The sequence below is a fragment of the Oncorhynchus clarkii genome, chromosome 9 (genome assembly GCF_045791955.1).
Source record: "Oncorhynchus clarkii lewisi isolate Uvic-CL-2024 chromosome 9, UVic_Ocla_1.0, whole genome shotgun sequence".
Taxonomy (NCBI): domain Eukaryota; kingdom Metazoa; phylum Chordata; class Actinopteri; order Salmoniformes; family Salmonidae; genus Oncorhynchus; species Oncorhynchus clarkii.
Window position 1 is genome coordinate 24,680,867 of NC_092155.1, and position 144,179 is coordinate 24,825,045.

The 144,179-nt window shown below is 42.7% G+C and overlaps 4 protein-coding genes and 1 pseudogene across 4 annotated transcripts in view; 3 read left to right on the forward strand and 2 right to left on the reverse strand.

Moving 5' to 3' along the window:
• Positions 1-10,897: 10,897 nt before the first annotated feature.
• On the reverse strand, positions 10,898-45,465 carry LOC139416106 (ATP-dependent RNA helicase DHX15-like). The gene is made up of 14 exons (XM_071164398.1): positions 45,243-45,465; positions 42,777-43,080; positions 41,834-42,027; positions 41,378-41,537; positions 39,120-39,338; positions 30,184-30,351; positions 22,949-23,035; positions 22,322-22,471; positions 21,558-21,666; positions 17,994-18,185; positions 16,235-16,357; positions 15,168-15,358; positions 12,404-12,573; positions 10,898-11,966 (listed from the first exon to the last, which is right to left on the reverse strand). The coding sequence occupies exons 1-14, from the start codon at positions 45,248-45,250 to the stop codon at positions 11,849-11,851; spliced, it is 2,193 nt and encodes a 730-aa protein (XP_071020499.1). The 5' UTR covers positions 45,251-45,465; the 3' UTR covers positions 10,898-11,848.
• A 16,915-nt stretch (positions 45,466-62,380) lies between these two features.
• LOC139416107 (coiled-coil domain-containing protein 149-like) lies at positions 62,381-87,365 on the reverse strand. Its single transcript, XM_071164399.1, has 12 exons — positions 87,215-87,365; positions 76,768-76,929; positions 76,510-76,548; positions 72,965-73,072; positions 72,746-72,862; positions 72,362-72,534; positions 71,909-71,981; positions 71,574-71,658; positions 70,444-70,588; positions 70,095-70,171; positions 65,166-65,279; positions 62,381-63,834 (listed from the first exon to the last, which is right to left on the reverse strand). The coding sequence occupies exons 1-12, from the start codon at positions 87,263-87,265 to the stop codon at positions 63,287-63,289; spliced, it is 1,692 nt and encodes a 563-aa protein (XP_071020500.1). The 5' UTR covers positions 87,266-87,365; the 3' UTR covers positions 62,381-63,286.
• A 5,250-nt stretch (positions 87,366-92,615) lies between these two features.
• Positions 92,616-96,422, forward strand: LOC139417513 (zinc finger protein 135-like; annotated as a pseudogene).
• A 3,955-nt stretch (positions 96,423-100,377) lies between these two features.
• Positions 100,378-115,022, forward strand: LOC139416108 (zinc finger protein 883-like). Its single transcript, XM_071164400.1, has 2 exons — positions 100,378-100,902; positions 113,887-115,022. Exons 1-2 carry the CDS (start codon positions 100,605-100,607, stop codon positions 114,858-114,860), a joined length of 1,272 nt encoding a protein of 423 aa, XP_071020501.1. The 5' UTR covers positions 100,378-100,604; the 3' UTR covers positions 114,861-115,022.
• Positions 115,023-128,913: 13,891 nt separating this feature from the next.
• The window catches only part of LOC139417514 (zinc finger protein 271-like), a 26,959-nt gene continuing 11,693 nt past the window's right edge, over positions 128,914-144,179 (forward strand). Inside the window, exons 1-2 of the mRNA XM_071166777.1 lie at positions 128,914-129,481; positions 141,273-142,127. Coding sequence (XP_071022878.1) covers positions 129,166-129,481; positions 141,273-142,127 — 1,171 coding nt within the window. The 5' untranslated portion in view covers positions 128,914-129,165. The remainder of the gene's footprint in view (positions 129,482-141,272; positions 142,128-144,179) is intronic.

A 144,179-nucleotide genomic window follows, 5' to 3' on the forward strand; every position in this document is an offset into this window, starting at 1 on the left:
AGAACTGCAACGCTGCTGGGTTTTTCCCACGCTCAACGGTTTCCTGTGTGTATCAAGATTGGTCCGCAAAGGACATCCAGCCAACTTGACACAACTGTGGGAAGCGTTGGAGTCTACATGGGCCAGCATCCCTATGGAACAATTTCAACACCTTGTAGAGGCCATACCCAGACAAATTGAGGCTGTTCTGAGGGCAAAAGAGGTAGGGGGCAGGGGTGCAACTAAATATGAGGAAGGTGTTCTTAAGCAAGCAGCCCATGTATTAAAAAACCATTGGAAGATTTTGGTTTTTGGACAATACACAAGACAACTTAGTATTTCACAGACATGGATCCACTAAACTGGACATGACAATGGCTGGGACTTAATACCCAACCTTCAACATAAAGTAAAAAGATGAAAAAAGTCTAGACAAAAACACCAACTCAGACATACATTTCAATAAACATTTATGGGGTGTGCATTTCAATATTAGAAAGGTGTTCCTAATGTTTTGTATACTCAGTATAATTATTCAGACAAATTAACTTAGTGTATTACATTTAGTCAAAATCTATTTGTTCCCATATTCCAAGCTAGCAATTACTACCTCAAGCTTGTGACTACAAACTTGTTGGATGCATTTGCAGTTTGCTTTGGTTGTTTCGGTTTGTTGTACACAATAGAAATGAATAGTAAATCATGTATGGTGTCATTTTTGGAGTCACTTTTATTTGAAATAAGAATAGAATGTCTCTAAACATGTCTACATAAATTAAGGTAATTCATGAATGAATCGTGAATAATGATGAGTGAGAGTTGCTCAGCACAACACAACCAAAACAAACTGCAAATGCATCCAACAAGTTTGTTGAGTCACAAGCATGATGTAGTCATCGCGTGCTAGGAATGTGGGACCAAACACTAAACCTTTGACTAAATGTAATACACTAAGTGAATTTGTCCAAATACTTAAGACACCTTCAAATGGGGGGACTAGATACATAAAGTGCTTTAATATCTAAACGGTAAGAGATTTTGATTTATTTTTTTAAATTCAGCAATCAACACAAAATACCCCATAATTAATTGGAGTCCACCTATGGTAAATTCAATTGATTGGACATGATTTGGGAAGACACACACCTGCCTATATACAGTTGAAGTCGGAAGTTTATATACGCTTAGGTTGGAGTAATTAAAACTTGTTTTTCAACCACTCGGCAAATTTCTTGTTAACAAACTATAGTTTTGGCAAGTCGGTTAGGACATCTACTTTGTGCATGACACAAGTAATTTTTCCAACAATTGTTTACAGACAGATTATTTCACTGTATCATAATTCCAGTGGGTCAAAAGTTTACATACACTAAGTTGACTGTGCCTTTAAACAGCTTGGGAAATTGCTGTAGGAGGGACTGGTGCACTTCACAAAATAGATGGCATCATGAGGCAGGAAAATGATGTGGATATATTGAAGCAACATCTCAAGACATCAGTCAGGAAGTTAAAGCTTGGTCGCAAATGGGTCTTCCAAATGGACAATGACCCCAAGCATACTTCCAAAATTGTGGCAAAATGGCTTAAGGACAACAAAGTCAAGGTATTGGAGTGGCCATCACAAAGCCCTGACCTCAATCCTATAGAAAATGTGTGGGCAGAACTGAAAAGGTGTGTGTGAGCAAGGAGGCCTACAAACCTGACTCAGTTACACCAGCTCTGTCAGGAGGAATGGGCCAAAATTCACCCAACTTATTGTGGGAAGCTTGTGGAAGGCTACCCAAAACGCTTGAGCCAAGTTAAACAATTTAAAGGCAACGCTACCAAATACTAATTGAGTGTATGTCAACTTCTGACCCACTGGGAATGTAACGAAAGAAATCAAATCTGAAATAAATGCTTCTCTACTATTACTCTGACATTTCACATTCTTAAAATAAAGTGGTGATCCTAACTGACCTAAGATGGGGCATTTTTTTACAATGATTAAATGTCAGGAATTGTGAAAAACTGAGTTTAAATGTATTTGACTAAGGTGTATGTAAACTTCCGACTTCAACTGTAAGGTCAGTTGACACTGCATGTCAGAGCAAAAACCAAGCCATGAGGTCTAAGGAATGCTCCTTAGAGCTACGAGACAGGATTGTGTCGAGGCACAAAAAAGGGTACCAAAACATTTCTGCAGCTTTGAAGATTCCCAAGAACACAGTAGCCTCCATCATTCTTAAATGGAAGAAGTTTGGAACCACCAAGACTCTTCCTAGAGCTGGCCGCCCGACCGAATTGGGGGAGAAGGGCCTCTGACAGAACTCCAGAGTTCCTCTGTGGAGATGGGAGAAACTTCCAGAAGGACAACCATCTCTGCAGCACTACACCAATCAGGCCTTTATGGTAGAGTGGCCAGAGGGAAGCCACTCCTCAGTAAGACGCACGTGACAGCCCCCTTGGAGTTTGCCAAAAGGCACCTAAAGACTCTCAAACGATGAGAAACAAGATTCCCTGGTCTGATGAAACCAAGATTGAACTCTTTGGCCTGAATGCCAAGCATCGCATCTGGAGGAAACCTGGCACCATCCTTACGGTGAAGCATGGTGGTGACAGCATCATGCTGTGGGGATGTTTTTCAGCAGCAGGGACTGGGAGACTAGTCAGCATCGAAGGAAAGATTAACAGAAAGTACAGAGAGATGCTTGATGAAAACCTGCTCCAGAGCGCTCAGGGCCTCATACTGGGGCAAATAATCAGCTTCCAGCAGGACAACAACCCTAAGCACACAGCCAAGACAATGCAGGACTGGCTTTGGGACAAGTCTCTGAATGTCCTTAAGTGAGCCAGCCAGAGCCCGGACTTGAACCCGATCTAACATCTCTGAAGAGACCTGAAAATGGCTGTGCAGCGACGCTCCCCATCCAACCTGATACAGCTTGAGAGCTCCCCATCCAACCTGATACAGAAGAATGGGAGAAACTCCCCATATACGAGGCAGCAGGGTAGCCTAGTGGTTAGAGTGTTGGACTAGTAACCAGAAGGTTGCAAGTTCAAACCCCCGAGCTGACAAGGTACAAATCTGTCGTTCTGCCCCTGAACAGGCAGTTAACCCCTAAGCCGTCATTGAAAATAAGAATTTGTTCTTAACTGACTTGCCTAGTTAAATAAAGGTTTTTAAAAAAAGAAAATACAGGTGTGCCAAGAAGACTCAAGACTATCAAAGTACTGAGTAAAGTGTCTGAATACTTATGTAAATGTAACTATTCCCTTATTTTGAATTTGCAAAAAAACAGTCTTTGCTTTGTCATTATGGGGTATTGTATATAGATTGAAGGCGGGGGTGACATTCTGTACTATCGCCTAATATAAAACCTTTGATCTCAAATCCAAAATGCTGGAGTAGAGCTAAATGTATAGTTTTAGCTTCACTGTCCAATTAAATAGGTAGGGGAGTGTACATATTTCTCAACCCCAAAAAATATATAAATATATTTTTTCCCCAGACACCTGGACCCATTCAAAACCTCACAACCCAACAGTAGAGAATCACGGGATTAAAGGATACCAAACGTTGCTCATCAAACAAGGCTGATTCTCTTGCCTGTATTCTCGACTCACTTCAACTAGATCCACCAACAGAGCTTGTTTGGAGGGCTGTCTTTCGCCTGTTTATCATGACTTGTTGCTGAGGACCACAAAGCAGCCGGAGCCTTTCATTCTCTCCCTGTATCTCTCTTTGCTCTCCTCCTCGTTTGATTTGACGTGTGTTTGTCACGCATCAGCTGTGACCTTTTTGAATTTTGGTTGAGTGGCTCAATGTTGTGCATTTTCATTCACACACAACTTGTCATACACTTCACTGGCTAGAGTAATGTAAAAATGAAATGGACACTGATGGTATTAACATGGAAGGAGAAACTGTGTTCACTGTAAAAGGCTTTTCATACAGCAATCAGATTTCAGCATGGTCACTTGGTTTGGAGGAAGATAAGAAAAACACATGTTTAATGTGTCACAGTTAATGTGGCCAATAGGGAATTCATGTATCATGCAAATTGCACATCAAAATGCATACTGTAATTGTATTTAATTTGTCAATTAAATATGATCAAATTGTCTTAATTGGGATTTACCACCAAGGATCATTAGTGTCATGTTTCCACTATAATTTCTCCTACACATTCCTCTTATATTTCCCTGGACTAGTGATTGCAAATGACCTTTCCTATTAAGGTCATTAGTTAGAATTCCCAAGTGTGGTACTGCCTTATAGAATGACTGTAAATAGCCTAAACCTAGTTTCTATGGGTAGAAAAAAATAGGTTAACCAATTAAGTAGTAAGAGTAAGGAGGCCTAGATGAAAGTATAGAGAGTGGGGGGTGGGGGGGGTGACGCACGCTATAGGAACACTGGGGGGATGCGTGGTTTGTGCTTTATCTCTGTCATAATCTACCATAATCTGTCCTCTACTGTATATTAATTTAAAGATTGCAGAGCACCATGCATTTACACAGCAGAGGGGAGCTGCACAGCGAGAGAAATCACAATAGTCTGAGCAAGCTCTTTAAAAACAAATGTATTACGGCACACGCTACCCTTCAGGGTCCATTGCAATGTACTGAATCTTTGCTTTCTGTGATCTCCCTTTCTTATTACGTCTAATTCTAGGGGCATATTTGTTTTTCAGAGAAATCGCATTGACAGGTAGTAATAATCCACTGTGACAATCATGTGTGCCATTTCAAATACTGGTATATTTTAATAATTTCCATATTTTTTTTCATAAGGGGACCACACCAGTGAACTGGTTAGGTGATATGTCAGGATATCTATCTACTGAGCTTGAGGAAATAGATGAAGTCACAAATGATGCAAATATTGTTTTTCATTTCCTGCCAGCATGTTTCTGCATAGATCCCTCTAGTTGGGGGGCGAGATTAATTTCCAATTGGCAGCTCAATTTTAAACATGCAGACTACCACCCACCTCCCCCTATATAGCCAATCTATCAAGCCTAACCCGGTGGTTCATGCATATATACCATATCACATAAAGGGCTGGCAAGCGACTGTCAGAGATGGCATGATTGAATTGTTCCGTTGCACTGTCACCAGAGAGGCTATTACTTCAAATTAGCATACAAATTCAAACCAGGACAGATGGATTTGTCACATTCCAGTCGCCATCTTCCTGTGAGATTGGCTGCTCTTGTGCTGCGTGATGGAGATAAGACACCTGTCTGGGCTCGTATTGGGAGGAAAGTCTGGTGCAGGATGGTAGGGGGCTAGATGGGTTAGATGGTGGAAAGGGTTTGTGAAACGCTGATGTGTCTTGCAATAACCCCCTCCCAAACTGATGAGGCCTCCATCCATCGCCCCATGGGTGGTCCAGAGATGCAGTCGTTCTCATACAAAGTGGTGATTTGTGTGCCGGTTGGCTAGCCATTTCCTCGTCCTTTTGTCTCAGAATTTGTGGTTTTGGTAAGTTATGTTCGCAGACCACTGTTGAATGGTCCCTTGTGTTGTCCTCTGTCACATTCAAAGGGGGGGGGGGGCACATCAGCGAAGGCTGAGAATGACCATGTCAGCAGGTGAGGGTTGGGTGAACAGTGATGATCTGAGGTTACTCTGGTTCAGGCAATCTCCTTCCTCGACATAATAATGTATCCATGGCCTTTTATCACCCAGGACTAAAGGTTCCTCTAAAATAGAATGCATTTGCTGAAATTATACAACTCCTTTATACTGAAGCATGAGATTACTAAACTTCAATCATGACTGCTTAGGCATAAAATAATGGCTTTTAAAAATGGGGAAATATCAGCTAGTATGTGGACGGTCCATGTTGTAAACTATTTAAGTACAATTAAGACACATTTCACCATGCCACTGAAATGAACTGTACTACACACCATTGTCTTCCGACAGATGGAGACACTAACGCAGCAAACGTTGTCAGTGCAGACGGCCGTCGTAATTCCAAAGGATATATGGTGGATGGGTCTAAAGGACATTTTGTTAAATATACAGTGCCTTGCGAAAGTATTCGGCCCCCTTGAACTTTGCGACCTTTTGCCACATTTCAGGCTTCAAACATAAAGATATAAAACTGTATTTTTTTGTGAAGAATCAACAACAAGTGGGACACAATCATGAAGTGGAACGACATTTATTGGATATTTCAAACTTTTTTAACAAATCAAAAACTGAAAAATTGGGCGTGCAAAATTATTCAGCCCCTTTACTTTCAGTGCAGCAAACTCTCTCCAGAAGTTCAGTGAGGATCCAATGTTGACCTAAATGACTAATGATGATAAATACAATCCACCTGTGTGTAATCAAGTCTCCGTATAAATGCACCTGCACTGTGATAGTCTCAGAGGTCCGTCAAAAGCGCAGAGAGCATCATGAAGAACAAGGAACACACCAGGCAGGTCCGAGATACTGTTGTGAAGAAGTTTAAAGCCGGATTTGGATACAAAAATATTTCCCAAGCTTTAAACATCCCAAGGAGCACTGTGCAAGCGATAATATTGAAATGGAAGGAGTATCAGACCACTGCAAATCTACCAAGACCTGGCCGTCCCTCTAAACTTTCAGCTCATACAAGGAGAAGACTGATGAAGGAGAATACAAGGAGAAGACTCTGGATGAACTGCAGAGATCTACAGCTGAGGTGGGAGACTCTGTCCATAGGACAACAATCAGTCGTATATTGCACAAATCTGGCCTTTATGGAAAAGTGGCAAGAAGAAAGCCATTTCTTAAAGATATCCATAAAAAGTGTCGTTTAAAGTTTGCCACAAGCCACCTGGGAGACACACCAAACATGTGGAAGAAGGTGCTCTGGTCAGATGAAACCAAAAATGAACTTTTTGGCAACAATGCAAAACGTTATGTTTGGCGTAAAAGCAACACAGCTGAACACACCATCCCCACTGTCAAACATGGTGGTGGCAGCATCATGGTTTGGGCCTGCTTTTCTTCAGCAGGGACAGGGAAGATGGTTAAAATTGATGGGAAGATGGATGGAGCCAAATACAGGACCATTCTGGAAGAAAACCTGATGGAGTCTGCAAAAGACCTGAGACTGGGACGGAGATTTGTCTTCCAACAAGACAATGATCCAAAACATAAAGCAAAATCTACAATGGAATGGTTCAAAAATAAACATATCCAGGTGTTAGAATGGCCAAGTCAAAGTCCAGACCTGAATCCAATCGAGAATCTGTGGAAAGAACTGAAAACTGCTGTTCACAAATGCTCTCCATCCAACCTCACTGAGCTCGAGCTGTTTTGCAAGGAGGAATGGGGAAAAATTTCAGTCTCTCGATGTGCAAAACTGATAGAGACATACCCCAAGCGACTTACAGCTGTAATTGCAGCAAAAGGTGGCGCTACAAAGTATTAACTTAAGGGGGCTGAATAATTTTGCACGCCCAATTTTTCAGTTTTTGATTTGTTAAAAAAAGTTTGAAATATCCAATAAATGTCGTTCCACTTCATGATTGTGTCCCACTTGTTGTTGATTCTTCACAAAAAAATACAGTTTTATATCTTTATGTTTGAAGCCTGAAATGTGGCAAAAGGTCGCAAAGTTCAAGGGGGCCGAATACTTTCGCAAGGCACTGTATGTTAGGCTTTCACTGTGTGTCATTAGCCACTCACTATTAACATATAACCAAAAAAAAAAAAGGAGTGATTTTTCTTTTGTAATTATGTATGACAGAATGGGTGGATTGGAAATATTGAGCACGACAATATCCCAATCAGCTCAAACCTATGGGTTTTCCGTTGGCTTCAGTTAGGGGTGCTAATCTCCCTGGCACCATCTCGTGGTTACATTCATGTTCCTGTGCAAAAAGGAGTCGATTTAAAAACTTGGGCTGAAAAACTTGCCTCCCAACAGTCTGGAAATATAAAATAAACATACTAATCTCCTGACTTTGCATACTGCACAAACCATAGCCTTAATACTCCCTCAGTAGTATAGGGTGCCACATTCCCCTCCTCTCTCTCCTCTCGCTACTAAAGACCGCTCTGAAAACACTTAAACTTCCCCTCCCCACTTGGCTGACTTGCCTTTGAAACTTCAATCAGGGGGCAAATGCTAAGTTAAGGGTCGCTTTTGAAGTTCGTCTTCCTCAGTCGTGTCTCTTAGCATAAGACTCAACACTTCTCAGGCACACGGGTGAGATATATTACGCCATAGGTGGAGAAAAAAATTATTTGGTCCTCATGTAAGACTAATGGATCATCACGGAGCTAAAAACAAAAAAGACCCCTTGGGTGCCGTGGCAAACTGCGCTCTCGCCCACGTAGTCAGCTGCAGAAACATGAACCGTGCTGCTGCAAATGCTTCAGTTTTTGCCCAGCAACACGGGGGTAGCCATTTTTAAAAGAAATGGACATAAAGTACCTGCAATGGCAGAGGTGTCCCAGACACAGGCTGCCATTCAGGTGAGATGAACTGGACCCTTCATAGCCTTACTGAGAATATACAATGAGGTAGAGAAAGAGGGGGAAAAAGAGAAATGTCACAACAGGGAAAAACCAACAGAATTCACCCGCAACGGTCAGAGTGCATAAAGCACCATATATTAGGGAATAAGCACTACATCTCAAAGAACTGCATCCACAGCCATTGACATTTTTCTTAAGGCATGATCTACCATAGAGGGACTAAAACGCCAGAGTTCATATAACTGTCAGGAGGCTTTAACTCTGAATAATATAGAGATTTTATGGAAGTTGCAGAGGCTCAGAGCCAGCTGAAGCTGCCTTGGACACATACTGCGAAACCCCCTCAACCCAAAGCAGCCACGAGGGAGCCTTGAGGGGTGGAAGGACCCAAGATGCTCCACCAGTTGGGCTAGTCTTCTTTGGGACCTGGGCTGACCTGAGCCTGGGGAACAGCCCTGTCTTCAAGGCTCTCATCTCTAAGGAGTCCTGCGTCCAATTTCCTGTGGCTTCACGCACCGCCTCACACAGCGATGATGTGTTTCATTTGGGCTGCTGACCCATCGGATGACAGGGGAGCTCTCTAAGAAACTTCTCCAGGGCTCAAACTTTCTTGGCTAGAGAAGCAAATAAATATTAAATTCCTTTGTTCAAAGTTTGATAAGAACTAGCTGTCCAATCCCAATGACAAATTAGGAAGTGGACTGAAGAACGTTTAGAATGTTATTGGGTCCTGTTTAAAATTATTATGCAGCCTCATCAGTGGCTTGACAAAAGCTTGAGCAATTTTATGCAACTATAGTCCCTACCACTCCAACAGATGCAGGCAAAGAGATTGCCACATCTTTTTAACCCTCAAACGTTTGTAATTAACTCATCTATGATTACTTTGACTAAAAGTGATATCTGGAATTTTCCTGAAATGTGCAGACTTCAAGTTATTGGCTGATATACACTGAACAAAAATGTTTAAAAAACGCAACATGTAAAGCATTGGTCCCATGTTTGATGAGCTGAACTAAAAGATTCCAGAAATGTTCCATATGCACAAAGCTTATTTCTCTCAAATTTCTGTGCACAAATTTGTTTACATCCCTGTTAGTGAGCATTTCTCCTTTGCCAAGATAATCCATCCACCTGACAGGTGTAGCATATAATAAAAGGCCATTCTAAAATATGCAGTTTTGTCAAATCCCACAGACATCTCAAGTTGAGGGAGCGCGCAATTGGCATGCTGACTGCAGGAATGTCCACCAGAGCTGTTGCCAGAGAATTGAAGGTTCATTTCATTACCATAAGCCACCTCAAACGTAGTTTTAGAGAATTTAACAGTACGTCCAACCGGCCTCACAACCGCAGACCACATGTATGGTGTCGTGTGGGCGAGTGGTTTCCATTCAGCCACGAGCATTAGTGAGGTTGTGCACTGATGTTGGGCAAATAGGCCTGGCTCGCAGTCTGCGTTCCAATTTATCCCAAAGGAGTTTGATGGGGTTGAGGTCAGGGCTCTGTGCAGGCGAATGAAGGCCTTCCCCAAACTGTTGCCACAAATTTGGAATAACAGAATCGTCTAGAATGTCATTGTATGCTGTAGCATTAAGATTTCCCAATCTGCCAAACTCAGATTTGTCCGTTGGACTGCCATAAGGTTGAAGCATGATTCATCATCCCAGAGAACGCTATTCCAGAGTCCAATGGCGGCGAGCTTTACGCCACTCCAGCCGCGCTTGGCATTGCGCATGGTGATCTTAGGCTTGTGTGCAGAAACCCCATGAAGCTCCCGACGAACAGTTCTTATGCTGACGCTGCTTCCAGAGGCCGTTTGGAACCTGGTAGTGAGTGTTGCAACCGAGGACAGATTATTTTTATGCCCTACATGCTTCATCACTCAGCAGTCCCATTCTGTGAGCTTGTGTAGCCTACCACTTCGTGGCTGAGCCGTTGTTGCTCCTAGTAGTTTCCACTTCACAATAACAGCACTTGCAGTTGACCGGAGCAGCTTTAGCATGGCAGAAAATGTGACAAACTGACTTGTTGGAAAGGTGGCATCCTACGACGGTGCCATGTAGAAAGTCACTGAGCTCTTCAGTAAGGCCATTCTACTGCCAATGTTTTTCTCTGGAGATTGTATAGCTAGCTGTATGATCAATTTAATAGACCTGTCAGCTATGGGCGTGGCTGAAATAACCAAATCCACTCATTTGAAGGTATGTTCACATACACTATATATACAAAAGTATCTGTGACCAACAGATGCATATCTGTATTCCCAGTCATGTGAAATCCATAGATTAGGACCTAATTTATTTATTTAAATTGACTGCTTTCCTTATATGAACTCTTTGAAATTGTTGCATATTGCATTTATATTTTTGTTCAGTATGCAGAGTACATATCTATATGCACAAAAAATAACTAATTGACTTCCAAGGCCAAGCTTGAAAAGCCAAAAAAAATGCCAAGACCTTCATTACAAATTATTACAGTTTATTCATGTTATTTAAAATGGATGACCAGGTGATTTCCCAGTCTGCACACCACTATAATCTCACATTTGTTCACACAAGGGGATCTCCCCTGTGTCCATTAACATACATTAAAGGCCCTATGCATCTGTTTTTATATCAATATCAAACCTTTCTTGTTAAATAAGTACCTTACTGTGATAGTTTTCAATTAAAATGGTCAAAAAGAAAGCAATTTCTCAAGCAAGAACTTAGCTTGGACTGTCTGGAAGTGGTCTGAGTGGTGAGGGGAAAACGGAAAACTAGCTGTTATTGACAGAGGTTTGGAACTCTTTCTTATTGGTCTATCAACTAATTTACAAAAGTCCATCCCATCAAAACAGGCTGAAATGTCAGGCTCTTTTCAAACAGCTCTTACACTAAAAGGGCATTATCATTTTCACAGTATTATTCCAACCTCAAAAACAATATATGAAACACAAGACAATCACATTTCAACCTATTGAGCCCCTCCCCTTAACATAACACCAAAGTCTGGTAGCTATACAAGCAAGACGGTGGGTGCTAAACCGTCCACGCTGGTATTTTCCTTAAATTTAAGTCAAAGTTGGTTCAATGAATTAGCATGGAATGTCTCTACCTAAGTACATTTCAGTAAGAGTTCACACTTTCTAAAAAGGAATGTCAACATCTACATAAATGGTCATGCTTTACCATGGTCAATGGCAGTAACTGTGTTGACCGCTAACTCCTACCCGGATCGGCCGCAGTGCCAACCACCTGTTAATCACAAATGACTACAGGTGGTCAAAATAAGGAAGACCCAAACAAAAAGTATGAAAATAATACATTATGAACCAATGAGAAGAAAAGGCTTTTGAAGAAAATGAAGAGTGCTCAGATAAAGAGTTCAGATTCCCTTAGTGCTGGTGGTATTGTTGTCATACACACTTGTGTTAGTACTGAGAGTATTCTTTGGTTGAGAGTTTAGCTATGATGCGCTCCAACTGTCTCTTGGCTTCACAGTTGGGGAAGTTTCCCATCTCATAGTACTGCGGGGCGATTTTCACCAGCCTGGGAAAGGACACAAATAAACAGTCATGAAATGTGTCTGTGAGTGAGTGAGTGAGTAAGTGAGTGAGTGAGTGAGTGAGTGAGTGAGTGAGTAGGTGAGTGAGAGAGAGAGAGAGAGAGAGAGAGAGAGAGAGAGAGAGAGAGAGAGATTGGTGCAGACATGTAAACCTACAACGCGCACAGTCCCACAAACACATAAGGAGCAGGCTGACTGCTTTTTTTACACACGCAACTCACATTCTCACCAGTCTAGAAGGAAACATGAACACTAGAAGCTGTAGTCTCGCTCTCTGGAATATGGATCTAGGAGCAGGCGAGTTTGACTGCAGGCAAGCACATTCACAGACGCCTAGAAGAATCTAGGAGAGGACCGACTATAGTCAGGAGCACACGCACTAGACAAGATGGACCTGGGGCTAGGCAGGCAGTGAGCTTACCACTCTGGTTTGATGTCGGTGCAGGTGCGGATGTAGTTTTTGGTGGTCAGCACAAACTCATTGTACATCACCCACTCCGGCTTGTGGTCCAGCACAGTGGAGGGGTGCAGCTGGACCACCTGGTTGTCCTTCACAGTCAGGTAGTGGCCTGTACGCTCCAAATGGGCTACCTGTCAATCACATACAGAGACAGTAGGCTAGATAGTAGCTGCACTGGGCACTTGTTCACACAAGACTAACTACATTTCAAGAGGTCTTCCATTGACATTTATTAACAAAATATCACTAATGCATACAGTATCAACTAATTTAAAGTCCATACACGAGGGATATGCATCTTTCTCTTTCAAGACGATTCGATGTGTATCTAGATACATGGGCTCCGATACGATACAGAAACAATACGTTTTAGTTTGAAATTATTTGGCGCGTTTCGGTTTGATTAGAGGAATGAATCGATGCGGTTCGGTGGGATACGGTTCGATGCTCTAACATCTGTTGCATAAACACATCCATTTTCCATTCAAATCTGCTGAGCTGACTTGTGTGTCTAAATTATGTACAATATATGTCTATGGTGTATGTAGTCACCTGAGCCACTGTCAGATTGGGGGGCAATGTATGATTTTCTCTTTTGATCTGAATTAAACATGTTCTAGCTAGTAATGTATCAAATAATTAGCTATGGCAATGAATAAATAGCACAACTTTGGATTTCACCCCGTCTCAAAACGAATGGTTTTGGTCGTTATGTAATTATCAACTTGACCCTGTATATCTAAAACTGACCATATACACAGATTATTTAAAGCAAAACAACCAAAACTATTGCTGATGGGGAACCTGAACAATCGTTAAAAAAAATCCAATATAAGCCCCGATCAGCAGGTATAGGCTATAGCCAGATGAAAGTTGTCTCCGGTAGCTTACTTTTATTCCGGTAAAACACATTTTTCAACTGCACAATAACCTATCAAATTACATTGGTTTTCACTCAACTAATAAAGCCTAATATTGTGCAAGCCAGTTTACAAGCATTTGAATGCTGAAGGTGCCGCGCAAATGTGTAAGATCAGGAATAGTCCGCCTACATCTTGTTGGTCTGCGCACGAAGCAGCCTGGGGTGTTTCAGCATGAAAAATGACTTGTAGATCAATGACGTTCAACACAGTTACATGCTTAGTTTGACACTGAAGAAGAGGACGTATCAGTTGTCACAAAAGAGTAGGTATTTTCAGAAGGTAGAAAAAAGTAATATGAGCAAAACGTTTTAGTGAACCGGCGATTCATAACGTTTGAATCTATTTTCTGACCGATGCATGCAACATTTGGATTGGTTTGAGGTCCCACAGACCGATGCACTCAAATCTTAAACATTTGAACCAGGGACCAATGCATATCAAACGTTACATTCCTACCATACACGCACAGAAACACAGTATCAAAGGTTTACTGATCAGGCACTCGTGTTTTTTTTTAAATCCTGAGGCGATTTAACATAGTTTTTTTTACCATCTATAATCCCTGCAGCCGAATCAGCCTATTCAGGTATGAACTAGACTGACCCCTTGGAATGTAGTGTACATCTTAAAGTACAATGAGCACAATCAATTACACAGAAAAGGGAAGAAGAGGCAGCTCTGGGCTTAGGCGTTTTAACTTCAGCATAATTTGGTTTCCGTTCGGGGTACTTCAATATGCAGACGATGGCTGCTGTGATTAACGAGGCCAATCAATCAGTCTCAATAAAGACCTCTCCAAACAAAGATGTGCGCTCAAACGCCTCTGAACTGCAATATGAGCTACAAATGTGTCTTTGCGATAAAAGGTTAATGTTGACAAATATTGTTATATTAACGGCGTAATTCAACTTGTCAGGTCCCTTGTTTTCAGGTTCCCCCAGAAATGGACTTTCAACAAAATGTCATTTATTTTCCCTTAGCAGGCAGCAAATTGCCTTGAATTCTTATTATGTGTTTAACTGGTAGTGCCTGTGTGCGCACACTTAGGGGAGGCGATCCATTACAATAAGCATCTTGACGTGTTGTGTTTTAAGCAACAGTGTAAACACCTGTTAACTAAACAGACATGGTGAGTATCGAGAAAACACCACCAAGGTGAAGCACAAAAGCAGCGCTGCATCTTACTTCAATCTTAAAGGGGCAATCTGCAGTTGCTACAAAGAATTTAACTTTTGTCTCGTGAGTTTAGTTCAACTGTCGTACCCCATCAGAACCCAAAATATACGCTTGTTTTATGCCAATGTTTGTTAAAGTAAATGTAAAACTATAGCCTCAAAACATGGTTAAAACTATCATTTTTAGATCAGTCCTTGCATCCATAGCTCTGTGTATGAATTTGAGAGCGGTTACATTTCTCCAGCCCCATCTCTCAGCTTTTTACTGAAACAGAGGCGTGGAGTACGCTTTGTTATTGTTTCAACTGTTGATTGCTACTTTAAGGGATGGCATTAGTTTGACAAGCTAACAAGCTTATATTGAAGACGGGTTATCTAACCATAAGTCAGTGGTACAGTGCTATTTTCCAATTTCAAAACATTGACTAGGGTTAACTAACTAACCCACATACTCTACTCTGGCCTGTGACATTTTTGGAACATGTACAAGGGACTAGCCAACTACCCAAAGGTCAAAGCCAAGTGCTGTGTTGTTGGGGGACAATATGGCGCCATAGAGCATGACAACACATTCTGAGACAGACCCTCTGGGTCCTTCCTTTCTCTGTTTGGCCAGTGAGCACTGACCTGCATGAAGAATCCTGTGACCAGCGCTCTGCGAATGTTGATGTAGTAGTCTCTGCTGGTGAACTCTGTGCTGCGGCGGGGCAGGCTGAAGCGGTCCATGATCCGGGACAGCTGCTGGCGCACGTTGTCAGCCGACATCAGCGACCTGTAGTTCACAAAGTTGTCGTAGCACCACTGTGTCGACTCATGGTCTGTGAGAGGTGAGATATAGATTTACAGTGCTTTCAGAAAGTATTCACACCCCTTAAATTTTTCCATATTTTGTTGTGTTAAAGCCCGAATTTTAAACTAAAGTAAAACTACAAAACATTTGACAAAGAAATTAACTTTTTGTCCTGAATACAAAGCGTTATGATTGGGGCATATCCAACACAACACATGAGTAGCACTTCATATTTTCAAGCATGGTGAAGGCTGCATTATGTTATGGGTATGCTTGTCATCTGAAAGGACTAGGGAGTTTATGATAAAAATAAATGGAATAGAGCTAAGCAGAGGCAAAATTCTACAGGAAAACCTGTTTCAGTCTGCTTTCCAACAGACATTGAGAGACAAATCCACCTTTTAGCAGGACAATACCTTAGCACACAAGGCCAAATATACACGGGACCTACTTACCAAGACAACATTTAATGTTCCTAGTTACAGTTTTGACTTAAAATTGTCTTGACAATCTCTGGCAAGCAATGATTACCTACCAACTTGGCAAGAGCTTGAATATTTTTTTTAAGAATAATGTGCAAATGTTGTACAATCCAGGTGTGCAAAGCTCTTAAGACTTACCCAGAAAGAGTCACAGCTGTAATTGCTGCCAAATGTGATTCTAACATGTTCAGACTCAGGGGGTTGAATACTTATGGAATCAAGATAGTGTTTTATCTTTCACAAATGTTTTACAAAAGTTTGAATTTTTCTTCCACTTTGACATTGCAGAGTATTTTGTGTAGATCGTTGATAAAAAGGCACTGTATGTTAGGTGACATTAAGGTTGACTTACCGGACACAGATTAAGCCTAGTCCTGAATTCTAATAAAGCATGCTCAATGGACATTCTGTGGGACACGTACTCTGTTTGAAGGCGTGGTAGACATTGAGGAGGGTCAGGTGGTCTCCGTCAATGTGGGCGAAACGCATCTTGGACTCGTCGGCCGCCTTCCTAGCCTCCGTGGGTCGTACGAAGCACTGTGGGACTAAACAAGGTTGGTATGGGCCCCAACACAGCCGCCCATAGGGATGAGTTAAGCAATTCCCACAGAGAAGAACAAGGCCTCGGGTCAGAGAGGCCAGAGAGAGCACTTCACGGGGCACAGAGCATTGCCACAGGTGCGTGTCGGAAGAAGGGGGTGAAGGGGGCTGGGAGAAGGCAAAGGAGGGTTGGCTTTCTCCTGCTTTGCGCAGGATTGAGGTTAGATGTTTTACGAGCTGCATACTGTAAGACCTAACCTCAGCCAGGGTATGAGACGGGCATAGAAAGGGGCTCCAACCCCCAAAACATTATCTTTACTCAAACTGTTTGGCTAAAGGGCATTTATGAGGCTAGCCTGCATCTGACTCATAAGCTCTTTAAGCGGTGGTGCAGAGGGACACCAAAGAAAGTGTCCTCTTAACCACTCAATCTTTGCCTGAGCACTTTAGAGGGAAACCCATGGTCTTGCATCCACGCGGAAAAGCCCTTGTACATCAAAAGGCTGCATCAAACACCTCCCGCCTTCCCAAAACTTGTTGTGAGCAGCCTAACGTTAAAACATGCTCCATCGTGGGCTTAACGGGTGAAAGCTGAGTGTTTATCGATTCGAACCCCTACACTTGGTTGCCTGGGCGATGCGAGGCCTAGTATCCACTGCTGACTCGGTAATGAACTCAGCAGAAAACCGGGTTCCTTGACACACCAGTTATAGATGTGCAGCCTGTCCAAACAGCTAGTTAAATTCCCTTTCCCTCTGTTCAAAAGCATCGGATTCATCTCAATGAGCAGCACTCTGCTTTGGCAAGCCTAAAGTGCAATTACTGCCGCAGCACATTGGTGCTGCTCAGACTATAAACTCATTAATTTACTGTAGACACGCATTTTTCCTGCCTGACAAATATTAACTGACTGACACCACCAACTCCTTCTGCTCTACTCTTTCTTCCTCACTGTGTTCAATGGGGTCGTGTGCAAAGTTAAGGCCCATTAGAGATTAAATTTGCTATCAGCCGCAAGTCAAATCACATTCATCAACATCGTTATTGAAATTCACAGTTGCAGAGATGGAGTTCAGATTAAACCCCCTATACACAGCTCTTTTTAGAACTCCATCAGTACTAGAGTGATGTCATTGCTACAATGACAGAGAGGCATGGTTTTATGTTCTTTCCCGGACAAATATGTTTTTCTAACGAACCAGGTGTGAAATGCTTGGACCAGCTCTAGACACCAAACAAACAAATCTAATGTCAACAACTGCATATCAAAGGCTAGATAGAGTAGGGTCTTCATGTTGTGTCTGCAGACACAATCACATAAAAGTCTTGAGTTTCAGGAGAAGTTCATGACTTTTTTATTTTACTTAACTAGGCAAGTTCATGACTTTAAACATATCATCTAATTATCTCCAAAACCTGTCTGGTGAAATAGGCTAAACAAGAAAGGGGTCAAGGGTGAAGGGATCATCGTCTGGACAACTAAAAAAAAAAAAATTGCAGATGCAGGGCACTGAATCCATATTTTGTGGAGGATGAAGGGCAAATTTGTCAAGAACATACAACTTTCACAGGAAAATTAGTGTGCACAATAATGACGGTGGCTTGTGATGGGCATACCACACTTTTCTCCCTGAGTATTACCTGACAGCATGGCTGTGATGGACAGGATCTCATTGGAGCAGTTGAACTCGCAGGAGGCAATCACCATCTTGGCTAGCTGCGGGTCTAGGGGGAACTCGGCCATCATGGAGCCTAGCTCTGTCAAGTCGCCGTCATCGTTGAGCGCCGCCACGTAGTTGAGCAGCTCCAGGGCCCGCATCAGGGTTTCCGGTGCTAGAGGGAGACGAGGGTAAGAAAATATTTGTACTATTGTCAACCGCTGCCATCTTGGACCAGGTCTTTTCACACAAAAATTTGATTTTATATCAAATGAGAGTAACCTGGATAAATAAGGTTTAAATAAAGAAAGGTTTAAATAAGAAATTGAAGAGAAGCACAGGAAGCGCAAGGGATGGCATAGGAGGAAAGTGAAAAAAATAAACCGCCGAGGAAGATGGAAAGAACACAAGGGGAGATTAAAACAAGCACCTCTATATGTGATGGCCGGTTACCCCGAACGGAAACTTTAATGGTGGAGGGGAGACTCATTTTTCATCTTCAGCTCCGCTGATTCAAAACAACTCTAATGCAATTACAGGGGAACCCTTCACTTAATGCATCAAAACAGGGCTCCCACGTTTGGTTAAAAGATTTTCCCCAAGATGCAATTATTGACCTTCGGCTCGGGAAAACTGAAGCCTAATGACCAGTTGCATGTCAACTGAAAATTAGCTTCGGCTTCAGCTGAGGGCCATGTTGTTCATTTTAATTTATCTCAAATAAGGAATCAAAAAAAGCCTTTTTCAAAATACAAGCAGGTATTTTCTTATGACGAACAAATCGATTCAGGGCATCAAACCTACTTTTGTTATAGAAAAGTGAGATCTAGCCACATTACTTTATCAATGGCTTGTGGCAGACGCACTCCTTTTGGAGGAAAATCTGATTTTGCAGTATCTGTAACATGATGCACAAGTGTGGAAATGCAATCTATACATGATGCACCTCATCAGAAATAAACTATTGACCACCTCAATACATGAGAATCCAATATATTAACCAAGGGCCAAATCAATTGGACTAAAGGCTAAAAGGTACATTAAACTCACATTGGCTTTGAAATGTACTACTCTGCAAATGTCAAGAGGCAAATGAATCCCACCTAAGGCTGGTCCTTCCTGTAAATCGCTACTGATTTCTCTGGGACTTTATGTGATTTGGTGAGCCGCTTCACGCCACTGCCACTGTGCTTATTGAGCGTGGAGCGAGGCAGGTTGACAGAGAAATAGACTGGCCGCTCGTGTGCTCCCTGGTTACAGGGTGGAAACCAAGGTTCTCCATTAAGATTCAGGCCTAACTCAAATGGCACACAAACTAAAAGCCAATGGCCAATGGCTTCCATGCCTGGGTTAACCTTAAAATATATGGACCTCTCCAATCCTTGCTCACTCCAAGGTGTCACCCTGCCTGCACCTTTTCATTGCATACAGCCACAGAAGAGAGCAGCAGCTCAATGACAGTGTCCCCACTTGCCTTAATGACAGCAGCACAAACCCAAGTCGTGATTAAATCCTTTTAATGTGCCCAAATTGATGATAAATTAAAACAAATGGCTGATGGGACTCATCCCCCCACCATTATAGCAGCAGAGGTTTTCAATCGTCTCAAGGAAGCATTCCATCTCTCAAGCCCTTTGAGGAGCTGACATTTTATTCATTGGGTTGTCTGGCCTCATCAGTCAGATGACGGTGTGTGGACAATCCAAATGGCTACAGGCTAAGGCAGGGGTTCCCAAACCTTTTTTGGTCCGCAACCCCATTTGTGATCCCATTTTTTTTGCAGCCCAATATTTACTTTTTTAATTGGGGCTATGCCAGTCTATTACAAATTGGGACTAGCGCTCTGGCCTAGCGTTTAGAGCGTTGGGCCAGTATTTCAGAGTTTCTCTCACGACCCCATTTTTCAAAATCAGGCGACGCCTAGTTTGGGAAATGCTGGGCTAAGGAGCAAAACATGTTCTAATCATGCTCCTCTACCTGGAGACCCACATCCATTGCTCTCTTTAACCAGTTCCAGAGATCCACTTGGCTGAACCCAAAACTCTGGCATAGCCATCCTGGGAGTGGTTCTTCTGCACCGCATGTCAAATTGACCTGTGCGCCGGCAAGATACAAAGACTTTTCTTGGAGGAGAAGCTTTGAAGTACGTTGGAGCGAGGGCACAGCATACTCCGGCTATTCATCTTTCTAGTCCAATCAGCTTGTGTTCCCGGGGCGCTAAGCAGCTAGTTAGACGGACCCAGTGCCTCCACTGACAGCGTGTAGAACTTCCAGGGACAGCCTTTTTTTCTAAGTGGATGAATAAGGTAATCATTCCTTCCCCTCATTCCCAGTTAGACTAAATGGACAAGGCTTGAGTGGACCAGGCGGGGGGCTAACCCTTAAGTGCTAGGAGACGTATAGTTGTGGGAGAGAACTGAAGGGGGTGGGTGGCGGAGGTTGGGGGAATAGGTCAGTCACGTTTCACTGGCGGAATATAAAGAGAAGGCAATAGCCAAGGTGATACCGGGGCTATTGATGTAACCAATTTCATTCTCAAAATGGTGTTTGGCGCCGTGGATGGGGAGAGATGGGTTTAATCTCGGAGGTGAGATGAAAACTGTATTAAGGTGGTGGGGGGGTCTGGGGTTGAGGCTATGGACAGAGAGTCCGGGGGGGGGGGGGGAGCAGTTCTCCTTGGGGAGAGTAAGAACATAAGAACACACGCATGGTGTGTTGGCTCCGGAGCTGCTGGGAAGAGAAGTGACATTGGGACGAGACAAGGCACCTCTTGTGCGTTTTGGCCAGGCTCCAGCCCAGTGCAGATGAACAGGGAGAATAGGGGGTGCCTGGAGAAGCGACAGCCCAAACACACATCGACTGACCAGCCAAACTACTCCTCCCTAGTCACTACACCATGTCCACCCACAGCGGATAGGAACAGACTTGTTTTGACAGTGCAGTTTAACTACCTATTCCGGCAAAGGAGCAAAGAACCACAAGGTCCAATGTGGTCATTATGCTCAACTTCCAAGACAGAACAATTATTTTAGACTCTACAAACACTACACATTTTCTCTTTTTCATTTTTCTAAGCTCATAGCTGACCCAGATTGGGTGTCATACATCAAACATTTTCAGTTCAACAAAAATGTTTTTGTGGACCTGAGATGTACCCGTCCATGTCTATTCATTAGCCCTTAACAGATGATTCTGTGATTGAAATGAGACATAAATTCACCATGGTGTTATCTATCAAAACCCAAACTTTACAACTTGAGGCCCTATTCAATCAATCTCCTTAACTGGGTTTCCAGGATAAGTCAAGAACATTAATCTCTTTTAAGTAAAAAAAAAAAGTCATGTTTGGCTATGTGATTTACACTGTGAAACAAAGAAAAACTCGGCAGCATATACAATCACACTGTGTACACACGCTGTGCAGAAAGAAATGAATTTAGCCTTGACTGAGATTGACTGAATAGGTCCCCTAGTAACACAAAAACAAGATATTAACACAACAAAAAGTTCTATCCCTTTTGTCAAAATGCAATAAAAGAGTTATTACCTGGTGGGTCCATGAAGTCGAAATGGACCAAGTCGTCGATACCTAGCTTCTTGAGCTGCAGCACGACCGAACCCAGGTTGGACCTCAAAATCTCTGGATACGTGTTGTCCTGTGACAGAAGAAAGGGAAACCGGAGGAGACGGTTTCAAATCAAAACAAATTAGTAAGGGTGCTGATTATCTCGTTACACGCACTCGTACGTCAAAGTGAACAGAAAATAGAAGTCTAGGGCCGCTTGAAGGGCTATTTAACTTGTTTTAAAATGCCCTCTGCCAGTCGGTGTGACGTGAAAGAATTACCCTGTTAAAGTGGAGGACTGGGTCTTTTACGTGTTCATTTGTCACGGGGGGGGGGGGGGGATCCGTGTCACTGGCGCAGGTTATTAAAAAGGGCTGTGGGTGATTGGTGGGGAATCCAGCTGTCAGAGTGAAAAGGGCTGAATAAGGAATAGGAGACTTGTGTTCTAAGTGGAAATACTGGATAGCTGGGAAATGGAGATGTTTATTTTCAGTGTACAGGTATAATTAAGCCTCATATGCCTTTTCTCTGTATAGTCTAGAGGTACAAGTGCACTGCACTTATAAGAATCACGGATACAAGTAAGCAATGAACGACGATGCTCTGTACACTCTCTGGAAATAATGTAAGATGTAGATATCTCGACCTGGGGACATTAGCATTCCTAAGCAGCTTCAAATAATCAAATTGGTTATAGACAATTCATCTGGGACTAATATAATTCTTATAGCAGTACCACTACTAACCTGCATCTCGGTCTTGTAGGCCTTCTCTGTGTAGAGGCGGAAGCACTTCCCTGGGCGTGTCCTCCCGGCGCGCCCCGCCCTCTGCTGGGCCGAGGCTTTGCTGATGGCCGTCACCAGGAGGGACTCCACTCTGATACGAGGGTTATACACCTGGAAGGAACAGCAAGGGGGACAGGTGAGGTATTGAGAGGATTCAAATCACTCTTTTCACAAACACAGGTACACAATAATTTACAAAAGGGATGAGGCATAGGGGGCATCATGGTTGAGAAATAGACCAGCATTTATATGCAGGTTACAGGGGGAAATTGAGTTTCACACATACACAAGAGACACTAACACACATATTCCCAAATCACATACACACATAAGCACAAACACACATGCACACACACAATCCAACCGGGAAAATATATCATCTCTGATTGAGCCACGTGTATGACTTGGCTCTGGGCTAGAGAAATGTCAGAGGAATAAATAACAGGCTTTTCCATCTCTGCTGCTGTCAGGTGCAGCGCTGCTCTGTTTATCTGGGGATTTTCAGGCAACAGAGGCAGATGATCGGAGAAGATTAGGCTAAGGAGGGGTGGATGGGGGTGACGCAGGGGAGGAAGGACAGCGGCAAACCTTTTGCTTGGCAAATCCGGGATCAATTACAAACACCACACCGTCAATGGTCAGGGATGTCTCAGCGATGTTTGTCGAAACCACGACCTGCGGAAATTAGTACAGCTGGGTTTAGAGTCAGTCGTTAGGGAGGAGTTGTGGGAAAGGGAGAGTAACATGGGTCGAGGCCCTGTAATGGAATGGCACCATTCAATCACTCACTCACTCATTCCGGTATTTGGTCATTTGATAGGTTAATAATTCAGTCATTCACATATTCATGAATTCTCAATTTTGACACAGAGTCTAGTCATAAGCTGTTGAATATGTGAGGGAAATGATTAGGTCATAGGTCAAAACTTACTGCCATTGGGGGAGGTCAAAATATCTTAGTATGAGAGCGAGACAGAGCAAATGTTTTAATAAAGGGAAAAATGACCAATAGTTAATTTGTGGCCCCATACAAATCCCCCTTTAGTGGAGACACTGCTCAAAACTCAAGTCACTACACTTCTACAGCGAGCACGCATCAACATCTGAATGAATTAAGTTCTGCAGACACTTCCATGGCCCATCGCAGACACACTGTCTAATAGGACCCAACAGGGGAGTACTGCAACAGTTGTTGCAATCAAGTCGAATGAGGCGTCTGCAAACTGCAGCGGGCTGCCTCGCCGCTGAGTGTCCCTTCCACATGTATTACCACTGCTCTTTTTGGAGGGGGTGCCGCTGTCAGCTCGCAGCACGCTACCAGTCTCCACGAGATGTCATCTTCTCTCTTACAAAAAGCCCCTCCCACAGGTCTTCAAAATTACAACAAATAATTGATGTAATAGTTCCTTTTCCAGCGGGTGGCCTGCATTTAAAATGCAGTTCTTTCAGAATCACTGTGTACGTTGACGTTCATCCTCCGAGATTATAGTCTGACAAGACTGGAGGAATTTGTTTTAGATTAAAATGAAAGTTGCGGTGAAAAAATGAAAGGAAATCAAATTCTGACTTGCTTTCTGAGTAATGGAGCCTGTCGCCTTCAACAAACAAAGCAACACGCGGATGTTTCATGCGCCCCAAGGTGCAGGCGTCATGTGGCAGCAAGAGAGCGCCCACCAAATTAAAATCACTCACTCCGGCAATCAGAGATGTGCTCAAAACCCACCTCGAAATAGAAGCGAAGTTGCATTAAAATTAATAAGCTTGGAGGATTGCGGCAATTATGTTTAGAGTCACAAAAAATGAGTCACGGCAAAATGAGGCTCTAAACTAGAGCAGGTGATGAGAACAGAGATTTGTTTTCAACTGCTTCAAAGCCAAGGAGGGGGTTTTCTTTTCCTATGATTCCCCATTTCCAAGTAAAATGTTAGAAATATTACAGCTAGGTTTCTTTAGGAGAAATTCCTCCGAGGTAACACATAGTAATACTTAGAAGAAGCAGAGGGGAGACGAGGAGGAAAAAAAGCCCACTCCTCAGCTGTCAGAAGGGTGCGTCGGTTGATCAAAGCATCAGGGCCCGGCTGCAACATTTATTTTCCCTAAAATGTAATAGGGTGCAGACAAATACTGAGTAAGGGAGGGGAGAGAAGGAAGAGAAATAACAAATGAAAAGCCGTTTGGGTTGCGGTATCAACGCAAACGGGGAAGCTGCTGTGGAGTTGCACGTTTCCCAGTCCCAGATCTTTTTCTATTACAATTATCCCCTATAGCAAGGCTGTCTATGAGCAATGACAGCTGAATCGGAGCACCGAAATCAAATGAGTCACATCACCCTATGGGTCTCTCTCTGTCGGCGTTTACACAAACAGGAGAGGAGGGGAGGAAGGCAGATCTGCAGCTGCTCTCACGCGAGCCTTGACCGCCGCTGGGGGGGTGTTCCCGTTATGTAACGATAGAGCCTGATTGGCCCCAGAACCCTTCAAACTATGTTGTGCACCATGGCACTGGAGACTGGAGTCAGACAGGCAGAAACCTGCTGTACTGGGAACTTCCACTCCCACTCCAATGTCTCAGCATAATGTAGGGGGGGTGGTAATAAAATTGCTTCATTGCATATTCTGTGCACTGCCACTTCTTTCATATAGAAAAGTAACACCAGTTCAACTACAAGCACAGGAAAGATGCTAATAATGAAAGTTGCCCATTTACATTAAATCTCCAAAAGCACTGAACAGACACTTCCTTACAACGAATGACAGGCGTGAGAAACATTCTCCCAAGGAAAAAGACAGCATCACTTTCCTCTAACAAATCTGCCAATCATGTACTTAATTTGTTAGTGTACATGTGGCTTGTATATGAATGCATTTCGTTAATGCTTTCACATCTCTTGATCAAACATTTGCCAGTACAAAAATACTTCTGTGAGTTATCATCCATCGATATGGGTCCAAAACAGATTCTGAGCACTTGCCGCCCATCCTGCGTAGCTCCGTTTCGTTTGGCTGTCTAAAGCTGTGAGCCTTAAAGGCTTTTCAAAATCCTACCTTTTAAGGCGAGGATTTCTCTCCAGCCAGAGAATGCCTGACTGTTTAGTTATTAATGTCTTGGACATTTTTTGGGGGCCCAGCCCTTGGCCTTGTGTAATTCTGCCGTTAGAAGTAGAAGCATTCTGCTTTCTATTCATGCTGAGGAGAGAGGCAGCAGCCAAAGACGACCCATTTTAAACCTGTCAGAAGGCAGCCTGGCCAAGCCAACGGTCACTTCGATTAGTTTACACCTCCCCCTCGGGAGGGATGTACATCTTGATCGGATTGAACACTAGAGGTGCATTGCAAGAATCAACGGTGGCAGGTATCACTTCACAATACGTCTGAGGGGATCTCTTTGAACTAAGAGGAATCAACCACCTTTTGAAACAAAATGACATGCTGACAACTAGAGCAAAGCTGTAATTAAACCAAAGCCAATTGCTTGGCAAAGAGTTCAAGACATTAAGAACACCTAGCCACATTCAGTGACCCGTAGGTGTGGAGAAATTGCGTCTTCTTTGAGTCAATGACCCAGCTGATAAGCAATCTTGAACAAAGTTGGCTAGCCTAGCATGGACCGGCAGGTTGGGCCATCATCTCTGGAAAACAACAATGTCGGCCAACATTTCCCCAAAAGGAACGGGTGGCAAGGAGCACTTCGTGTCCTGTTCAAAGGGAGCTGTGAAAGGTTCAATGGGATGACTCCCTCCCACCAGTTTAGGCCAATGACCTGTACGTCAGGGAAGAGTAAGTCAGTGCTTTAGCAGCTGCCACAGTAGCTAGCCTGTCTCCTCACATTTCATAACCATATAGGAGGGCCTCTCATTGACTGCATTGATTCAGAATGCGTCTGGAGGCTGGGGCCTGTTACACAGAGAAGCACAGTGCGGCTCCTTCCTGTCTGTCTGTCAGCTGTATTGAGCGTTCCAGACTTTTCATCAGTAATATCATTAGAGCATCATCTCTGCGCATTATTTCTGGGTTATTAACCTGCAGGGGGTGAGCACTGTGGCTAACAGGGGCCATCTTTCACTCCAACCCTCTGGGAGGAACCGCCTGTTGAAAAATAAAACCTTCCCTTGATTGGTAAAAATGGAGGGCGCCTCGAACAATTTGGGCCCTGCCACATCAGTGACTTACTGGAATTGATCCCAGCGGGCGTGCGTCGCTGACTATTGAAGGGATATCCACACACGTGAGGATGATAGAAAACAAACCTAACGCTAAACAAGAGCCCATTTGTCAAAAGCGCATAATGATGATACTTTGAAAGGGAGAGGGGGGATTAAAGTCTTTGCTAGTAATCACAGTGAATTGAAGCTCCAACACTAAATCATTAAAATGTTCTAAAATGGGAGATCAGTGGCTTTTCTGGGGAGACATGACGGGCAAGCAAGTTATGTTAATGGAGGGAGTGCTTAATGCAGCCATTAGCATGCGGGACAGCAGAGGCCGGGAGCCTTAATTCTTTCATTGCCTCTCCTTGGACTTGCTTGGGTGACATCTCACCTCAGCTAAGGCTCAGCCACTGACGGCGTCAGACTGACAACAGAAGGCCAAACTCACTCTGTGCATGCTTTTGTCCATTCAAGACAAATGCCATTGGCCGCCACTGCTACATTCAAGACCCTTGACCAATTAAGCTTAGTGAGAGACCAGAATTGATGATATTCATCAACTTGGACATTGAGTGAAAGCAAGTCATATGGTGTTCAATGATCATTGCGACCTACACGGTCATTCTAGCCTCACTCTCCCCTTTTGCAATGTAAGTTCAGACATCGACAACAGCTCACCTCCATGTGACAGTCCCTTCAGGCCAGGAATGGGGGACAACATGAAGAAAAAACTACCTGAAAGGTAGCACGCTGTTGAGACGGTCTGTAAACACCAGGGAGGAGTCTGGCACTGCTGAGAGTGCATATTGGGAAGAGGTTCTTTGTTCAAAGAATTGTTGAATGCAAATTTACAGCCACTTACCAATTCTCCCAACCATCCAAAACACCCCGTCCCAATCTACTAAGATGTGGAGGTGGCGTCTCTTGGGACCAGGCATCCAAACCACTCCCTGTGCTGCCTGTGTCCTTCTTTCATGTCAACATCCCTTTGAACAGCGCAAGCAAACACAGGGATGATGTTTGAACTTTGGAAAGATCCCAGGCCCTAGCTTAGGCCAAACTGTTGAGCCTCCTTTACACAAAACACACACACGTGGAGGAGAGAGATAAAATAATGTCACACCGGGAGGGTGAGCGAGGAAGGCCGGAGCAAGCATTTCATCCGACTCGTCTTCAACAGCAGGAAAAGAGGGGCCTGTCAAAATGCTGTGGGTCAAACCGCAGCGGTAGAAAGGAACGTGATGACAGCAGCCTTCCTAGACTTGCCTTCGGAAAGTACTCAGACCCCTCAACCTTTTTCACATTTTGTTACGTTACAGCCTTATTCTAAAACTGATTAAATATATGTTTTTCCCCCTCAGAAATCTACACACACCACCCCATAACGACAAAGTGAAAACAGGTTTTTAGAAATGTTTGCAAATGTATTAAAAACAAAACACAAAAATACCTTATTTACATAAGTATTCAGACCCTTTGCTTTGAGACTCGAAATTGAGCTCAGGTGCTTCCTGTTTCCATTGATCATCCTTGTGATATTTTTATAACTTGGAGACAACCTGTGGTAAATTCAATTGATTGGACATGACTTGGAAAGGCACACCTGTCTATATAAGGTCCCACAGTTGACTGTGCATTTCAGAGCAAAAACCAAGCCATGAGGTTGAAGGAATTGTTCGAAGAGCTCCGAGACAGGATTGTGTCGAGGCACAGATCTGAGGAAGGCTACCAAAAAATGTCTGTAGCATTGAAGGTCCCCAAGAACACAGTGGGTTCCATCATTCTTAAATGGAAGAAGTTTGGAACCACCAAGACACTTCCTAGAGCTTGCCGCACGGCCAAACCGAGCAATCGGGAGAGAAGGGCCTTGGTCAGGAAAGTGAACCCAAGAGTCACTCTGACAGAGCTATCGAGTTCCTCTGTGGAGATGGGAGAACCTTCCAGAAGAACAACCATCTCTGCAGCACTCCACCAATCAGGCCTTTAAGGTAGAATGGCGAGATGGAAGCCACTCCTCAGTAAAAGGCACATGACAGCCTACTAAAGACCCTCAAACGATGAGAAACAAGTTTCTCTGGTCTGATGAAACCAAGATTGAACTCTTTGGCCTGAATGCCAAGCCTCACGTCTTGAGGAAACCTGGCACCATACCTACAGTGAAGCATGGTGCTGTGGGGATGTTTTTCAGTGGCAGGGACCGGGAGACTAGTCAGGATTGAGGGAAAGATGAACGTAGCAAAGAACAGAGAGATCCTTGATGAAAACCTGCTCCAGAGCGCTCAGGACCTCAGACTGGGGCCAAGGTTCAACAGAACAATGACCATAAGCACACAGCCAAGAAAACGAAGGAGTGGCTTTAGGACAAGTCTCTGAATGTCCTTGCGTGGTCCAGGCAGAGCCCGGACTTGAACCCGATCGAACATCTCTGGAGAAACCTGAAAATAGCCGTGCAGCAATGCTCCCCATCCAATCTGACAGAGCTTGAGAGGATTTGCAGAGAGGAATGGGAGAAACTCCCCAAATACAGGTTGGATGAAGGGTCCCTTGGTTAAATGGTCATACCCAAGAAGACTCCAGGCTATAATCGCTGCCAAAGGTGCTTCAACAAAGTGCTGAGTAAAGGGTCTGAATACTAATGCAAATGTGATATCAGTTTTTTATTTTTAATACATTTGCAAAATAAATATGGGGTATTGTGTGTAGATTGATGAGAGGAGAAAAAAAACAATTAAACCAATTTTAGAACAAGGCTTTAATGTAACAAAATGTGGAAAAAGTCAAGGGGTCTGAATACTTTCCAAATGCACTGTATATATAAAAATGATCAGGCGGTGACTTCATTATTCCAAATAAGTCATCAATAATCTTTCGGGGCTCCAATGACAGCCAAATCAGCCTCAATTGGGTAGGCAGCACACAATGAGTCATTCATCAAATCCCAGTCAGATGTTGGGGCAAATGTTCGCAAATTACTGGCGGTGTGACAGGGTTTTGATATTCCATCAGATTCCTTGCCAACAGCGTGGCCGTCCAGGTGGTTCCACTGCTGTGATTATAGTGCGCTCGTTTGAACACCGAGCCATAAACAAAACGCTGGACAGGTTTGCGGCCCGTATTAATAATGGAACATGAAGTCGAAGGGCCGTACATTGCTCTGTGGGACCAGTTCAGGACAAGGGAACAAGAAGAGGGGAATGTTCACACATTCTTTTGTAGATGAGCAAAGTTCCGGTAATGCATGCAGCCTTTCCCTGGCACTGAGAAGACCAGATGATTGTGGCCTCTGTTCTCTGAGAGAGAGGCTGTGCAAAACCAATAGAGGAGTGCAAGAGATTAAAAGACTGTGGCTTCAGTGCTTTCCTCAGGCATGGAGGGAGTGAGTAATACCCCAGTTATATTTTAGAGCAGGGAATCATATGCTGACAAAAGCAGCATATGTTGTGTGAGTCAGTCCTGCACCAAAGCTGAAGCGGGAAAACAGTTTTTCTAACCCCCCCTCCCACTCCTCCCTCTCCATATCCACCCACCTACTTCCCCGTCTCTCTGCCACTCTCCATTTATCGCTTCCTTTAGCCCTCTCACTTTCTCCCACTTTCACTCCCTCCCTCTCTGGAAGGGAGATATTGAGTTGCTGGGATGCCCTGTGCTGCTGAGGAGTGAATCGAGTGGGGTTTACCTTCCTCCCGATGGCTCCGTTGGGCTTGCGGGGTGGTGGCGGCTCAAAGATCCTTTGCTGCTGCTGGGGCGGCAGCGTCGAGTACAACGGGATGATTTTGATGTCCCCCGCGTCGTGTCCCAGGTCGTCGATGTCCCTCTTGATGCGCTTGCAGGCCTCGTCGATTTCCTGAAAGATGAAGCGGAAAAAGTAAAAATGGGCAGGCAGGTGAAGGGTGGCTGACGAGGAGCAAGCATTTGGGCACACAGTAACCTGGGGCTTGGTTTGAATAGCACCTTGAGAGACAATGGGGAGAGAAAGGTCTGAAGAGGAGAGGAGGGGTTAGAAGGAGAACATTTGTTCTGCCCATCTCTCCATCTGACTGAGGAAATTAAACCTGGACTGCCGCGTGCTTGGTTGAGCTCCCCATGGCTGTGTTGTCAAATGCCGCAATCAGGAGAACACAGACACACACGGTTCATTATTCCATACCGCAATATTGTAGGAGAAATGTGAAATGAGAATGCTGCACTGATGCATAACCAGCGGCAAATCATGGCAGATCAGTTTAGTGGAGCTGAACATTATAGAGCCAGTGGGCTCCCAGACAGAGAAACTTAACAACCAGGGGAATAAGAAAACATGACAGACGACAAAAGGCTATGACTCCGACTGAACTAGGCAGCCTGAATATAATAAACCAACATGGTATGGACTGCCATAATGTGACGTTAGCAAATGCAACATATCAAATCGGTAAACGGCCCATGAATAATTAAGACTATTACTTTGCAATCGACCATGCCCACGAGAACCCTAAGTGACAAGCTTATATACAGCCTACATAATACTATATAGCCTGATAGGTGTCTATGATTCCTGGAATATCTACACTTAAACACCACACTTGTTTTTTCCCCCCATCTCCAGACATTGGACAATGTTAGCTATGAAAAGACCAGAAAACGTACTGAAGCGATAGCCACTGCATTTTCATGTTCATACTTAAAGGAAAGGTTGCACCAGATATATATATATACAGTGGGGCAAAAAAGTATTTAGTCAGCCACGAATTGTGCAAGTTCTCCTACTTAAAAAGATGAGAGGCCTGTAATTTTCATCATAGGTACACTTCAACTATGACAGACAAAATGAGAGAGAAAAAATCCAGATAATCACATTGTAGGATTTTTAATGAATTTATTTGCAAATTATGGTGGAAAATAAGTACAGTGCCTTGCGAAATTTTTCGGCCCCCTTGAACTTTGCGACCTTTTGCCACATTTCAGGCTTCAAACATAAAGATATAAAACTGTATTTTTTTGTGAAGAATCAACAACAAGTGGGACACAATCATAAAGTGGAACGACATTTATTGGATATTTCAAACTTTTTTAACAAATCAAAAACTGAAAAATTGGGCGTGCAAAATTATTCAGCCCCCTTAAGTTAATACTTTGTAGCGCCACCTTTTGCTGCGATTACAGCTGTAAGTCGCTTGGGGTATGTCTCTATCAGTTTTGCACATCGAGAGACTGACATTTTTTCGCATTCCTCCTTGCAAAAGGGGCTCGAGCTCAGTGAGGTTGGATGGAGAGCATTTGTGAACAGCAGTTTTCAGTTCTTTCCACAGATTCTCGATTGGATTCAGGTCTGGACTTTGACTTGGCCATTCTAACACCTGGATATGTTTATTTTTGAACCATTCCATTGTAGATTTTGCTTTATGTTTTGGATCATTGTCTTGTTGGAAGAACAAATCTCTGTCCCAGTCTCAGGTCTTTTGCAGACTCCATCAGGTTTTCTTCCAGAATGGTCCTGTATTTGGCTCCATCCATCTTCCCATCAATTTTAACCATCTTCCCTGTCCCTGCTGAAGAAAAGCAGGCCCAAACCATGATGCTGCCACCACCATGTTTGACAGTGGGGATGGTGTGTTCAGCTGTGTTGCTTTTACGCCAAACATAACGTTTTGCATTGTTGCCAAAAAGTTCAATTTTGGTTTCATCTGACCAGAGCACCTTCTTCCACATGTTTGGTGTGTCTCCCAGGTGGCTTGTGGCAAACTTTAAACAACACTTTTTATGGATATCTTTAAGAAATGGCTTTCTTCTTGCCACTCTTCCATAAAGGCCAGATTTGTGCAATATACGACTGATTGTTGTCCTATGGACAGAGTCTCCCACCTCAGCTGTAGATCTCTGCAGTTCATCCAGAGTGATCATGGGCCTCTTGGCTGCATCTCTGATCAGTCTTCTCCTTGTATGAGCTGAAAGTTTAGAGGGACGGCAAGGTCTTGGTTGATTTGCAGTGGTCTGATACTCCTTCCATTTCAATATTATCGCTTGCACAGTGCTCCTTGGTATGTTTAAAGCTTGGGAAATCTTTTTGTATCCAAATCCGGCTTTAAACTTCTTCACAACAGTATCTCGGACCTGCCTGGTGTGTTCCTTGTTCTTCATGATGCTCTCTGCGCTTTTAACGGACCTCTGAGACTATCACAGTGCAGGTGCATTTATACGGAGACTTGATTACACACAGGTGGATTGTATTTATCCTCATTAGTCATTTAGGTCAACATTGGATCATTCAGATATCCTCATTGAACTTCTGGAGAGAGTTTGCTGCACTGAAAGTAAAGGGGCTGAATAATTTTGCACGCCCAATTTTTCAGTTTTTGATTTGTTTTTCTGCAAAGGGACCAGGACGACTGATCCGTGTAAAGGAAAGAATGAATGGGGCCATGTATCGTGAGATTTTGAGTGAAAACCTCCTTCCATCAGCAAGGGCATTGAAGATGAAACGTGGCTGGGTCTTTCAGCATGACAATGATCCCAAACACACCGCCCGGGCAACGAAGGAGTGGCTTCGTAAGAAGCACTTCAAGGTCCTGGAGTGGCCTAGCCAGTCTCCAGATCTCAACCCCATAGAAAATCGTTGGAGGGAGTTGAAAGTCCGTGTTGCCCAGCAACAGCCCCAAAACATCACTGCTCTAGAGATCTGCATGGAGGAATGGGCCAAAATACCAGCAACAGTGTGTGAAAACCTTGTGAAGACTTACAGAAAACGTTTGACCTCCGTCATTCCAACAAAGGGTATATAACAAAGTACTGAGATAAACTTTTGTTATTGACCAAATACTTATTTTCCACCATAATTTGCAAATAAATTCATTAAAAATCCTACAATGTGATTTTCTGAATTTTTTTCCCTCATTTTGCCTGTCATAGTTGAAGTGTACCTATGATGAAAATTACAGGCCTCTCATCTTTTTAAGTGAGAGAACTTGCACAATTGGTGGCTGACTAAATACTTTTTTTGCCCCACTGTATATATATTCCATATATATATATATTCCACAAATCTAACAACAGCTAAACAGCCTTCATGCAAAAGTTTACAAAATAATGAATACACTTCTATTTTCGCAATTTGAATTAAATGCATTAAAACCTCATACCAACAACACATTGCGGCTTTGACGTCAAGAGAGGAACAGCCTGCTGGTGGCTTCAGCGATAGAGGCGAATCGGGGAAAGTAGGTACTAAAGTGCCCAAAGAGTTTTGTCATGTTATGTTGCTAGTAGATTATTTAAAAAACAAACTAACTATTTTGTGCACTTCACAAAATAGATGGCATCATGAGGCAGGAAATTATGTGGATATATTGAAGCAACATCATCAACATCAGTCAGGAAGTTAAAGCTTGGTCGCAAATGGGTCTTCCAAATGGACAATGACCCCAAGCATACTTCCAAAGTTGTGGCAAAATGGCGTAAGGACAACAAAGTCAAGGTATTGGAGTGGCCACCACAAAGCCCTGACCTCATTCCTATAGAACATTTGTGGGCAGAACTGAAAAGGTGTGTGCGAGCAAGGAGGCCTACAAACCTGACTCCGTTACACCAGTTCTGTCAGGAGGAATGGGCCCAAATTCACCCAACTTATTGTGGGAATCTTGTGGAAGGCTACCCAAAACATTTGACCCAAGTTAAACAATTTAAAGGCAATGCTACCAAATACTAATTGAGTCTATGTAAACTTCTGACCCACTGGGAATGTGATGAAAGTAATAAAAGCTTAAATAAATCCGTCTCTCTACTATTATTCTGACATTTCACTTTCTTAAAATAAAGTGGTGATCCTAACTGACCTAAGACAGGGAATTTTTACTAGGATTAAATGTCAGGAATTGTGAAACACTGAGTTAGAATGTATTTGGCTATGGTGTATGTAAACTTCTGACTTCAACTGTAACTTGCAGGATATCATGGTGGCTGATGTTTGTGTTAGCCATTACACCTGGATTTACTGTTACTACTGCTAGTAACGTTAGTACTCAGGTTAGCATGTGGCTAGCTATAGCTACCATCACCCAACAACAGTTTGGTTATAGATGTTCAATGTCTATGATGGTAAAGGTTCATTTTGACTTTGTGTAAGAGTACAATAAATGCTGATGTGTTGAACTGCTAATACAGTGCATTCGTAAAGTATTCAGACACCTTGACCTATTCTACATTTTGTTAAGTTACAGCCTTATTCTAAAATGGAATGAATTGTTTTCCCCCCTTATCAAATCTACACACAATACCCCATAATGACAAAGCAGCAAAAATCTGGTAAAATTGCACATTTACATAGGTATTCAGACCCTTTACTCAGTACTTTGTTGAAGCACCTTTGGCAGCGATTACAGCCTTGAGTCTTCTTGGCACACCTGTATTAGGGGAGTTTCTCCCATTCTTCTCTCCAGATTCTCTCAAGCTCTGTCAGGTTGGATGGGGAGCTTCACTTGCAAAGCTATTTTTAGGTCTCTCTAAAGATGTTTGATCGGGTTCAAGTCCAGGCTCTGGCTGGGCCCCTCAAGGACATTGAGACTTGTCCCAAAGCCACTGCTTTGTTGTCTTGGCTGTGTGCTTAGGGTTGTTGTCCTGTTGGAAGGTGAACCTTGGCCCCAGTCTGAGGTCCTGAGCGATCTGGAGCAGGTTTTCATCAAGGATCTCTCTGTACTTTGCTCCGTTCACCTTTCCCTCATTCCTGATTAGTCTCCCAGTCCCTGCAGCTGAAAAACATCCCCCACAGCATGGTGCTGCCACCACCATGCTTCACCGTAGGGACGGTGACAGGTTTCCTCCAGACGTGACGCTTGGCATTCAGGCCAAAGACTAGAGAATCTGGTTTCTCATGGTCTGAGAGTCTGCCTTTTAGCTGCCTTTTGGCAAACTCCAAGTGGGCTGTCATGTGCCTTTTACTGAGGAGTGGCTTCCATCTGGCCACTCTACAATAAAGGCCTGATTGGTGGAGTGTTTCAAAGATGGTTGTCCTTCTGGAAGGTTCTCCACAGAAACTCTGTCAGAGTGATCATTGGGTTCCTAGTCACCTCCCTGACCAAGGCCCTTCTCCCCCGATTGCCCAGTTTAGTGGTTCCAAAGAGTCTTGGTGGTTCCAAACTTCTTCCATTTAAGAATGATGGAGGCCACTGTGTTCATGGGGACCTTCAATGCTGAAAAAAATAATAATTGGTAGCCTTCCCCAGATCTGGGCCTCGACACAATCCTGTCTCGGAGCTCTACGGACAATTCCTTCAACCTCATGGTTTGGTTTTTGCTCTGACATGCACAGTCAACTGTGGGACCTTTTATAGACAGGTATGTGCCTTTCCAAATCATGTCCAATCAATTGAATTTACCACAGGTGGACTCCAAGTTGTAGAAACATCTCAAGAATCATCAATGGAAACTAAATGCACCGGAGCTCAATTTTGAAACATTTCTAAAAACCTGTTTCTAAAAACCTGTTTTTGCTTTGTCAGCATGGGGTGTGCAGATTGATGAGGATAATGTTTTACTTAATTCATTTTAGAACACGGCTGTAACGCAACAAAATGTGGAAAAAGTGAAGGGATCTGAATACTTCGATGTTTCAAAGCTGTTAGTGGGAAGGTAATAGGGCTGTAAAAGGGGCAATGCTAAAAGCCTGTGTGCTGTAAAAGTGATTAAAAAAAACATTTTTATCTGATATAGAATAAAGAAATCACAGGATATGGTCAGATGATAAGTTGGCTTTATTCAGAGTGCCAAAATTTTTTTTTTCAAAAACAATGACGACTATGATGTGGGTCTTTACCGTCTTATGTGGACAGTGGCTTCACTCCTGTTGTGTGTTCTCCTCTTGACATCACTTTTCCGAAACGCTTAAAATTGATATGTCGTATTGGGACTTTTAGTTGGAAGGATGAAGCCAATCAGAATGTTTAAAAGAGACCTAATTCTGCAATCTTCCTTTTAAACAAGAACACCAACATGTAAACGGTCACAGCCTGTGCTGTTGCTCCACCTTCAGGCCCTAGGGAACTGTGCAGCTCCTTCTATAGTTTGTTTCGGGGTCACGTGACAATTAGCACTTACAGATTCAAATAAATGTTTTATTGGAGTGCGAAGGAGACGGGGTCTGGGGCAGGAAGGGGTATAGGGGCTTGATGTATTCTGAAATTATGGGAACCATATTTGATAGTCATACCAAAGCCACAATGTGACACTGACTGCAACCTAGAAATACCCAGTAGAACAGATGCTCTCCTTTAACCTGGAGCGTTTACTCTTTACGTGGCATTTACTTTACTCAGGGTAAGAACTGGCAAGGCTTTGCCCCGATTGAGTAAAACACAAAAACATAGGGAGCCTCAGCTAGGATCTCTCTGTGTGTTTGTGGACTTTGTTTGCAGACAGTAATGCATTCCTAGCCCAATTTTTCCCTGCTGTGTTCACTCACTACACAAGTCAAATCCATCCCACCGATGGCCATGTAATCAACACGTTGACAAGTTAGAGTGGAAAAGAGTAATGAATAGATTGGTAAAATTAGCCTGGGTATTAATAGACCATCAACCCTCTGGATGCAGCAGCTGTCATGAAAAGTGGACGCCGTTGCCAAGGCGCCGGGATTGAGCTGGTGTGCCAGTGCCCGAAGAGAAATGGAGCGCGTGCACAGCGGGGCGGCCAGCCAACTGTGAGAACCTGCACACCAGCCGGCCCACGCGACCCCAGGAGCGATGCGGTGAAGCACCAGGCACCTAACCAGACTCAATTAGGCACTCGCCTCGGTCCACTTAATTAGCAGAGGCCCGGGCGAATCTTTACGTTTTGAAGTGAACCGCTGAGGGGGCAGCTTAAATGGTGGGACTTATCAGGGCGAGGCAGCTGTGATAAGTTTTGCCTCTCTTTTTTGGGGAGTTTGAGTTTGTCTGTTTTTTAATGGTTCGCGGCAGGGACAAACTCCCCCAAATACTTGGGAGGGAAAGGAACCCGCCCCCTTCGCTTTTCATTTGTCATAAATGAAAACAGCTTTACCTCAAAGACAGAACTACGTTGCAGATCTGCGTACCCGATCATTAGTCAACATCAAAGTTGCGGGATGACGAGAGGTTGAGATGCGCTCCGGGGAGGCACTATTTTAACGCCCATCTCCTCCAGAGCTACCTCACATCGACTTCTTTAACCCAATTAGGAAAGTGTTAATGAACTCACCATGGGAGTGCTCGCTGACTGCACTGCTTGCTTTGCCTCGGCAGCTTGACACCCTGACGCGTTCAGCGTTATTGAGCTAGGGGAGGTGGCAATGGGGGTGGATACTCAGCAAGAGACGTATCAATGTTTAACGCATTTCCCGCAAATATTCTCTTCTCCTCTGCACATTCAACGAGGGGAGGCCAACGCTGTTCCCTGGCTGTCTGAGTGGCTGGAACACCACTAATCTAATCTACCAGCCCCTTGAAGGATACCACTTCAAATACAATGCTCCTCTGTGACGCCATATTATCTGACTGGGTGAGCCCTCGGCAGATATGATTTATTTTTTAAAGATGGCTACGCTGGATGATGACGTGGCGCTAACGTAAGGGAATCCATACATTCAAAATGAGAATCTCCAGGCACATTAACATTCACGCTCGGTCACGAAGGATACTTTGAGATTTATCTAGCCTACTTCCCCAGAGTCAGATGAACTTGTGCATACCATTTCTATTTCTCTGCATGCAGTTTGAAGGAAGTTGCTAAGTAGCGTTAGCGCAATTTCTAACTAACTGTTCCCATAGACTTCCAGTCATTGTGCTATTGCTAGTTAGCCTTGGCTCGCAAAACTACCTCTAACGTCGTTTAAACTGGACACAGAGACATCTTTTTTCATTTAACTAGGCAAGTCAGTTTAGAACAAATTATTATTTACAATGAGTGCCTTTCCCCCGGCCAAACCCGGACGACGCTGGGCCAATTGGGCGCCTCCCTATGGGACTCCCAATCACGGCCGGATATGATTCACCCTGGATTCGAACCAGGGACTGTAGTGACGCCTCTTGCACGGAGATGCAATGCCTTTGACCGCTGCACCACTTGGGAGCCCAGACATACAATTGGTATCCACAAGTTAATCTGACTCTGAGGAAGTAGATAAAGGGTTTCCTTGCCAAAATGTCCAAGTATCCCTTTAAACTCAGTCTAGGGTTGCAATCATACAAACCTCACTTAATTAGTTCCCATGTCACAACCATAAGCTACACGAACTGTTACATTACGTAGGGAGAGAATGGTGAGAATAATAGTGTGGCACTGCTGAGCCCTGAGACAGGCTGCCTCTCCCACTCGTGAACTGGGAGGCAGACAGATGTTTCTGGGGGAAGGCAGGCAGGCGTGCACCCGCCCAGCTGTGACCAAATTCATCATTATGGGCATAAACCTCGCCCTCCATTACACATTAGTATACAACATTTTTAGGAGTGAAATTTCAAGGATTCATGGGGCAGGCAAAATCTGGGACATTGTCTTTTTTTCCCTCTTACCAGGGTAATGTTCCAAACAGGAAAGGCCACATGCATTCAATACCTCTCTTGATCTAAGCATTGATCATCTCAGTTGTGCGCATGCGAAAAGCTGGAATGGTGGCAGAAAAGGACCTACCTCTTGTCCAGTGAGGAAGAGCAGACAGTCGCCCTCCTCCTCTTCACACATGTGGATCTGGATAACGGTGCGGATGGCTGCCTCCAGGTAGTCCCTCTCAGGTTCCGGCGTGTAGAAGATCTCTACCGGGTGCGTGCGTCCAGGGATGGTCAGCAGCGGACAGCTGTCAAAGTACACCTGGAACTTGCCGGCATCCAGCGTGGCGCTCATGACGATGACCTGATGAGACAAAGGACAGGGTGTTGAGAGGTGGAATGGGAAGAGAAAATGGCTGCCGATGGGGTTATATGATGCTATAGGATTTCGTTGCCCCTAGACACTGATCAGAGTTCTAGATTATAGTTTGGCCTAATGGTTCAGATTCTGATTAGTGTTATCTTAGATCAGTGTCTAAGGGCAACCCGAAACAGCAGCTTTTAGCAGGAGCAATACTGTGAAGAGAGGAGCTTACATATAACCAGGGGACAGCGGCGATAGTATAGCGTAGGTAGATAAAGGTTAAGGTAGGAGTATTTAGAAGTTGACGAATGGTAGGGTCTGGTGTAGTCTCACCTCAGGGTAGTTAAGAGTGATAGTAACACATGTGACTGATGAAATGGATAAGGCCTAGGACGTAGAACATACAATACATTGGGAAAGTATTCAGACCCCTGGACTAAATAAACAATAATGATCATCAATCTACACACAAATACCCCATAATGACAAGGCAAAATGCGCTAAAAAAAAAAGAAATAGGAAACATAATAGATACCCTCTATGCAGGAGAATAGGAAGCGGGCGTGAGCCAGAAAGAGAGTGTAGATTGGACCCTGGCCAAGTGAGGAAACAAAATGGTGGACATATCACAGGAGGACAGAGCCCCTGACCCATGAGGATCACAACGCTCACTGCTCGGATAAGTCTCGCGGGCACACCATGTTCTCCCCTAGGGCCCATTAAGCACATTAAAATTCTGATGGTGGGCGGCGCGCCTCTCTGCTCTCCCATTTTCACTCTCAAATATTTCGGTCCACGGTCTATGCGCTACTTCGCTTTACGCATAACAAGACATTATAATTCCTCTTAATCAAGGCAAATTACACTTCAAATTTGGGAGAGGAGGGAGACTGGGAAGAGGGACATGAGCAGGGCCGGTATGATCATTGCCACTAACCTAGACCTTATTTAAAAGTCCCTGAACACGTGTGTAACCTTTGATGCCGTCCCTGACAACAACTAGTCATTACCCATCTGTTTTATGAGAATTGTGTCCGGCACATTCGGCCTATAAAAACTGAACTCCCACCCCACCCATCCCTGTCTGATTCTCTTAAATGGGCTGACCCGGGCAGCAATCTCAGTGCTGCCGCAGAGGAGACTCGCCGTGCATTTCTGAGCTGAATGGCTGACGTTTGTCTTTTCCTCAATAGACACATAGCAGTCAGCCCGTGGAGAGACTGCCACACTGAGGCTTTTTAGGGGGGGGGGGGTAATAATTGAGTGTGTGTGTACACAACCAGGTGTGTGCACACAGAGAGGCAGGCTCTCATGAAGGATAGAGGACTAGGTCAGAGGTAGGATTTGAGTTTAGGAGAGTGAGCTGAGGAGAGGTCATGAGGATCAGACGGTACAGGGCTTTGAGAAGCAGTAAAGAACACAACAGAAACTGCTTCTCCAATAGAAATCCCTGATCACTTGTAGACGATGTCATGGTGACGTTAGTTAGCTAAGCTCATGCGAAGAAACACGTCATAGGTCTGATGGTTGTGTCGAACTGCGGCCATGAAATCAAACGCACTCTTCCGATATAAAGTTGTTTTTGATTAAAATGAAAACGTGTCAGTTTGTCACTTTCACAAGGTTTTAGTAACGACAGGTTCAGCTACTTGAGACACTGGCTTGTGCCTTTAGAACTCGAGAAAATGAACAAATAAGGAAGAATTTTTCACTTCTCTCACTGACTTCTTAAACCATAAAAACGTTTTTTTCCCACCTTTGGATTTAGAAACTCTGTGGCATGACTCTATGAGATGCTGTGGAATGTAGACTGGCGAGTGGAAACTTGGCAAGGCCAGGGTTGCATTCACCTGGCACGGATCAGGTCACTTTCAAGAGGTGCACAAAGTTAGGAAACATTTAGATAGAAACACACCATAGAACTGACATGCTCCTCTGACAAGTAGAGTCAAGTACAAATAAGGTCAGCTCTGTTCAGGACATCTCTACCTGCAAGGTTCAGTACATTGCACCCAGGGGTATGAGGATTTGACGTGTACCTTGAGGTCTGACCTCTGTCGGACCACCTCTTTGAGGACGCCCATGAGGATGTCTGTGGCAAGTGTTCTCTCGTGGGCCTCGTCCAGGATGACGACGCCGTAGCGCTCCAGCAGAGGGTCGTTCATGGCCTCCCGCAGCAACATACCGTCTGTCATGTACCTGCACCGAGGGAGGAAACACAACGGGTAAGTCTTTAAAGTGGACATTTTCGTCGAACAATTTAACTGCTAACTGTGTACTGCCAAATTAGCCAGTTCTCTCTTGTAAAGAATATTTGAAATCTAACTTTTTTTTCTAACAGCAAAAAAATAGGGAGGTACTATCTGAACATGCCAAATGTTCAGATAGCAATACATTTTTCAATGGAAAACATATCCTTCGAAGCACCCCACTGAACCCCAGTGAAATAAAACAGTATCTTTGGCAGTTCAACTTCAGTAGAGACTGGCACTTACTTGAGGAAGGTCTTGGCCGAGCTGCAGTCCTCGAATCGAATGGAGTAACCAACCTCCTGGCCCAGCATGACGTCCATCTCGTCGGCCACCCTCTGGGCCACACTCATGGCTGCCACCCTCCTGGGCTGGGTACAGGCCACTGCCTTCTTAGGTCCGCCCAACCCCTTAACCATGTCCACACACCACTGGGGGATCTGAGGAGAGAGAGGGGGAGATAGCGAGAGGAAGAAGTTACTCAACCACACTCACTTTTAGAATCCCTTGACCTTCCACAAATCAGCAACCAAACCAATACCAATCAAAAGCGCTTTACAAAATTGCACTGAAGATAACTTTAAGTCAAAAAAATGAATGATAGCATGGATGTTTTGGAGAGCAAAGAATAAAACGACCAGTTACTGTCTGTAAACCCCATGCCACCATCCCCGATCACTTCCACTCTCTGATAATCAACTGCGAGCTCCAGAGAAGTTGAGATGATAGCTTGTATTAGACAGTCTGCCAGCTTTCTGCTGATAGGCACTCCCGGTGGGGATCCCCCTGCTCACTGTTCAAAAGACGAGGGGACCTGCTAAGAGCAGCCTAAAGTTAGAAACTGTTTCTTCTGCTGGATTAGCCTTGTGCTCGGATGAGTGCCCGTCAGTGGCAAGCAACCTCTTTGCTACGGGGAAGGGAAACACACACTCTGCATTTAACATTTCAACAAATCAAGATGGGGGGAAAGGAGATGAGTCACAGCAGCAGGATTCATTTGAAAATAATGGGAAAGTGTGTGAGGGCATCAAGGCATCTCATAGGAAAGAGTATTGAGTTATCAGTTGGCTTTTCTCGGCTGTGTTACTGTTTGTTCGTGAATACAATGATATATTGCTTGGAGAGCATTTAATAGATACATTCCGTCTCACCACATGAATGTAAAGCCTCTACCCCTTGTCCTGCTTACCTGCGTGGTCTTGCCGGAGCCCGTCTCTCCGACGAGCACGAAACTCTGGTGGCGTCCCAGGATGTCGTTGAAGCGCTCCTTGTACTCCCACACTGGCAGCTGTAGCCTCTTCTTCAGGATCTCGTAGTAACGCGGTGTGTGGGGCAGGTTGGTGAACGGGTTGATTTGCTGCTGCATGGCCGTCTGCTTGTGGGAGAGGCCTGCGCTGCCAACAGCCGGGTTCAGGGCCATGACAGAGGGCTTGGCATCCCGGTCTCTGTCCCTGTCCTTCGACCGCTCGTCGCGGTCCCTGACGCGGTCTCGCCTGTGGTCGAGGCATGAATGTGAGTAGTGTGACAGACGAGACAAAGCTTCTTTTTTTTATTTTATATATATCGGCCAGGCCCCATTCCCTTCTCTTTTCCCATCACCATTCCAAAATGGAATGAACCCAACAACCAACACAGAAATAGGACGGCTCAGATTCTACAATGTGCCGCGGCTCGGCTATGTCATGTCCTTTTCCTCAAATAACATGAAAAGGTTACTGCGCATTTCCCTTTCACGCTGCAGAAGGATGTAATCAAGTGTTGCATGCAAAGGTCACATTAATAAAGAAATTAATAGGCTAAAATATCAAGTCAAAAGGGGAACACTTTCCTTTTACAAATGGGTGATATCTTTATTTCCTTTTAATTATGCTACAACACATGTCTGCACCCCAGAACCAAAGTATTGAATTTCCTTCTTTGATGAGACCAATGTTGAAGACTCCATTTGATGAACTGGCAAAAGGCTAAAACGGGTTGTGGCAATGTAGCGGGGCGAGATCTTTATTATGCTACAATGCATGTCTGCACCCAAGAACCAAAGTATTGATTTCATCTCTTTGATGAGACCAATGTTGAAGACTCCATTTGAAGAATTGGCAAAAAGCAAAAACTGGTCTTAGCAATGTAGCCTGTGTCATGAGCAACTACACTATTTCCTAGGACATCATGTCGGCTTGGGTACATACATACACACACCAGTTGACCCTTCAGAACTCGTGTCATGTTCTTATGGGCCTAGAATGTTGACATTTCAGTACCCAATTATAGCGAAGGACTTACTGAATGAATCTTGTTCTGACAAAGTTGGCCATGTGTTTCAGCACCACGTTGATGTCCTCTGACAACTGAATCATCAGATGATATACAAAATGAGAAATTTTATATAGCTAGGGATTATATAAATGATTATAGATTATTATAGTCTGTGACTTAGCTAGTTAACAGTGCATTGTTTCTTTAACCCATATTTTACCAGGTAAATTGACTGAGAACACATTCTCATTTACAGCAATGACCTTGGGAATAGTTACAGGGGAGAGGAGGGGGATGAATGAGCCAATTGTAAACTGGGGGTGATTAGGTGGCCATGATGCTATGAAGGCCAAGTTGGGCATTTAGCCAGGACACCGGGGTTAACACCCCTACTCTTACAATAAGTGCCATGGGATCTTTAGTGGCCAAAAATAATCAAGACACCCGTTTAACGTCCCCAATCACTGCCCTGGGGCATTGGGATATTTTTTAGACCAGGGAAAGGGTGCCTCCTACTGGGTCTCCAACACCACTTCCAGCAGCATCTAGTCTCCCATCCAGGGACCAACCCTGCTTAGCTTCAGAAGTAAGCCAGCAGTGGGATGCAGGGTGGTATGTATGCTGCTGGCATACCCAATGGACAGAGACGGCTTTTCGGGTAGTTTCAACCAAAACAAAACTAAAGCATGTCACCTAGCCACTTATGTTTAAAAACACAAATAATATATAGTTAGCTAATATAACTAGGTAACATTATTAACTTGCCATGATAGCGGTCTAGTTAGCATTAGCAATACTACTGACTGGATGCTAACTACATACCTAAGTTACCTACCTACCTTATGGCCACGCGCAGGAGGCTACCCACGTGCATGTATGATGCATATTTTGCACTGTTCTGTAACGTTAGCCTGGTTTAGGAGCTTCCTAGCTATGTTAGCTTATACTGCGTGTTTATTTAAAATACTAGCTAACTAACGTAACTAGGCTAGAATACTTTTCCGCCGCATGCACGTCCCTGGACGTTTTGTCCATTCGCCATTTACATTTTATCTAGCTAGATAGCATGTGAGCGACGTTAGCTGTAGCCCCCAAAAAAACTCCTGCACTGCAGTGCCCATCAAACACGAAAACAAAGGATCCTCTCCCTATTATTCCCTATACACACCCATCAGAAGACTATCTTTTCACTCGATGAATAACAATCTCCCAAACCCAAACGATGTCGTTTCGACATTTTTTGTTTTACACATAAATAGCTATCCACAATAAGGAACAAACGTAGGTCGATGCCATACCATTTCTGCACACTTCTGCCAAATATATTTAGAAATCGGTCCTTGTTCTATCTGTGCTGCTGCTATTGTTAAGCACCACAAGTATGGCGACCGGAAGCACTTACCTCATCATTAATATCTCTGCGTAAATGACAGAAAAACAGCAATTTAGCGTGAGTTTCGTCGAGCCAGATACATTAAATAACGTTTTTATATTAGCAAAATATTGCGACTTAAATATTTGCGCCACGGGGAATTGTAAAGGACAGCTGCTGCCGTGGACGTGGAGTCAGTTGTTAGCTGTCTGGGGGATGTTGTGGCTTGCACCAAACTCAGCCTCCCCCTAATACATAAAAAAAAGAGAGTCCATGTGCAATACCAACATTGACCGAATCCGATGGTGAAACTCAGTTGTAGAATTCATCCCAAAGCCAAACATTTTATAAATAACATTATACGAAAAATATGTACTTGAAGAGGGCTGTCAAATTGTTTGTTATTGCAAGACAGCATTATGCACATTCTGGATGTAAATGAGTTTTTTCAAGCCATGTCAATCTTTCAAGAACATTTGACAAACATTTTCAATGTATACACCTTCCAAGATATTTCTTAAATGTTTCAACCTATAAGATTATGTAGTGACGAATCAGCTGACACCGGAGACAATCATTGCCGTTGACACAGGTAATTACACAGCCTGGACATTCCTAACAAGCTTTGTAATGACAAATGGCTCATTGCTTGTAACCAGGGATTGATGGTGATAGGGAAGGAGAAGTCAACGTTATAACAAAGCTTTACTGATGCTCTTTATCCAAGGCTACTTTAAAATATCAGGTCTTTTTCTCCCTTTCTTTCACAGGCAATTAAATAAAAGTCCAATTGTGTGTGAAATAGGTCTGCCAAGCAGAGCTGCTGACAGACAGAGGACCAACACCGACACAGGAAAGAATAGCCCTGTTATTTCAATGTGAAAAGGGACAATAGCATGCAATCTGAATGGAAACAACCTCTCAATAACATCAAGATGAATGAATTGCAAAGCTGCACTTGAAACATCAAGTAACTGTATAAGCTATGAATAATTATTATTGCCAAGTGACAGTAAACAGGTATTGTTTAAAATAGTTATTTCAGATTTTCAAGATCTACAACTTGTTCATAGTTTGCACCACAGCTGTTCAGTCATTCACCCACATTTCTTTACTTTGACCTTGCAGAATAGAATCAATAACAAGTCAAGTAGAGGAGGTAAATGCCATGTGCACATTGAACAGGGTAACTAGCCCCCCCGGGTAACTGCCCCCTTTATTCTCACAGAAACCACTTTCCCTGCCGCTAGTCTTGCTCAGCTGAAAATGCTATAGCGCTCATATAAAAAAATGCAAGTCACTAACAAAACGATTCTGAAGTAAGTTGATCTAATATTTTCTCATTTAGAAAAAATTATATACACTACCGTTCAAAAGTTTGGGGTCACTTCAAAATGTTCTTTTGTTCCATGAAATGAAATGAGTCGCAAAATCAATAGGAAATATAGTCAAGACGTTGACAAGGTAATAAATAACGATTTTTAATTGAAATAAGTGTCCTTCAAATGTTGCTTTCGTCAAAGAATCCTCCATTTGCAGCAATTACAGCCTTGCAGACCTTTGGCATTCTAGTTGTCAATTTGTTGAGATAATCTGAAGAGATTTCACCCCATGCTTCCTGAAGCACTTCCCACAAGTTAGATTGGCTTGATGGGCACTTCTTATGGTCAAACTGCTCCCACAACAGCTCAATAGGGTTGAGATCCGGTGACTATTATGGCCACCCATTATAGACAGAATACCAACTGACTGCTTCTTCCCTAAATAGTTATTGCATAGTTTGAAGCTGTGCTTTGGGTCATTGTCCTGTTGTAGGAGGAAATTGGCTACAATTAAGAGCCATCCACAGGGTATGGCACGGCGTTGCAAAATGGAGTGACAGCCTTCTTTCTTCAAGATCCCTTTTACCCTGTACAAATCTCCCACTTTACCACCACCAAAGCACCCCCAGACCATCACATTGCCTCCAGCATCTTATCTGCATCTCACTAATCCGAACACTTCAAACTGAGATTAATCTGTCCATAACAATTTTTTCCAATCTTACTCTGTCCAGTGTCTGTGTTCTTTTGCCCATCTTAATCTTTTATTTTTATTGGCCAGTCTGAGATATGGCCTTTTCTTTGCAACTCTGCTTAGAAGGCCAATATCCCGGAGTCGCGTCTTCGCTGTTGACATTGAGACTGGTGTTATGCAGGTACTATTTAATGAAACTGCCAGTTGAGGACTTGTGAGGCGTCTGTTTCTCAAACTAGACACTCTAATGTACTTGTCCTCTTGCTCAGTTGTGCACCGGGGCCTCCCACTCTATTCTGGTTTGAGCTAGTTTGCGCTGTTCTGTGAAGGGAGTAGTACACAGCGTTCTACGAGATCTTCAGCTTATTAGCAATTTCTCACATGGAATAGCCTTCATTTATCAGAACAAGAATAGACTGACGAGTTTCACAAGAAAGTTCATTGTTTCTGGCTATTTTGAGCCTGTAATCGAACCCACAAATGCAGATGCTCCAGATACACAACCAGTCTAAAGAAGGCCAGTTTTGTTGCTTCTTTAATCAGAACAACAGTTTTCAGCTGTGCTAACAGAACTGCAAAAGGGTTTTCTAATGATCAATCAGCCTTTTAAAATGATAAACTTGGATTAGCTAACACATCGTGCCATTGGAACACAGGAGTGATGGTTGCTGACAATGGGCCTCTGTATGCCAATTTATGTATTTTTTATTTCACCTTTATTTAACCAGGTAGGCTAGTTGAGAACAAGTTTTCATTTGCAACTGCGACCTGGCCAAGATAAAGCAAAGCAGTGTGACACAGACAACAACACAGAGTTACACATGGAGTAAACAATAAACAAGTCAATGACACAGTAGAGAAAATAAAGTCTATATACAGTGTGTGCAAAAGGCATGAGGAGGTAAGCAATAAATAGGCCATAGGAGCGAATAATTACAATTTAGCAGATTAACACTGGAGTGATAAATGAGCAGATGATGATGTGCAAGTAGAGATACTGGTGTGCAAAAGAGCAGAAAAGTAAATAATATAAAAACAGTATGGGGATGAGGTAGGTAGATTGGGTGGGCTATTTACAGATGGACTATGTACAGCTGCAGTGATCGGTTAGCTGCTCAGATAGTTGATGTTTAAAGTTGGTGAGGGAAATAAAAGTCTCCAACTTCAGAGATTTTTGCAATTTGTTCCAGTCACTGGCAGCAGAGAACTGGAAGGAAAGGCGGCCAAATGGGGTGTTGGCTTTGGGGATGATCAGTGAGATATACCTGCTGGAACGTGTGCTACGGGTGGGTGTTGTTATCGTGACCAGTGAACTGAGATAAGGCGGAGCTTTACCTAGCATAGACTTATAGATGACCTGGAGCCAGTGGGTCTGGCGACGAATATGTAGCGAGGGCCAGCAACCCAGTGGTGGGTGGTATAAGGTGATTTGGTAACAAAACGGATGGCACTGTGATAGACTGCTTCCAGCTTGCTGAGTAGAGTGTTGGAAGCTATTTTGTAGATGACATCGCAGAAGTCGAGGATCGGTAGGATAGTTCATTTTACTAGGGTAAGTTTGGCCGCGTGAGTGAAGGAGGCTTTGTTGCGAAATAGAAAGCCGATTCTAGATTTGATTTTGGATTGGAGATGTTTAATATGAGTCTGGAAGGAGAGTTTACAGTCTAGCCAGACACCTAGGTATTTATAATTGTCCACATATTCTAGGTCGGAACCGTCCAGGGTGGTGATGCTAGTCGGGCGGGCGGGTGAGGGCAGCGAACGGTTGACAAGCATGCATTTGGTTTTACTAGCGTTTAAAAGCAGTTGGAGGCCATGGAAGAAGTGTTGTATGGCATTTAAGCTCGTTTGAAGGTTAGTTAGCACAGTGTCCAAGGAAGGGCCAGAAGTATACAGAATGGTGTCGTCTGCATAGAGGTGGATCAGGGAATCGCTCGCAGCAAGAGCGACATCATTGATATATACAGAGAAAAGGTTCGGCCCGAGAATTGAACCCTGTGGTACCCCCATAGAGACTGCCAGAGGTCCGGACAACATGCCCCCCGATTTGACACACTGAACTCTGTCTGCAAAGTAGTTGGTGAACCAGGCGAGGCAGTCGTCAGAAAAACCAAGGCTATTGAGTCTGCCGATAAGAATACGGTGATTGACAGAGTTGAAAGTCTTGGCCAGGTCGATTTAGATAGGCAGGGCAGGATGGATATAGGTCTGTAGATATTCCATTAAAAAAGCAGTTTCCAGCTACAATAGTCATTTACAACATTAACAATGTCTACACTGTATTTCTGATCAATTTGATGTTATTTTAATGGAGAAAAAATTTGCTTTCTTTTAAAAAACAAGGACATTTCTAGGTGACCCCAAACTTTTGAACGGTAGAGTAAGTATTCACACCCTTTACTCAGTACTTTGTTGAAGCACCTTTGTCAGTGATTACAGCATCGAGTCTTCTTGAGTATGACGCTACAAGCTTGGCACACCTGTATTTGGAGAGTTTCTGCCATTCTTCTCTGCAGATTCTCTCAAGCGCTGTCAGGTTGAATGGGAAGTGTCGCTGCACAGCTAATTTAAGGTCTCTCCAGAGATGTTTGATCGGGTTCTAGTCCGGGCTCCGTCTGTGCTACTCAAGGACATTTAGGGACTTGCCCCGAAGCCACTCCTGCGTTGTCTTGGCTGTGTAATTAGGGCCATTGTCCTGTTGGAATGTGAACCTTAGGCCCAGTCTGAGGTCCTGAGTGCCCTGGCACAGGTTTTCATCAAGGATCGCTCTATACTTTGCTCCGTTTATGTTTCCCTCGATCCTGACTCCAAGCGGGTTGTCATGTGCCTTTCACTGAGGAGTTGCTTCCATCTGGCCACTCTATTTTTTTCTACACTTCCCAAGATCTGTGCCTTGACACAATCCTGTCTCGAAGCTCTACAGACAATTCCTTCAACCTCATGGCTTAGTTTTTGCTCTGACATGCCCTGTAAACTCTGGGACCTTATATAGACAGGTGTGTATCTTTCCAAATCATGTCCAATCAATTGAATTTACCACAGGTGGAATCCAATAAAGTTGTAGAAACATCTCAAGGTTGATAAATGGAAATAGGATGAGCTCAATTTCGAGTCTCATAATCAATGTGCAAACATTTCTATAAATCAATTTTTGTTATGGGGTATTGCGTGTAGATTGATGACAGAAAAAAACAACTTCATCCATTTTGGAATAAGGCGTAACAAAATGTGGAAGCAGCTAAGGGGTCTGAATACACTGTATATACCATTAGGAGAGACTAAAGATAAATAATATACTTCATTAGAGATCAATTTTTAATAAAGAAGTACAATCTAAGGTGAGTAGTGTTGGGGTCAATGAGAAGTGTTGCATAGAATTAAAAAGGTATGTCGGATATTATTCATCCTAAATCAGACAGGTTTTTTACATGGATGATATATTATCTCCAATGTAAGACAAGTACTCCAAACAACAGAACACTATGAAAAATATGGGAAACCAGACCTGGTACTCATAGCGGACTTTGAAAAGGCTTGTGATAAAGTACAACTGGAATTTACAGTGGGGCAAAAAAGTATTTAGTCAACCACCAATTGTGCAAGTTCTCCCACTTAAAAAGATGAGAGAGGCCTGTCATTTTCATCATAGGTACACTTCAACTATGACAGACAAAATTAGGACAACAAATCCAGAAAATCACACTGTAGGATTTAATTATGGTGGAAAATAAGTATTTGGTCACCTACAAACAAGCAAGATTTCTGGCTCTCAGACCTGTAACTTCTTCTTTTAGAGGCTCCTCTGTCCTCCACTCGTTACCTGTATTAATGGCACCCATTTGAACTTGTTATCAGTATAAAAGACACCTGTCCACAATCTCAAACAGTCACACTCCAAACTCCACTATGGCCAAGACCAAAGAGCTGTCAAAGGACACCAGAAACAAAATTGTAGACCTGCACCAGGCTGGGAAGACTGAATCTGCAATAGGTAAGCAGCTTGGTTTGAAGAAATCCCAGAACTTTTTGGTAAAAACTCAACTCGTCGTGTTTGGAGGACAAACAATGCTGAGTTGCATCCAAAGAACACCATACCTACTGTGAAGCATGGGGGTGGAAACATCATGCTTTGGGGCTGTTTTTCTGCAAAGGGACCAGGACGACTGATCCGTGTAAAGGAAAGAATGAATGGGGCCATGTATCGTGAGATTTTGAGTGAAAACCTCCTTCCATCAGGAAGGGAATTGAAGATGAAACGTGGCTGGGTCTTTCAGCATGACAATGATCCCAAACACACCGCCCGGGCAATGAAGAAGTGGCTTCGTAAGAAGCATTTCAAGGTCCTGGAGTGGCCTAGCCAGTCTCCAGATCTCAACCCCATAGAAAATCTTTGGAGGGAGTTGAAAGTCCGTGTTGCCCAGCAACAGCCCCAGAACATCACTGCTCTAGAGGAGATCTGCATGGAAGAATGGGCCAAAATACCAGCAACAGTGTGTGAAAGCCTTGTGAAGACTTACAGAAAACGTTTAACCTCTGTCATTGGCAACAAAGGGTATATAACAAAGTATTGAGATAAACTTTTGTTATTGATCAAATACTTATTTTCCATCATAATTTGCAAATAAATTCATTAAAAATCCTACAATGTGATTTTCTCATTTTTCTAATTTTGTCTGTCATAGTTGAAGTGTACCTATGATGAAAATTACAGGCCTCTCATCTTTTTAAGTGGGAGAACTTGCACAATTGGTGGCTGACTAAATGTGGCTGACCACTGTATATATAAATGCCTGGAATATTTACATTTTGGGGAATCTCTTATACAATGGGTTAAAGTTATGTATAGTAACTCTAGGTGTAAAATAGTAAATAATGGCTATTAGAAAGTATTAAACTGTCAAGAGGAGTAAAACAAGGTTGTCCATTATCGGCATATCTATTTATTATGGACATCAAAATGTTAGCTATTAAAATCAGATCCAACAATAATATCAAGGGGCTATAAATCCAGGGCTTAAAAACAAAAAGTGTCATTTTATGCAGATGATTCATGTTATTTTAAATCCAAAATTTGGATCCCTCCACAGCCTCAGAGGATCTCCATCTTGTCTCATCGCTGCAACTCCCCAATGGGCTCGGGAGGCAAAGGTGGAGTACAATGGGTCGGAAACACTGTTCACCTGATGACAGAGGTCAGCCTGATGGTATTTAAATTGCCATTGTCAGTAGCTTATACCTGTCCATACCATAACCCCACACCACGGGGCACTCTGTTCACAACATTGACATCAGCAAACTGCTCACCCACACAAGACCAGACACATGGTCTGGGGTTGTAAGGCCGGTTGGACGTACTGCTAAATTATCTAAAACAACGTTGGTGGCAGCTTATGGTAGAGAAATTAACATTCAATTATCTGGCAAAAGCTCTGGTGGACATTCCTGCAGTCAGCAAGCCAAATTAACCCTCCCTCAACTTGAGACTTCTGTGGCATTGTGTTGTGTGACAAAACTGCACATTTTAGAGTGGCCTTTTATTGTCCCCAGCACAAGGTTCATCTGTGTAATGGTCATGCTATTTAATCAGCTTCTTGATATGCCACACCTGTCAGGTGGATGGGTTATCATGGCAAATATGAAATACTCACGAACAGGATGTAAACACATTTGTGCACAAAATTTGAGAGAATTAAGCTTTTTGTGCGTATGGAACATTTCTGTGATCTTTTATTTCAGCTCATGAAACATGGGACCAACACTTTACATGGTGTGTTTATACACTATTTTTGTTCAGTGTACATTCATGAAATAAACATTTATTTAAAGCGTCACTCAGCAGTTGAAACAACACGACCTCACCCGTTCCGGTAAAAAGTTGAGGGATAGGGCTGGAGAAATGTAGCCACTCTCAAATTTATAGGCAGGGCTAAGGATGCAAGGACTGACCATCCATGAAATCAAAATTATAGTCTTAACCATATTGAGGCTATATAGTGTTTGTTTACATTTACAAACATTGGAGTGAAGCAAGCTTATATTCTGGGTTCTGGTGGGTACGACATTTGAACTAAGCTCATGAAGCATTTATAAGTTATATTCTTCAAGAATCAATAGGTTTATTTCATTAATTCAGAAGTCCAAAAATGGATGAAGCAACTGCAGATTGCCCCTTTCATGTAAACATATTGTATTTTGTTAATGTCTAGTCCTGGTATGTCTATTTAGAATCTGAATGCATTCATACACTCAAAAGAAACAAAATATCTGCGCAATATACAATTAAATAACAAGAACACTATCACATTTTACAGGACCACTGTAGGAGACAGACAGCTTTGGGAAACTACAAATCACACAGTTAAACAGCTGCCCTACTCACCTTAAAATAAAACCTTTTTTTTTTTGTACATGGGGCAAGTTAAAGCACTTTCAAGGGATAGTGTGACATTTAGGAAATTAAGCCTTTTTACCAAGTCGATGAACTCATGGATACCCTTGTTATGTCTCTGCTTGCAGTTTGAAGGAAGTGGAAGGCAGTTTCTGGAGCCATTACTAACTAGTGTTAGCGCAATACCTGGAAGTCTACAGGAACAGCTAGCATGCTAGTTGTTCCTGAAGACTTCCAGTAGAAACAAAAGGGCTTAATTTCCAAAATGTCACAGTATTCCTTTATTAAGGTGTGCAAAATAAGTCACCCTATGCCCATGCATGAATTGCAGCATTATTTCATAAAGTGACAGCAATAGCCATGGTTTAATCACAAAGTTAGCCACATTTGGAATGTTAAAGGTCAGTGCTGATGAGCACCTTAGATGGGGAAACCACATAAATATCAAAATTGTATATTAGTATTTTCACCCCTTATCCTTTCAGATATAGACAGAAAAGGTTTAATATGCCGGTGTCCCAACTTCAATCATTCTAACTGTAGACACACAAATTGATGTGGATATGTCTGCTTGTTGTCACATTACATTAAGCGAGCTAAAGCTGGTTGACTCATCAGCACTGTGTGAGCTAACGCTAACTCTCCGACATCCACTGTATACATCTCTCTTGGCAACTGTGTGGTCTGGAATGATGTGTTAGCTCAATGTGACGCCCTAACCTGCTTTTAAAGGCTTAATGCGTGACTTTGCTCATGCAGGTGTGTCATTTCATTTGACAGAAATAGCTCAACCATTACTCACACTTGAAAAATAAATGTGTTTTTTCCCCCTTCAACATTTAGCTCTAGTCATCCCGATCTCATTTTAAAACACCAGCCATAACAAAGCGAGTGACTAACCAGGTTGTTGGATGGCTCATTTTGCCTGAGTGAGACAGTGTTGCAATGATCAAGAGGGAGTGTGTGGGAGTTCTAGATGACAAAGCTGGCAGTTTCTAAAGATGGTTGTCACACACTGGAGTAATGGGGGCCCTGCAGGTAGTGATGCCCTGAGGCGATGCACTGGAGCAGCCAACTCTAGGCAGGGTGGGCATTGAAACGCCCTGACAACAATGTGCCAATGTGCATGATGGGGCTTCTCTCAGCAAGGAGAGGGCACACAGACAGGCACAACACACATTTTCAATAGTTATGCCAAAGATTGAGTAGGGGGGGTTGAAGGATACTCAATAACACAACATGTCAATTGACTATCCTGTAGAAGCTCCAAACATATCAGTCAAACTCATTCCTATCCAGACCTGGGTAGAATATGTATTCAAAATATCATAGTTGCGCTTGATTTAGCTCATCAGGCACAACAGCACTAACAGAATAGTCATGCAGGACAAGATAGGCTGGTCTGTCCCCTTACTGCATGGGCTAGATCAGTGGTTCATGTCTCCTCTTATAGCTCCAGCCCACCCTCTTATCTTAATAGAGATCACACTGTAGGACTACACCTTGACAGTGTGCTGACCCCCCGGCGCGGCCTCTGCTTATTGGCCCACCACAACTCTCCCTCCATCCATAACGTCATCTGATGCCGGCCTCACTGGGGCCCTTGGAGTAATTTAGGTGCCGCGGTCGCTTGTTTCCTTAAAGAATAAGCGGAAACTGCAAGGTAGGTCACAATGGATAAAGAACCCGTCAACAAATGTAGAAGAGCGACGTGGATGGAATTGTCTAAAGTCGAGCGAGGCGCCACTCGACACGACGCGATTAGCCACTCAACTTGGGTGATTTACAAAAATAATTTGCATAACTGCCCACGGATTCTCCAACTCAATTCCCTGTGCATAAACAAATCAAATTTAATATAAATAAGGCCATAAAAAGCAACAACCCGAGCGGTTCCGCGTGTTGTTTCCCTGGGACTTTGCCCTTGTGAGGAAGCACGACACATGTAATTGAATGTAATAAATAAGAGTGGAGAGACGTAACTCTACAGTATATCTAGGACATTCGTGGAGGTTGATGTTGGGTTTGGGTGATTGATGCTAATGTTAATCCTAACGGGCGGCTGCTTTATTTGCTTCTTTAATCAAGGACAGTATCATCGAAGCCATTGCACTGACGTATAGGGATCCGAATGAATAGACGCAATGTAATAATCACAACATTGTTCAATAACCAGTTGCTCGCACAAGGGTGGGAACGAGGCATATGGCTCATCCATGCGTGGGTGACAAACAAGCAGGAAAAAAGATCTGACAAGACATTTCACATTGTTTTTCCACCTCCCCATGAGAGATAATGACAGACCCGTCATCCACCGAGCAGAAAGTTACACTTTTCACATCACCAGGTGACAACCTGGTGGGCTCGCTCGGTGCACTCTGATTGGTTCCCTCTCTCAGGGATTGCTGACAGAAGTCAGGTAGCGTAAAGAAGAGAGAACTGAATGAAGCGCAGGACATAGACACAGCCATTGGCCATCAGTGGCCAGGGCACCTGGCTGGTAAAGTAATTAACCCCGCTGAGTGGTTGGCGTGGAAACCGCTGACTCCAAGTGTCCCACCCCCTCCCCTATCCCCCTAGTTCCCTTGGCGATGATGGGGTGTCAATTCCCCCCACATCCAGCTGCCTCCTGCCTCCTCAAATCACACCTATTAGAGCCAGCAGGCCCCGTGGTGACCCGGCTGGGCCACTGCGTCTGTCTGTCCAGGGTAGTGTGTGTGTGTGTGTGTGTGTGTGTGTGTGTGTGTGTGTGTCCGCCCAGGGTAGGAGGAGAGGGGGGCAGGTGGCTTGGCTGAAGCATTTGGAGCAAAGCATCTCACCACCACTCCCTGTGAGAATGTGATTAGATCGCAGTGCTGCCAAAATCACCACACTGGATCTCACACACTCACTGAGAGGCACATATAATAAAGGCACAGCTGTGCGCACACACACAGTGTTAACAAATACTATTATAAACAAAACTACATTACTATTCTAAAGAAATTCATACTAACATAAGGGTGGGGTATGGGTCGGGGATGTCTCTGTCAGAGATGTGGGGCTGAGATTAGTTTTGGCAGGGGCTGCACAGTGGTGACCATGACCTAATTCTACCTGCCGTGGCAGAGAGACCCACTCACAAGGGGCAACAGCAAGCTAGCCTGGCAGCGCCCTGCTCTGTGACAACTACTTAACAACCAAAAATAGCATATATATATATATATATGCATACGCACACACAGTTTAAGTCGTTAGGTTGGAGTCATTAAAACTAGTTTTTCAACCATTCCACAAATTTCTTGTTAACAAACTATAGTTTTGGCAAGTCGGTTAGGACATCTACTTTGTGCATGACACAAGTAATTTTTCCAACAACTGTTTACAGACAGATTATTTAACTTATAATTCACTGTATCACAATTCCAGTGGGTCAGAAATTTACATGCATGACGTTGACTGTGCCTTTAAACAGCTTGGAAAATCACAGAAAATTATGTCATGGCTTTAGAAGCTTCTGATAGGCTAATTGACATCATTTGAGGAGGGGTACCTGTGGATGTATTTCAAGGCCTAACTTCAAATCATGGGAAAATCTAAATAAATCAGCCAAGACTTCAGAAAACAAATTGTAGACCTCCACAAGTATGGGTCATCCTTGGGAGCAATTTCCAAATGCCTGAAGGTACCACATTCATCTGTACAAACAATAGTATGCAAGTATAAACACCATGGGACCACGCAGCCGTCACACCGCTCAGGAAGGATACGTGTTCTGTCTCCTAGAGATGAACATACTTTGGTGCGAAAAGTGCAAATCAATCCGACAACAGCAATGGACCCTGTGAAGATGCTGGAGAAAACAGGTACAAAAGTATCTACATCCACAGTCAAAACGAGTCCTATATCGACATAACCTGAAAGGCCGCTCAGCAAGGAAGAAGCCACTGCTCCAAAACCCCCATAAAAAAAGACAGACTACGGTTTGCAACTGCACATGGCGACAAAGATGGTACTTTTGGAGAAACTGTTTGGCCATAATGACCATCGTTATGTTTGGAGGAATAATGGGAAAGCTTGCAAGCCGAAGAACACCATCCCAAAACATGAAGCACGGGGGTGGCAGCATCATGTTGTGGGGGTGCTTTGCTGCAGGAGGGACTGGTGCACTTCACAGAATAGATCATCATGAAGACGGAAAATTATGTGGATATATTGAAGCAACATCAAGACATCAGTCAGGAAGTTAAAGCTTGGTTGCAAATGGGTCTTCGAAGTGGACAATGACCCCAAGCATACTTCCAGAGGTGGCAAAATGGCCTAAGGGCCACAAAGTCAAGGTACTGGAGTGGCCATCACAAAGCCCTGACCTCAACCCTATTGAAAATTGTGGGCAGAACAGAAAAAGTGTGTGCGAGCAAGGAGGCCTACAATACTGACTCAGTTACACCAGCTCCCAAGTAAAACTATTTAAAGGCAATGTTACCAAATACTAGTTGAGTGTATGTAAACTTATGACCCACTGGGAATGTGATAAAAGAAAGCTGAAACAAATCACTCTCTACTATTATTCTGACATTTCACAATCTTATATATATATGGGGAGAACAAGTATTTGAAACCCTGCAGATTTTGCAGGTTTTCCTACTTACAAAGCATGTAGAGGTCTGTAATTTATCATCATAGGTACACTTCAACTGTGAGAGACTGAATCTAAAACAAAAATCCAGAAAATCACATTGTATGATTTTTAAGTAATTCATTTGCATTTTATTGCATGACATAAGTATTTGATACATCAGAAAACCATAACTTAATATTTGGTACAGAAACCTTTGTTTGCGATTACAGAGATCATACGTTTCCTGTAGTTCAGGTCTGGAGACTGGCTAGGCCACTCCAGGACCTTGAGATGCTTCTTACGGAGCCACTCCTTAGTTGCCCTGGCTGTGTGTTTTGGTTCGTTGTCATGCTGAAAGACATAGCCACTACCCATCTTCAATGCTCTTACTGAGAGGAGGTTGTTGGCCAAGATCTCGCGATACATGGCCCCATCCATCCTCCCCTCAATACGGTGCAGTCGTCCTGTCCCCTTTGCAGAAAAGCATCCCCAAAGACTGATGTTTCCATCTCCATGCTTCACGGTTGAGATGGTATTCTTGGGGTTGTACTCATCCTTCTTCTTCCTCCAAACACGGCAAGTGGAGTTCAGACCAAAAAGCCCTATTTTTGTCTCATCAGACCACATGACCTTCACCCATTCCTCCTCTGGATCATCCAGAGGGTCATTGGCAAACTTCAGACGGGCCTGGACATGCACTGGCTTGAGCAGGGGGACCTTGCGTGCGCTGCAAGATTTTAATCCATGACGGCGTAGTGCGTTACTAATGGTTTTCTTTGAGACTGTGGTCCCAGCTCTCTTCAGGTCATTGACCAGGTCCTGCCGTGTAGTTCTGGGCTGATCCCTCACCTTCCTCATGATCATTGATGCCCCATGAGGTGAGATCTTGCATGGAGCCCCAGACAGAGGGTGATTGACCGTCATCTTGAACTTCTTCCATTTTCTAATAATTGCGCCAACAGTTGTTGCCTTCTCACCAAGCTGCTTGCCTATTGTCCTGTAGCTCATCCCAGCCTTGTGCAGGTTTACAATTTTATCCCTGATGTCCTTACACAGCTCTCTGGTCTTGGCCATTGTGGAGAGGTTGGAGTCTGTTTGATTGAGTGTGTGGACAGGTGTCTTTTATACAGGTAACGAGTTCAAACAGGTGCAGTTAATACAGGTAATGAGTGGAGAACAGGAGGGCTTCTTAAAGAAAAACTAACAGGTGTGTGAGAGACAGAATTCTTATTGGTTGGTAGGTGATCAAATACTTATGTCATGCAATAAAATGCAAATTAATTAATTACTTAAAAATCATACTTGATTTTCTGGATTCCGTCTCTCATAGTTGAAGTGTACCTATGATAAAAATTATAGACCTCTACATGCTTTGTAAGTAGGAAAACCTGCAAAATCGGCAGTGTATCAAATACTTGTTCTCCCCACTGTGTGTGTGTGTGTGTGTGTACACACACACACACACACACACACACACACACACACACACACAGTGGGGCAAAAAAGTATTGTCAGCCACCAATTGTGCAAGTTCTCCCACTTAAAAATATGAGGCCTGTAATTTTCATCATAGGTACACTTCAACTATGACAGACAAAATGAGGAAAAAAAATGCAGAAAATCACATTGTAGGATTTTTAATAAATTTATTTGCAAATTATGGTGGAAAATAAGTATTTGGTCAATAACAGAAGTTTCTCAATACTTTGTTATATACCCTTCGTTGGCAATGACGGAGGTCAAACGTTTTCTGTAAGTCTTCACAAGGTTTTCACACACTGTTGCTGGTATTTTGGCCCAAGGAGGTTTTCACTCAAAATCTCACGATACATGGCCCCATTCATTCTTTCCTTTACACGGATCAGTCGTCCTGGTCCCTTTGCAGAAAAACAGCCCCAAAGCATGATGTTTCCACCCCCATGCTTCACAGTAGGTATGGTGTTCTTTGGATGCAACTCAGCATTCTTTGTCCTCCAAACACGACAAGTTGAGTTTTTACCAAAAAGTTATATTTTGGTTTCATCTGACCATGAGACATTCTCCCAATTTTCTTCTGGATCATCCAAATGCTCTCTAGCAAACTTCAGACGGGCCTGGACATGTACTGGCTTAAGCAGGGGGACACGTCTGGCACTGCAGGATTTGAGTCCCTGGCAGCGTAGTGTGTTACTGATGGTAGGCTTTGTTACTTTGGTCCCAGCTCTCTGCAGGTCATTCACTAGGTCCCCCCGTGTGGTTCTGGGATTTTTGCTCACCGGTCTTGTGATCATTTTGACCCCACGGGGTGAGATCTTGCGTGGAGCCCCAGATCGAGGGAGATTATCAGTGGTCTTGTATGTCCTTCCATTTCCTAATAATTGCTCCCACAGTTGATTTCTTCAAACCAAGCTGCTTACCTATTGCAGATTCAGTCTTCCCAGCCTGGTGCAGGTCTACAATTTTGTTTCTGGTGTCCTTTGACAGCTCTTTGGTCTTGGCTATAGTGGAGTTTGGAGTGTGACTGTTTGAGGTTGTGGACAGGTGTCTTTTATACTGATAACAAGTTCAAACAGGTGCCATTAATACAGGTAACGAGTGGAGGACAGAGGAGCCTCTTAAATAAGAATTTACAGGTCTGTGAGAGCCAGAAATCTTGCTTGTTTGTAGGTGACCAAATATTATTTTCCACCATAATTTGCAAATAAATTCATTAAAAATCCTACAATGTGGGAGAACTTGCACAATTGGTGGCTGACTAAATACTTTTTTGCCCCACTGTGTATGTATGTATGTATATATATATATACACATATACACACACAGAGACAGAGAGAGAGAGAGAGAGAGAGAGAGAGAGAGAGAGAGCCTCCCAGGTAATCCTGTCATAGAGAGACGAGCAAAAGTAACCCTAGATGTCAATCAATCTGTGAAATAAGATTGTCTTTAATAATTATATTTTTGAGGCTAGATATGTTTTTTATTCTTCTAAATCATGGATAGTCAAGCCTCCTTCTGGAGAGCTATTGGGTGTGCAGACTTTTGCACCAGTCATGCTCTAACACATTTAGTTCAACTGCAGGACATTGATTCGCTGATGTGTTAGAGCAGGGCTGGAGCAAAAGCCTCCACACCCAATAGCTCTCTAGGAAAGGTTGGCACCTCTGCTTAAGATTTTGGAATGTCACGTCTGATACAAAGGAATTTGATAATAAAGTCAAGCCATATCTAATGAGTCTGAGTCTTAATGCAATTTGTTGTACAGACCTGAAGAGTAAAACAATGAGCATAGCTACTTTCCTTTGCAAATGAGAATAGAAATTCCTCTAAGAGAATATAAAGTATACTGGTAGTGAGACGCAGGAGGATTCTGACTTCCCACAGTGCAAGCGGCAGGCTGTGACAGACCATCAGGGATCGGTGCAGGGAGGGGGGGGGGGGCAAAAAAGGGAATTGTCAACTTCAATCCATGTCACAACTTGAGCAACCCAGTGAGAGCAGCTGAAATTGCTCACTTCTTCAATGCCCAGGGCTCTCTGAGCGGCAGTCAGTTTTGGTTGACTAGTACAGGGCAGGTCACGCATTGTAACCTAGGTTACAGTCTCACTTCTACAAAACGACAACTACCAGCTCCACGCCACTGCTCAGAAAATAACACATTTGTAGTTCTACTGTTTACCCCTTTGAGTAGTTAAATTTCACACAGACATTAAAGTCAAATTAGGCAAGATACCAGAGGATGAGGAACCCCCTTATCGTGGTGAATTGGCACGCAGGTTAGGCATTTCGCTAAAGCCCAAGGCACCACGTCGTTTCACAATTTCATTAGCAGCAAATCCCATCTGCTTTATAAAGTCATCAGATTCCTCGAAACGCCTCGCCAATATGCCAAATAAGCTGGCTGGCAGCGGGCCTACTCTCTCTGTGTGAGTGTGTGCGTACTGCGAACACACCATGGCTTCCCGGGATTCTATATTTTTTCCCTTCCTCCTATTTTGTGTCAAAGAGTAAAAATAGCAAGCAGCCTTCTGCAGAATAAGCACTTCATGGATTCTGGCTTTGATGCCGTTTGCTTGGAGAGGCCAGCTGCCACCTGAATGTGGGAAAAACTGAATCTGAATACCTTAGCAGGGCCTGGACTTTGGCTGTAAGTGTGTGTGTCAGAATTTTGGGGCAAGAACATGAAACTTTGTGTGACAAAATTAGTCAATGTGTTTATTTACAAAAGTGTAGTAAGACTGTGTGTGTGTGTGTGGTTATGCAGCTGGTAAACAAAGCTTTATAAGAGTAGACAACCATGACAATCAGTTGGTTGTGAAAACAAGGACATTGACATTCCTCAGGCAGCACTGAGGCCCATATTGATTATATGTCTGTGCTCCTATGCAACAAGTTAGACATGTGACACTGCAAGATATGACATTCAAAAAGTCAGTCAAGCTCATTCAAAAGGATTTGAAAATGTAAAATGAAATATTCCAGTGTATATAAGGCACATGCAGTCACAAGCCAACATCTACTTTTCCATTAGAAACAGAATAAGAAAACGGCTCCATAATTGATTAGTGACTGTAACTATAATCTATATACATAAAGCTACAATAATACAAATACATTACAAACTCTCGAACAATGTTCTTCACAGATTTCCATGCAAATCTAATACATTCCTCACACTAACTCACAATGGCTCCTGTATGTGGGCAACGGAAAAAAAATAAAACAGCTCTCATTTAACTAGCAACCCTTAGGAATAAACAGGAAGCAAACAGCTGGGATTATCCTACCATGGAGGCAGTTTGCGGGGGGACTTTGCCATCTTTGCTATTTTCTTTGCTAAATTACTCCTGTAGGACATTAGACTTGCAAGTGGATTGATTTCAAGATTGTCTGCTCTTTTCAGAGCAACAACACTATTTAGATGCAAAGTACACTTCAGGCACTGACTGTCAATGGGAGGCTGAGAAAGTGTTCTCTCTATCCATTCTATAGACTCATGCAAAGAATGGCTGGGAGCACAAAAGGGGGGGGGTTGGTCTACATTGTGGAAATGTTGCTAGTGAGTAGTAATGCAGCCAAGACAAACTTCACTTTTCAATGATTGTCGCTATGACAACTGTCACTCTGTCCTGATTGATAGTGCAGGTCCCACCCATCTGTGCCACCCCAGTCTGGGGTCTTGAATATGGAAGCTGGCTTAGAGGCATCTTCTGTGTTAGGGAGTCCTGTAGGCTCCACTGCTTGATCATGGCAGATCAAATGACCCGCCTCAAGGGTGTCATCTATGGTAGCATGCCTTACAGGCAGCTGTGGGAGGTTACCCAAGTCTGACTCCGCCTCTAAGGGTGGGGCGTCAAGCGCCAGGGCCGCCTCCTCTCCCTCCTCCACTGTGGAGCCCAGCTCCTCGTCCACTTTCACCTCATGCCCCTCCTCCTCCACGGGACTCTGCCCCTCTTCCAGCTCTGCAGCAGCCTGCTCCTCCGACAGTGTCACAATCTCCACTCCCCGCCTGTCACTCAGGCAGATGCAGTTAGCCTCCGCCCCGTCACTGGGCTCGGGTGCGCCCTCCCCGCCGACGCCATCTGCGCCAAAGTCACCGCCAGCTGTGGCCCGTTCCCACGACGATGCTCCCATTCTGTCGTCTAGTCACATTGGGAGAGAGGAGAAGAGTTCATTGTGAGAGGGTAGTTATAATGAAGCTGTAACACCCTCTTAACTCTACCTAGTGGTAAACTGTCCTCCCGGAGAGCTTCTGCGTGTCCAGGCTTTTCCTCTTAATCTGCTATAACACAGCTGGTTCAGCTAATCAAGGTTTTGATAAGCAGCTGAAGCATAGTCGAGTTTTAAATCAGGTGTGTTAGAGCAGGACTGGAACAAAAGTTCCCCAAAGCCCATTGGTAAACTAGGTTGAGCTTTTCCTTCCACATATACAGTACCTTAACAGTCCTATCAGGGCCAGTTTCATAATGCGCCTCAGAGTAGGAGTACTGATCTAGGATCAGTTTAGCTTTTCAGATCATAATGAACACGCGCATATGGACAGAGGGGGCTGATCCTAGATCAGCAGTTCAAAAACACCAACGTGTTCGGTGCTAGGGGACGCAGTCTGCTGATATTTGCATGTTGCAGTACTGCTTGATAGTGGTCAAAAGACAGCGGTGACCCAACCAAATTCCTGTCGGTCCTTAATCCACATGCTATATCCAACCAGCCTGGGTGTATGTGGAGCTGTGTAAATGGATAATGCATGAGTGTAAGCTATGTAAAATCAACCAAGTTTCGTGAGTGAATATGCAGTGTGAACGTTACGGACATTGAAAACAACTCCACACCACATTACTCTGAGCACCTGTAAAGAGTTGATTGTTAAATCCTCCATTTCAAATTGACAGAGAATTAAGATGTCATTACAGGGTTAAATAACTAGCCACCCCTACTTCTCTTTGGAGTTGGGGGCTGTGTCAATCGACAAAAGTTATTTCAATAACTTGTGACTCAAGCACTTCCACGGCAAAGGGCTAAAAATAGCGACGCCCCTAAGTTCTGCTTCCTCTCCAAAATATTTCTCCCATTCCGCGGATTACTGACCCATATTTGTGAATGTTCAGTCAAAAAGGTTAAAGACAGACCACAGAGAACACTTGCCCCCCACAAAAGAGAGGGAAAGAAAATTCATGCCAGCATCCATATTTATAGGGCCCCCCCCTTCCAAAAACACACCAACTTTTTGAATGTCAGCGGGCGAGAATTGTGCTCACATTTCCAAAATGCCATGGCATTTGAGGAGCATCAGGTACTTAGCCATCAGCACCAATGAGAGGCCAGCGTTGGAGGAGAGGCGGGAAAGGGGACTGGGCGCAAAATGAAGGGTGTGTGGGGAGAGGGGATGGAGCTAATTACAGCGTTTTAGCCGCTGCCCGAGGGCGACGTTTAACGAACGGCGAAGCCCAGTTACACACAATTACACACTCACCTTTAGGTGGCTGCGTTGCTGCGTGCGTGTGGGGCTGAGGTGGGCACGGCGTGATGCTGGGCGATAGGAGCTCGGGTCGCTGGCTCTCGCTCAGCATAATGTTGTCTCGTCCCCCTGTTAACCCAACAAACCCACAGGTGAACAAGAGTTAACTTCCCCAGAAGGTTTCCCCCACCCAGTCAGAAAATAAAAACACCCAACAGACACAGATGCTAAAAACATGAGGGTGGTTTTCAAAAAAGGTGCGTGTGTAAGCAGGTAAGGACTGCGCGTGCTCCTTCACACAGATAAAGTCATATTCATCCAAATGCACACACACACACACACACACAAAACTGTGCTCACAGGAAGTGGCTGCAGTTCCCTGTCATCAGTCTTCATTAGTGATGGCTGCACGCCTCCTGGGCTGACGCCATATGCTACTCACAGGGGACCGTGCACCGTATACCAGACATCACACACATACCCACGCAAGCACAAACACACTCGACACAAACTAGGGTCACTCAAGTGTGAATTACGAACTGAAACATTAAAACATAAACAAAAACAGAAGAATGCTAAACGTGGATGTCAGCATGTGAAACATGTTGACTGTCAAGCATGAATGGCACAAGCACTTGTGTTATGAACGCAGGGCACTGCTCATCTTTTCTATAGTACACCAGGGGTTGGGGTCAATTCCTCTTTACGTCAATCTATGGCACTGGATGCACACCGTACTTTGATTGTCCTGTGAAGTTCCCCCTTTTACTTTCCTCGAAAGCTGTTTATGAAAAAGGACTCTGCAACTTAGTTTCTGTACACCTCATTTCACACATAAGCATATTCGTCTTAAATAAATGCCCATTGGGATACATGCAATGGCAAGGCTAAGTAATACTTCAAACTTTCATCTAGGCGCTAGCCCTCATACAGGCTGAGAGCCTTGCTCGTTCGGAGTTGAGAGGGCCTTTGGTGACTTGAGTTTCTCAGGCTGCTTTTTAAAGCCAGTATTAAAGTGGTGATTATGTATGCAGAGCAGGGCCTGGGCTGAACGCAGCAGGTTTCAGCCCACGCCGTGCTCAGGAGGAGGTATGGAGGAGTGGGTTTATACCCTCCTGACAGCTGCCCATCCATCCGTCCATTCCTCCTCTCACAGACGTGCGCGCACACACACATTAATAACTGCACACACACTAAGAGACAGACATCCCAACTCGCACGCACATATGCATGCATGAATGCATTAATCCTGAAGCCTATTTCTGCCAAAACATATCCTACATACATGCGAAATCAAAGATAGTAGAGGTACCAAAGGAAGTACAACCTCCACGAATAGAACTACTGCTTCTACCTTTACACTGACACCCAAACGATAACACCCCATACTGTAGGCCTATCTCCCTCATCCAAAACAGACTTCGGACATCTCTCTGGTACCCAGCTTCTCTAGTCCCTACACCAGTTTCGAGGGGGGGGGGGGGGTCACCCGTCTCTTATTTTGACAACGAGGCAGGTCTGTCACACCCAATACACCGCCTTTGTGAGATGCCAGCCCGCGCCCTCGCGGACGTTGATCCGCGGAGAGGTGGCAACAACGACAGGGAAGAGTTTGGGAGAGAAAATAGAGAAATCTTTGTTTAAAAATACCTGGGTAATGACATGTCTATCTATCAGGGCATTGCACAATGCATCTTCTTCTCCAGTGTAGTAGGCTACTGTATATGCGAGTCTCACCCCGTTTGCTATTGAGTGTGGCTGATGCGCCCAGACAGGCTTTCAGTCTGCGTGTATTCCAGCGCTCATTGAACAGGGGATCGCTCCCAGGGGGGGTTTGGGTAGTCGAGTAAATCACAAGTCTATTTGAGTGAGTCGCTTTTGTTTTTTTACTCTCCCTTTTAACTTGTCGTTCGGGAACAGCAACGCATGGCGTGTCCAATGTTTTGACTCGGGGCCTGCCCCCAAATCGGCCCCTCTGGTTTTTTTTCGCCCCGTCGTGACTGTCCATCTTGACAAGGCCACTCTCTCTCTCAATCTCCATCTCGCCCTCTCCCTCTGCCCTGCGCCGATTGTGGTGGACAGAGTCATGAGGCACTTTGGGCCTCGTCTACAAATCCCCTAATAACAGCACATTCCCCTAAATGTGTTTGTAATGTGGGCAATCATTTTCAGTAATGGATGCTTGTCAGTTTTATGGCGGGAGAATGACAGTCTCATGACAGGCGAGCTTCATCGAGCTACAGCTTGCCACCTAAATCCCACCAATGCACTTTAAACACAGCACAACACCCCCCTCTGGTGCACACTGGAGAAACTGTTCTAGAATCTCAACGTCTGACTGGCATGTCTGTGCATTGTACATTTGCTGTTCGTTCCATTAGATTGAGGGAAGCTGTTAAACTAGTTCAGATATTTACTAAATCATACGCTTAAAAAGTTAGTCTATTTCAGTATTTGAAAGCAGTAGGAATTACCCATTTCACAGGACTCTTATGTGACAGCATCAAGCTCCCCAAATTACCTGTCACTCATTAACCAGTAGTTTTGGAACACATATTTGTCCTGTTTCACTGCATGTACAAGTGGGTAACCCAACTCCCCCCGAAACATCGGAGAGTGGGGTCACGGCCAGGGATCAGCCATATTTACGGCGACCCTGGTTAAGTGCAGAGCGACAGATTTCTCACCTTGTCGGCACGAGGATTAGAATGGTATAAATATAAAATGCAACATGTAAAGTGTTGGTCCCATGTTTCATGAGCTGATAAGATCCCAGAAATGTTCCATATGCACAAAAGCTTATTTCTCGCAAATTTGGTGCACAAATTTGTTTAACGTCGTTAGTCCGAATTTCTCATTTGCCAAGATAATCCAGCCACCAGACAGGTGTGGCATATCAAGAAGCTGATTAAACAGCATGATCATTACACAGATGCACCTTGTGCTGGGGACAAAAGGCCACTCTAAAAATGTGCAGTTGTGTCACACAACACAATGCCACAGATGTCTCAAGTATTGAGGGAATCGGGCAATCGGCATGCTGACTGCCGGAATGTCCACCAGAGCTGTTGTCAGAGAATTTTATGTTAATTACCATAAGCTGCCACCAACACCGTTTAAGAGAATTTGGCAGTACGTCCAAACAGCCTCACAACCAGACCACGCCATCCCAGGACCTCCACGTCCGGCTTCTTCACCTGAGGGATCTTCTGAGACCAACCACCCGGACAGCTGATGAAACTGTGGGTTTGCACAACCAAATCATTTCTGCACAAACTGTCATTAGCACTATCAGGGAAGCTCATTAGCATGCTTGTCGTCCTCACCAGGGTCTTGACCTGACTGCAGTTTAGAGTCATAACAAACTTCAGTAGGCAAATGGTCATCTTCGATGGCCACTGGCGCGCCGGAGAAGTGTGTTCTTCATGGATGAATTCCGGTTTCAACTGTATCGGGCAGATGGCAGACAGCATGTATGGCGTCGTGTGGGCGAGTGGTTAGATGTTAACATTGAGAACAGCGTTTCCCCATGGTGGCAGTGGGGTTATGGTATGGGCAGGCATAAGCTACAGACAATGAACACTATTGCATTTTATCAATGGCAATTTGAATGCACAGAGATATCGTGCCGAGATCACCTCATGTCTCAGCATGATAATGCATGGACTCATGTCACAAGGATCTGTACACAATTCCTAGATGCTGAAAATGTCCCAGTTCTTCTATAGCCTGCATACTCACCAGACAGGTTACCTATTGAGCTAGTTTGGGATGCTCTGGATCGCCGTGTACGACAGCGTGTTACAGTTCTCGCCAATATCCAGCAACTTCGCATAGCCGTTGATGAGGAGTGGGATAACATTCCACAGGCCACAATCAACAGCCTGATCAACTCTGCGAAGGAGATGTATTGTATTGTGCATGAGGCGGTGGTCACACCAGATACTGACTGGTTTCTGATCCACGCCCCTGCCTTTTTTTTTTCTAGGTATCTGTGACCAACAGATGGATATCTGTATTCCCAGTCATGTGAAATCCATAGCTTGGGCATAATGAACTTATTTCAATTCACTGATTTCCTTAGATTTACAGTTACAGTTCATATATGAAATTGTTGCATGTTGCGTTTATATTGGTGTTCAGTGTAGCAACCTTTCGGTTACTGGCCCAACGCTCTAACCGCTAGGTAACCTACCTGTAGTTGTACCGACATTCAAATATATACAAAAGACAGACTCACCTTTTATACTGATAAACGGAGCAGTAAGTAGTCTCTCAGGAGAGACTGTTAACACAAATGTTATGAATCGAGTAACCAAACTGAGTAGGTGGCCATTGTGCAAGTGTGATTTAGCTCTGGGTTCCGAGGTTAAGCCGTAAGTGACTACGTACAGCAGGTGAGAAGACCCCAACAGGTGACATGAATGCACAAGGAGTGGCCTTGGGCTAGAATGGAGGTAGCATTAGGGCGATGGATATGAGATGGCAGTTTTTGGGAGGATGCCAAGGTGGCATGACAATGGAAAGCATGGGCTAAGAAGGGCGGTATATACAGAACACATACTCCCTATTCCCAGAGAAACGTGGTAGGTCAGGCCTGTAGGCAGCCGCAGCCAGGGAGGAGATACCCAGTTAATAACACAGCATTTCATTGGACCGTGCACCACCAATTGGTCAGTTCATTGGTAAATTGAAGTGTCAATAAAGAAATTCTCAGTAGGTAAAGCTGGGTAACATTTCATCATACAGTCCCATTGGAGCTAGCATTAACCAGATATTTGCAAATAAATGTTGGTAGACAGTGTGTTGCTAATGGTGTGGTGCTTTGTTCTCTGTAGTGTTATTTAGCTGCAAGATCTAGTATTATCCACCCACCCCACTGTCTAGGATTTACACTCATGTCAATAACAGTCAATGCGTTTGAACAACGTTACTGTAACTAACCTGGAAGACTCCACAAGCCGGACACCTCTAATGTCTTCAACTTCCTCTCCAGCTCAGCAACTCTATTCCCCAGAATCCTGTGTGGAGAAGGTAAACTGGAGGGTGAGTCACAAGGTCCCTTATGGCCCAGTGGCCAGACTGTAAACTAAGTGTGTCTCCACTGTTTGACTAGTAGGAGTGGAGAACATTGTGTGGCGAGGTTTATGAACTTACTATGGGTAAAGGTCAATGGAGACAAAGCACACCAGACGTAAATAAAGGATATGAAAGAATAAGAAAGGGAATGTGTGGACTGTGTGTGTGTGTAGGCCTGTGTGTACTGTAGAAATGTGTGTGCCAGTGTATATACCGGTTGGTGTGTCTCTGGTGCTGAATGACCAGGTTCTTCTCATGGATGGTCTCCAGCAAGGCCGTGGCTAGGGACTTTAGATCAGAGATGGACTGGGGCGTGGCCGGGAGACTGCAGCCCTGCTCCTCAGACAACAACTCCTGCACTGCAGAGACAGAGCGAGAATATATCAGAAAAAGGGGTAAAGAAGGGGGCATAAAGGGGAAAGAGGAGTAAGTCGTTGAGAAGGAAAAAATAAAAATACAGGGAGGGAGAGAAGGGAATAGAGAGAGTACGAGGGGGAGAAGAAAGGGGAGGACATAAGTGAAACAGAGTGAGGAGGGAGATGAAAACAGATAGCAAGACTGACAAAAATAGGAGAGAAACAGTATATAGACAGGAGCGACACACAGGGTAGATGAGGGATAAAGAAAGAAAGAAAAAGCGAGAGAGAGTGAGTGAAAGAGTGACAGAGCGATAGAAACAGCCGTCTGTACAATAGGTTACCTCCCTGCTTCCTCTAGCTTGAACTGCTGCCCTACTGTGCTGGCTCTGCCGAGAACTGTCAATCAAGACCTAAGCTTTGCATCTCTGCCAGAACTCTGAATACAAATTAGGGCGAGTCTCAGGTGTTTCAAAAGTTAGGCACTGGAGACTAACATAACTCTAATGAAGAAATAATGTCGACTTCAGACAGAATGGGCATTACAGGTACTTATTTTTTATCTAGAACTGGAACCCTGGTGGTGTAGAATAAATATGATAGGCTTTTACAAGAGCTGAAAATAGTTTCTACACGTCAGTGTGCTACTGTAGCTTGATTTCTTCAAGTAAATAATGTAATGCAACTCACACTGCCACGCTACAATACAGGTTCTAGAATAGATCCTTCAAATCTCAGGGAAGGTTAAATCATTGCAGTGGGCTTGCACTCACTAGCTAGCTAGTTCACATCTTCTACACTTATGCGTCCCTGGGCTATGCATTACCTAGATTCAATGACAGAGGAGATCACTTAGAAAGTTCCTAACTGCTCTTCTTGGATCAGTTGTTCTGACCAGCATTCTTATCTTACTCACTACAGAGCTACCAGTCTGAACTGGGACCTGCCATGTGGTAGCTGGACGCATCTGTATGCGATGGTGGTGTACCTTGTCTGGCAGAGAGGACTCCTGTTAGAGCACTGCTGTTGGACTTCCCAGACAATTTAGAGCTCTTCCTCCTCTCCAACGCAGTCTGCAAAACAAATACACCCACCTTTATCAGCTGTCATCTCTAACTCTCTTTGGGACTGTCAAGAGACACTGGCTAGAATTCAATGTAATTGCAATGCAATGTTGACACAGCGCCTTTGTTTACTGCACGCACACACACACCTTATTCTGAAGTATCTAAACGTGAGGAGAGTCTAACCGATGGTAAAAAAAGTTACTCGTTACTGCAATGCGGGTATTGAGCACACTCTCACAGATAGACACCACTCTACCTTGTATTTCATGATGTTAGACTTCAGCAAGTTCACCTCCTCTTGGACTTGGTTGAACCGCTCATGTAAATACCTGACAGAGGGAAAAAAATAGCTTTAGATTAATCTTTCCGGGCAAAAGAAGAAGAAAAAGCAGCAGCAAACAACAATTCTTCATCTAGAAACACACACAGGACACCCTATGCCTACCTGGAATAGGAAGACATTGAAATAGTGCCAACCTCACAGTGTATGAAAATGTCTCCTTCTATGGCGTACAGAAGTAAAAATAAATTGTGCTTGCATAGCCTAATATACATTGGGGGGTATTTAATTGTGTTGAACATTGTGTGGCATGTCGTTTTTTTATCTACCTTAATTGAATGCACTGACTGTAAGTTACTCTTAATAGGAGCTTCTGCTAAATTACTCAACTGTAAATGTAATACTAGCAGAGAAGAGTCCACCCCTCACCTGTTCTCCATACAGAGGGCATCCACGTCGATGATCCGGGTCTCGTGGCCACCCAGGATATGGTTGAGCTCCAGGTTGAGGCGCTCAGACTTCTCGCTGAACACGCCACGCTCTGCCTTAACGTCCTCCAGCTCATCAGTCAGTGCCTTAACACTGTTCTCCAGCTCCTCCATCTGAACACACAGAGAGAGACAGTGGGCGAGAGAAACAGTGAGAAAGCGAGCGAGAGAAACAAAGAAAGCGAATAGGACACGGTTGTCTCCCATCTTCCATTTTTTGCACTATTCTGAAAGTGCTGAAGAAGGAGAGGCACTGGGTCGTGTTCATTAGGGCACGATGTACCATAGAAAAAGAGCATTCCCATTGGACAAGATCCCTTCCCACCTGTAGCCCTGCCTTCTCCAGTTGGTGGACCAGGTCTTCTCTCTCATGGGCGGGAAAGTGGCGTGCCCCCACCTCCTCATCCCCCAGCCTCTGTCTAGTGATTGTCATCCTCAGCAGCTGTGGACCAGGGAGAGACGGGTCAAATGGAGGAACAGATTCACTGAGTTAGTATGAGAGATGTAGGTTTGTGTGTGTGTGTGTGTGTGTTTGATGCCCTACCTTGTTATCCCCCTGGGCCTCTGCCAGTCTCTGATTCAGCTCCTTCACCTCCTCGACTAGCTGTTTCCCTCGCTCCCTTGCGTTTCTCAGCAGCTGAGCCAAGTTCACCTGGGGAGACGTCAGAGAAATAGAAGAATGCTTTTATTAATTCATACGAGACATAAATGTCTTCTGCTGTACTCAACCCCTCAGACACACAAGGTTGGAGATTGAAAGCGCAGGATCAAATCAAGTCAAACTGGGAAAGCTTCAGATAGAGTTGTCCATCATATAAACATTGTGATAAAAGTATAACATGTGTAACAGTTTGAGGGATATACAGTTGAAGTCAGAAGTTTACATACACTTAGTTTGGAGTCATTAAAACTCATTTTTCAACCACTCCACAAATTTCTTGTTAACAAACTATAGTTTTGGCAAGTCAGTTAGGACATCTACTTTGTGCTTGACAAAGTCATTTTACCAACAATTGTTTACAGACAGATAATTTCAAATATAATTCACTGTATCACAATTCCAGTGGGTCAGAAGTTGACATACACTAAGTTGACTGTGCCTTTAAACAGCTTGTAAATTTCCATAAAATTATGTTATGTCTTTAGAAGCTCCTGATAGGCTAATTTACATCATTTGAGTCAATTGGGGGTTTACTTGTGGATGTATTTCAAGGCCTACCTTCAAACTCAGTGCCTCTTTGCTTGACATCATGGGAAAATCAAAAGAAATCAGCCAAGAAAATTGTAGACCTCCACAAGTCTGGTTCATCCTTGGGAGCAAATTCAAAATGCCTGAAGGTACCACGCTCATCTGTACAAACAATAGTACGCAAGTACCCTGCTCAAAAAAATAAAGGGAACACTAAAATAACACATCCTAGATCTGAATGAATGAAATATTCTTATTAAATACTTTTTGCTTTACATAGTTGAATGTGCTGACAACAAAATCACACAAAAATGATCAATGGAAATGAAATTTATCAACCCATGGAGGTCTGGATTTGGAGTCACACTCTAAATTAAGGTGGAAAACCACACTACAGGCTGATCCAACTTTGATGTAATGTCCTTAAAACAAGTCAAAATGAGGCTCAGTAGAGTGTGTGGCCTCCACGTGCCTGTATGACCTCCCTACAACGCCTGGGCATGCTCCTGATGAGGTGGCGGATGGTCTTCTGAGGTATCTCCTCCCAGACCTGGACTAAAGCATCCGCCAACTCCTGGACAGTCTGTGGTGCAACGTGGCGTTGGTGGATGGAGCAAGACATGATGTCCCAGATGTGCTCAATTGGATTCAGGTCTGGGGAACGGGCGGGCCAGTCCATAGCATCAATGCCTTCCTCTTGCAGGAACTGCTGACACACTCCAGCCCGTTGGTGAGGTCACATGAGGTCTAGCATTGACTTACATTAGGAGGAACCCAGGGCCAACCGCACCAGCATATGGTCTCACAAGGGGTCTGAGGATCTCATCTCGGTACCTAATGGCAGTCAGGCTACCTCTGGGAAGCACATGGAGGGCTGTGCGGCCCCCCAAAGAAATGCCACCCCACACCATGACTGACCCACTGCCAAACCGGTCATGCTGGAGGATGTTGCAGGCAGCAGAACGTTCTCCACAGCGTCTCCAGACTGTCACGTGCTCAGTGTGAACCTGCTTTCATCTGTGAAGAGCACAGGGCGCCAGTGGCGAATTTGCCAATCTTGGTGTTCTCTGGCAAATGCCAAACGTCCTGCACGGTGTTGGGCTGTAAGCACAACCCCCACCTGTGGACGTCGGGCCCTCATATCACCCTCATGGAGTCTGTTTCTGACCGTTTGAGCAGACACATGCACATTTGTGGCCTGCTGGAGGTCATTTTGCAGGGCTCTGGCAGTGCTCCTCCTTGCACAAAGGCGGAGGTAGCGGTCCTGCTGCTGGGTTGTTGCCCTCCTACGGCTTCCTCCACGTCTCCTGATGTACTGGTCTGTCTCCTGGTAGCGCCTCCATGCTCTGGACACAATGCTGACAGACACAGCAAACCTTCTTGCCACAGCTCGCATTAATGTTCCATCCTGGATGTGCTGCACTACCTGAGCCACTTGTGTGGGTTGTAGACTCCGTCTCATGCTACCACTAGAGTGAAAGCACCGCCAGCATTCAAAAGTGACCAAAACATCAGCCAGGAAGCATAGGAACTGAGAAGTGGTCTGTGGTCCCCACCTGTAGAACCACTCCTTTAATGGGGGTGTCTTGCTAATTGCCTATAATTTCCACCTGTTGTCTATTCCATTTGCACAACAGCATGTGAAATTGATTGTCAATCAGTGTTGCTTCCTAGGTGGACAGTTTGATTTCACAGAAGTGTGATTGACTTGGAGTTACATTGTGTTGTTTAAGTGTCCCTTTATTTTTTGAGCAGTGTATAAACACCATGGGACCATGCAGCCGTCATACCACTCAGGAAGGAGATGCGTTCTGTCTGGTAGAGATGAACGTACTTTGGTGAGAAAAGTGCAAATCAATCCCAGAACAACAGTAAAAAGAAGACCTTGAAGATGGTGGAAGAACAGGTACAAAAGTATCTATATCCACAGTAAAACAAGTCCTATATCGACATAACCCGAAAGGCCGCTCAGCAAGGAAGAAGCCACTGCGCCAAAACCACGATAAAAAAGCCAGACTACAGTTTGCAACTGCACACGGGGACAAAGATCATACATTTTGGAGAAATGTCCTCTGGTCTGATGACACAAAAATGTAACTGTTTGGCCATAATGCCCATCGTTATATTTGGAGGAAAAAGGGGGAGGATTGCAAGCTGAAGAACACCATCCCACCCGTGAAGCACAGGGGTGGCAGCATCATGTTGTGGGGGTGCTTTGCTGCAGGAGGACCTGGTGCACTTCACAAAATAGATGGCATCATGAGGCAGGAAAATTACGTGGATATATTGAAGCAACATCTCAAGACATCAGTCAGGAAGTTAAAGCTTGGTCGCAATTGGGTCTTCCAAATGGACAATGACCACATGCATACTTCCAAAGTTGTGGCAAAATGGCTTAAGGACAACAAAGTCAAGGTATTGGAGTGGCCATCACAAAGCCCTGACCTCAACCCTATAGAAAATTTGTGGGCAGAACTGAAAAAGCGTGTGTGAGCAAGGAGGCCTACAAACCTGACTCAGTTACACCAGCTCTGTCAGGAGGAATGGGCCAAAATTCACCCAACTTATTGTGGGAAGCTTGTGGAAGGCTACCCGAAACATTTGACCCAAGTTAAACAATTTAAAGACAATGCTACCAAATACTAATTGAGTGTATGTAAACTTCTGACCCACTGTGAATGTAATGAAAATAAATAAAAGCTGAAATAAATAACTATTATTATTCCAACATTTCACATTCTTAAAATAAAGTGGTGATCCTAACTGACCTAAGACAATACATTTTTACTTGGATTAAATGTCAGGAATTGTGAAAAACTGAGTTTAAATGTATTTGGCTAAGGTGTATGTAAACTTCCAACTTCAACTGTAGAATGGGCATTAGAGACAGCTTAACTTACCTGGTTGCGTTTTTCAGGTGGTAAAGAAGGATCTCCATCCTGAAAGAAATAAACATTTTACTATAAGGTGAATCAGAGCATGAACAGTGATCCCATTGCTTTTCCCTCAAAATACTATGCTCCATTTAAACAAACATTCATGGGTCACTGATTTAGAAACCATAAAACAAAGTCAAAGTCGTCATTTGGCCAGATTATCACTAAGGCAAATCATTATAGATAAAGATTTCTATACATAAATCCTATAGACAGACTCACAATGAGCTCCCTGTACTTTTTCTTGAGTCCTTGGTGGTGTTCTCGCAGCTGGTTGGCCATCAGCTTATACTGGTCTCTCTCCTGTTGACAGGTGTCCAGCTCTTTGGACAGGATCAGGAGGGCCTCCTTCTTGCTGTCTAGTTTACGCTTACACACCAGGAACTAAGAAACAATATAGGGGAGGGTACGGAATGGGAATTAACACCGGTTCCTACTGTGGATGCTCAAGTTGCATGTTCGGATGTCAAAGGAAAAAAACTATTGCTCCCATTGTTATAAAGTGTAAGGACAGGTTAGTATTTCAGAAAGTGTTGAATAGCTTTCATTTCATCTGATTCAAAGCTTTGAAAGGTGAAAATAACATGGTGAAAAACTATCAAGGCCCTTTCATTAAGTTATTAACAGGAAAAATACAATTAGGAAACTAAAAACAGTTAAGCAGTTACAACCATGGTACAACTTCCCAATTAACCTCATCACTTTTGCATACACAGTATACTGACAATTCAAGACCTTGGGACTATAAAAAGGTTCTATCTGCGCAAAGCATTGTTCTGAGATATTCAGCATTAAAGTTCACATCCCAGAACTGTTTTGTAGCAAATTCTTCTTTCACAACACATCAAAGTCCTAACATTAAAAAAGGTACCCAAAGTGCAGAACATCAAAATCCTAAAGACATTTGTAAATAGTTTTTTCCTCTTTTAAGGGGGGGGGGGGGGGGGACGACGACGACGACCGTATGGCTCTGAAATGGTTCAGCCAAAATGTTTTATCAGGCCCAGAAAGTTACAATTATTTCAATTAAAAAACTCCAGACATTTAATGAATAAAGACAACACCCTTTCATCTTTCTAATCACATGATCAAATGAATGTTCATCACACATTTGTTAAAGCAATATTTCCCTAAAATTATAAATACACCTTATCATATGGATAACTAGCAACATTGTTCAAGTTTAGCTCTGGATGAATAAACTGATATATTTGTCTGGTCTCTGACATCCAAAGTCAGTAAACTACTTGCTAGTTATCAATAAAATGTACGTTAGTAATTTTAGTGAAATACCTCGTCCATGGAGCTTTTCGTATTGATATAGAACAAGACAAAAACAGCAATGCCTCTAAGGGCCTTAAACGTGCTCTAAAGCACCTGTATTTATTTGTTTGGGTTTTTACCATAAAGAGCTTCTTCTTCAGAAAAGGTGATAGAATGTATTTTTTAAGTAATTACAAAAGAGGACCAGAACCTATGATATTAAAAATAAAGGACTTGAGACTATACTGTTCTATCTGCAAAATGCATAGTTTTGAGATTGAGTATTTTTTAAGTCCCAGATCTCAGAACTGTTGTGACGTCTTCCTCTTTCGTGACTCAATAAGTATATCATCATACATACTAGTACAGTGCATTTGGAAAATATTCAGACCCCTTGATTTCTTCCCACTTTGTTACATTACAGCTTTATTCAATCTACACACAATACCCCATAATGACAAAGCAAAACCAAACTTAGACATTTTTGCAAATGTTTTATAAAATTATTTAAAAAAACATTTACATAAGTATTCACACCCTTGATTCAGTACTTTGTTGAAGCACCTTTGGCAGTGAGATTACAGCCTCGAAACAGCTTGGGTATGACACTACAAGCTTGGCACACCTGTATTAGGGGAGTTTCTCCCATTCTTCTCTGCAGAGCATTTCAAGCTCTGTCAGGTTGGATGGGGAGCGTTGCTGCACAGGTATTTCCAGTTCTCTCCAGAGATGTTTGATCGGGTTCAAGTCCGGCCTCTGGCTGGGCAACTCAAGGACATTCAGACACCTGTCCCGAAGCCACTGCTTTGTTGTCTTGGCCATGTGCTTAGGGTCGTTGTCCTGTAGGAAGGTGAACCTTGGCCCCAGTCTGAGGTCCTGAGCACTCTGGAGCAGGTTTTCATCAAGGATCTCTCTGTACTTTGCTCCGTTTATCTTTCCCATGATCCTGATTGGTCTCCCAGTCCCTGAAAAACATCCCCACAGCATGATGCTGCACGGTAGGGATGGTGCCAGGTTTCTTCCAGACGTCATGCATGGCATTCAGGCCAAAGAGTTCAATCTTGGTTTCATCAGACCAGAGAATCTTGTTTCTCATGGTCTAAGAGTCCTTTAGCAAACTCCAAGCGGGCTGCCATGTGCCTTTTACTGAGGAGTGGTTTTCGTCTGGCCTTATATAGTCAGGTGTGTGCCTTTCCAAATCATGTCCAATCAATTGAATTTACCACAGGTGGTCTCCAATCAAGTTGTAGAAACATCAAAGATTATCAATGGAAACAGGATGGACATGAGCTCAATTGTGTCTTATAGCAAACTTACGTAAAATAAGGTATTTCTGATTTTGTGAAATTTCTAGCAACCTGTTTTCACTGTCGTTTTGGGGTATTGTGTGTAAATTAATGAGGGAGAAAAATGATTTAATCCATTTTAGAATAAGTCTGTAACGTAACAAAATGTGAAAAAAGTCACGGGGTCTGAATACTTTCCGAATGCACGGTGTTTTGCAGATACCTTTTTACTTGGTGCTATAAGGTTGTTTGCGGCCTCCCGAGTGGCGCAGCTGTCGAAGGCAATGCATCGCAGTGCTAGAGACATCACTACAGACCCAGGTTCAATCCCAGACTGTTGTAGCCGGCCGCGAACGGGAGACCCATGAGGCGGCGCACAATTGGCCCAGCGTCGGCCGGGATGTCCTATTGCACTCTAGCGACTCCTTGTGGCGGGCCGGGCGCATGCACGCTGACTGCGGTCACCAATTGGACAGTGTTTCCTCCGAGTTAAGAGAGCAGAGTCTCAAGAAGCAATGCGGCTTGGCAGGGTTGTGTTTCGGAGGATGCATATCCCTCGACCTTTGCCTCTCCCGAGTCCGTACGGGACAAGACTAACTACCAATTGGATATCACAAAATTGGGGAGAAAACAGGTGTAAAAAATGTATAATCTGGAGTTTGCGCAGATAGAACTTCCTGATTAAAATGTTTTTTACCGTAAATGTACATCTCACATGTAAAGGACCACCTAAAGAGAAACTATGTGAAGAACTCATTTTTTAAAACCAAAATGTCAAATAGAACCTTATAGTCCCAAGGTCATGAATTGGTACAGAAAAAAACAATTCCAAAAAATGTTCAGCCCAATTATTGACTAAAATACATCTCATATACAGTAACACGTGTCAGCTAACAGTAACAGGTAAATCACCTGTAACTTGACTTAACAGTATCACCAGTGTGGCTGCTAGTTCAGCACTGATGGAAGAATAAACAGTTGGCTATGCACAATATGCATTGTGTGAAGATAAGAAACACTGGAATACTCATGTGGAACCCCCCCACCCCACCCCACCCCACATACAGGTTGTCATGATAACAGACACTCAGTTATGCAAAGGATATAAAAGTGATAACCAGTAGTAGCAAAGTGTAATATCCGCAGTAAAGACACGACACAGCCTTCTCAATGAATGGACTAACTGTGTTCCCTCAGCCATCATACTTGGTGTGGTACAAGGGATGACTGTGTGATTGGTACACTTTTTGTGCAAACATTGAGTGTGTGCTCATTCTGAAGCCCAATAACGGGTAGGAGATTACAGGTTATAGCTGATTATTATTAAAATCGAGCCATTTTCAAATTCTAACCCACGGGATAACGACTGCCCCCTCTCATTGAAGCCACGGAAGTAAAAGTCAGACTGTGGTACTGCAGGCATTGTTTGCAGAAAACATGATCCCCCATTGTAGTAAATGGAAAAATCACCATCGTTGTGGTCAATCTGTGTAAAAAATATATATAATTGTTTTCTAATACACCAGATGTATGTCTTTAAACCCCCCCAAAAAAATCATTTTTGTTTTTGTTTAAATCACACACATAAGAAGTTAAGGATACTTGTGTTGGTAATGGCAGCCTGCAGTACCCTGGTCAGCCTACAACTTGAGTTAAAGGTGCTGCATGGTCAATCTGTTCTCTGCATTTACAGTGATAAGGCCTCTGCAGAAGTCAGGGCATTCATACTGTTCAACAGAGCTGTTGTGAAGGACATTTTCCAGGAAGTGAGTTTGTGTTTATACAGGACCTCTCGCCCCCAATTACTGTCAACCAATCATGTCAATGCAGAGATATATGGAACCCTCTGCACTGTTGCAAAAATTGGGAGGCGCACGGCTATGCGGTACGGAGCTCAATTTGACCTCTGCATGCCTCTGGAGACTCCGCAATTGCGTTACACCCTCCATACAGAACGTCCAACCACATTTTCGGATCAAGCATAAATGAGCTCTTAGTCAATAAGAGGGGGCAGCACTGAGCTAGCCTGCAATGTCACTTCCTGGAGTAGTCAGAGAGAATAGGCAAAGCTAGAGCGATAACTGAGCCCAAAATCTGTCTCCTCCAGCAGGTGATGTTTACATTTTTTTTTATTATCATAAATTCACTCACCAAGCAAGATTTTGTATGAGGTCAATGAGAGAGTGTCGAAATTGGTTAACACATTTTTTATAGCTTATTTGCTACATGTGGTTTATTTGATCGAATGGAAGTATCATAATGATTAGGTTGTTACGAGTGTAGTGATAAGTAGGACACGTGACATCCCAGCAACTTTGAAAAAAAAGTTTTATATCGGAGTCGTGCCTGGTTGTCACTAGATACCACAGCCAAAGTTGTAAACCCTGCCCATTTCCATTCTTAAAATGTGATTGACACGAACCGCAACACCGCTAACCTTATGCCTAGCCTTGAATTAAGACCAAAAAGCTAATTGTTGTTTTCATGAATTTTTACAATATTGTCCATTTTTACTTTGTGGCTGTAGTAACTAGTGGAAACCGTTGTTCCTATTGTTCACACGTATCTGCCCTCTAATTGTCTGGAATGGTCCCATCTAATCTTGCCTCCTCCCGACTGCATTCCATTTTTGAAGACATTTCTTTTCATTAAAGCATCCACTGGAGTATCTGGTCAATATAATGGATAATCTGTGGAGTAGTTCCAACTTCGACTTCATCTTGTCATTGATGCCATGTCTTGTTTTGAGTGGTTTTAAATTGATTTCTTATCAATGCTAATATGTGTCAAATTCACTAGCTAGCCTAACCATCAACGATGTATTTGAGAGATAAGTGGTCATTGTGCAAATGTATTTATGTTTTCAATAAACATTGTAGACCGAATATGGCTTAAATGTTGTCAACATTCTACGCAAACCTCATCATTGTTGTTGCTAAACAACCAACCTGTCTATTCATGGTTTGCATGTTTCGTCACAATATTGTTTTTAACGTTCGTTTTGGACTGATAGGTGAGTAGGTGAATGGATGATCTCTACATGTGTGGTTCCCACCATGAAGCATGGAGGTGGTGGTGTGATGGAGCTTTGCTGGTGACATTGTCAGTGATTTATTTAGAATTCAAGGCACACTTAACCTGCATGGCTACCACAGCTTTCTGTAGCAATACACCATAGTGGGACTCAATTGTTTTTCAACAGGATAATGACCCAACACACCTCCAGGCTGTGTAAGGGCTATTTGACCAAGGAGAGTGATGAGTGCTGCATCAGATGACCTGGCCTCCAAAAATCCCCCTTCCCAAACCCAATTGAGATGGTTTGGAATGAGTCAGACCGCAGTGTGATGGAAAAGCAGCCAAGAAGTGCTCAGCATATGTGGGAACTCCTTCAAGACTGTTGGAAAAGCATTCCAGGTGAAGCTGGTTGAGAGAATGCCAAGAGTGTACAAAGCTATCAAGGCAAAGGGTGGCTACTACAGTTGAAGTCGGAAGTTTACATACACCTTAGCTAAAAACATTTAAACAGTTATTCACAATTCCTGACATTTAATCCTAGTAAAAATTCCCTGTCGTAGGTCAGTTAGGATCACCACTTTATTTTAAGAATGTGAAATGTCAGAATAATAGTAGAGAGAAAGATTTTTTTCTGCTTTTTTTTTCTTCACATTCCCAGTGGGTCAGAAGTTTACATACACTCAATTAGTATTTGGTAGCATTGCCTTTAAATGGTTTAACTTGGGTCAAACATGTCGGGTAGCCTTCCACAAGCTTCCCACAATAAGTTGGGTGAATTTTGGCCCATTCCTCCTGACAGAGCTGATGTAACGGAGTCAGGTTTGTAGGCCTCCTTGCTCACACACGCTTTTTCAGTTCTGCCCACAAATTTTCTATAGGGTTGAGGTCAGGGCTTTGTGATGGCCACTCCAATACCTTGACTTTGTTGTCCTTAAGCCATTTTGCCACAACTTTGGAAGCATGCTTGTGGTCATTGTCCATTTGGAAGACCCATTTGCGACCAAGCATGTCAATTAGCCTATCAGAAGCTTCTAAAGCCATGACATCATTTTCTGGAATTTTCCAAGCTGTTTAAAGGCACAGTCAATTTAGTGGATGTAAACTTCTGACCCACTGGAATTATGATACGTGAATTATAAGTGAAATAATCTGTCGGTAAACAATTGTTGAAAAATTACTTGTGACATGCATAAAGTAGATGTCCTAACCGACTTGCCAAAACTATAGTTTGTTAACAAGAAATTTGTGGAGTGGTTGAAAAACTCCAATCTAAGTGTATGTAAATTTCCGACTTCAACTGTACATGATTCCATGTGTTATTTCATAGTTGATGTCTTCACTATTTTTCTACATTGTAGAAAATAGTAAAAATAAAGAAAAACCCATGAATGAGGCAATTAGAAAAGTCAGATGGGCTCGTCGACCAAATCCTGCACCCGCAAACCTATGTGAACTTTCCTCCACATCTAAATGTGATGAGTTCACAGCATAAGATACCCAACCTAATGTTTGTTATCAGACAAGCAAGACCTGATGAGAAGTTTGATGATATGTGCCCTAGCCCACCACGCAAAGGCACTATGGATATATTTTCCCTGGTTGACACAGGCAAGCTCAGGAAAGTGACATCACAACTTAAGCATTCTACCTGCTTTCTCGATCCTATCCCAACCACCTTCAAAACAGATTTTAAATGCATATTTAAGTGCAAGCTATTGTTAAAATCATTCACAATTCACAGGCACTTTCCCCACTGCACTAAAAACTGCTATGGTGACACTCCTTCTGAAGAAAATTAATCTAGATTCTTCAGCTCTCAGCAATTGTTAGTAATTACTATCTTGTCTCATCGCTACAACTCCCGTACAGGCTCGGGAGAGACGAAGGTCGAAAGCCATGCGTCCTCCAAAACACAACCCAACCAAGCCGCACTGCTTCTTAACACAGCACGCATCCAACCCAATGTGTCGGCGGAAACACCATGCACCAGGCGACCTTGGTTAGCGTGCACTGTGCCCGGCCCGCCACAGGAGTCACTGGTGCGTGATGAGACAAGGATATCCCTACCGGCCAAACCCTCCCTAACCCGGACGACGCTAGGCCAATTATGCGTCACCCCACGGTTGTCACGGTCGCGGCCGGCTGCGACAGAGCCTGGGCGCGAACCCAGAGTCTCTGGTGGCACAGCTAGCGCTGCGATGCAGTGCCCTAGACCACTGCACCACCCCCGGGAGGCCCAACCCTCCATTCTTAAGCAAAAATTCTGGAGAAATTGGTTTTCAAACAGTTTAATTACTTTAAGTGCCAACTAACTCAATTCTTAAAAATGTTTTTTATTCCAATTTGGTTTTCGGGCCCACCACAGCACAGAGACAGCCTTAGTTAAAGTGGTAAATGATCTTGGAGCCAACAGAGTCCAAACAACTCTCTGTCCTTGTACTCTTGGATTTAAGTGCTGCATTCAACCCTATTGACCATGATGTCCTTCTGAACAGACTGGAGAGGTGTGTTGGCCTCTCCAGTCCAGTTCTAAATTGGTTTAGGACCTATTTAACCGGTCAAGAGTTTGAGTTATGTTCACCAAGGGTGATGACAGAGAAAATAGATATCACATGTGGCTTTCCACAAGGTTCGATTTTCGTTCCGGTACTGTTCACACACACACACACACACACACACGTTATCCCTTGGCAGTGTTATCAGAAAGGTCAGCATTGATTTTCACTGCTACGCAAACGATACACAACTTCACATTTCTGTGTCCGAGTATTTTAGCTCCACAGAAATTATTAGACTGTATTAGTTATTTAAATATCATGGCGCACAACTTTGTCTAGCTAAATCAAGACAAGAGCAAGGTACTTATTGTTGGGGCCAAAGCACAGCGAGAATACTGCCACACATTTTAATTCACGGGCAATAAAGACAAAATCCCAGGTAAAAAAAACCTAGGTGTTATTTCAGATTCTGAACTCAATTTCAAATCACACATTAGGAATGAGACCAAATTAGCTTTTTACCGCCCATGGAACATTGCCAATGTGCGGCCGTTTCTCTCTCAGGCTGATATAGAGAGACTCATCCATGATTTTATTACAAGCAGGCTTGACTACTGTAATGCTCTCGTCTGGTCTACCCAAGAAAGCCATTGGTCAACTGCAAAACAAACAGAATGCTGCAGCACAGGTATTGACCAAGACCAGACGAAGAGCACACAATACATCGGTTTTAAGGTCTCTGCACTGGCTGCCTGTCAGTTTTAGAATTCATTTTAAGATTCTATTGGTTTTTAAAATCAATCTATGATTGTGCACACCAATAAATGTCAGACATGCTTTGAAGTTAGACTACATGACAAAAAGTATGTAGACACCTGCTCGTCGATCATCTCATTCCAAAAACATGGGCATTAATATGGAGTTGGTCCCGCCTTTGCTACTATAACAGCTCCACTCTTCTGGAAAGGCTTTCCACTAGATGTTGGAAGATTGTTGCAGGGACTTGCTTCCATTCAGCCAAAAGAGCATTACTGATGTAGGGCGATTAGGCCTGGCACGCAGTCACCGTTCCAACTCATCCCAAAGGTGTTCGATGGGGTTGAGTTCAGGGCTCTGTGCAGGCCAGTCAAGATCTTCCACACTGATCTCAACAAACCATTTCTCTATGGACCTCGCTTTGTGCACTGGGGGGCAATGCCATGCTAAAACAGGAAAAGGCCTTTGTCAATCTGTTGCCACAAAGTTGGAAGCATAGAATTATCTAGAATGTCATTAAGATTTCCCTTCACTGGAACTAAGGGGCCAGCCCAAACCATGAAAAACAGCCCCAGAAATGTATTCCTCCTCCACCAAACTTTACAGTTGGCACCATGCATTCGGGCAGGTAGCGTTCTCCTTGCATCACCAAACCCAGATTCGACCGTTGGACTGCCAGATGGTGTAGCGTGATTCATCACTCCAGAGAATGTGTTTCCACTGCTCCAGAGTCCAATGGCGGGGAGCTTTACACCACCCCAGCCAACGCTTGGCATTGCGCGTGGTGTTCTTAGGCTTGTGTGTGGCTGCTCGGCCATGGAAACCCACTTCATGAAGCTCCCGACTAACAAGTATTGTGCTGACGTTGCTTCCAGAGGCAATTTGGAACTCGGAGTGAGTGTTGCAACCGAGGACAGACAATTTTTATCAATTGGCGGTCCCGTTCTGTGAGTTTGTGGCCTACCACTTCACAGCTGAGTCATGGTGTTGCTTATAGATGTTTCCACTTGACAATAACAGCACTTACAGTTGACTGGGGCAGCTCTAGCACGGCAGAAATTTGACGAACTGACTTATTTGAAAGGGGGCATCTTATGATGGTGCCACGTTGAAAGTCACTGAGCTCTTCAGTAAGGCCATTTTACTGCCAATGTTTGTCTATTGAGATTGCAAGGCGGATGTGTGCTCGATTTTATACACCTGTTGTGGCTGAAATAGCCAAATCCACTCATTTGAAGGGGTTTCCACATATAGGTTATGTACCCAGTAGGTCCCTCAGGTCCTCTGGCACTAACTAGCCTTTTATCCATCCCATAGCCTAAGACCAAGAGGCATGGAGGCAGCCTTTAGTTACTATGCCCCAAGCCCCTGAGAATAGCCTGCCAGAGAACCTGAGGGGGCCCAAAACTGTGTACATTTTAAAATAGATATTAAAACACACATTTTTAGCTTTGCCTTAGGGTGCTTTTAAATAATTAAGTTATTGTTATTTTTTTGTTTTTTTACCCTCTCATCTCTGTTGTGTAGTAAATATTTCAGTTTTTATTTTCATTGTTTATATTTGTTTTTTCTTCTGAAGCACATTGTGTTGCATTCCATGTCTGAAACGTGCTGTATAAATAAAGCTTGATTTGATTTGGAGGATTAGTGTTAAAAAATACGATGTGATAGGCAATATGCGCACACACAACCATATAATTATTCAAATTGGCTAGATAATAGTAACAAAATACGTATCTCGAAGTAGACATTTAATTTATCGTTCCATATGGCAACCCAATTCTATATGCTAAGCATCACTAATGGCTCACGCAACCGATTGTCACAGTGTTTTTGCAGCGCACTCACCTCGCTCACCAGGCCTTGCCAGTCACTTTCACTCCTTTTCGAAGAATTCATAATTTCGCAGCCTCTTCCAACACGTAAATTTCACGGTTTTCCTGTATTAGTTGGTACGCTACTGTCTTCAGCAAGGTGACTTCTCTTCTTTTGACTCCTCCTCCGCTTCGCTGTATCTATGGCAGTTCTATTAAGCTGGCCCGCACTGAACCAGCCTCTGGCTCATCACGTGACTGGGCGAAGTCGGTGAGGGAGGAGCGCCACTCAAATCGAATAGCATTCTGAGCTGCTTAGTTATGTTCTCAACCAGGCAGCGTGGTCAAGCGTTCAGAAACATATACATATTTTTTCCATAAAGTATATGTTCTCGCTTTTGTTTTGAGCTGTCGTACAGAGCGGGATACCTGCCTCAAGTCTGGGAGACAGCCTCGTTCCATATCGAATGCAATCAACTTTCAGCCGGTGCAAAACACGCCAACACGGGCATCCGGGCGAGATTAATCGAATCCCCTCTGTTATTACTCATGTCAGCTGTTGCAGGTGGGCGGGGATGTCCGGGTGGGTCGGCAGAGGATGGAAATAATACATTTATATTTTATCCTAGGCCTATTGTATTGATAGAGGTGGTCGGTTTATATAAACAGTGAGCAGAGATGGAACATTTTGTCAAAGAAGATATGAGAAAGTCCTTGTAAGATATTTGATTTACCATAGAATTAAAGACACTACAGGGACTTGTTCTGGGGTTGTTCTAGCTGATTAAATTCCACTCAATGGTTAAGGACGTTTTTGATGAACTCCAATGTAGTGGTGCTGAGACCAGGCTTTGTGGAATTCAGCTCTGACGACATCGATTCGCCCAAGATAATACTTTTAAAAAATATTATGAAACGCTAACCTTGTACCTATGTTTGTCCTTTGTAATTGCATGCATTTCTTTGTTTGCTGAAATCCATACTTTTTCAATAAATGTTAATCAAATACAACCACCCACTGTTTCTTTATTGGGATTCCATTGTCACATGCCCATTTGCGCTGAGTTTCATTTTACAGCAATGAGCAGTCACCGATTGTGATTAAAGTTTATTGAAAAAGTATGGCTTTCAGCCAACAAAGTGAGGCACGCAACTACAGAGGACAAACATAGGTACAAGGTTAGCGTTTCATAATTATTATAAAGTATTGTTCTTGGATGAATCGATGTAGTTGGAACTGAATTCCACAAAGCCTGGTCTCTGCTCCACTCTGTTGTAGAGTTCATAAGAAACTTTCTTCATCGTGGAGTTTAGTCTGAACCAGTATCTGGGCAGAGGAGGAGAAGATGAATTTGACGAGTCTCCTCTCTAGCCCAGTTAGAAACCATTAATTCTCACATTAGACCAATTTGAAAGCTTAATGTCAAAATACATTTGTTACTCACTGAATACGGAGTTTCGCTGAGCAACTATCATAATTTACTGCCATCAGCCCGGTATGTACTTGCCATTTAAACAAAAAAAAATTACAAGCAACCCGAAAAATTGTCTCATCTCAAAAGTGCCTTCAGAAAGTTTTTACCCCCCTTGGCTTTTTCCACATTTTGTTGTGTTACAGCCTGAATTAAAATTGGATGAAATTGAGATTGTGTGTAGATCTGTGACAAACAATCGCCCATAATGTCAAAGCGGAATTATGTTTTTGCAAATTAATACAAAATTAAGAGTTGAAATGTCTGGAGTCAAGAAGTATTCAACCATTTTGTTATGGCAAGTCTTAAGTCACATAAGTTGCATGGACTCACTGTGTGCAATAATAGTGTTTAACATGATTTTTAAATGACTACCCCATCTATGTACCCAACACATGCCTGTAAGGTCCCTCAGTAGAGCAGTGAATTTCAATCACAGATTCAACCATAAAGACCAGGGAGGTTTTCCAATGGTTCGCAAAGAAGGGCACATATTGGTAGATATTTTTTTATTTTAAAAGCAGACATTTAATATCCCTTTGAGCATGGTGAAGTTATTAATTACACGTTGGATGGTGTCCAGTCACTACAAAGAAACAGGCGTCCTTCCTAACTAGGAAGGAAACCTCTCAGGGATTTCACCATGAGGCCAATTAGGATTTTAAAACTGTTACAGAGATTAATGGCTGTGATAGGAGATAACTGACGATAGATCAACAACATTGGTGTTACTCCACAATACTAACATACATGACTGAGTGAAAAGAAGGAAGCCTGTGCTGAATACAAATATTCCAAAACATGTATAGTGCAAGAAATGTGACAAAGAAATAAAACAAATTGTCCTGAATACAAAGAGTTATGTTTGGGGCATATCCAACACAATACATCACTGAGTACCACTCTTCATATTTTCAAGCATAGTGGTGGCTGCATCATGTTATGGTTATGGAATTGAGCTAAGTACAGGCAAAACCGTCAAGGAAGACTTGGTTCAATCTGCTTTCCAACAGACACTGGGAGACATTCACATTTCAGCAGGACACTTACTTAAAACACTAGGCCAAATATAAACTGGAGTTTCTTCCCAAGACGACATTGAATGTTCCTGTGTAACCAAGTTACAGTTTTGACTTAAACCGGCTTGAAAATCTATGGCAAGACTTGAAAATGGCTAGCAATGAAAATGGCTAGTCTAACAATGATCAACAACTACCTTGACAGAGCATAAAGAATGTTTTAAAGAATAATAAGCAAATATTGTACAATTCTACATACAATATTGTACACCATTCTGTATACATCTGGCGATTCTTTGGACACTGTGCTAACAAACCTCCAAACGAGCTTCAACACCATACAACACTCCTTCCGTGGCCTCCAACTGCTTTTAAATGCTAGTAAAACTAAGGACATGCTCTTCAACCGATCGCTGCTCACACCCTCCCGCCCGACTAGCGCCACTACTCTGGACGGTTCTGACCTAGAATATGTGGACAACTACAAATACCTAGGTGTCTGGTTAGACTGTAAACTCTCCTTCCAGACTCACATTAAGCATCTCCAATCCAAAATTAAATCTAGAATCGGCTTCCTATTTCGCAACAAAGCCTCCTTCACTCATGCTGCCAAACATACCCCCGTAAAACTGACTATCCTACCAATCCTTGACTTCGGGGATGTAATTTACAAAATAGTCCCCAACACTCAGCAAGGGTAGCCTAGTGGGCGGCAGGGTAGCCTAGTGGTTAGAGCGTTGGACTAGTAACCGGAAGATTGCAAGTTCAACCCCCCGAGCTGACAAGGTACAATCTGTCGTTCTGCCCCTGAACAGGCAGTTAACCCACTGTTCCTAGGCCGTCATTGAAAATAAGAATTTGTTCTTAACTGACTTGCCTAGTTAAATAAAATACGAATATTAAAAAAACTGGATGAAGTCTATCACAACATCTGTTTCGTCACCAAAGCCACATGTACTACCCACCCCTGCGACCTGTATGCTCTCGTTGACTGGCCCTCACTACATATCCGTCGCCAAACCCACTGGCTCCAGGTCATCTATAAGTCTGCTTTATCTCAGCTCACTGGTCACCATAGCAACACCCACCAACACCCACCATGCGCTCCAGTAGGTATATTGCACTGGTCATCCATAAAGCCAACACTTACTTTGGCCGCCTTTCCTCCCAGTTCTCTGCTGGAACGAATTTAAAAAATCTCTGAAAGTGGAGTCTTATCTCTAACTCTCTAACTTATCTCTAACTTTAAGCATCAGCTGTTAGAGCAGCTTACTGATCGATCACTGTACCTGTACACAGCCAATCTGCAAATAGCACACCTAACTACCTCATCCCCATATTATTACTTATCCCCTTGCTCTTTTGCACCCCAGTATCTCTACTTGCACATCATCATCTGCACATCTATCACTCCAGTGTTAATGCTAAAAAGTAATTATTTCGCCTCTATGGCCTATTTATTACCTACCTCCCTACTCTTCTACATTTGCACACACTGTACAAAGATTTCTCTATTTTTATTTTTTATTGTATTATTGACTATGTTTGTTTATGTGTAACTCTGTGTTGTTGTTTTTGTTGCACTGCTTTATCTTAGCCAGGTTGCAGTTGTAAATGAGAACTTGTTCTCAACTGGCCTACCTGGTTAAATAAAGGTGAAATTATTATTTTTTATTTTTTTAAATCCAGGTGTGCAAAGCTCTTAGAGACTTACCCAGAAAGACTAATCCCTGCCAAAGTTGATTCTAACATTTATTGTCTCAGGGGTTTGAATTAATACTTATCTAATCAAGATATATTACTGTTTATATTTTGTGTAAATCCATTTTAATTACACGTTATAACACAACAAAATGTGGAGAAAGTCACGAGGTGTGAATAATTTCTGAAAGCAGTATTGTTTTTGATGAATTCTCTTTGATTTTCACCTGTCGGTGAGGTTAAATGTGGAATGCCTGTCATTAGACAGCCAACACTTCCTGTCCCTTCAAAATACGAGTTCAACCTTCGAACCAAAAGCTGCCTACACCGTGCCAATGTGAGATTGCTAAATTTTACTTCAGATTTTATTAAATAAATAAAAACTACACTTTACAGCTGTGTTCGAATACCCATACTAACATACTATTAGTTTATACTAAAATGCTGTAAACGAACAGTATGCTTTCAGTTGAGTGTACAAGCTCGTCGCCAAGCTACCGGAAGTTGATGCTGTTGCTATGCAACCTCTTGCTAGCTAGTTAACGTAACAAATGACTAGTTAGACATTTTACGACTTCGGGTGTGTTCTTAAATTCAATGTGGAGTGCGCTCCTAAATTCAGAGCATTGTCGGATTGTCTGTTTGTAAATCCAGAGCGTTTCGCTCTCAAAGCGCACACTGGACGCTCGTCCCGAGTTTAGGGTTGATTTGAACATTCTGACCTTACAACTGCAGTCAAGCACCCAAGCTAACGCTGGCTAGCTTGCTAGCTCCTTCCAGACACAAATGAGACCACTGACCATTTACTCGCCCTAGCAGAGCTGGTTAGGCAGTTTTCATGTCATCCAGAGCGTAGGTGAATGTAACTGTGCTGCTGGCAACAATTTAATTACGCTTTTTTTTGCCGATGTTGACCGACACCGGCCATATTCAACTGGTGTTGAGCGTTACTAAATTCATTATTCCACGCTCTGGTACACTCAGACGAGAGTGCTCTGAAATCAGAGTAGATAGCCGATAGAACTTTTGGCATTCTAACTAATAAATATATATATATATATATGCATACTATACTCAATTAACGTCACAAATAGTACGGTTAGTATGAGTATTCGAACACAGCATTTGTCTGGAAATAAAATAAACTTCTCTCAACTGCGTTACTCATTCCAGTCAGCAGATGGCGATGTGCGTCTTTCGGGCGATGCTGCTCATGTGACGTAAATTTAGTGGACGGGACCAGATGCTTCTTCAACAACAACAGCTATCGTTGGTCAACTACCTCCGTAGGTTGATAGCCGAAACACTCAAGCGCTTTACTGTCGGTTGTTTTGGTGTATATTAATCGCAGTGTTTTATCTACTTGTTACCCCATTTAATGTCATACTTTGTTGTTAGTCAGCACTAATTTAGCTAGCTATTATCCCCGACCATGAGCTTACTCTCCCCCTGTAAAAAAAAAAGAGGTCTGCTGTACGGAGAAAGAGGGACTGTGGCTGAACATTGTCGTGAAAGAAGAGAAGGAAGAGGTTGATGTCACAGTGAAAAAATAAGTAGAGGGCGAGGCTGTTACAGTGAAAGAAGAGGAAGACGCGTTCAGAATTAAAGACGAGGAGGATGTTGCCATGAAAAAGGCTACTGCAGTTCATGGAGTGAAGAAGGAAGGGGATATTACTGTCACATTGACAGAGGAGACCGGAGATCTGATTAACACTAGTAACTTACCGTCGTAATGGGTTTTTACTTTAGATATTCAGAGTTCTCTGGTCAGTAGCTAGGTTTCCATCCAATTGGCAACAGATTTTCATGCCAGTATAAATAAAATCTGCCCATTTTCCCACCAGAGATGTTTCCATCAAATTCACTTGAGGATAAAAGTCGGCGCGTGATGACGTAGTACACATAAATACCTTTTGTTTTAAATTCCCATGTACCGAATAATTGTATAGCGATTATTACATTATGGACAAAATAGCGATATTATATACATTTTTCAAATGGCAGCCAAGCATCGATCATCATGTCAATAGAATAAGACCCTCGGTATTTATTGGAAAGTAGCATCAAGCTCATCACCTTGCACTTTCACCAACCTGTGAAGTTCATAACTTATTGCATCAGTAGCCTAATAAATTGTATGCTTTCCGTGCTTATAGACAACTGCCATAACTATGCTTGCCCTATGGATAATATCATGCTGTTGAAGATGATGAATTCCCCTCTTTACCGGTTACTCCGTGCAAACCTCCACCCTCCAAAAAACCCAACATGAAATCTGACATCGTGGCATCTCCTTACTCATCATCTCCAGGTCTGACGCCATTGAGAAAATGGTAGGCGCGAACACCATGGTTATCGAAGGCTTGAAAAAGACTGTAGTTTGCATGTGGTGGGATCAAGGATGGGAAAATGAGAGTGGCAAAAGTTGAAAGAAGTGTGGAAAAGAATAACAATGTCTACCATAGACTTCTCACTGATCTGGAACAATACACAAGAATATGGAACCTGAGACTCTACTGCGTGCCAGAGGTGGAGAATGAGGATGTGTGAGGAGAGGCTATCTGCATCTGCCAAGGAGTTATGCCTGCAGAGAAGAACAAAGTTGGTGATACCATCGATGTTGTGCATATTCTCTGAAAGATGCAACAGCAAACGATTCAAGACCAAGGGGTATCATCATACACTTCACTGCCAGATTCTACAGGGATGCTGTCTGGAAAGCTGCTAGGAAGAACGCCTTCCTCCAGAGCTGTTTTGCCGAGCATCTCAGCCCGGAGGACATAGAAAGAAGGAACAAGTTGTGGCCAACGATCAAGGTAGCACGACATGAGGGAAAGGCCGCTTACTTTGTCGGAGGACGAGGCTTCATCAACGGTTCAGAAATCCATATTCCTCCCTACAATCCCACCAGAAGGAACAGATTGATGGTTTCGGCCATGGTATTCTCATTTTGCTTGTATTGATTAATGTTACCTAACAAGCATCAGGTGACTATTTTTCGGATTACTCCGGTACCTCAATTTATTAATTTTTTTCTTGTATGACCAGAAGGCCTATTTTGTTTACAGACTTACGAAGACTGAAAGTTGTATTTATTGTTTAATGTATACATTAACTAAGATACTGTCGACACCCAGGGGGTGAGGTGATGGGAAGAGGTGGTGGGAAATGTTCAGGAGGCACAAGGACCTGAGCATGAGGAGGCCAGACACCCTAGGCAGGGGGAGAGCTCAGTGTGCCACACATCTGACAATTTCTCCCCAATTTCGTGGTATCCAATTGTTAGTAATTACTATCTTGTCTATTCGCTACAACTCCCATACGGGCTTGGGAGAGACGAAGGTCGAAAGCCATGCGTCCTCCGAAACACAACACAACCCAACCAAGCCGCACTGCTTCTTAACACAGCGTGCATCCAACCCGGAAGCCAGCCGCACCAATATGTCGGAGGAAACACAGTGCACTGGCGACCTTGGTTAGCGTGCACTGCGCCCGGCCCGCCACAGGAGTTGCTGGTGAGACAAGAATATCCCTACCGGCCTAACCTGGACGACGCTAGGCCAATTGTGCGTCGCCCCACGGACCTCCCAGTCGCGGCCGGCTGCGACAGAGCCTGGGCGCGAACCCAGAGTCTCTGGTGGAACAGCTAGCGCTGCGATGCAGTGACCACTGCGCCACCCGGTAGGCCCCTTCTTTTTATGAAGGAGAGTGGGCTGAGGGAGAAACCCAGACAAATCTATAACTGCAGTGAGTCTGGGTTCCATAGCAACCAGAGCAGGCACAAAGTGCTGGCTCACCGAGGTGCAAAACACACGTACCAGCAGGTTATGGGGACCAAGGAGCACATCACAGTGCTGGCCTGCTTCAACGCAGCTGGGGAGGACGTTCCCCCGTTTATCATCTACCCCAAGTGTTTCCCCGGTGGCCACTATACACTGGGAGCCCCCCCCCCCCCCCCCCAAGCCTTGTATGTGCGGTCAAACAGTGGTTACATTGACGGTGTGACGACCCTCCCACTCTGTCTGCCGTATTCTCTCTTTGTTCTTTAGGCTCTGCTGAGCCTAAAAACATGACATTCCAAGAGAGCAAGATTTAGATTTGAAGCTCTACATCATTCTTATACCCCCCCAAAAATGGAGAGAAAAAAAACGCAGCAAGTTTTATATTTAATGATGAAATGTTGTGAAAACTAGTCTTCGGGTTTTGAGCAATCTAGTTTGGATTAAAACCCATGTGAAGACTGTTTTATCATTTATCACTCTGTTTGTCTTTGGCAGCAGAGGGACCTGACTCTCGCCATGACAGCAGGAAGAGTCCTTCAGGGGAACCAGACCCAGAGACACCCAAACCACCGAGACGACACCACTGTTCTCAGTGTGGAAAGAGTTTTGCCAAGTTAGGGAGCCTGAAAAACCATGAGAGAACACACACAAGAGAAAAGCCTCACCACTGCGCCCAGTGTGGAAAAAGTTTTATTTGGTTATGTGACCTGAAAAGGCATGAGAGGACACACACAGGAGAAAAACCTTTCCAATGTTCCCAGTGTGGAAAGAGTTTTAACGATGTAGGGTACTTATTAATACATCAAAGAATACACTCTGGAGAGAAGCGTTACTGCTGCTCCAAATGTGGGACAACTTTTACCTGGTTAGGGAGCCTGAAAACGCATGAGAGGGCACACACAGGAGAAAAGCCTTTCCAATGTTCCCCCTGTGGAAAGCGTTTTACCCAGGTAGGGGCCCTAAATAAGCACAAGAGGACACACACAGGAGAGAAGCCCTTCCAATGCTCTCTGTGTGGAAAGAGTTTTACTAAGTTAGGGGGCATGTATAGGTATGACAGGGCACACACAGAAGGGGATAAGACCTACCACTGCGCCCTGTGTGGAAATATATTTAGCCGGTTACGGTATCTGAATAAGCATGAAAGGATACATACACAGGAGGAGAAGACATACCACTGCTCTCATTGTGAAAATACATTTTCCCGGTTAGAGGACCTGAAATCACATGAGAGAATAGAAAGGCTGTGTTCAGACTTATGTTTTTGACTTGAGAATTTGTGTTTTTGTTTATGCCTTATGAAATCAAATTGTATATTTGAAAGCTTGCTTGAAAATAGGCTTATTTTTGTATTATTGTTTTAGACATGATTATATATCAATTCAGATGTATTAATTTTGTATTATGATATATTGAATACAAGAATAAACCCCTTAGATGTTCATTTTATGATTTAGATATTTTAAAATGTAAATTGTTATTTAAGTAACAACTTGCACAGGGATGGCTATTCTAAGCCAGGAGGCTGATAGGCTCCTGTTCCGATCTCCTATTTCTGTAGGTTGAGGCAGCTTGATGTACAAGTACACCCCCTGGACAGGACGTTAGTTTATACAATTATTATATAGATTAATGGTATTTTGCATTTATTAATTCTAACCTTGAAAACCTCTTGAATTGAAAATATGATTTGGATATTGCTAAATTAATTTGATTGGATACATTTTTTGGATGTTGAAAAATGTATTTGATAATGATTTGGATATTTCAAAAACTAAATGGTTAAATCAATGAATAGTGTGCATTTCTTGTCAATGTATTTTATTGAGTTAATTTGTGTATTAGTCGTCAAGCTAAATGTGTATGAAAATGTGATGTTGTTCTGAGAACATTGATAAGTTGTTGAAATGAATGTTCTCATCAGTATTATTATACCATGTCAGAGAAAATTCTCACTCATTTAAAGTCTGCACTAATCAACACATGCTTCTTTTTGTACGTTTTAGTGTGATATTATTCTTTAAATGTGGCAATTCGCAGTAGAAACAATAACAAAGCCTTCTTCCTGCCCATGTTTCAGTGAAAAGCTTTGGGGTGGGTGTGCAGAAATGTAACCACTCTCAAATTCATAGACCGGTACTGACCGTCTATGATATCTAAATGATCGTTTTAACAATATTTTGAGGCTACACGGTTAAGTTTTAAATATTTTGTTTCAATCAATCAAATGTATTTATAAAGCCCTTTTTACATCAGCAGATGTCACAAAGTGCTATACAGAAACCCAGCCTAAAACCCCAAACAGCATGCAATGCAGATGTAGAAGCACGGTGGCTAGGAAAAACTCCCTAGGAAGAAACCTAGAGAGGAACCAGGCTCTGAGGGGTGGCCAATCCTCTTCTGGCTGTGCCAGGTTAAGATTATAACAGTACATGGCCAAGATGTTCAAAAGTTCATAGATGACCAGCAGGGTCAAATAATACAACAGTTGTTGTAGAGGGTGCAACAGGTCAGCACCTCAGGAGTAAATGTCAGTTGGCTTTTCATAGTAGAGCATTCAGAGTTCGAGACAGCAGGTGCGGTAGAGCGATAGAGTCAAAAACATCAGGTCCGGGACAAGGTAGCACATCTGCTGCTCCAGTTGAAACTGGAGCAGCAGCATGACCAGGTGGACTGGGGAGAGCAAGGAGTCGTCAGGCCAGGTAGTCCTGAGGCGTTGTACCGGGGCTTAGGTCCTCCGGGAGGGGAGGGAGAGAGAGAGAATTAGAGGGAGCATTCTTAAATTCACACAGGACACCGGCTAAGACAGGAGAAATACTCCAGATATAACAGACCCCCGACACATAAACTACTGCAGCATAAATACTGGAGGCTGAGACAGGATTGGTCGAGAGACACTGTGGCCCCGTCCGACGATGCCCCCAGACAGGGCCAACCAGGCAGGAAATAACCCCACCCACTTTTCCACAGCACAGCCCCCACACCACTAGAGGGATATCTTCAAACCAACTTACTACCCGGAGACAAGGCTGAGTATAGCCCACAAAGATCTCCCCCACGGCCCAAACCCGAGGGGACGCCAAACCCAGACAGAAAGATCACGTCAGTGACCCAACCCACTCAAGTGATGCACTCCTCCTAGGGACGGGATGGAAGAGCACCAGTAAGCCAGTGACTCAGCCCCTGAATAGGGTTAGAGGCAGAGAATCACAGTGGAGAGAGGGGAACCGGCCAGGCAGAGACAGCAAGGGCGGTTCGTTGCGCCAGTGCTTTTCCGTTCACCTTCACACCCCTGGGCCAGACTACTCAATCATAGGAGCTACTGAAGAGATGAGTCTTCAATAAAGACTTCAATGTTGAGACAGAGTATGTGTCTCTCACATGGAGCTCTATAGGAGAAAGCCCATCCTCCAGCTGTTTGCTTAGAAATTCTAAGGACAGTAAGGAGGCCTGTGTCTTGCGACCGTAGCGTACGTGTAGGTATGTATGGCAGGGCCAAATCGGAGAGATAGGTAGGATCAAGTCCATTTAATGCTTTGTAGGTTAGCAGTAAAACCTTGAAATCAGCCCTAGCTTTTACAGGGAGCCAGTGTAGAGAGGCTAGCACTGAAGTAATATGATCAAAGTTTTTGGTTCTAGTCAAGATTCTAGCAGCCGTGTTTAGCACTAACTGAAGTTTATTTAGTACTTTATAGGGTAGCCGGAAAGTAGAGCATTGCAGTAGTCTAATCTAGAAGTGACAAAATAATCGGATTCACTCTTCTGTATCATTTTTGTACAGAAAGTTTCTGATTTTTGCAATTTTACGAAGTTGCAAAAAAGCTGTCTTTGAAATAGTCTTGATATGTTCGTCAAAAGAGAGATACGGGTCCAGAGTAACGCCGAGGTACTTCACGAATCCCACGCCGAGGTCCTATTGCCAACAGTTCTAGCCAACCACTCTAATATCTGCACCATTGTCACTTATGTTGGATTTAACAACATTCACTTTCGGCAAACTGAGGAATTGAAGGACTGCAACATTCTCTTAAACACCCTTGTTTGCACAGGAAAGAGAACAGTCATCTCTGGCCCCCTGCCGTGCTATAGAAGGGCTTAGGAACATTGCATCCACTTCGCTGCCCTAAACGAGTTCCTGAAGAAACTCTACAAAGACAGGAATCTCCCTTTTTGTGACTATTTTGATTTGCTATGGGAGCAGGAAATGGAAATGGAGGGGAGGTTGTTCCTCAGAGTTCACATCACCAAAGGAATTAACATGGTCCACACACACCTGCACAGTTGTGAAGAGGGCACGACAGCACCTCTTCCTCCTTGGGAGGCTGAAAATATTTGCCAGCTGCGCCATTGAAAGCATCTTGACTGGCTTCATCACCGCTTAGTATTGCAACTGCAAGGCACCTGACTGCAAGACGCTACAGAGGGTGGTGAGAATGGCCCAGTACATCACTGGGGCCAAGCTCCCTGCCATCCAGGACATCTACACCAAGCGGTGTCAGAGGAAGGCCCAACATTTTTCAAAGACTCCAGCCACCTAAGCCATAGACTGTTTTCTCTGTTACCGTACGGCAAGCGGTCTGGAACCAACAGGACCCTGTTGGGTGCTAGTCTACACCTGTTGTTTACAAATCATGTGACAAATAACATTTAATTTAATTTTATGTAGGCTGGGGGAGTATCGTATGCCAGTTGAGGTGAAATGCTACAATTGTGGTGGTGAATATGTGCAAAAATTACTGAAGTGCCCTGCTAGAGTGAAGGAGGTGGCAAATGTAAGAGCTGACCACTATGTTTTGTATACGGAGGCGGTGAGAAGAGTGGAAGAAGAGAGTAATGTTGAAGAAGCAATGGTAGTTGGATTAGTGACACCAGTAAATGTTCCTAGCCAACAGTATCTTGACATGTTGCATGTTAAAAAGATGGACTTTGTATAATTTATTGCATAGGTTACAAACTGCACAGAGCAAATAAAGAGGAAATCTGAGAAAATATGCATTGCCACTGAAAGTTTTTTGGGACTGTTCCATCCTCACAGTAGGGATGTGAATTGGACTATGACTGAAGGAGTGGGATGGAGTTTTTTGTATTTGTTGTATTTGATGTTGTTTTTCCCACAAAGAAAAACTACATTCTCATTCACAACCCATACAGTAGATGGCGACAATAAACCTTCTCGGTTGTCGTCTGTCAATAAGCCTCAAAGAAGAAGAACAACAGCTAGTCAGCAACATCGGTAGCTTGCTAACCAACAACCGAAACGTTAAAGGTCTTTAGACTGTTTTGGTGTATATTATTCACTGTGTTTTAAACACACTGCTGTCGTGTCTTTGTGTTACCCCATTTAATTTCATGTTACGTTGTTTCAAGCAGACCCACAGGCTGGTTAAGTTAGCAGTAGCACTAATTTAGGCTAGTCGCTAATGTTAGCTAGCTAGCTAGCATCTCCGACCATGAGCTCACCCAGCTACTCTCTCCCTGCTAAGAAAGAGGTCTGCTGGACGAAGAAAGAGGGTATGTGGCTAAATATTGTCGTGAAAGAAGAAAGTGAAGAGGAGAACGTCACAGTAAAAAACGAAATAGAAGGTGAGGATGTTACATTGAAAGAAGAAGAGAAAGACGTTTCAGTGAAAGAAGAGGAGGACGCATTCAAAGGGAAAGAGGATGGTGCCGTTTTTGGAGTGAAGGAGGAAGGGGAGATTACTGTCACATTGAATGAGGAAGATGAGACAGGAGATCTGATTAACACCAGTAAGTACTGCCGTAAATTTGTTTTCACTTTGGATATTCGGAGTTCGCTCATCAATACCTCCAGCGGAAGGCCCTGTGATGAGAGGGACAATACCATACACACACACACATCTAAAAAATAAAATAATGGAATTAAGAAATATTAGGAAGAGCAATGTCGGATTCCGGAGTGTGTGTATGATGGGATGTATAGACATGATGGATAGAATATTTAGTATATCTGAAGGATATACCTAGACTATAATACAGTAGTATATACATATGAAGTGGGTAAAACAGTATATAAAAAAATTAAGGAAAACACACACACTGCTGCTCATGCTCCCTGATTTTATTTATAACAACGTTTCAAACCTTAGGTCTTCATCAGGCATCCATTTCCCAGATGGGGGTGGAAGGTCCTACATGCATACTGTATATACATATAGGGGCAGTACTCAGTGATATCACTTACTGAAACAGGAGGTAAAAATATATAACATGTGTACACAATATTAACATTCAATGTATAAAAATATACGTTCATACACAAGGAATGTGATAAATATTTACAGTAATATATATATATATATATATATATATATACATACAGTACCGGTCAAAAGTTAGAACACCTACTCATTCAAGGGTATATATATATTTTATATTTGAGATTCTTCAATGTAGCCACCCTTTGCCTTGATAACAACTTCCCACCTCTGGTCATTCTCTCAACCAGCTTCATGAGTTAGTTACCTGGAATGCATTTCAATTAACAAGTATGCCCTGTTAAGTTAATTTGTTGAATGTCTTTCCTTCTTAATGTGTTTTAGCCAATCAGTTGTGTTGTGACAAGGTAGGGGTGGTATACAGAAGATAGCCCTAAATCCATATTATGGCAAGAATAGCTCAAATAAGCAAAGAGAAACGACAGTCCATCATTACTTTAAGACATGAAGGTCAGTCAATATGGAAAACATTTTAACAACTTTGAAAGTTTCTTCAAGTGCAGTCGCAAAAACCATGAAGCGTTATGATGAAACTTGCTCTCATGAGGACCGCCACAGGAAAGGAAGACCCAGAGTTATCTCTGCTGTAGAGGATAAGTTCATTAGAGTTACCAGCCTCAGAAATTGCAGCCCAAATAAATGCAGAGTCAAGTAACAGACACATCTCAACATCAACTGTTCAGAGACTGCGTGAATCAGGCCTTCATGGTCAAATTGCTGTAAAGAAACCACTACTAAAGGACACCAATAAGGGGAAGACTTGCTTGGGCCAAGAAATAAGAGCAATGGACATTAGACTGTTGTAAATCTGTCCTTTGGTCTGATGAGTCCAAATTTGAGATTTTTAGTTCCAACCGCCATGTCTTTGTGAGACGCAGAGTAGGTGAACGGATGATCTCTGCATGTGTAGTTCCCACTGTGAAGCATGGAGTGATGGTGTGGGGGTGCTTGGCTGGTGACACTGTCTGTGATTTATTTAGAATTCAAGGCACACTTAACCAGCATTGCTACCACAGCAACATGATTCCATATGTGTTATTTCATAGTTTCCATGTCTTCACTATTATTTTACAATGTAGAAAATAGTCAGAAATAAAGAAAAACCCTTGTATGAGTAGGTGTGTCCATACTTTTGACAGGTACCGGTGTCTTGGATAAGTCGAATTGCCTTGGGGCAGGGTACGAACAATGGATCCAAGTCTGATTTCTGGTCGAAATGCTGTTGACTTACCGCTGCTCTGATATCCCAAAGTTATTTCCATCTGTATGTGAAAAATACATTAAAATACATTTTTAAAAAAATTAATAATATTAGTCTCTGATCCACCTCTATGCAGACGACACCATTCTGTATACTTCTGGCCCTTCTTTGGATACTGTGTTAACAACCCTCCAGGCAAGCTTCAATGCCATACAACTCTCCTTCCGTGGCCTCCAATTGCTCTTAAATACAAGTAAAACTAAATGCATGCTCTTCAACCGATCGCTACCTGTACCTACCCGCCTGTCCAACATTACTACTCTGGACGGCTCCGACTTAGAATACGTGGACAACTACAAATACTTAGGTGTCTGGTTAGACTGTAAACTCTCCTTCCAGACCCATATCAAACATCTCCAATCCAAAGTTAAATCTAGAATTGGCTTCCTATTTCGCAACAAAGCATCCTTCACTCATGCTGCCAAACATACCCTTGTAAAACTGACCATCCTACCAATCCTCGACTTTGGCGATGTCATTTACAAAATAGCCTCCAATACCCTACTCAACAAATTGGATGCAGTCTATCACAGTGCAATCCGTTTTGTCACCAAAGCCCCATATACTACCCACCATTGCGACCTGTACGCTCTCGTTGGCTGGCCCTCGCTTCATACTCGTCGCCAAACCCACTGGCTCCATGTCATCTACAAGACCCTGCTAGGTAAAGTCCCCCCTTATCTCAGCTCGCTGGTCACCATTGCATCTCCCACCTGTAGCACACGCTCCAGCAGGTATATCTCTCTAGTCACCCCCAAAACCAATTCTTTCTTTGGCCGCCTCTCCTTCCAGTTCTCTGCTGCCAATGACTGGAACGAACTACAAAAATCTCTGAAACTGGAAACACTTATCTCCCTCACTAGCTTTAAGCACCAACTGTCAGAGCAGCTCACAGATTACTGCACCTGTACATAGCCCACCTATAATTTAGCCCAAACAACTACCTCTTTCCCTACTGTATTTTATTTATTTATTTATTTTGCTCCTTTGCACCCCCATTATTTTATTTCTACTTTGCACATTCTCCCATTGCAAATCTACCATTCCAGTGTTTTACTTGCTATATTGTATCTACTTTGCCACCATGGCCTTTTTGCCTTTACCTCCCTTATCTCACCTCATTTGCTCACATCGTATATAGACTTGTTTATACTGTATTATTGACTGTATGTTTGTTTTACTCCATGTGTAACTCTGTGTCGTTGTATGTGTCGAACTGCTTTGCTTTATCTTGGCCAGGTCGCAATTGTAAATGAGAACTTGTTCTCAACTTGCCTACCTGGTTAAATAAAGGTGAAATAAATAAAAAATAATAATAAAAAAAATTTGGAGCTAATAATGTGAGGAGAGAAAAAATAAAGCATGAACAGGGCAACCATGTCTCTCTGCTCCATATTGAACAGCTCTGAAATGGACACTAAAAGAGAGAGAAGATGTGAATAATTTGGACTTCAGAGAGAATCAACTGCCTAACTACACACACTGCTGGTTGTAACAACATTGTAATAACTTACTCAGAGGTGTCGCAGGTCAGGGCAGTGAGACTGGAGAGGGATTCTGACTGAATTGACATTCTCATTGACTTTAGCCCAGATAACATAACGTGTCAGGTTCAGCTGATGGCGGCTGCTCTCATCTTGGTGTTGTGCTCTACGTTGGCAGGCCAGGGTCAGTGCCGTGTTGCAGTTGGTCTCGATCTGTGTGGTGTTGATGTCTGAGTCCATGTCCAGCAGCAGCTTGACCGCAGGGACGTGGCCATTCATTGCAGCCAGCCTCAAGAGGAGAGATACCCAGTGTAAACAAATACACAGAGAGGAACCGACAGGGAGAGGGGGAAACGTGGACTGGGAGGATTATACACCGTTAAGAGTGGGATAAATCCTTGTCACTGACAGGGTTGGTCATGGGTTTCAGAGCTTGATAAACAGTCATACCAGGAGTTGATTTCAGTGCCAGCGTTTAGGAGAATGTTGATGCAGCCCCCTGAGGTGGCTAGGCTGAGACGAGTGTAATCTGAAACGGTACTGTGCTCCTCGTTGGCCCTGTGCAGCAGCAACTGCTTTACCATCTGGAAGGAATGGACCACAGGTTAGTCAATCTACAAAACACCTTTGGGTAATTTCCACTAAGGACATATGTTAAATTATTAGACAAATTTAGCCTTCTACAGTAACTGCTCACATACCTCGAAACAAATCAAATGTTATTTGTCACATACTTCGTAAACAACAGGCGATTGATACAGTTACATATCAAGATATTATTTGACGATATATCGTATATTCTTTTGACAAAATCGCATTATTATTATTTTTGTGCTAGTTGGCTGTACCTGCACCAAAACTCCAGTATTTTTCCTTCATAGCTTGTTCTCCATCTTGTTTTTTAAATAGGAAGCCAAATTGTTTTCAGCACTTATTTTCATGACTAATTAACTCATTTTCTCATGCTTTCTATGGTAAACAATATGTTTGGAACATTAAACAAGAATAAAAACACAGTATCAACATGCAATACATTTAGAATCGTTTCGAATAGCATACATATCGTATCGGCACCTACAGTATTTATCACGATTATATCATACCGTGATGTCCCCGGCCCTAATACTTCCCACGATGGCTTCCATTGTGTCTGTGACGCTCTGTGCGGGGAAGGCCAGTATAAGTCCGTTGGCGACCTGGGTGAGGCCTTTGGCCTTCATGCACTCTTTGGTGAATAGCTCCTTGAGGATCATCTTCTCATTCTGTTGGCTGGGCCTTCTCTATGGCTGAGATCCTCTGGCCCAGCTCGTTCGGCCACTTTCACCGGGTGCGTCATTCAGACCCATTCAGCAATATGGAGTGCTTCAAATTCAAGTACTTCCAGCTTCACGTGCCATCAGGAATTTTCCACTGGTTTTAATCTGTATAGTCTTCAGTAATGGGGTTACCCTGTAGGGGGCTTAGCCTCTGCTTGTAGCTGCTGAGACAGGACAACAGTAGCTACAAGGTTGTACCATACAATATTTTAGTAATTATTACCTGTAACTAGGCATGGGCATTTGACTGTTCGAGTACTATGCCAGTGGTTCCCAAACTTTTTATAGTCCCGTACCCATTCAAACATTCAATCTCCAGCTGCGTACCCCCTCTAGCAATAGGGTCAGCGCACTCTCTTGTTTTTTTGCCATCATTTGTAAGCCTGCCACACACACCCTATACAATACATTTATTAAACATAAGAATGAGTGTGAGTTTTGGTCACAACCCGGCTCGTGGGAAGTGACAAAGAGCTCTTATAGGACTAGGGCACAAATAATAATAATAAATAATTTTGCTCTCTATTTAGCCATCTTACATATAAAACCTTATTTGTTCATCAAAAATTGTGAATAACTCATCACAGGTTAATGAGAAGGGTGTGCTTGAAAGGATGCACATAACTCTGCAATTTTGGGTTGTATTGGAGAGAGTCTCAGTTTGAAATAATTTTCCACACACAGTCTGTGCCTATATTTAGTTGTCATGCTAGTGAGGGCTGAGAATCCACTCTCACATAGGTACGTGGTTGCAAAGGGCATCAGTCTCTTAACAGCTAGATTTGCCAAGGCAGGATACTCTAAGCACAGCCCTATCCATAAACCTGGCAGTGGCTTCTGATTAAATTACATTTTCACCGCTTGTTGCAATTTCGATGAGGCTCTCTTATTCAGATAGCGGTAAGTGGACTGGAGGCAGGGCATAAAAGGGATAATGAATCCAGTTGTTTGTGTCATCCGTTTCGGGAAAGTACTTGCGTACCCAGCTCACTCAGGTGCTTCGCTATATCACATTTGACATTGTCCATAAGCTTGAGTTCATTTGCGCACAAAAAATCATACAATGATGGAAAGACCTGTGTGTGGTCGTTGTTAGTGCAGACAGAGAAGAGCTCCAACTTCTTAATCATAGCCTCAATTTTGTCCCACACATTGAGTATAGTTGTGGAGAGTCCCTGTAATGCTAGATTCAATCATTCAGGTGATAAAAAGCTGTCAGGCAAGTGAAAATGATGGTCAGTAAAGAAAACTTTAAGCTCTCAATTTAAAAAAATGTGTCAATACTTTGCGCACTTCTGTATGTTGTAAAAGTGTTACATGGTCACTGCCCATATCATTGCATAATATAGAAAATACATGAGAGTTCAGGGACCTTGCTTTAACAAAGTTAACCATTTTCACTGTAGTGTCCAAAACATATTTTTAACTGTCAGGCATTCCCTTGGCAGCACAAGCCTCTCGGTGGATGCTGCAGTTTACTGGAGCAACTGCTTGCAAGCCCGTTACCACTCCACTATGTCTCCCTTGTCATGGCTTTTGTGCCATCAGTACAGATACCAACACATCTTGACCACCAAAGTCCATTTGATGTCACAAAGCTGTCCAGTGCTTTACAAATATCCTCTCCTGTTGTCCTGGTTTCCAGTGGTTTGCAGAAGAGGATGTCTTCCTTAATTGACCCCCCATAAACGTAACGGACATATACCACGAGCTGAAAAGTCAAAAGTTGTCTTTATTCTCGCTCAAAAAACTCCCGTGGCTTATTTTTCAAATTGGCATGTTTTGTTTCTTAATATCTGTGCAAGAGTGAAGGTTTCCCGCAAGAGAGTAACGGTTAATGTGAGTGGATGTTAATTATTTGACTCGGCTACCTGTATTTGACATTGCGTTGTTATTTTGCTGAACACTAGATGGTTTAATTTTATTTTTGCCAGTGAAACGAGGCTACTCAGGCTAGAGAAAAAACCTCACCCAAATGTATAGCCCCGTTGGAAAATCTAAATGGGACTGTTTGAAAATGTGAATCACATTTTTATTTGGCGTACCCCCGCGGGCATTATACGTGTACCCCAGTTTGGGAATACCTGATCTATGCCAACAGTGCACAGCAATGCCTATTTTATCGTAACCCTTACAGATAACTATTCCTAACTGCCCCATATACACTGAGCATACAAAATATTAGGAACACTTTCCTAATATTTCCCTCAGAACAGCCTCAATTCGTCAGGGCATGGACCAGCGTTCCAAAGGGATGTTGACTCCAATGCTTCCCACACTTGTGTCAAGTTGCCTGGACGTCCTTTGGGTGGTGGACCATTCTTGATACACACGGGAAACTGTTGAGCATGAACAACCCAGCAGCTTTGCAGTTCTTGACACCATCAAACCGGTGAGCCTGATACCCACTACCATACCCCGTTCAAAGGCACTTAAATATGTTGTATTTTTTAAAATATACAGTGGGGCAAAAAAGTATTTAGTCAGCCACCAATTGTGCAAGTTCTCCCACTTAAAAAGATGAGAGAGGCCTGTAATTTTCATCATAGGTACACTTCAACTATGACAGACAAAAGGAGAAAAAAAATCCAGAAAATCACATTGTAGGATTTTTTAATGATTTTATTTGCAAATTATGGTGGAAAATAAGTATTTGGTCAATAACAAAAGTTTATCTCAATACTTTGTCATTGCCAACAAAGGGTATATAACAGAGGTCAAATGTTTTCTGTAAGTCTTCACAAGGTTTTCACACACTGTTGCTGGTATTTTGGCCCATTCCTCCATACAGATCTCTAGAGCAGTGATGTTTTGGGGCTGTTGCTGGGCAACACGGACTTTCAACTCCCTCCAAAGATTGTTTATGGGGTTGAGATCTGGAGACTGGCTAGGCCACTCCAGGACCTTGAAATGCTTCTTACGAAGCCACTCCTTCGTTGCCCGGGCGGTGTGTTTGGGATCATTGTCATGCTGAAAGACCCAGCCACGTTTCATCTTCAATGCCCTTGCTGATGGAAGGAGGTTTTCACTCAAAATCTCACGATACATGGCCCCAGTCTTCCCAGCCTGGTGCAGGTCTACAATTTCGTTTCTGGTGTCTTTTGACAGCTCTTTGGTCTTGGCCATAGTGGAGTTTGGACTGTGACTGTTTGAGGTTGTGGACAGGTGTCTTTAATACTGATAACAAGTTCAAACAGGTGCCATTAATACAGGTAACGAGTGGAGGACAGAGGAGCCTCTTAAAGAAGAAGTTACAGGTCTGTGAGAGCCAGACATCTTGCTTGTTTGTAGGTGACCAAATACTTATTTTCCACCATAATTTGCAAATAAATTCATTAAAAATCCTACAATGTGATTTTCTGGATTTTTTCCTTCTCATTTTGTCTGTCATAGTTGTGTACCTATGATGAAAATTACAGGCCTCTCATATTTTTAAGTGGGAGAACATGCACAATTGGTGGCTGACTAAATACTTATTTGCCCCACTGTATATATTTTTTATTTTAAATATTTTGTGTTGCCCATTCACCTTCTGAATGGCACACACACAATCCATGTCTCAATTGTCTCTAGGCTTAAAAATCTTTATTAAACAGTCTCCTCCCCTTCATCTACACCTATTGAAGTGGATTTAAGGGATCATAGTTTTCACCTGGTCAGTCTGTCATGGAAAGAGCACGTGTTCTATACACTGTTTTGTACACAGTGTATATTCACTCAATAAAAAAGCAAGTGCCATTTAAGATTCATTTACTGGAAACCGTAATATCAACTGGTTATATCTTCAAAAAGGCAGTAACCTCAGCGGTGGTGCTTGCTTGTAGAAGCCTATGGCTATGCAATTGAACAGCCTTGTTTTTGTTAATTTAGCAGACAAGGCACTCTTATTTCCAGAGCCTTTATCACAGTCAAGCCACACCTATGTTCAGGGATGCAAACTAGTCATCTTTCTGCAAAATTTGCCATTTTGGTTCCAAAATAGGTGACCTACGGCTTTGGATCACTACTGTCTGTAAGCGAACCAAGGCTGAGCCAATCGTTCACATAACAACAGAATGCAGCACGAGACTGAAGAGAGAAGAGACAACCAATTTGCTAGTTACAGCATCAGCGCGCGCTCTGGAAAGACAGCGGAGAGTGGAATGGCAGTTTGACAGTTACAGCAGCGCGTCCCCTGAACGATAACAAAGAGGTCGGTGAGAAGCCTGACCACGGAGATGGGGGTGAGAAGATGATGAATCGTACTTCAAGAGCTGTGACCAAAAACAACTGGCATTTGGAAAGTTTGAGGTGAGGGAGAAAGTGTGGTGGAACAAGTATTGTTAGGATTGTTAAGTATCTTGCTAGCTGGATCGAATTCTCCGTTAGCTAGCCAGAGAAATGTTGAGCAACATTAGCCAACTTAACTCATCAAATAATTGAGTTCATGTTGTAAAAATTAGCTGGCTACTAAAGTCAGACAGCTAACGTTAGCTAGCTAAAGTTACAACATCAGATGAGCTAACGTTAGTAACCTAACCAATTCACTATAAAATTAACTAGTATACAACACCTTGCCTTTCCTCAAGTTATAACTCATTAGTTGCTTACTGGAGCCTGGCAATCAGTGTGAAATGTTAACTAGCTAACGAACTAACTACTATCTATGAACTAATGTTTTCCCTCTACAGTATGTGGTTGATTTTCAGAATGAGAGAATTAGGTGAAAATTAGGCATTACTTGTTAAACAAGTGGATTCAGGGATCAAGTGTAGCTGGAGCTGGGCCTGGCTTAAACTGGATGTCACTATAGAGGTGAAAGGAACATCACACACTTCCCCTCTTTTTCACTTTTTTAATACAGTGGATAAAAAGGGGTATGCCAGGTGTTCTCTCTGCCTTAAAGAGATCAATTATGCCAACAAAGGGTATCATGCTCTGCTGGCATATTGTAGAACAGGTGACCACAGACAGAAAGTGTACCTTGTAATAATGTGCTGTGTAATCCAAAGATATTGATTTTGTTGTATTGAACTTGACAGTAACACTTGTGTGTGTGAGGGGGGGATTATATATTTTTTAACCATGTGAATGTTATTTTTGCACATGTAGCCTTGTGCACTTGATCAATGTCTACTATAGTGGCCATTAAAATAGAGAAAAATAGAATGACTGTTTGTTTCATTCTATTTCTACTTTAAGATGTTTTTTTTTCCCCATGTGCAATATTTAGATGTTTGTGGTCACAAGCGTTCTATTATAAAGGCTGTCATGGCTAACTGCAATATTAATGCATTGTTTTTTTCTCAAGTCATTTGCAGTAAAGTTTAGGCAACAAATAATATTGGGTTGCTTTCTTTACATGTTTTAGCTGTGAGGTAGGTTCACATTAACCACGTTGTATTTTACACACAGAGACTGATCATGTAGATCATATTCTTTGTTGTTTAATTAGTTAAAACCCGCATTTCCTCCTGGAAGGGATTTTTTGCATGTTTCAGTGCAGAAACAAAAGTGTCACCTTTATGGGCCCTCACCAGTTTGCATCCCTGTATGTTATAGTAAAAAGACATGATGTAATATAACAGAATAAAATATAACCCAATATTTTTCCAGATTAATAAAGTTGCCAGTGCGAAGTCATACGCGTCTGGAACAGTTATTCTCCAAGAGTGAGGATTTGAAACTGGGCTCAATTTGGAGAGTATACATTTTTTCAGGGTCACAAACTTAAATTGTTTTTCTTTCCGATAAACAGACATTCCATGTTTTAAATAATTCTGATGGTTCTTTGGAATTTTCCAAATGGATTAAGAATTCCACATTGAACACTGCATGGTGATAAATTACAGCAACAACATTCAGTTTGGTGAAAAGGCCTAGGCTTAATGGTTCTGATGAAAAATCTGCTTTTTGTCTTTATCAAACTAATGTTTTTGTATATTTTTAGTGTGGAACCTGTCTTTGTTCGCAAAGTAGCCTCAGTTGAAAAAAGACAGGGTTAGGGTTAGGTAAACTGCAGCCTGTTGTCGGAACACATATTACCCTATTTCAATCAACCAGTCCATTTTGAATTTGTGATAATACTGATGTCATTTGGTAAGAAATGTAGCTTGTGTATCCCATCAGTTAGAACATTTTTATAGGCATTTATTTCTGTATGTCTAACTGGAGCTTGAGTGCGCTCTTAGCAAATGGCAGCTATACAGGACCCATCCAGAGCTCTTTGACTTCTGGCAGAAGCCATTGTAAAATATCTGAGGGCAAACATTTACACGGAACAAAAATGGTCCTATGTTTCATGAGCTGAAATAAAAGATCCCCAAGGGAGCGATCTGAACTAGGCTTGGGCGGTATCCAGATTTTTATTTTTTTTTACCCCTTTTTCTCCCAATTTTCGTGGTATCCAATTGTTGTAGTAGCTACTATCTTGTCTCATTGCTACAACTCCCGTACGGGCTCGGGAGAGACGAAGGCTGAATGTCATGCGTCCTCCGATACACAACCCAACCAGCCGTACTGCTTCTTAACACAGCGCGCCTCCAACCCGGAAGCCAGTCGCACCAATGTGTCGGAGGCTACACCGTGCACCTGGCAACCTTGGCTAGCGCGCACTGCGCCCGGCCCGCCACAGGAGTCGCTGGTGCGCGATGAGACAAGGAGATCCCTACCGACCAATCCCTCCCTAACCCGGACGACGCTAGGCCAATTGTGCGTCGCCCCACGGCCGGTTACGACAGAGCCTGGGCGCGAACCCAGGGACTCTGATGGCACAGATGGCGCTGCAGTACAGCGCCCTTAACCACTGCGCCACCCGGGAGGCCCGGTATCCAGATTTTCATATCGTCCTTAACTCATCCCGGGATTTACGGTATTACCGACATAGCACACAAGGGGGTACTAAAAATGCCAGAAAAGCCCTATTGGGCCTCTATTACCAGAATGTTAACAACATGTATTAACAAACTAATTGTGAAATCACAGACGCTGTTAGCTAACTGCTAACATGCGAAAATGGACAAACTAATTGCAAAGACAGGCAAATCCTAATCATAAAGTTATACAAGCATAGCTAGTAGCTACCGAATGTCATTTTTGGTGAGTGTTAACATTTGCAAGTGAAAGTGAACGAGAGAAATTGTGCAAATGAACAAAGTTGTGATGAATGCTTTTCTGAAGGAAGAGCAGCATGTGTACACGGAGCATAGGGGAGGAGATTTTTAAAAACGCTATTAGGAAGCACAGGGAAAAAATGTCAGCTATACAGAACTCATCCAGAGCTCTTTGACTTCTGGCAGAAAGCCATTGTAAAATATCTGAGGGCAAATATTTACACGGGGAAAAAAATATAAACGCAACATGTAAAGGGTTGGTGCTATGTTTCATGAGCTGACATAAAAGATCCCCAAAATGTTCCATATGCACAAAAAGCTTATTTCTCTCCAATTTTGTGGACAAATGTGTTTACATCCCTGTTGGTGAGCATTTCTCCTTTGCCAAGATAATCCATCCACCTGACAGGTGTGGCATATCAAGAAGCTGATTAAACAGCATGATTATTACACAGTTTCAGCATGTTAATGCATGGCCCCATGTTGCAAGGATCTGTACACAATTCCTCAAACTGAAAATGTCCCATGGCCTGCTTACTCACCAGACATGACACAAATTGAGCATGTTTGGGATGCTCTGGATCGACGTGTACAACAGAGTGTTCCAGTTCCCAGCCATATCCAGTGACTTCACACAGCCATTGAAGAGGAGTGAGACATTTCACAGGCCACAAACAACAGCCTGATCAACTCTATGCCCAGGAGATGTCGTCCTAAATGAGGCAAATGGTGGTCACACCAGATAGTTTCTGATCCAGACCCCTACCTAATTTATTTATTTCAATTGACTCATTTCTCGAACTGTAACTCAGTCAAATCTTTGAAATCAAAATGGTTGCATGTTGCGTTTTATATTTTTGTTCAGCATGCATCTAAAATGACTTGATGTTAGGTCTCTTGACTTCCCTCATACTACACCTACTAGAATTAGGCTAACATTTTTCATTTCACTGAGTTTATATGAATATTTCCAGTTATGGGTCTAATTTTCAATAAGTCACAGTCCATAAAACCTACAGATCAACAGACAAGTATGTCGGGTTCTCTGACTTCTCTTACCAAAGCTATACCAATTACTTTTTCAAAATATCTTCCCTTTGATTTCCTAAAAATATTTCTGCTATTAATACTTTAGTTATTAGTTATGTGTACAGATCACATTTTCAAGAGAAAGATCACATTTTAAGTTCTACATTATTATCATTTTAATGGCCACCAAGTTAAAACAATTATGGACATTTTGTGTAAACTGATCTAGTACTTTATTAAACCTAATTGGAAGACAGTTTTATAATGTGAAGGTTTCGTTCAAGTCTATTTAACTACCACACTGTCTTTTTACAGGAGTGAAACCAGACTCTCACTCTGACTACGGGATGTGTCCTTCAGTGGAACCAGGCCCAAAGACGTCCAAACCAGCAAGACCACACCATTGCTCCCAGTGTGGAAAGAGTTTTACTAAGTTACGAAACCTAAAAGAGCATGAGAGGACACACACAGCAGAAAAGCCTTTCCAATGTTTGCAGTGTACAAAGAGTTTCTGCTGGTTAGGGAAGCTAAAAGTACATGAGAGAATACACACAGGAGAAAAGCCTTACCACTGCTCTCAGTGTGGAACAAGTTTTACCCAATTAGGGACCCTAAAAACACATGAGAAAATACACTCTGGAGTGAAGCCTTATAACTGCTCTCAGTGTGGAACTAGTTTTACCCGGTCAAGGGACCTGAAAGAGCATGAAAGAATACACACAGGAGAGAAGCCTTACCACTGCTCACAATGTGGAAAAACTTTTACCTGGTTAGGTAGCTTGAAAACGCATGAGAGGACACACACAGGTGAGAAGCCTTACCACTGTTCCCACTGTGGAAAGAGCTTTCCCCTATTAGGGAATCTGAACAACCACGAGAGAACGCACACGGGAGAGAAGCCTTACCACTGCTCCCATTGTGGAAAGGGTTTTGGACAATTGGGACATCTAAAAGTGCATGAAAGAACACACACAGGAGAGATGCCTTACCAGTGCTCCCATTGTGAAAAGGGTTTTGGACAATTGGGGCATCTAAAAGTGCATGAAAGAACACACACAGGGGAGAAGCCTTACCAATGCTCCCATTGTGGAAAGGGTTTTACCCAAGTAGGGAGCCTGAAAACACATGAAAGAACACACACAGGAGAGAAGCCTTACCAATGCTCGCATTGTGGAAAGGGTTTTACCCAGTTAGGGAGCCTGAAATCACATCAGAGGATACATACACGGGAGAAGAAGACCCAAGGAAGGGCAGCTGCTGCCTCCGCAGCAGCTAATTTGAATCCATAATAAAAAATTACAAAATATAATACTCCCAGTGTGGAAATAGTTTTGGACAATTAAAGCCCCTGAAATCACATGAGCTACTAGAGGCTGTGTTCTGAGTTATGTTTTTGACTGAGAAAGTGTTTTTGTTCATGCCACATGAAACTTAATTGTCTGAAAGATGTTTTTTTTTCCATCACAAATTTTATTAAAATGTTAAAATGTGTATTTTATTTTGATTGAAAACTTTGATTGATTGGATACAAGTATAAACCTTTAGATATTGCTTGATATATGATTTTGGTATTTAAAAATGTAAACTATTCAATATATTAATAAAATGTACATTTCTTGACTAACCTTGAAACCTCTTGAATTTAGTTATATTTATTTTAGTTAATTTGTGTACTCATAAGAGCTTTGTTGTGTATAGAAAAGTAAATATATTGGAAATGTATATAAAATAGTTTGGTTGATTTATGATTGCGGAGAAAGATCTAGAATTATGTAGAAATGCTTATTAATGTATGGAAACCAAGCCAGGAGTTTTTGTATGGAGATCAATCAGTTTTGAATCTGGATAACAAAAACATTAATGGATTCTTTTTTTCCATGTGCATTTGATAAAATATAAGTTTTGTAATGCTAAAGTTGTTAGGAGTGTACGAATGTAAGTAGGACACGTAACATCCCGGCAACTTTATATCGGAGTTTTGCCTGTTGTTCACACACGTATCTGCCCTCTCATTGGCTACAATTGTCCCACCTGGTCTTGCCTCCTCCCGACTGCCTTCCATTTTTGAAGACATTTATTTTAATTGTTAAAGTGGGCACTTGAGTATCTGGACAATATAATGGTTAATCTGCGGTTGAGCTAATTAGGACAGCTGACTGGGGCTTGATATATATATATATATATATATATATATATATATATATATATATATATACTGTGTTTTATACCATCTATTGTATCTTGCCTATGCCACTCTGTCGATCATCCATATATTTATATGTATGCGTTCTTATTCCATTCCTTTACTTAGTTTTGTGGGTATTAGGTAGTTGTGTGGAATTGTTAGATTACATGTTATATATTGCTGCACTGTCGGAACTAGAAGCACAAGCATTTCGCTACACTCGCAACAACATCTGCTAACCATGTATATGTGACCAATAAAATTTGATTTGATAGAAACGGGAAAACACCATGTAGAGCTTCAGTTTTCTACAGTTTCATTTGGATTTAATTTACCTGCTATTTTATCATTTTTGTACCTTTTGGGATTTTTGCAATTCATATCACTTGGAACCTGTTATACACTGATTTATATATGTACACTATATTGCTGACACAGCATGCTGTTTTGAACCCACCGCGTTTCCATCTTGGCACCCCACCACTATTGTAAAAAAATCATATTTTGGAAGCTATAGAAAGGCATTGATTAATGTCTACATTTATTTTTGCCAAGTTTATTCTATTACAGACATCTGAATGCAGACGTTTAAATGTCATTGTGAGCTAAGCAAGAAACATGTAACAAATATAAAATCCATTTTATTTCAAGTATAATTTTTTTAGAAAGTACTACAAAGAATAGTTAAATACAATGTCATTTGTCCTTCCAACATTTAAATGAAATACTGAAGAATTCCGTTCTCCAACTGGTTTGACATTGGGAATGTTCTAAAATAGTTAATATCATTCTGAGTCATGTTCTCAAAATGTTCAAAGAACGTTAAGAAAAAACTCTGTACTTCAGCATGTTTCCTACAGGTTTCCTCGTGGTTCTATTTAAAGGCATGTTCTCAGAAGGTTCAGAGAACATTAAGAACCAATGTTCTTCTGTGGGAATTTCTGACAAACAATGATTCATTTAAGACTGACTTTGAGTTTCCCTGTGTGAGAATTTCCACGACCGTATTAAAAATAAAGAAATGAAGTAATCAGACCCTTTACTCAGTACTTTGTTGAAGCACCATTGGCAGTGATTATAGCCTCGAGTCTTCTTGGGTATGACACAAGCTTGGCACACCTGTATTTGGGGAGTTTTTCCCCATTCTTCTCTGCAGGTCTTCTCAAGCTATGTCAGATTGGATGGGAAGCGTTGCTGCACAGCTATTCCCAGGTCTCTCCAGAGATGTTCGATCGGGTTCATGTCCGTGCTATGGCTGGGCCACTCAAGAACATTCAGAGACTTGTTCCAAAGCCACTCCTGCGTTGTCTTGGCTGTGTGCTTAGGGTCGTTGTCCTGTCGGAAGGTGCACCTTGGCCCCAGTCTGAGGTCCTGAGCACTCTGGAGCAGGTTTTCATCAAGGATCTCTCTGTACTTTGCTCTGTTCATCTTTCCCTCGATCCTGACTAGTCTCCCAGTCCCTGCCGCTGAAAAACATCCCCACAGCATGCTGCTGCCACCACCGAGCTGGTGCTAGGTTTTCTCCAGACGTGACGCTTGGCATTCAGGCCAAAGAGTTCAATCTTGTTTTCATCAGACCAGAGAATCTTGTTTAGGTGTCCTTTAGGTGCCTTTTGGCAAATGACTGGCAGGCTATAATATGTATTTTACTGAGGAGTGGCTTCCGTCTGGCCACTCTACCATAAAGGCCTGATTGGTGGAGTGCTGCATAGATGGTTGTCCTTCAGGTTATCTAATTTCCACAGATGAACTCTGGGGCACTGTCAGAGTGACCATCAGGTTCTTGGTCACCTCCCTGACCAAGGCCCTTCTCCCCCGATTGCTCAGTTTGGCCGGGCGGTAAGATTTAGGAAGAGTCTTGGTGGTTCCAAAGTTCTTCCATTTTAGAATGATGGAACCCACTGTGTTCTTGGGTACCTTCAATGTTGCAGCCATTTTTGGTACCCTTCCCCAGATCTGTGCCTCAACATAATCCTGTATCGGAACTCTACGGACAATTCCTTCAACCTCATTGGCTTGATTTTTGCTCTGACATGTACTGTCAACTGTGGGACTTTATAGACAGGTGTGTGCCTTTCCAAGTCATGTCCAATTAATTGAATTTACCACAGGTGGAATCCAATCAAGTTGTAGAAACATCTCAAGGGTGATCAATGGAAACAGGATGCACCTGAGCTCAATTTCGAGTCTCATAGCAAAGGGTCTGAATGCAAACATTTCTAAAAACCTTTTTTTGCTTTGTCATAATGGTCTATAGTGTGTAGATTGATGAGGGAAAAAAAATATTTTATTAATTTAAGAATACTTTTTTGTTTTTTTAAGTAAAGGAGTCTGAATACTTCACGAATGCACTGTATAGCACAATTATTTTGTGAGAAAACCATCAGTAGAGTTCAAAATGCAACGGAAACCCATTTAAATTGTATGTTCTATTCAGTACATGGGAATTTAACCGCAAAACGTGTCATTACGCACAGCTTTTTATCTACAACAAGTCAATTTGATGGAAACACATCTCTGGTGGGAAAATGCAAATATTGTTTTTATGGGGATTTTAGGATATTTGCATGACAATCTGTAGCTAAATGGATGGAAACCTTGCTTGCTTTGATTCATATTTTTTTATTTAACCTTTATTTTGTTGACAGGAAAGTCATACTGAAACTAAGTTCTCTTTTAAAGATGAGCCCTGCATAAACACATCAAACACATACAATATACAAAATTACAAAACATATTAAGTTAAACAGACACATTTATGAACATCTAATTTCATAGCGCTCTGGAAGTTGTTCCACATAAAGGGCGCAAAAACACAGCTTTACCCAACTCTGTGGAGACCGAAGGGGCATCTGGTGTTATCCAAGCCTGAGACCTGGTTTGGTCATTTGTAGGTCTAAATTGAATTAATGATGATAGATAAATACCTAGGAAATTTCTGCATGAGTGCTTTGTAAATAAACACAAGGAAATGCTGCTCTCTCCAAAAAGGCCCAAGACGCTTTTTGATACAAAACATAATGGCGAGTTCTACAAACATTACTAGTGTATATGCTGCTGCACGCATATAGATAATATCCCCATGATCTAAAATAGACATAAAAGTTGCCTCGACAATTTCCTTCTTATTAACAAAAGTCAGACATGCTTTGCTTCTGTAAAAGGCCAGCAAAAATTTCAGGCTGCGAAGTTTGGTAAAAAGCTGTGAAATATTTCAATGACATGCAAAATATTTCAATGGACAGCTAAATAGTTGTAAGACCATCAAAATATTTCAGAGGTTCACCAAAGTTTCTATTTTTGAAATTGGCAGATATTTGGCTTTTACTTTATTTGGCACTTGCTATAGTAATTGATTTATTTAACCTATTTAGCATCTTGAGATGAGAACATGTTTTTATTCAATTGAGCTCTTTGTGACAGAATGTTAAAAGTACTTGCTTTGCGTGATGTATTGTTGTCTCTACCTTCTTGCCCTTTGTGCTGTTGTCTGTGCCCAGTAATGTTTGTACCATGTTGTGCTACTGCCATGTTGTCTTGCTACCATGTTGTTGTCATGTTGTGTTGCTATCATGCTGTGTTGTCATGTGTTGCTGCCTTGCTACGTTGTTGTCTTTGGTCTCCCTTTATGTAGTGTTGTGTTGTCTCTCTTGTCGTGATGTGTGTGTTGTCCTATATTTATACATTTTTTAATCCCAGCCTTAGTCTCCGCAGGAGGCGTTTTGCCTTTTGGTTGGCTGTCATTGTAAATAAGAATGTGTTCTTAACTAAATAAAGGTTAAATAAATACATAAAATAAAAAATATATACAGTTGAAGTCGGAAGTTTACATACACTTAGGTTGGAATCATTAAAACTCGTTTTTCAACCACTCCACAAATTTCTTATTAACAAACTATAGTTTTGGCAAGTCGGTTAGGACATCTACTTTGTGCATGACACAAGTCATTTTTCCAACAATTGTTTACAGACAGATTATTTCACTTATAATTCACTGTATCACAATTCCAGTGGGTCAGAAGTTTGCATACACTAAGTTGACTGTGCCTTTAAACAGCTTGGAAAATCTCATAAAATTATGTCATGGGTTTAGAAGCTTCTGATAGGCTAATTGACATAATTTGAGTGTACCTGATGTATGTCAAGGCCTACCTTCAAACTCAGTGCCTCTTTGCTTGACATCATGGGAAAATCAAAATAAATCAGCCAAGACCTCAGAAAAAACATTATAGACCTCCACAAGTCTGGTTCATCCTTGGGAGCAATTTTAAAACGCCTGAAGGTACCACGTTCATCTGTACAAACAATAGTACGCAAGCATAAACACCATGGGACCACGCAGCCGCCATACCGCTCAAGAAGGACACGTGCTCTGTCTCCTAGAGATGTACGTACTTTGGTGTGCAAATCAATCCCAGAACAACAGCAAAGGACCTTGTGAAGATGCTGGAGGAAACAGGTACAAGGTATCTATATCCAGAAGTAAAACGAGTCCTATGTCGACGTAACCTGAAAGGCCGCTCAGCAAGGAAGAAGCCACTGCTCCAAAACTGTCATAAAAAAGCCAGACTACGGTTTGCTACTGCACATGGGGACAAAGATCGTACTTTTTGGAGAAATGTCCTCTGGTCTGATGAAACAAAAATAGACCTGTTTGGCCATAATGACCATTGTTATGTTTGGAGGAAACAGGGGAAGGCTTGCAAGCCGAAGAACACCATCCCAACCGTGAAGCACGGGGGTGGCAGCATCATGTTGTGGGGGTGCTTTGCTGCAGGAGGGACTGGTGCACTTCAGAAAATAGATGGCATAATGAGGCAGGAACATTATGTGGATGTATTGAAGCAACATCTCAAGACATCAGTCAGGAAGTTAAAGCTTGGTCGCAAATGGGTTTTCCAAGTGGACAATGACTCCAAGCCTACTTGCAAAATGGCTAAAGGACAGCAAAGTCAAGGTATTGGAGTGACCATCACAAAGCCCTGACCTCAATCCCATAGAAAATGTGTGGGCAGAACTGAAAAAGTGTGTGTGAGCAAGGAGGTCTACAAACCTGACTCAGTTACACCAGCTATGCCGGTAGAAATGTGCCAAAATCCACCCAACTTATTGTGGGAGACGTGTGGCAGGCTAACCGACACGTTTGACCCAAGTTAAACAATTTAAAGGCAATGCTACAAAATACTAATTGATTGTATGTAAACTTATGACCCTCTGGGGATGTGATGAAAGAAGTCAAAGCTGAAATAAATAATTCTCTCTACTATTATTCTGACATTTCACATTCTTAAAATAAAGTGGTGATCCTATGTCAGCACATTTTTACTTGGATTAAATGTCAGGAATTGTGAAAAACTGTTTAAATGTATTTGGCTAAAATGTATGTAAACTTCCGACTTGAACTGTATATCATAAGGATGTGGTAGGCTTACAAAAAGCTTGCTTCTGACTAAGAGCTACAACAGTAAGTAAATAGCCATCTTAGACTTAAAGATATCAGGTCATTTCGTCAAACTTGTGACTGAGGCTCTCCGTGCTCATTAGTTGCTTATTCAACATATTTTCTGCTACTTCACTCAATCTTATTTTAAAAGTCTCCCTTCCTAGCAGTGGTGTAAAGTACTAAAGTAAAAATACTTTGAAGTAGTAAAGTCGTTTGGATTATTTGTACTTTACTATTTATATTTTGGACAACTTTTACTTACCATTACATTCCAAAAGAAAATATGTAATTTTTACTCCCATACAATTTCCCTGACACCAAAAGTACTTGTTACATTTGAATGCTCATGCAGGGACCAATTCATGCACCAATCAACATAATGCTTTGTAATCCCCACTGCCTCTGATCTGGCAGACTCACTAAACCCAAATACTGCATTTGTAAATTATGTCTGAGTGTTGGAGTGTGCTCCTGTCTGTCCATAAAAATAAAATAAAAACAAGAAAAGTGAGCCGTCTAATTAAGGAATTTGATGTATAGCTTTTACTTTTTACTTTTACTCAAGTTTGACAATTGAGTACTTTTTCCAACACTGTACATTTAAAACCAGATACTTTTAGACTTTTACTCAAGTAGAATTTTGCATTTTCTATTAAGGTACCTTTACTTTTACTTAATAATGACAATTGAGTACTTTTTCTACCACTGCTTCCTCTCTGAGACCAACCAGAAATGTTTCATTGGCCACTGCCACATATTCCCGGTTTTACATAAAACAGCCACATATTGGCTCTCATTTCTGCATCACCACATTTGGCGCAAGGAAAAATAATAGGCTAGGTGCGCTTATATTATACAGAACAAGAATAAATGCAACTTGCAACAATTTCTAAGATTTTACTGAGTTACAGTTCATATAAGGAAATCAGTCAATTTAAATAAATTGATTAGGCCCTTATCTATGGATTTCATGACTGGGAATACATATATGCATCTGTTGGTCACAGATACTTTAAAGAAAAAGGTAGGTGCAGAATCTCTGTGCATTCAAATTGCCATTGATAAAATGCAATTGTATTTGTTTTCCGTAGCTTATGCCTGCCCATACCATAACCCCACCGCCACCATGGGAAACTCTGTTCACAACGTTGCCATCAGCAAACCACTCGCCCACACGACGCCATACATGTGCTCTGAGGTTGTGAGGCCAGTAGGGACGTACTGCAAAATTTTCTACAATTATGTTGGAGGCGGCTTATAGTAGAGACATTGACATTCAATTATCTGGCAACAGCTCTGGTGGACATTCCTGCAGTCAGCATGCCTCAAAACTTCAGGCATCTGTGGCATTGTGTTGTGTGACAAAAACTGCATATTTTAGAGTGGTCTGTTATTGTCCCCACCACAATGTGCACTTGTGTAATGATCATGTTGTTTCATCAGCTTCTTGATATGCCACACCTGTCAGGTGGATGGATTATCTTGGCAAAGGGGACATGCTCACTCACAGGGATATAAATACATTTGTGCACACAATTGGAGAGAAAAAAGGTTGTGTGTTTCAGGGATCTTTTATTTCAGCTCATTAAACATGGGACCAACACTTTACATGTTGCGTTTACATTTTTGTTCAGTGTAGCTCGTTAGCTGATCGAGCTTTAACAAACATGACAAGTCTGCTGCCTCAGTTTGTATGATGGCAATTTGCATATACTCCAGAATGTTATGAAGAGTGATCAGATGAATTGCAATTAATTCCAAAGTCCCTCTTTGCCTTGCAAATGAACTGAATCCCCCAAAACATTTCCACTGCCACAAAAGGACCAGCTGACATCATGTCAGTGATTCTCTCGTGAACACAGGTGTGAGTGTTGGAGATCACTCTGTCATGCTGATTGAGTTTGAATAACAGACTGGAAGCTTCAAAAGGAGTGTGGTGCTTGGAATCATTGTTCTGCCTCTGTCATCCATGGTTAGCTGCAAGGAAACACGTGCTGTCATCATTGCTTTGCACAAAAAGGGCTTCACAGGCAAGGATATTGCTGCCAGTAAGATTGCACTTAAATCAACCATTTATCGGATCATCAAGAACTTCAAGGAGAGCGGTTCAATTGTTGTGAAGAAGGCTTCAGGGCGCCCAAGAAAGTCCAGCAAGCGCCAGGACCGTCTCCTACAGTTGATTCAGCTGCGGGATTGGGGCACCACCAGTCTAGAGCTTGCTCAGGAATGGCAGCAGGCAGATGTGAGTGCATCTGCACGCACAGTGAGGCGAAGACTTTTGGAGGATGGCCTGGTGTTAAGAAGGGCAGCAAAGAAGCCACTTGTCTCCAGGAAAAACATCAGGGACAGACTGATATTCTGCAAAAGGTACAGGGATTGGACTGCTGAGGACTGGAGTAAAGTCATTTTCTCTGATGAATCCCCTTTGATTGTTTGGGGCATCTGGAAAAAAAGCTTGTCTGGAGAAGACAAGGTGAGCGCTACCATCAGTCCTGTGTCATGCCAACAGTAACGCATCCTGAGACCGTTCATGTGTGGAGTTGCTTCTCAGCCAAGGGAGTGGGCTCACTCACAATTTTGCCTAAGAACACATCCATGAATAAAGAATGGTACCAACACATCCTCCGAGAGCAACTTTTCCCAACCATCCAGGAACAGTTTGGTGACAAACAATGCCTTTTCCAGTCTGATGGAGCACCTTGCCATAAGGCGAAAGTGATAACTAAGTGGCTCGGGAACAAAACATCGATATTTTGGGTCCATGGCCAGGAAACTCCCCAGACCTTAATCCCATTGAGAACTTGTGGTCCAGAAGTTAATTGACAGCATGCCAGGGCGGATTGCAGAGGTCTTGAAAAATAAGGGTCAACACTGCAAATATTGACTCTTTGCATCAACTTCATGTAATTGTCAATAAAAGCCTTTGACACTTATGAAAGGCTTGTAATTATAATTCAGTATTCCGTAGTAACATCTGACAAAAATATCTAAAGACACTAAAGCAGCAAACTTTGTGGAAATTAATATTTGTGTCATTCTCCAAACTTTTGGCCACAACTGTACATAGACTTAGACTGTTTCTAACATTGTTTTAGAGAGAACTATGATATTAGCCATTCAAAGCTAGCTAGCATCAGCTTTGTTGTGGTATACAATATTTTAACGAATTTGATCCATATTTAAGGAGATCTCCCTGTTGGCAATGCCTGACAAAGCACACGAAACGGCTCCCTGATAAGAGAACATCACTAGTTACCACAGCCACAAAGTCAGAAGCCCTGCTAACTCGACCAATCAGATGAGTGAGTGTATTACCTCACGCTGCATGTCCCCATTCACTGAACCTTCTTCCAGCCAGGACAATGGAAACAATAGAGACGAAACAAGATATACACAAAGCAAACGTTTTACTTCATAATTATCAGCTAGAATTATGTGAATCATAATCTAGCTAGCTAGTTAAACAGGCAAAAATGATATATTCATCCAATCACAGCGTAAACGCGCCAATTCCTGTAAAGTAATTTATGTTGTTGTTCTGTCGGTTTGGCATATCAAGGAAATATGTATAAACCTGCAAAAAAGAATAGACTGTGCAGCTACAACAAACAATAGGAAGCAAAAAAAGATGTGGGTTAAGCCTGTCAGTGGTGACTCGACGAAAGCTTTCTGTACTTTGCAACCCAGACTATTTGCAACACCCCCTCACCCCCTCTTTACGCCACTGCTACTCTCTGTTGTCATCTATGCATAGTCACTTTAATAATTCTACCTACATGTACCCTCTGTAGTTCCTTGTAGTCGGAGGCCGATCAGTTGCCATACCAGGCAGTGATGCAACCCGTTAGTATGCTCTCGATGGTGCAGCTGTAGAACCTTTTGAGGATCTGAGGACCCTGCCAAATCTTTTCAGTCTCCTGAGGGGGAATAGGTTTTGTCGTGCCCTCTTCACGACTGTCTTGGTGTGCTTGGACCATGTTAGTTTGTTGGTGATTTGGAGACCAAGGAACTTGAAGCTCTCAATCTGCTCCACCTCAGCCCTGTCAATGAGAATGGGGGAGTGCTCTGTCCTCTTTTTCCTGTTGTCCACAATCATCTCCTTTGCCTAGAACATGTTGAGAGGGAGGTTGTTGTCCTGGCACCACACGGCCAGGTCTCTGACCTCCTCCCTATAGGCTGTCTAGTCGTTGTCGGTGATCAGGCCTACCACTGTTGTGCAATTGGCAAATTTAATGATGGTGTTGGAGTCGTGCCTGGCCGTGCAGTCACGAGTGAACAGGGAGTGCAGGAGGGGACTGAGCATGCACCCCTGAGGGGCCCTTGTGTTGAGGATCAGCATTACTTACCCTTACCACCTGGGGGTGGACCATCAGGAAGTCCAGGATTCAGTTGCAGAGGGAGGTGTTTAGTCCCAAGGTCCTTAGCCTATTGATGAGCTTTGAGGGCACTATGGTGTTGAACGCTGAGCTGTAGTCAATGAATAGCATTCTCACATAGGTGTTTCTTTTGTCCAGGTGGGAAAGGGCAGTGTGGAGTGCAGTGGAGATTGAATCATCTGTGGATCTGTTGGGGCGGTATACTAATTGGAGTGGGTCTAGGGTTTCTGGGATGATGGTATTGATGTGAGCCATGACCAGACTTTCAAAGCACTTCATGGCTACAGACATGAGTGCTACGGGTCGGTAGTCATTTAGGCAGGTTACCTTAGTGTTCTTGGGCACAGTGACTATGGTGGTCTGCTTGAAACACATTGGTATTGCAGACTCAGACAGGGCGAGGTTGAAAATGCCAGTGAAGACACTTGCCAGTTGGTCAGCACATGCTCGCAGTACATGTCCTGGTAATCTGTCTAGCCCTGCGGCCTTGTGAATGTTGACCTGTTTAAAGGTCTTACTCACATCGGCTGTGATCACACAGTCTTCCGGTACAGCTGGTGCTCTCATGCATGTTTCAGAGTTATTTGCCTCAAAGTGAGCATAGAAGTAGTTTAGCTCATCTGGTAGGGTCTTGTTACTGGGTAGCTCTTGGCTGTGCTTCCCTTTGCAGTCTGTAATGGTTTGCAAGCCCCGCCACATCCGACGAGTGTCAGAGCCGGTGTAGTATGATTCAATCTTGAGCCTGTTTGATGGTTCGTCGGAGGTCATAGCAGGATTTCTTATAAGCTTCCAGGTTAGAGTCCTGCTCCTTGAAAGCTTCTGGGGCTGAATAATTTTGCACGCCCAATTTTTCAGTTTTTGATTTGTTAAAAAAGTTTGAAATATCCAATAAATGTCATTCCACTTCATGATTGTGTCCCACTTGTTGTTGATTCTTCACAAAAAAATACAGTTTTATATCTTTATGTTTGAAGCCTGAAATGTGGCAAAAGGTCGCAAAGTTCAAGGGGTCGAATACTTTCGCAAGGCACTGTATTAAAGACGTGTCCATATCCAATAAGCCTAGCTCTGCCCACTGGGGGCGCTGCTTCCGGAGCGCTCTCTGAAATAAGCACTGGTATCGGCGTATTCCACTAGAGTTATCTCATCACACCGTCATTGATTTAAAGAAAATGTGCGTCATTTTTATGTGGTTGCATCATATTTCTTTGCATACTTTCCGTTGATGCATTGATGCATGCTTCAAAATATGTACAAACGGAGTATACATTCGAGAAGTGCCCTCCATGCTCCGTTATGCATTATTTGATTTGGACTCATACTCCGACCCCCCTGGGCTCCAATTTGCTTGCTCGGAGCACGTTAGTTTGCATTTTGAGTAATATCCCACATCTGAGTTGCACAGTGTTGCTGATGAAGAAGATTTCTGTCCACCTGGAAGAGGACCTCTAAGGTGTTTCAGAGGCAATGTGCAGGCTATCTTAACGATATCACAGACCTCAATTATCATTAGAGTGACCACATTTCAAATATCCAAATATGGGACAACAGGATGATTTTGCGGGACAGTGTAGTCTACATGAATCATTTTGACTAATTCATCATTATGTGATCTTCCAAGACATTGATTCAACATTGCTCTAACTTACTAAACAAACACCACTGTGAGGAGAGCAGTAGCGACGCTACACCCTTGTCACTCCGGCTGCTCTGAACGAGGTAATTTAAGCGCACCTAGCCTATTATTTTTCCTCACGCAAAATGTGGTGATGCAGAAACAAGAGCCCACATGTGTGGCTGGTTTATGAAACTCTTTGAATATATGGGAGTGGCCAAAGAAACATGCCAATTGTCATACTTAAGTAAAAGTAAAGATACCTTAATAATAATTAAATGACTCAAATAAAAGTAAAAGTCACCCAGTAAAATACTATTTGAGTAAAAAAAAGTCTAAAAGTATCTGGTTTTAAATGTATTTCAATCCAGTGGTGGAAGAAGTACTCAATTGTCAGTAAAAGGAAATGCTATACAGCAAATTCCTTAATTAGATGGCACGATATTATTGTTGTTATTTTATTTATGGAAGACAGGCACACTCAGAAATAATGAACAAATGCAGTATTTGTGTTTAGTGAGTCTGCCAGATCAGAGGCAATGAGGATTAGAAAGCATTATATTGATAGGTGCCTGAATTGGTCCATATTGCTGTCCTGCCTGAGCATTCTAAATGTTACAAGTGCTTTTCGTGTCAGGGAAATGTATGGGAGTAAAAAGTACATATTTTCTTTAGGAATAGTGTAGCAAAAGTAAAAGTTACCCCAAAAAACTACTTAAGTAGCCTAATACTACTTTAAAGTAGTTTTACTTAAGTGCTTTACACCACTGATAGGTAGGGAGAACGGGATTGGGTGCTAATGCACATAGAGCTCTTAATGATAAGCACGCTTTTATTGTAAGTGATGAGGCCTAACTGTCCTCTCCAAGTTTACCTGGAATTTAGCCTGAAAGGATTTCAGAAATATGATTGGTTGATGATAGGCATATGACATTGGCCTACATCTCATCTTGCGCTGCGCAGAATATCAGAACTCCACAATGATTGGAAAAGTTTTTAACATTTAAGTTTAGGCTACTACATCTTAATGATATAGATAATATATTTCCATAAACGGAACGTGCCTGCAAATAGACAGGTTGGAATGTCTGACTGAAATACGGGACAAATCAATTGTTTCCAAAATTGGTGGTGTTTGAATTTGTTGAGAACATGCGGAACATGGTTGTTTGGTTGCGGGACAAAATGCAGTTTTTGCCCGCACACTCCGGGACATGTGGTCGCATTATTTCTTTTCCTTTCTGCTCTTTTGCACACCATTATCTCTACCTGTATATGACCATCTGATCATTTATCACTCCAGTGTTAATCTGCAAAATTGTAATTATTCGCCTACCTCCTCATGCCTTTTGCACACAATGTATATAGACTCTCCTTTTTTTCTACTGTGTTATTGACTTGTTAATTGTTTACTCCATGTGTAACTCTGTGTTGTCTGTTCACACTGCTATGCTTTATCTTGGCCAGGTCGCAGTTGCAAATGAGAACTTGTTCTAAACTAGCCTACCTGGTTAAATAAAGGTGAAATAAAATAAATAAAATAAAAAATGAGTAGGCGAAACAACGCCACCTGCTGGGGGGACACAGCTTTTCCGCCGAGTTGGGCCTCTCTCTCCTCTTCAATACGGAAGTGACTTCTTCGTAGCCGGTTAGGATAATTTACGTAGCAGGTTAGGAGGCCAAGGTTGAGGCTAGGAAAGGGTTAGGGAAAATCACTTCCGGTCGTAGCTGTATGCAGTGGCGTGAAACGTGTCCCTTCTTCAAATACAACAAGAAGCTAGTAAGTCACTTCGGTAGGTTGCTAGCCAACATCGACGAACCTTTGAAGCTCTATACGTTTTCGGTGTAACGTTACATTTATAGCCAAGGTGTTTGTTTTAAACACATTTCTGTTGTATATCTAGTTACCCTCTTTAATTGCACATATACGTTGCTAGTAAGTTAGCTGGATAACATAGCACCAGGCTAGTCGCCCATGCTAACATCCCCGACCATGAGTTCACTAAACTACTCCTCCCCTGATAAAGAAGAGGGGGTCTGCTTGACGGAGAAAGACGGTATTTGGTTGAACATTGTCGTAAAAGATGAGAAACAAGAGGAGGATGTCACAGTAAAAAAAGAAGAGGGTGAAGCTGTTACAGTGAAACAAGAGGAAGAAACGTTCAGAGTGAAAGAGGAGGATGTTACCGTGAAAGAAGAGGAGGAAGAGAAAGAGGATGCAGTTTTTGGAGTGAAGACGGAGGGAGATATAACTGTCACATCGGAAGAGACAGGAGATCGGATTAACACCAGTAAGTAGTGAAGGGGGTTCGATTAAGTGCACCGCGTGACATGAACGGGCAAAAGCGGCGAACCGTAATTTGCATAGCTCAGTCATGGTGTCAACAAAGCAGCCTGATGCATATTTCAGAAACATACAAACACATTTTTTTCTCCATAATATATATGTTCGAGTTTTCGTTGGGAAGGCAGACGCGTTTAAAAAATAAATAATAATAATCACCTTTGCATGTGAAAACAGAATTCTACTCATTAGGGCAATTTGGGGTTAAACTCCCCATCTTGTAATTCTCATAGCAACCACTTTGTCACTAATTTTCCAACACTTTCCCTGGATACTTCTGGTTTTGCGCAACAAAAACATCTGTCTCATCTCAACTTTTTAAGTCACTCCAACATAACGATTTGGAGGTACATTGATCTAATATTTTGTCATTTAGAAAAAGTTATATATTCAGGACCAGTCAAAAGTTTGTACACACCTACTCATTTAAGGGTTTTGCTTAATTTGTACTATTTTCTACATTGTAGAATAATAGTGAAGACATCCAAACTATGAAATAACACAAATGGAATCATGTAGCAATCAAAAAAGTGTTAAACAAATCCAAATATATTTTATATTTGAGATTCTTCAAAGTAGCCAGCCTTTGCCCTGATGACAGCTTTGCACACTCTTGGCATTCTCTCAACCAGCTTCATGAGGTAGTCACCTGGAATGCATTTCAATTAACAGGTGTGCCTTGTTAAAAGGTAATTTGTGGAATGTCTTTCCTTCTTAATGCGTTTGAGCCAATCAGTTGTGTTGTGACAAGGTAGGTGTGGTCTTTTTACCCTATTTGGTAAAATACCAAGTCCATATTATGGCAAGAACATCACAAATAAGCAAAGAGAAAGAAAAGCCCAACATTACTTTAGGACATGAAGGTCAGTCAATCTGGAAAATTTCAAGAACTTTGACAGTTTCTTCAAGTGCAGTCGCAAAAACCAACAAGCGCTATGATGAAACTGGCTCTCATGAGGACGGACACAGGAAAGTAAGACCCCAAGTTAAATCATCTCCTTTGCCTAGAACATGTTGAGAGGGAGGTTGTTGTCCTGGCACCACCCGGCCAGGTCTCTGACCTCCTCCCTATAGGCTGTCTCGTCCTTAACGGTGATCAGGCCTACCACTGTTGTGTAATCGGCAAACTTAATGATGGTGTTGGATTCGTGCCTGGCCATGCAGTCGTGGGTGAACAAGGAAGTACAGGGACTGAGCATGCACCCCTGAGGGGCTCCAGTGTTGAGGATCAGTGTGGCAGATGTGTTGCTACCTCACCATCAGGAAGTCCAGGATCCAGTTGCAGAGAGAGGTGTTTAGTCCCAGAAGCCTTAGCTTAGTGATGCGCTTTGAGGGTACTATGGTGTTGAACGCTGATCTGTAGTCGATGAATAGCATTCTCACATAGGTCTTCCTTTGGTCCAGGTGTGAAAGGGCAGCGTGGAGTACAGTTGAGATTGAATCATCTGTGGATCTGTTGGGGCAGTATGCAAATTGGAGTGGGTCTAGTGTTTCTGGGATGATGGAGTTGATGTGAGCCATGACCAGACTTTCAAAGCACTTCATGGCTACGGACGTGAGTGCTACGGGTCTGTAATCATTTAGGCAGGTTGCCTTCGTGTTCTTGGGCACAGGGACTATGGTGGTCTGCTTTAAACATGTTGGTATTACAGACTCAATCAGGGACATGTTGAAAATGTCAGTGAAGACACCTGCCAGTTGGTCAGCACATGCCCGGAGCACACATCCTGGTAATCCATCTGGCCCCGCAGCCTTGTGTATGTTGACCTGTTTAAAGGTCTGACTCACATCGGCTATGGAGAGTGTGATCATAGTCGTCCGGAACAGCTGATGCTCTCATGCATGCCTCAGTGTTGCTTGCCTCAAAGCGAGCGTAGAAGTGATTTAACTAATTTGGCAAGCTTGTGTCACTGGGCAGCTCTTGGCTGTGCTTCCCTTTGTAGTCTGTAATAGTTTGCAAGCCCTGCCACATAAGACAAGCATCAGAGCCGGTGTAGTACGATTCAATCTTAGCCCTGTATTGATGCTTTGCCTGTTTAATGGTTCGTCGGAGGGCATAGTGGGATTTCTTAAGCTTCCGGGTTGGAATCCCACACCTTGAAAGTGGCAGCTCTATCCTTTAGCTCAGTGTGAATGTTGCCTGTAATCCATGGCTTCTGGTTGGGGTTATGTACGTACAGTCACTGTGGGGACGACGTCCTCGATGCACTTATTGATAAAGGTATTGACTGATGTGGTGTACTCCTCAATGCCATTGGAAGAATCCTAGAACATGTTCCAGTCTGTGATAGCAAAACAGTCCTGTAGTTTAGCATCTGCTTCATCTGACCACTTTTTTTATAAACCGAGTCACTGGTGCTTCCTGCTTTTATTTTTGGAATCAGGAGGATAGAATTGTGGTCGGATTTATCAAATGGAGGGCGAGGTAGAGCTTTGTACGCCTCTCTGTTTGTGGAGTGCAGGTGATCTATAATTTTTTCCCTCTGGTTGCACATGTAACATGTTGGTAGAACTGATTTTAGTTTCCCTGCATTAAAATCTCCGGCCACTAGGAGCACCGCCTCTGGGTGAGCAGTATCCTGTTTGTTTATTTCCTTATACAGCTGACTGAGAGCGGTCTTAGTGCCAGCATCCCTCTGTGGTGGTAAATAAACAGCCACGAAGAGTATAGATGAAAACTCTCTAGGCAAATAGTGTGGTCTGCATTTTATCACAAGATACTCTACTTTAGGTGAGCAAAATCTAGACTTCCTTAGATTTCATGCACCTGCTGTTGTTTACAAATATGCACAGACCGCCCCCCCTCATCTTACTAGAGTGTTCTGTTTTGTCTTGCCGGTGCAGCGTATATCCTGCTAGCTGAATATCCATGTCATCATTCAGCCACGAATCCGTGAAACATAAGATATTACAGTTTTTGATGTCCCGTTGGTAGGATATTCGTGATCCTATCTCGTTTAATTTATTGTCCAATGTTTGCATGTTGGCGAGTAATAATCGCAGCTTTCCCACTCGCCTTCTGCGGATCCTTATGAGGCACCCCGCTCTGTGTCCTCTATACCTGCGTCTCTTCCTCTTGCAAATAACTGGGATGTTGGCCTTGTCGGGTGTTCGGAGAATGTCCTGCTTGTTGAAGAAAACAAATCTTTGTCTAATCCGAGGTGAGTGTTCGCTGTCCTCATATCCACGTGGGAAAAAACACATAGTAGCACAATTGGTTGGGCGCCCGTAAAACTGCTGCCATTTCTTCCGGGGCCATTTTTTCAAATGGCTTTCATGGTCAAATTGCTGCAAAGATATCACTACTAAAGGACACCCATAATAAGAAGATACTTACTTGGGCCAAGAAACCCAAGCAATGGACATTATACCGGTGGAAATTTGTCCTTTAGTCCAAATTTGTCTTGGTGAGACAAAGAGTAGGTGAATGGATGATCTCTGCATGTGTGGTTACCACTGTGAAGCATGGAGGAGGAGGTGTGATGGTGTGTTTTTTTTGCTGGTGACACTGTCTGTGATTTATTTAGATTTCAAAGCACACTTAACCAGCATGGCTATTACAGCATTCTGCCGTGATACACCATCCACCTAATCTAATGAAGTTGGCTCTATAAAATTAATCGATGCCATTCGGGGAGCCTGAAGATAAATAATCCACTTGGTTAGAGACATTAAAAAAAAAAGAAGTTTATTAAGTATTACATGAATGGGGGAAAAAAATATATCGTGTCAAATCGCCAATTTGCAAGCCATCCCTTATGGGATTAACTGACACATAAACAAGCATTACAATAATTCACCAGGGTAGTTAAGTGATGATGATTCTTACCGTTTTCTCTGCATTGCACATCGCATAAAGAGTGGGGAGGAAAAAATATCAATACATAGTAGTAAATAAGCTTATCCAAACAATAATTATATCCCTAGAGCAGTAAAATAATATACCGTTGAAGTCAGAAGTTTACATACACTTAGGTTGGAGTCATTTAAAACTCATTTTTCAACCACTCCACAAATTTCTTTAACTTCTTTCGGATCAGGTCCCACCTCAACAACATCCGGTGAAATTGCAGTGCCAAATTCAAATTAAATTACTATAAATATATCATAATAAATTATCATAAAATCACAAGTGCAATACGTCAAAATAAAGCTTAACTTGTTGTTAATCCAGCCGCTGTGTCAGATTTCAAAAAGGCTTTACGGTGAAAGCAAACAATGCGATTATCTGAGGACAGAGCCCAGCAGACACAACTTTACATACAGTTACCAGCCAAGTAGACTAGTCACGAAAGTCAGAAATAGCAATAAAATTAATCACTTACCTTTTATGATCTTCATATGGTTGCACTCACAAGACTCCCAGTTACACAATAAATGTTCATTTTGTTCGGTAAAGTCCCTCTTTATATAAAAAAAACTCAATTTTGTTGGCGCATTTTGTTCAGTAATCCAATGGCTCAAATGCGGTCACAAGAGGCAGACGGAAATTCCAAATTAGTATCCGTAAAGTTCGTAGAAACATGTCAAACGATGTTTATAATCATTCCTCAGGTTGTTTTAAGCCTAAATAATCGATAATATTTCAACCGGACAATAGCGTCGTCAATATAAAAGAAAAACAAGAAAGGCGTGCTCTCGGGATTGCGCACCAAACAGGTTGGAGATTTTCCACTGACCTCTCATTGAAACTGATCATTCTCCCTCATTTTTCAGAATAAAGGCCTGAAACAATGTTTCTAAGGACTGTTCACAGCTAATGGAAGCCATAGGGTACGGAATCTGGGTCCTATCCCTTTAAATGGTGGATAGGCTTTCAATGGGAAAAAAAAAACAATTTCAAATTAATAGCACTTCCTGGATGGATTTTCCTCAGTTTTTCGCCTGCCATTTCAGTTCTGTTATACTCACAGACATTATTTTAACAGTTTTGGAAACTGAGGGCCCATGCCAAATCTTTTCAGCCTTCTGAGGGTGAGGAGGCGTTGTTGTGTCCTCTTCACAACTGTGTTGGTGTGTTTGGATCATGGTAGATCCTTAGTGATGTGGACACAGAGGAATTTGAAGCTCTCAAATGGTCCACTACAGCCCCGTCAATGGGAATGGGGGCGTGCTCGGCCCTCCATTTCATGTAGTCCACGTTCAGCTCTTTTGTCTTCCTGCCAGGTCTCTGACATCCTCCCTGTAGGCAGTCGGTGATCAGGCCTACTACCGTCGTGACGTTGTCAAACTTAATGATGGTGTTGAATTTGTGCGTGGCCACACAGTCGTGGGAGGATAGGATAGGAGTGGAGTAGAGTTGTTACAATACCAGGTTTTTGACTTTGATACCTGGTTTAGTATCATATTAATCAATACCGAAACGATACGCAATATCAAAATGATACTCAATATAGGGTTGGGCGGCTTCCAGGTTTTCACATCATCATACCGTCCTTCTCTCATTTTGGGATTTACGGTGTTACCGGTTTAGTAACCAAGGGGGTGCCAAAAAAATGCAAACAAGACCCTTGGGCATCTGTTACCAGAATGCTAACAAATGAAATATGCAAATGAGCGCAAACGAAAATAAACAAATTGCAAAGACGGGCAATCCAGCTCATAAAGTTATACATGTATAGGTAGGAGCATCCGAATGTTATTTTTGTTGAGTTTGGACATTTTTAAAAGCTAATATGAACAAGAGACATTGTGCAAATGAAAAAAGTTTTTATTCATGCTTGTCTGTCTGGAGTCACAAGGGCAACGGGCCTGCCTGTGGTGGAGAAGAGAGGGGGAGGAGCAGACAGCCGAGAATGGAGATGAGAAAGAAACACAAGGAAATCATGATAGTGTCTTTCAGCTGAACAGATAACGCTTCTCAAACATGGCAGAAAGCTTACACAATATGATGCCCCATCACCTTATTAATTTAGAAACTTACTTGGATAACGCGACCCCTAAGTTTAACTTGCTAGTTAACATGGAATTATTTATTTTTCACGCGGGAAAATTATATGAATCGCTTAAGAAGTCTCTTGCTGCGTTTTGTTAACGCAGATCTGAAATGCTTCTTATTGTCATTTCTGCTTGGCATCAGACACATTTTATGCTTCAGTTGCGCTTCTCCAACTGAAGCACAATTCACAAACAGGCATTCTATCAGTCAGTATGTGAGCTGAGTTGAGTGGTCAGAAATCCAGCTCATCGCTAGTTCATGGAGCGGTGTGGCACTCCAAGTACTTTCCAACCAACCGCTCCTTGCTCAAAGAAAAAAAAACTGCTGCTCCGAATTCGCTCCATTCCTTACAATCACAATTTAACCAACACTTTTTGTGATTACCTGGACCTATCATTTGGTTTTGAAGTATTGAAACCAAACCATTGATTTGAATGGAAAGTATTTTAATAAAAAAAGAGGACAAGGTGACAGAAAAAAGCGATAATAATTTCAAATAGTCTACATGTCGTATTAAACAGCATATAAACACTCTAAATAGGTCAGGAGCCAGACAGGTAGCCTAAGAAGGAACGAACATGGATTATTTAGGCTATATTAGTTAAATTATTTCAAGGCTATAGCTTACAAATAAATAAATTGTGAAGCATTTGCGAGTACGAAACACTAGGCTAGCATCCCATTCCAAAATCATGGACATTAATATGTATTTGGTTCCTCCTTTGTTATAACATCCTTCACTCTTCTGGGAAGGCTTTCCACTAGATGTTGGAACATTGCTGCAGGGACTTTCTTCCATTCAGCCACGAGAGCATTAGTAAGGTCGGGCACTGATGTTGGGTGATTAGGCCTTGCTCACAGTGGGCATTCTAATTTATCCCAAAGGTGTTCGATGGGGCTGAGGTCAGGGCTCTGTGCAGGCCAGTCAAGTTCTTCTACACCGATCTCGACAAACCATTTCTGGACCTCACTTTGTGCACGGGGGCATTGGCATGCTGAATCAGGAAAGGGCCTTCCCCAAACTGTTGCCACAAAGTTGGAAGCACAGAAATGTCTAGAATGTCATTGTATGCGGTAGCGTTAAGATTTCCCTTCACTGGAACTAAGGGTCCTAACCCTAACACTGAAAAACATCCCCAGACCATTGTTCCTCCTCCACCAAACTTTACATTTGGCACTATGCATTCGGGCAGGTAGTGTTCTCCTGGTATCCGCCAAACAAAGATTTGTACGTTGGACTGCCAGATGGTGAAGCGTGATTCATCACTCCAAAGAACGCCTTTCCACTGCTCCAGAGTCTAATGGCGGCGAGCTTTACACCACTCCAGCCGACGCTTAGTTTTGTGCATGGTGATCTTAGGCTTGTGTGCCCCTGCTCGGCCATGGAAACCCATTTCATGAAGCTCCCGACGAACAGTTCTTGTGCTGACGTTGCTTTCAGAAGCAGTTTGGAATTCGGTAGTGAGTGTTGCAACCAAATACTTTTTTACGTGCTCTGCAGTTCTGCACTCGGTGGTGCTGTCTTGAGCTTGTGTAGCCTACCACTTTGCAGTTGAGCTGTTGTTGCTCCTAGACGTTTCCATTTCACAATAACAGCACTTACAGATGACTGGGGCAGCACTGGCAGGGCAGATATTTGACGAACTGACTTGTTGGAAAGGTAGCAGCATCCTATGACTTTTCCACCCTGAAAGTCACTGAGCTCTTCAGTAAGGCCATTCTATTGCCAATTTTTGTATATGGCTATTGCATGGCTGTGTGCCTGATTTTTATACACCTGTCGGTAATGGGTGTGGCTGAAATCGCTGAATCCACTAATTTGAAGGGGTGTCCACATACTTTTGTAGGTATAGTGTATAATGGCCATGCATTGTTTTTGCACAAAATACTTTGCTTTTTCATTTTAAGCTCATTTACTAATTTATTGTGGCTGCCAGCCAAATAGCATTGTACTTCTGTTGTCATCTGTTTAAAATTAAGCAGTTTTCTGCAGAATGTGTTGCACTAATGTATTTTCTGAGAAGGAAAACTATAGTTGCACATCCCTGATCACTCTATTGAAGCAAAGAAAACACTGTTGACTTTGAATATAAAAACGACACCTGTCAATAGACCGCTGAAATGGTGAAATGAAGAACCTGCTTAATAACCTTTTTGGGATAGGGGGCAGCATTTTCACTTTTGGATGAATAGCGTGGCCAGAGTGAACTGCCTCCTACTCTGTCCCAGATGCTAATATATGCATATTACTATTATTAGTATTGGATAGAAAACACTAAAGTTTCTAAAACTGTTTGAATGATGTCTGTGAGTATAACAGAACTCATATGGCAGGCGAAAACCTGAGAAAAATCCAACCACATCTGAGCTTTGTAGTTTTTCAAAGCTTGGCCTACTGAGCACACTTTGAGATATGGATGAGGTTGCACTTCCTAGGGCTTCCATTAGATGTCAACCGTCTTTTGAAAGTTGAAATGAGGATTCTACTATAAATGAGGGGCTCATGAGACCTGTTTGAGTCAGTGGTCTGGCAGAGAGCCTTGGTCTCATGACGTGCGCTCCCGACAGAGTTTCATCTCGTTCCAGTGCCTTTCTGAAGACAAATGAATTCTCCGGTTGGAACATGGAACATTATTGATGTTGGAACATTATTGATGTTTTATGTTAGCATCCTAACGATTGATTCCATACATTGTTTGACATGTTTGTAAAGGACTGGCAGCTTCATTAAATAGTACCTGCAAAACACCAGTTTCAACATCAATAGTGAAGAGGCGACTCCAGGATGCTGGCCTTCTAGGCAGAGTTCCTCTGTCCAGTGTCTGTTCTTTTGCCCATCTTAATCTTTTGTTGGCCAGTCTGAGATATGGCTTTTTCTTTGCAACTCTGCCTAGAAGGCCAGCATCCCAGAGTCACCTCTTCACTGTTGATGTTGAGACTGGTGTTTTGCGGGTACTATTTAATAAAGCTGCCAGTTGAGGACTTGTGAGGCGTCTCAAACTAGACACTCTAATGTACTTGTCCTCTTGCTCAGTTGTGCACTGGGGCCTCCCACTCCTCTTTCTATGGCTTCCATATGTGTTATTTAATAGTTTTTGATGTCTTCACTATAACTCTACACTGTACAGTCGCGGCCAAAAGTTTTGAGAACAACACAAATATTAATTTCCACAAAGTTTGCTGCTTCAGTGTCTTTAGATATTTTTGTCAGATGTTATTATGGAATACTGAAGTATAATTACAAGCATTTCATAAGTGTCAAAGGCCTTTATTGACAATTACATGAAGTTGATGCAAAGAGTCCATATTTGCAGTGTTGACCCTTCTTTTTCAAGACCTCTGCAATCCGCCCTGGCATGCTGTCAATCAACTTCTGGGCTACATCCTGACTGATGGCAGCCCATTCTTGCATAATCAATGCTTGAAGTTTGTCAGAATTTGGGGGTTTTTGTTTGTTCACCCGCCTCTTGAGGATTGACCACGAGTTCTCAATGAGATTAAGGTCTAGGAGTTTCCTGGCCATGGACCAAAATATCGATGTTTTGTTCCCAGAGCCACTTAGTTATCACTTTTGCCTTATGACAAGGTCCTCCATCATGCTGGAAAAGGCATTGTTCGTCACCAAACTGTTCCTGGATGGTTGGGAGAAGTTGCTCTCTGAGGATTTGTTGGTACCATTCTTTATTCATGGCTGGGTTCTTAGGCAAAATTGTGAGTGAGCCCACTCCCTTGGCTGAGAAGCAACCCCACACATGAATGGTCTCAGGATGCTTTACTGTTGGCATGACATAGGACTGATGGTAGCGCTCACCTTGTCTTCTCCGGACAAGCTTTTTTCCGGATGCCCCAAACAATCGGAAAGGGGATTCATCAGAGAAAATGACTTTACCCCAGTCCTCAGCAGTCCAATCCCTGTACCTTTTGCAGAATATCAGTCTGTCCCTAATGTTTTTCCTGGAGACAAGTGGCTTCTTTGCTGCCCTTCTTGACACCAGGCCATCATCCAAAAGTCTTCACCCCACTGTGTGTGCAGATGCACTCACACCTTCCTGCTGCCATTCCTGAGCAAGCTCTGTGCTGGTGGTGCCCCGATCCCGCAGCTGAATCAACTTTAGGAGACGGTCCTAGCGCTTGCTGGACTTTCTTGGGTGCCCTGAAGCCTTCTTCACAACAATTGAACCGCTCTCCTTGAAGTTCTTGATGATCCGATAAATGGTTGATTTAGGTGCAATCTTACTGGCAGCAATATCCTTGCCTGTGAAGCCCTTTTTGTGCAAAGCAATAATGACAGCACGTGTTTCCTTGCAGCTAACCATGGATGACAGAGGAAGAACAATGATTCCAAGCATCACCCTCCTTTTGAAGCTTCCAGTCTGTTATTCGAACGCAATCAGCATGGCAGAGTGATCTCCAGTCTTGTCCTCGTTAACACTCGCACCTGTGTTAACGAAATAATCGCTGACATGATGTCAGCTGGTCCTTTTGTGGCAGGGCTGAAATGCAGTGGAAATGTATTTTTGGGATTCAGTTCATTTGCATGGCAAAGAGACACTTTGCAATTAATTTCAATTACTTTGATCACTCTTCATAACATTCTGTAGTATTTGCAAATTGCAATCATACAAGTTGAGGCAGCAGACTTTGTGAAACATAGATACAGGCGCCCTTCCTTACTCAGTTGCCTGAAAGGAAGGAAACCGCTCAAGGATGGATCAACAGCATTTTAGTTACTCCACAATACTAACATAAATGACAGAATGAAAATAAGGAAGCCTGTACACAATAAAAATATTCCAAAACATGCATCCTGTTTGCAATAAGTCACTTAAGTTAGACTGCAAAAAATGTGGGGAAGAAATTAACTTTTTGCCCAGACTACAAAGCGTTATGTTTGAGGCAAATCCAATACAACACATCACCAATACAACACATCACTGAGTCTTCATATTTACAAGCATGGTGGTGACTGCATCATGTTATGGGTATTCTTGTCATAGGCATGGATAAGGGAGTTTTTTTAGGATAAAAATAAATGATAGAGCTGAGCATAGGCAAAATCCTAGAGGAAGACTTAGTTCTGTCTGCTTTCCAACACACACTGAGTAACAAATTCACCTTTTAAGCAGGACAATTACCTAAAACACAAGGCAAAATATATACTTGAGTTGGGAAAGGGGTATACCTAGTCAGTTGTACAACTGAATGCCTTCAATTTAAATGCGTCTTCTGCATTTAACCCAACCCCTCTGAATCGGAGAGTTGCGAGGGGCTTCCTTAATCGACATCCACGTCTTCGGCGCCCGGGAAACAGTGGGTTAACTGCCTTGCTCAGGGACAGAATGACAGATTTTTACCTTGTCAGTTCGGCGATTGAACAACCTTTTGGTTACTGGCCTAACACTCTAACCATGAGTTGCTTACCATGACGACATTCAATCTTCCTGATTGGCCTAATGACAGTATTGACTTAAATCGGCTTGAAAATGGCTTTCTAGCAATGATCATCAACCAACTTCAGAGCTTGAAGAATTTTTTGAAGAATAAATGGCAAATTGTGTACAATCCATGTGTGCAAAGCTTTTAGATACTTACTCAAAGATTCACAGCTGCAATAACTGCCAAAGGTGATTCTAACATGTCTTGAATACATGTTGAATACTTATCTAATCTAGTTATATTAGTGATTTATTTTCCATAAAATAAATATTACATTTTTCTTCCACTTCGACATTGAGTAATTTATGAATATTGTTGACGAAAAATGACAATGAAGTCCCTTTTTAATTATTCTCTTTGGCAGGAGAGAGGCCAGACTGTCACTCTGACAGCGAAAAGAGTCCTTCGGGGGAACCAGACCCAGAGACGTCCAAATCAGCAGGAAGGCACCACTGCTCCCAGTGTGGAAAGAGTTTTACTCTGCTATGGAACCTGAAAATACATAAGAGAATACACTCCGGAGAGAAGCCATACCACTGCTCCCAATGTGGAATGACTTTTACCTGGTTAGGTAGTCTGAAAACGCACGAGAGGGCACACACAGGAGAAAAACCTTTCCAATGTTCCCACTGTGGAAAGAGTTTTACCCAGTTAGGGGACCTGAATAGGCACGAGAGGACGCATGGAGAAGAGAAGCCCTACCAATGCTCCCAGTGTGGAAAAAGTTTTAGGTGGTTAGTGAGCCTGAAAACACATGAGAGAATACACACAGGAGAAAAGCCTTACCACTGTTCCCACTGTGGAAAGAGTTTTAGGGGGTCAGTGAGCCTGAAACAGCATGAGAGAATACACACAGGAGAGAAGCCTTACCACTGTTCCCACTGTGAGAAGAGTTTTAGGTGGTTAGGTACCTTGAAATTGCATGAGAGGACCCACACAGGAGAAAAGCCATACCAATGCTCCCTGTGTGGAAAGAGTTTTACCAAGTTATGGGGCCTGAGTAGGCATAAGAGGACACATACAGGGGGGGATAGCACCTACCACTGCTCCTTGTGTGGAAAGAGATTTACCCAGTTAGTGGCCTTGAAAGAGCATGAAATAATACATACAAATACACAGGAGGGGAATACATACCACTGTTCTCATTGTGGAAAGACATTTTCCCAGTCAGAGGCCCTGAAATCACATGAGAGAATAGAGAGGTTGTGTTCTGACTTATGTTTTTGACTGTGGTATTTTTTTTATGCCACATGAAATAGTCATTACCTGGGTTGTTGTTTTTTCCATCTTGAGACGTGATCATGTCTAAAAATCTGATTTAAATATTTTAATGTGTATTTCGTTTTGATTGATTGGATACAAGTATAAACCCTCCAATGCGGTTCATTATGTTATTTGGATATTGCAAAATGTGAATTATTATATAAGTAAGTATCCTTGCACGAGCCTAGGTTTCTCTGAGCCAGAACGGCTCATAGGAGCAAGAGCCTTTCTCCTATTTCTGTAGTGTGAGGCACCTTGATGCAGTCTATTTAATGATTATATAGATTCATGGATTTTTGTATTTCTTGATTCTAACCTCTTGAATTTGAAATATGATTTGGATTTTGCTAAGTTAATTTGATTGGAAACACTATTACAGTTGCGGCCAAATATATAGGCACCCTTGCACTTTTCTTGAATAATTCCCCATTTCTTCTAAAGTAAGTTGAAATTGAAAGAATCTTTTGGTCTCCACATCTATTGGGATTTTCAACATTACGGAACCAATTTTATTTGTGTAAACATACATTTACAATTTTAATTCAGAAAATAAAGCCATGGCATGGACACAGTTCTTGGCAGCCCGGAGCTATTACTTGGTTGCACTGTATATATTTGACAGCAACTGTGTATGATTTTGGATATTGCAAAATGTAAATGACTAAATCGTTGAATTGAGTGTGCATTTCTTGATTCTAACCTTGTAGCCTCTTGAATTGAGTAGTTTCATTGAGTTAATTGGTCTACCAGTCATCAAGCTAAAGGAATATAAAAATGTGTTACGTTCTGATAACATTGATACGTTGTTGACATGGGAACATTCATGAGGTAGTGAATGTTTTTCATCAGTATCATTCCACCATGTCAGAGTACACAGATGCTGATTGTAAAAAAAACTTTTTTTGATTAATGCAACAGTTTTGTGTCAATAGAAATAAAATGTGGAAGGCCTGCTCCATAAGTGGACGTTCATTATAAACTGTAGATTACGACATGTACGTATTGTTACATGTAGAAGCATTATAGATTTACAGGCTTATTTTTAATCTGTTTATTTGACTGAATAAGAAATGGCCTTTTAAATGCGGATGTGTAGTGTACTTTTTAAAATTCTTACTCATTAAGTCTGAATAATCAATCAACACATGCTGATCTTTGTATGTCTCTCTTATTATTATTATTATTATTATTATTATTATTATTATATTTATAAAAATACATCAAATTATTTTATTTCATAAAAATAAATATTCAACACGCACGCCTTCAACATCATTCATTCTGATTCATTCAGCCACCTTGGTAACTTGCTAGCCAACATAGCTGAAAGATTGGAGCTCTTTAAATGCTTTCTGTGTATATTAGTCCCTGTGTTTTAAACACACTTCTGTCCTATAGCTAATCTCAGCAAAAAATAAACGTCCTCTCACTGTCAACTTTGTTTATTTTCAGCAAACTTAGCGTGTAAATATTTGTATGAACATAAGATTCAACAACTGAGACATAAACTGAACAAGTTCCACAGATGTGACTAATAGAAATGGAATAATGTGTCCCTGAACAAAGGGGTGGTCAAAATCAAACGTAACAGTCAGTATGGCCTGTCGGGTTCACCTTGGGGTTATGATAGGAGCTGTACCAAATGCTTGATGTATTATTATAGTTGATTATGCTTATGTTGTATTAATAGAAGGGGAGGGGTTATAAGACCCCTCCCTCCTTACATGTATAGGGTCCTAGACTACAGATTAACAATATATATATTCATTATGAAGGTTTAATATTGTTCCACAGTTTTTTTCTAGTCTCTGCCTCCTATAAAGAAACGGTCTGAGAAATGTGACTGCGATATCTCTTACTCCCCTGCAGAGTTCTAAGAGACTAGTCAGACGTTCCACTATAAATCAACTTGGTTAGTGGACATTTACTGCTGAGCTTTTAGATAACACTGAAACTCTTTATGTAGCTGTGTAGGCATGGGTTTGGTCTCATGAGTAGAAGGTAATGA

What these genes read in the sequence shown, in the direction of transcription:
- LOC139416106 (XM_071164398.1), bottom strand. An exon ending in TCGGCCAAGACCTTCCTCAA is followed by an intron (nt 41,538 to 41,833) that starts GTAAGTGCCAGT and finishes CCCTCGGTGCAG; the next exon opens with GTACATGACAGACGGTATGT. An exon ending in CGACTTCATGGACCCACCAG is followed by an intron (nt 18,186 to 21,557) that starts GTAATAACTCTT and finishes GTCTCCCTCTAG; the next exon opens with CACCGGAAACCCTGATGCGG.
- LOC139416107 (XM_071164399.1), bottom strand. Translation starts at nt 87,265, where the DNA reads ATGAATTCTTCGAAAAGGAGTGAAAGTGACTGGCAAGGCCTGGTGAGC. An exon ending in CACCTGAAAAACGCAACCAG is followed by an intron (nt 73,073 to 76,509) that starts GTAAGTTAAGCT and finishes ACGTCTCCCCAG; the next exon opens with GTGAACTTGGCTCAGCTGCT. An exon ending in GCCCTCTGTATGGAGAACAG is followed by an intron (nt 71,982 to 72,361) that starts GTGAGGGGTGGA and finishes TCCCTCTGTCAG; the next exon opens with GTATTTACATGAGCGGTTCA.
- LOC139416108 (XM_071164400.1), top strand. Translation starts at nt 100,605, where the DNA reads ATGAGCTCACCCAGCTACTCTCTCCCTGCTAAGAAAGAGGTCTGCTGG. An exon ending in AGGAGATCTGATTAACACCA is followed by an intron (nt 100,903 to 113,886) that starts GTAAGTACTGCC and finishes GTCTTTTTACAG; the next exon opens with GAGTGAAACCAGACTCTCAC.